Raw genomic sequence first — 144,179 nt, 5'->3', positions numbered from 1 at the left:
TTTATGTTTTGCCTTTGCCATTTCCTCTGTGGCTGAGTTCAGAGAAAACTGAGTGTGAGTAGAGAGTCGAATAATAAGAGCACTCACTCATCCTGAGGGTGGATGTGGATTTAAGAAATGAAACAAAAGAATAATCCACTGATGAAAATAAATTAACATCAACAGTTTTTTATATCGAATGAGAGAAAGTCTAAAAGAAAAATACAGTCAGGGAGGATGCGAGACATTTAATATGATTACCTCAATAAGTGAGCCCTGGATGTATGTTTTGTTCATTCATGTCAAAGTTTAAGAGGGGCACTGATTCCCTTTTAAATTGGGGAGATCAAAGTTTTAGGTTAATCTAGATTTAAATAATTCTTTTTAATGGAGCACTTGAAACACATGGTTACAAGCTGCAAAAAACATTTTAAACTCTAGTTTAGTTTATTCCAATGTGTTATATGTGGTATTAAATCTTTGCACAGTACCACTTCAGAGCAAAAAGGGGCACCCACAAACTATCAGATGGCAATCATAATGTTATGTTGGTGTCTATGGGTGCATTGAAAATGCTTACTGCATACATGTAATGTTTTACACCAGATGCTGCACAAGGGATTCTGCTTATTTTCTTAGAATAAAGAAGCAACACAACTGTTTACCCCCTCTGTATTCGCATCACAGAACAAAATGAGCAGCAAGCAAGAAATAAGGAAGCAATTAAACAGCATAACAAAAAGATTTTAACTTCATGTGTGCCATGTGGGCTTAGTACACTGCTGACCAAATGTAGTTCAAAGTTATTTCTCTTGCAATATTTTTTGAAAGTAATTTTTTTTATTATTTGGGTCCTCATCTGACCACCTTTAAACTATTTTACTGGAATGTTTGTTATTTTAAGAGTGAAAGATATTTTTCCAGTGAAGATCAAAAAGTTCATAAGAGCTTGTATTATGTATTTTTTGGGCACATATAATACCATTTTACCTTCAGTTGTTGTTCAGTTGTATTGGATTTGTGTTTACTTTCCATGTATTTTTAATGCATCGGATCATGATGATGTTTCTGCTCATTGTATCTGCTACCCAGCAGAACTCTACCTAATCCAGTATTAATTATTTCCAAATTTCACTTTTTACGCTTGTTGAAAACCTGCACATCATGATGGGACCTCAGAGTTCAGACATCATAAAGACAAATTAACTTCAGATTTCTAATAACATTTGAAGATAATTTTTACTTTTACAATAAGTAATGAAGAGAAAAGCTAAATGAAATGTATTTTAAATATCTTGATGCCCTTCTGCATGACTGCACATCCCCAAATTGACATTAATCTTGGTGTGAAGAACAGTAATTTGCAGTGGTTAGTAAAACCATCTCTGCTAGTATTTCTGTAATCTATGTCAAGGAGTTAATGAGGAGTAGTTCAACACAAACAAAATATTAACAAATAAATATGTGATGCTCTGCAATAAAGTGTACAGAAACTTCCTTGATGTTTATGATTGCATAACATGCTTCCTTTGAATTACCTGCTCTGGTGCTTCCCAGTAGGGTGGATATATATTTCTCAGCAGCAACATGTGTTGTTTTGAAGAAGGACACACCAAGTCAAGCGTGCCTCAAGAGAGATTGTAAAGGTTAACACAGCAATAGTTACACAGTTTGTCTTCACCACAAACTTTCTTTGTAATACCACCGTTTTCAAATGTTGGGTTAATTGTTTGATATCAGAAAAGTTGTCTTGTGTCTGCCCTCTTAAAAGGCAAATAATCAATAGAAAACCTCATAGAACTTGGGAAAATACAGTAAAATAAAGATTGGATATGTCATGTTATATGTAATGTGTCAGAAATTAAGCAATGGTCAGCATGGTTTGTTTTATTACAATCTTTCATCTGTACTACAGAAACCAAATTAAATTTAGAAAAATATGTCTCTCCTAAATTGACTTAAATCTAATCACTTTTCCGCATTAGATAGTGTAACTTGTTTGCATTTTGAAGCTATTGAAGTGATTTTGAAGATTTGAAGTGCACTTCAAATGAGTATTTGTGGTCTGTGCAATAGCTGGGCTCCATTTATTTTTAAGGTGACTTTAAAAGTTGCAGAGGATTTTATTTAGGGGCATCAGAGCAAACAAGGCTGGATAAAAATGCGCACTATTTGGTGTTTATTTGTTAAAAAAAATCTTTTAAAAGAATTGCTGTGTGTTGGTCTGTGTATTGTTTCCCTTAAAATACATTGTAGATTATGGTTGTAATGCATAAGAATACAAAATAAAAATTTAAAAAATACAAGTACATTTGGAAGGCACTGGAAAAGATTTTTAAAAATACATTAGGCTGCAGAAACACTGCATTTACATTAACTGCCACTGTCAAACAGAGCAGGATGAGCTTACAAAACACTTTGTGACTAGAACACTAGACTTTTCACATTTCTTCAACAATATGGGTATCACCAGTAATTAAGTCAGCCTAACAAAAGCACTGATGATACAGTAATGAAATAATCCATGTCACGATTTCTTCCTCGGAGTCATTCAGAAAACTACTGTAATTGAGGAGCAGTTGTGTTATTCCCAGTTTCATTAAAATTTCATCACTCTCGCACATTTTCATGAATGCCATTATTCAAATTATGCTAAATCACATCAGCTTCTCTGCTTGGCAGTGCAATGTCAACCATTCCAATGACCAAGGCAGCAATCTTTAAGTCTAGAGAAGCTCTGCATGTGATTTGACTGCATGCTTTGACAAATTACAGCGTAACGACCATTGATTTGAATTATTTGCCAACCAAAGGAGAAAAAAATACTAAAACCTGTGTTTTTATAACAGGCATGTGCTTTATTCCTATGACTGATTTATTCAGCACAAACATAAATAATAAATATGTTTTCTCATAACTGAAAATCCTCCTACTCAGCTTTAAGAGACATATTTTTCAGTTCAAGGGTGTTTGTATTCTGCTGCCCCTTTAAGCCACCTGCCAACATCTTAGGAGCTGCCTATCTTAACTTAAGCCACAGGAACATTATTATGACTATTGCAGAGATTTTGTGGTCTGGCTGTTAATATTACATGATAAATAGCTTGATGAATCGAACAAAGCGGAGTGTAATATTAGCTGACCCCATGTTATTAGCTCTGAGAGGAGCCATTAGTGGGTTGACTTAACCTGCCTTAATGAGGTCTCCCTGTTCTGGGAGTGGAGGGACAATTGGTGCATACGATATAGAGGGCTGAAGTCTTGGAACACACACAGCGCCGTTCACAGTTTCTGTGTTTTAGCTTTTTCCTGATAACACCAGGAATGAGAGAGGGAGGAAAAGGAACTGGTAAATTTTACTTTAATGACAGTAATCGTTCAGTTTGAAGCATCTTGTTCCTGTCCTTAATGCAGGACAACCAACATCATGAAAGCTGGAAATGTACATTTGTTAAATTATTCAATCAGGAATAGAGGTAATGTAAGTGCAGCTCAATAAATTCAAATATTGAAACGTTAAGTTATTAATTAAAGAAGAGAAACTCATATAGGTATTCAACAAAACTTGTCTTTTTGTTAATTTTGGTGATTATGTTTTACAGCTCAAAAAATGAGAATAGTCCATGTGACGTTTTACAAAATATTTATATGTTTTAATACTGAGCAGGGTGAGCTTGAATTACTTAGTTAGGTGTACTCCAGTAAAAGTTCAGCCACATATTTCATAGCTCCTGTATCACCACAATATTACATCTTTGAAAGTTACACTTTTATAATTTTTTTCATAAGAGTAACTCAAAGAATTGTAACAGAATTACATTATGTTATAGCTAAAAAACCAAATGAATTATTTTTTAGAACATTTTGGATTTGATTCAATGTGACATAATAAATTTGAATGAAGAAAGTACAGTATGTGAAGAATTGTTAAACAATTAGATAGGTCTTCTTAAAAGAGAGCCTTTTATCAATATGAAAGAGTGAAACTTAGTGCAACATGTTACTTTTACCATTTCCACAAACAGTGATTAATTGGTCTTTTGATGTCTCAAGTCAATAATCTGCCATCTACCAGGAATGTTTAGAGCACTTCATATTAACATTTACCGACAGCTTTTTGGAGATGCCTATTTCATTTTCCAGCAGGAATTGTAACCTACCAGCACTGTGAAAAATACCAACACCTGCTTTAATAACCATAGTATCATCTTGCTTTACTGAACAGCAAATCTACTTGACCCAAACCCACAGAATATCTCTAAAGTATTCTCAAGCAGATGAGATGAGACACACCATACCCAACAATGCAGACAAGATGAATTAAAGACATCAGGACTTCCTCTGCGTCTCATGAGATCCACAGGCTAATCACGTCCATGCCATGCTGCACTAATGCAGTAATTCATGCAAAATGAGCCCTGGCCAAATTTTGAGTTCATATACCATAGAGTTCATGTTTTTATTTATTTTTTTTAAAGTAACAAGTAATTTATTATAAATAAAAACATAGTTCAAAATACCTTGTAGTAAGGGGGTAAATCCAATTTCGTGAAATTACCCATTTAATCCACAGATTTTTTAAAACTATTTTTTGCTTTTTATACCTTTTGCAGATTTAGTAATAGGCTCACACAGTGACCAGAGTAACTATTCACTTCACATCAGGATTTTAGCATGAGTTAAAATGACAAATAAACTCTTTCAACTTTTTACCTATTAATCATGTGTAATAATACATTTTTATGAGAAATTTTTGGTTTTGCAATTCATCATAACTAAAACTGAATAAGAAATTAATTATATCATGGCGTGTGTAATGAGCTGCACCTTTTAAACTGACTTAATGTTTTCCCTCCTGCATGGTGATCAGGCTGACTGTGAATCAACCGTATTGTAAACAGGTTTATTTTCACATGGATGTTTTGTCCTTCAAGCAGCCAACGTTCCTTTTCCACTTTCCGTGCTACCCTGGCTACTGCTGTTTTTGCATGACAAGCAATAGCTCCATTCTTATCAGGCTCTGTGGAACAAAATATTCATTTTACTGCACTACTCAGCAAAGCAGTTTTGTCAGCACTTTGTCACTCTCTCAACTCCAGCAAAATAATTAATGTCCTTGTCAATCACACATTAGCGTTATATTTGGAGATCTTTTCACATGTGAAAGGGAAATCGCAAGCTGACGCACTGAGCAAACAAGAACAGATAAGGAGTCTTAAACTATGGCATTTTTTAAGCTGATATTGTGATGGAAGTGTGCATAGAAGTTTAGCAATTATGTTTAATTACATAATATACTAACTTAAAGGGGTTTTTTTTAGCTTTTATTACTTCAATGTAACTTCTAATTTGTTACAGAAAACAAATGGACAAAGTAAACCTCAATATTGAGATACTAAATTTCTGTATTTTGTAAAGTTTAACAAATTTGGGAGATTATAAACAGGAGCATTTTAAATGCAATGTAATCCATAGTCACTTTTAAGATCACAGAAAGGTTCATTAAAATCGGCTTTATTATGAAATCTGATGGCGGCTTTTTCCTTCATTAATCATGCTTGTGAAATGTCCTCAAGATAAAGAGTAAAATGTGGAATTGTGATGAAAAAAATATTGATGCGTTTTCATTGCAAATATTTTTTCAGATAACAATAAGAAATTGATGTTTTGCTAATTTACAACTCAGTGCTATTTATGAACTCTCTATCTGTGCTGGTTTAGAAAAGTAGAAGCATAAATTATTTGGTCTAAATACCAAAAATAAATAGATAAATGTATTTTATTTTTTATTTCAGCCATGTCGGATGCAGTTTTATTATAATCCAGTGTTTCCATTCTAGCTATCATTTTTCATGTCAATCACACTGGTTGAATGCCTAAATTACTAAAATGACACAATGTTCAGCAGTTAAACTTTAACTATGGGATAATTTTATGCCTCTCATCTGTCAGTCATCAGCTGCATGTGAAACTGGCTTGAATCTTCTCCTCATATGTCCTTGTGTGAATAACTAAAGAATGAAAAAAACATTTATGTATCAAGCTATGAAATCTTCATTCACTGCCTGTTATCAGGGCTGTGCTTTATAAAGAGACACATCCAACCAAACCCTTCAAGCAATGGATGTCTATTAACTCCCACTTTATGAATTTTTTACGTCAGACAGTCTTTTATTTAGCCCAAAAATACGTTAAAGTTTATCTTTCCAAACCTATTTTTGTCCTGTCTATACGTAACTGAAAAATCGACATTTAGAAAAAGCTTAACACATTCATTTGCACGTTTAATCAACAACCTTTAACAACTTCTCAACCACATTCAGACAGAATCACAGGGAGGGCATCCCAATTAATAACATATCCTAGAATATGACAGCTGAATGTTTGCTTTTGTTTTAGTTTGTTTATCTGCATTTTCAACATGAATGATGCTTTCTTTTTGTAAAAAACATCTTCCCCTCTGCTTAAACTGACCTCCGAGCTACTCAAAACAGAGAAGCATCAAGATCCAGATGACATGCATCCTTTCCATAGCTAGTTTTTGGGAAACCCTCGACAGATACATGGTGAAACATAAATCTCACCTCCGGTTCTGAGCTCAGATCAGTGTTTCTCTGTGAAATTCCCTCAAGTTAATTTCTAATTGTCATAATTTTAGTTTCTTCTAAGTAAAATGTGGTATGCATTTGTGTTCTTAGATTTTCTTGACACTTAAATTTATTCCCATTTTTCTTCTTCTAAGACCATCTTGTGAACAGCAGTTTTCAAGTCTTGCCACTTATTCTTGATTATAGTACATGTAAGTCTGGACTTTGACTGGACCATTCTTACAAATGAAATGCATTGAGCTTAACCATTCCATTGTGACATGGTCTGTCTAACTAAAAGGAAAATTCCAATCTGAATTTTTTGCTCTTTTTTTTTACATGTTTTTTTGAGAAACTACAAATAGTGGTCATATTGACAGACATGACCTATGGATGTCTGCAACTCCTCCTGAACTACCATATACCTTTTGACTGTCTCTTTGAGTAATATTTTCCTTGCTAGGCATGTAAGGTGGACTACCACGTCTTAGTAGGTTTTCAGGTGGAACATTCTGTTTTGATTTTCAGATGACAGACTGAACAATGCTTTGTCAGATGATTTGACAACCTAACCCTGGTTCAAACTGCTCCACAACTCTATCCCTGACCTGTCTGTTGTGCTGCTTCGTCTTCATCATACTGTTTGCTTGTTTGCTATTTGAACAAGTTCAAAGCAGTCTATGAGAAATTGTGTGATTATATACCACAATAAAACAGTATTTGCATTGTTTAATTCTACACATCCACAAAGAGGATTCCTGGCTTGACATCTGAAGTCTTTTATGCCACCGTCTTCATGCAGGGTTCTATTTCACAAATGCTCTGCACTTGTACTTCGTGTGACATTTGTTGTTGTCAGAAGACAAACATTACTGTGTAAAACTGGAAATTAACCGCTGTCTCCTCTAACAAAAACAGTCGAAGGGAACAAGACGTCAACGTGACAAGTTTGCAAGGTGACATGTTGACATATTATTATTGTGGTTATTGTTTGAGGTATTATTTTGTGGCAGCGACTTGAATTTCTCCCCGTGGGTGTCAGGTGATTGACAGTCAGCACAGCATAAAAGAACACGCCGTCTAAGATGAAAACGCAAAAATCCAGCCACAAAAAGAGGAAACAACATAACAGATATGACAAAAAAAAAGCATAGACTTCACCCAGATGAGGTAATCTAATTTGTCATAATGAAATAATCTGGCTGTCGCACATTCTCTTACTAAAAACTAGATATATAGTTTGGAACAAAATCTGTCTTGCCATCTTTTGGAAGATAGCAGAAGGAAGGTCGACATATATAACTGACCCACGTGTTTACAAGGTGAAGATGAGGATAGGTATCTGGGTAAGAAAGGAAGGTGAGGCAGAAATATTATCTGTCAGTCATGCGATACACCCTCATTACACTCAGACATCACCAAAGCAGAACCACTCTGCAAGTGTTTATTACACTGGGATTCAGGGAGAAATCGATCCAAAATGACAGCTGTTAGGTCTCGTCCTGCAGAGAATGAAGTTAACCTGCACAGACTGGATGCCTCTGCGACTGGTTTACCAGAAGTTACTGTGTTCGACTGTCCAGGGGACAGATTCTATCTAAAGATGCTATCTGGTTTCATTATGGCTTCTGGCAGTTGCATGAAAAAAGGGGGCTGAGGAGAAAGAGAGGTTTAAAAATAAATATTGTATAGATTGTGGTGAGATGTGGTGTTCTTATCTGTATAGAAAGTTGATAGAAAAAAAAGACACTTGTTTTACAGTACTGAAGTAGTATCAGATTGTAATGATAAAACATACAGTTGAATTTAAAATTCAAATGTTCAAATGATACCTTCTGATTTCAGTTGCTAGCTACAAAAACATACCTGTTTTAAACAGTCTATGATCCTTTTCCTTAGGCAGAACGTTGCATTTTGATTATATATTGTAGTTCCCAGACGGATAAAGACACGAACAACTGCAAAAAGGCAACACTTCCAGAATGTTGTACTGTTGTGGGTCTGTGGGGAGCCCAGAGCATAGCACAGCTGTTAAGTACTTTTAGCAGAGCTATTGTTCAGTGAAACAAAACAGCCCATTCAGCTTGGCTGGTTTCCAGAGCGCTCCTATAGCAGCCAAATGTTTATCATTGTTTTGACACTGCATAGGACAGGACAGCATGGGGTATGCCTATAGATAGCAATGGTGGGTTTATTTGCAAGTGGAGGGAAAGAGGGGTTAAGGCTACAGAGAGCATCAATGCCACGCGAGCAAATTAGAGTTGCATTGTTACAGACTATTGCCTGCGCTCTCTGACATATTCCGGTAATATGCATCATTATTATTTTTTTCCTTTGAGGACAACTCTGTTTAGATGAAGTAGGGCTGACAATGCAAACATCATGTTCATCTCTAACAACAACAAGACATGCCTTTAATAGATGCATTTCCTGCAGAATGATCATGGCTATTTGCAAAGATTGCCGTTTCCTCTGACCTCAGTTCTACCAGAATTGGTCCAGTCTTAGGTGTAACAGCACAGGACTCATATGAAAGGTGCTACATTATCTGTTACAGCGGCAGTCCGATGGCTGATTGTGCTTTCACTCTCTCCTTACTCGTTTAATGTCTTGGTGCATACAGCCAGGACAGTTCTGCTTTATTCTAATTGCATACTTTCGATTAAAAAAGCTTGTTTTCCTTGATTACTTTGATGTTGAAATGGGAGCAGGGGAGCAATTCACATTCATTCGACAGTATGCTCCCCCTCGTACCCCACCCGCCTTCTACCCCCACTCACTCTTTTGTGCTAACAGCAGTATTCCTATTTATATATTGGCAGTGGAACTAAATTACTGCAAACATCTCTGTGGGCCAGCCAGGCATAACAGATTGGCAGGATCTTGCATTATGTCAGTGCCCCCTACTGGCTGCTTTTGGTTGCACACTATTGTTCATTCCAGGCACGTATGGCATTCAGAGTTGGTAGAAACACAGTGGAATGAGTTTTTTTTTTCTTCTTCTTCTTCTTCTTTTTTACTGCCCTGCTGGAATATTTACTAAAAGAATCCTTTATGACTGCAGCTTCACTCTCCGTGTACCACTGTTTGCACACACCAGAAATAAGCCTTACCTATATTTTAAGCATTTAGATAGATGTAATCATTGTGTGCAGAATACTGGAAAGCATTCACTTCTCATTTATTTATATATAAAAAAGAAAGAATAGGTTGTTAGAATCCATGCAGCCATGTTTAGGTCAAAAGGAAGACCCAGTGATGCATTAGAAGTATCTCAACAAACTGCAGTGAAAAAGCTTAATTATAACAAAAATTAATGAAAAAGAAAACCTAACTCAGTTTACTCAAAAGTGTTCATTCAGTTCTTGGTTGGTGTTTCCCTTTGCATTATTTACTGCCTAAAAGGAAGGTGGCATGAAGGTTATCATGGTGAGGGGTTAAGGAAGTTGAGGGTTGCTTTAATAGCTGGCTTCAGGTTGTCTGCAATATTAGGCTAAAGTCTTTTATTTCCCACTTGACACTACCCCACAGTTTATGAGGTTTCAGCCAGGTGAATTAGCCAGTTTAGCAATGTGAAGCCATGCCTGTTTAAACCAGATATTTGGTACATTTGGCAGTGTTGGCAGGTGCCATGTCATGTTGGAAAGTAAAATCAGTATTCCCATAAAGCTTGCCAGCAAAAGGGGGCATAAGGCGCTCGAAAATGCTCGAAAATGCTCTAAAGTTTGTGCTTAACCTCAAGCATCTTGGATTTTTTGCCTTTTATTCCTTAGGGAAGAATTAAACACTGATATTGTCTCTGATTTGGGAGTGGCTCAACTTGAGTAATGGACTGTTAAAAGGACTTTGCTTTACAATTCTCTCAAGACTGCAGTCATCCTCTATCCCTACGACTTTCTGCTTTTTCCCTCCACTTAATTTTTCATTATTGTGCATACTTTTTAGTTTGTTTGAAATGTAGCAATCTGTATGCAATAAATATATGAGTTTTACTTTCTGAATAGAAGTACAAAAATCAGCTGTTATTGTAGTTTATGTATTTGCAATAAAATCATTTTAATCTCATATTTGAAGCAGTACCTCATCTCTTGAGATATGAATCCTAGAGAAGGAGCTGACAGGGCAATTTACTGTATAAGGAAACACTGAAATAGGATGACATTGGGGGTTTGAGGAATTCTTAAACTATACAGCTTCAAAATGCTACATTCTGAACCTATAACAGCCATACATGGAGCAAAGACATGATCATCTGTGTATCATCCATGGTATTCATTGATGCTAACCCACCAGAGTACAGAGGCAGGACTGTGGGTTGACTTTCCTGCTGAGATGTGAGCATCTCTCCCCAGAGTCCCATCACACAGCGCTACAACACAAGCAAACATCAAGGGACTTTTGCTCTTTTATATTTCAATTCCCTCCCCATTTCTTCTCGCCTAACAGTGGAAAGAAAAAGCAAGTTGCACCAAATGTAACAAACAACAAATAAAACTGGTCTATTAGTACTCACATACAAGTTCAATTAGGAGTGTGAACTGCAGAGTGCTCAGCTGGAGCAAAAGCCTGGAGATTAAAGCAAACAGATAAAAAAAAAAAGAGCTGCTTTTGTTGTATCTCTCTAAAGAGAAACAGGCAGCGATGGAAACAGAAGTCATGCAACAGAAAGCTCTGCTCAAGCTGAACTGCACCAGTAATTAATGGCAGACATAAACAGGGTCAAATGCGGCCAGCCTAACAGTGTTATCTGTGCGATATTTGGATGAAGTAATATGGATTGACAATGAATAAAATTTACATGCCATTTAAGGCCTTGACACTTGTTACTACATAGACATTTTTGGAGCAACTCTGACATGACTTAAGTACCATTTTAATGAGTTTTGCCTAAATGTCTTAGCTTATAATACCGAAAAAATCTTTCTTTTTTTTCTTGGCAAGTGACTTCTCGTAGTTTAATGGACTGAGTCTACTGACGAGCTCCTTCCTTGTCCCGTGTCAAAGCCTGCGCCAGCTGCATCTCAAGATGAGGCTGTTTGTCTTCATTAACATCTTGTGTTTCTTCTGTGTTTTCATTATCATGGTCCTCACATGTATTTGTCAACTTCAGTGAAAGGCTTTCGACACAACAGAAACTGGGTCACGCCTTAATCATTTTCATGCTATCTCCACCGCTCTCTGAGGTGTTTGTCTTCCATTAGGCCAAGAGAGACTTTCCCACACTGAAGGGAACGGGGAGGGTTGTTTTTTTTTTTGAGCAGCTGCTGCAACACAAACCTGACGGTCTTAAGAGCACACTGGAATGAAGCTTTGGGTTTTGTTTCCAAACGTACCTCATCTCTCACCTGCAAGATAGCAGCAATGAAACCCGGATGAGGTGAAGGTTAATTTGTTCGTTTTGGAGAAAATCAGCTGCACAAACCAACTTAGCAGCAACAGCAGAACTGAGATGTTTACTGAGGAAACCTTTTGGTGTCCATTGCACAATTTAGTGAGAATGGAATTGCAATTATGTCTAATGTAAACTTTGAAGCAAAATATAAACTCTTGAAGTAATATATCAAAAATAGAGACATTAATATATGCTCTCTACTGAATAATTAGGCAAATGAAACAAATATATAGTTAAACCCAAAATTATTTACATCCCTGGCAATAAAGGCTTAAATTGATCTTCATATTTTACCAATATGTTTTGCTTTAGAGCGACTGAGCCAGAATCTAATAGAAAATTTATGTAGGCAGCTACTGATTCTTCAGAGAGGCCTTTCAGCCCGTCAACAGAAATACATGGTCAAAATACCAGTGGAAGCAAACAAAATCCTGGTTAACTTATACTATAAGTGTATTGATGACTGTGAAGGGTGAAAAATGTATTTTTCTTCAAAATCGATCTTTTACCTAGTTTTACTTTTATGAGAAATGTCTGTTTCATTTTAGAGAAAAACCTCATAATTTAATGAAAACAATTTTAAATCTAATTCTGCCAGGGATATACAAAGATACTTCACTAGTTCTACTTTATAACTGCAGATAAAAGAGAGATTTTATGGACCACATCATTGAATGGTTACTTTGTTCCTTAATTTGGATTCAGAACTTGGTTGAAAGCAGAGGACAATGTGCTTCAAGAAAGGCATTTATTTATTCTTTTATTTCCTATGAAAAGCAATAGCTAGGCTTTTCTGCACTCCAAAAAATGTCAACAGTTAATAAAAGTAGGGTTGAATAGAAGAATTGTGGGTTATTTTAAAGCTTTCTGAATTTCTAAAATAGAAAACCAATTTCATTAATGTAAACCATGGGTTGATGTCATCCTCATATTTTGAGACCACTTGTGTGGAAGAAACTATTTACATAGACTTATGGCTCCACAAGAGCATTTTGAATCAACTAATCTTGTAGATTAAAGTTGAAATTCAAGGATGTCAGACTTAACAACATTTAGATTTATGTATTGTTTTGGGCATAGAAAAAGCCAGTTTTGTTTCGGTGTTTATTTGTCATAATTTTCAGATTATTTTTGACCTCATTAAAAGTGAGACACTACATAAAAATAGTCATAAGTGTTCCTGAACAACACTGAGTCCATTACCTGTGCATGAACTCCCACAATGACAAAACCCATTTCATGCACTCATATGAATCTGCCTAATTGTGTTCATGTAATGATGTCAACCTCAAACACGCTCACCCACCTCCAAACAACAGTACTAATGCATAATGATTATCTTGACCTCTAATTACGCTGCTTGAGGAGCAATAGTTATTATATTTCCATGTTTTGAGACTATGCTGTGGAGAACAAATTAAGGCACCGTCAGCAGTTTAATGAGCCTTTCAACTATTGTTTTAATCTTTTCTGTGGAAGCACATCCTCATTCCTTGCTCTCAACAAAAATGAACGTACATACTCCTCTTGGTGGGGACGTTTCTGTGATTAGCAGCTGTGACTTAATCTTTTTGTTAATTAACCTTGTTCTTTACTTCCATCCTTCACTAATTTCTATGAGAGACAATGAAGACGCTTCACCAACTGTGAGCAAGAATATTCTGAACACATGTTAACAGAGATATGCCATATCTCGTTGAGGGAACTTTAACAAGGGCGGCATAAAATTGACAGAAAAGATGATCTGAAATCATTAATTTTACTCTAAGTTCATCTTCTGGTCACACATATGCAGGTCCTGGCCTCACACACTCATTTGTTGTTATAATTGAAAATCAAAACTAAAACACCGGTTCCAAACTACCACAGTAGTTGAATGGATGGAGAGCTGAACAATATATTTCAATCATCACTGAAAAATCCATGTTGTGCAACTGAGCAACAGTCAACCAAAGTGTAAAAGAGGATACACTATTGATGCACTTAATTGTATTTTCCATGGAAATATTGATGTGGGCTTCAGGTCAGATGGGTCTATTTCTTTCAAGGTTTTGGATGTTTTACAAAATCAGCAAGATCCACTAAGTGTATTTATAGATCCTTCTTCCAGCAGTGTTTTGTTGTAGACTGTGTTTGTTTAATATACACATGGCAGTATCATATTCTAAAATCGTATCTCCTTGTTGTAATCTATCACTGAATAAAGTTAAAAGGAAAAGAAAACAGTTTGTGAGTAGTGAGCTTAATAACAAAATCAACTCTCATGAGGGGAGCTCTGTGTCCTCAAGCAGTCTGGGCTGAATAGCTGGAGGCAGAACATAAGAAACAGGTCAGTGTGTTTACTGATCAGGCCTGAGCTGCCACAGAGCTACTGGATAACAGAGCTGTGTAGCGCTCTGGTTTCCACTGTTTTCAGAGCCAGGGTTGGTACTACTGCCCTGGGCCAAACCCTGCAGGATTATTTATACATGTCATGAATATGTCTCAGAAATATTTCTCTTCTTGGACAAACCTGTAAAGATTAAGTCCATTATATGCCAACTGCAATCCTTTAATGTATACGTTTTCTCTGTTAATGTGACGTGAAAACCAAGAACTTAAGTCATAAAAAGAGTCAAAGATAATTAAATAAAATCCCGGTTCTTGGTGATCCTCTGAATTTGTGTTGATTTTTTAAAACAAATGTGATAAAATGTGCAAAATAGCAAAGCTAAATTATGCATATTTGATTGGGATATCTTTGCTATAATGTTTCTGTTTAAGTGGAGAACTTAATTTTCTACTTTGGGAATTTGAGGTCATTGTTTCAGAACGTCTATCCCTCTTAGTACCAATATTACATAAACTGCTGCCGTCTGCTGTAGACACAGCATGTGTTGTTTATGTTGATAGTTTTGATATTTTAAAAATGCTAAAAGGTAGGCCTGTTTTGTGATTTTGATGATGACAGCATTCCACTAAAATAACATACACAAAAGGGAGCATTTTCATTAACAAATTCCTTATAAAATGTTTTACCCACCACCATAAGAAAGTGAAAATCATAGCATTGTTGCTGGAGTAAATGTGCAGAATTTAAATATCTAAGATATTGAAAAAAGAGAAGAAACTGACCCTAGGTTAGAGGCTTAACAAGCCATTGGAGATAATTTGACTCTAATTTTGATTTGTAGATCAATGTTTTCAGCTCCTGTTGTTAAACAGTTTTAAAGAAGAGTTAACCCAGTGCTCACATGCTTTCTATGAGCTTTCCTGTTTACCACAATTGGTAGTATTCATAAGTGTTGGAAGAGGATCCATCAAGGATAAAGACACTAAATAATTAATTTAATTGTAAATGGAAAATTGTAACATTATAACCCTTCCTAGTAATCACTTTAAATTATAAGTGTGTGCAGGGGTGGGGGTGTGTGTGTGGGTGGGGGTGGGTGTGTGTGTGTGTGTGTCCACTGTGCAAGAAAGTGCTGATTATTCCTATTAGATTTGTATAGTGTTTCAGGCAGAGTAACAGCAGTGTCATCTGCCAGTGTTATTTCATGCTCGGTTGGGTGTGAATCAATTTCATTCCCGGGAACAATTACTGAAGATTGCAGTTTTTTTTTTCTTTTCCTTCCAATCATACCATTTGAATGAAATCATTGTGCTCTGCTCAACATAGTGCCACAATCAAAACACATTGGATGCTCAATGCTGTGATCATGCAATGCCTGCAACAGGTCATTTCTGAGGAAAAAAAAAAGTTTTTTCTTTAGTTTTTTTTTTTTTGCTAACTGCAGTGTTTGCTTTGGTTTCCCTAGATTTAAAACCATAGCATATTATACTTGTTTTTTCTCTCCAGTTTTCTTTGGGTCATTAAATACCATTCCTGACCTGGTGACCTCTGGCTCAGAGAGTTTACATTGTTGGGGCAGGCCAGTCAAACAATAGCCGGAATGGGTAGGTGATTAAGCCCAACACACTCTCCCATTACACACATAAAGAATATGGACTTGGTGATGGACAGAGATCCTGGATTTCATCAGCCTAGTTGGGCCAACATTCCCAGCTCATCTAACTCAGATGGTGAATGAGGTGGAAAATGGGAATCACAAGAATCCTCACTTCAGCAATTTAAAAAGAAGCTAATCTGACTCAGACTGAGCAGCTATCACTAACATAGCAACAGGCATTCAGACCCTCTTAGAACTACCTGGAGGAAAGAGTTAATCCATCATCTAGCCACTATGTTAAAATAGTTCTTATGTAAGATGTCAACCAGACCCCATCAATCAAACTATCTTTATCTATTAGAATATTTCATACAGAACAAGGGCAGCATAAGGTGCTTTACATAGGAACAGGAAAACATTAAAAAAAATGAACTAAAGAAGACAATAAACAAAATTAGCAGAAATGTGTCATTAACAGGGATAGTGTTGATTTGAAGACATCACAAATATGAAGTGTTACTTCAAAGTATTACTAAAATAAAATGTAAAAAACAATGTGTAGTAAAAATCCAAGTAATTATAACTGAGTAAATACACACCTCCGTGTAAGACCAGCGCTGGTTGTTGACTAAACGACAAATGAATGATCAGGCAGTTAATTTTTCAGATTCATTAATTTAAAGCTGATGTGAATCAAATTATTTTCTGTCTTGGTTTGAAGGAGACAGCAGCACTTTTTAGAGTTTGATGTAGATACATGGATTCTAAAAAGGTGTTAAATGTAAGATTATCAATAAAAATGAGTATGAATGGACATTGACTCATGTCTAAATGAGGTCTACACAATGGTTTACATCAGTGTTTATAACAATATTGTAAATAGCTTACACGCCACTTGATGACTGTCTTGAAATGAAGTCAAGCTAAGCATAAACATCACATTGGTACAAAAGTAACTAGGCTAAAGTCCAAACCCACCTGAATGCAGTTTTCACCCAGCAGCAAATGCCACAAGGTTTTATGAGCAGACATGAAATCAGACAGCAGCAATCTACTGTGACATGGGGAAACCGAGTTTGACTATTCTCAACCAATTTATATAATAAAACAAATACAAAGTGGTTGAAAAAAATCTGCATTTGACCGTTTTCAAGCTGTTTAATGTTTTGTAATTATTTGTTAATTTGACAAAATGAAACTAAATCTCTAATTAGTTGTATTCTCTCTATTTTATGAAATACAAAAAGATATTATCTACAGAAGTGTGTAAAATCTATTGTTGAAAGCGGAATAAAATGAGATAATGTGTTTGTAAACAATAACTTTAAAATTGAGGATTTTTTTTGCCTTTACAGTTTTAGTTTACATAACCAAGATCCTATATTTCATATATTACATGATGATCATATATTTGTGATCATCATATATTTGTTTCTTTTCTCAAATATTCAATTATGTCAAATTTTATTTTGAAAACAGGTGAAGGATCTGTGGTAAGATGTATTCTTCAATCCAGAAAAGATAGCATTTCCAGACTCATAGTAAGGAAGATGTTTTATTTTAACCTACTTCTTTTGTCACAGAGAAACTGTTGGAATACAGTGTGCACACTGCATGCATGAATTACCCATCTTTTTCCTGTCCATATCACACAGATCACCAACTGCTTTCAACTGTGCTCTAATCATCAAGACCTGATTTTTCACTCAAGTTTCCACTATATCAAGTTGACAGGAATAGAAGCTATTTCTGACAGAGCCACAAGAGCATAAAAAAGCAAGTAATGGAAGAGAAATCAACTGAGATCCTCTTCATTTCTTATTTTTTATTTTTTTGCAGCACTGGGTATTTGTAGCGTGGTGCATTGTTCAGTGCATCAACCTCCCACCCACACTTTGCAGATCTCAACTGACACTGCGTTTGTTGTTTGTTGTGTTGCTCCGGCCATATTTCTATTTATCCTGCAAGACAGCAATACAAATAGATGAAGTGCAACAACATGACATTTTCTGTACTTCAATTACTTTGCAGGGCTGGGCCACGTGGGTTAAAAGCCAACAAACCATAACTTTCCCTGACATTTCCTCCCCTCGCAGTGACCGTTGATGGATTCTCCCTGACAAAGCATTCATTATCGCGGAGAACAGAGAGTGCACTAAAATCTCTTCTCTTTTCTGCCCCCCTTCCTTCCCCCAACTTTCATTCTGTGCCTCCCTGTCCAAATCGAGATGAACTCAGCTGCAGAAGCAGAATGGGTTCCACACACACCGTCAGAGGAGGAGAGCGTTGAATCGCTGCAGGATATTTACTGGCCATCAAAAAGTATATCCTTATAGCAGGCCAGCGGTTGTGGTGCGCTGGGCAGAGGGGCATATCAAATGGAAACAACTGCTCTGTGCCAGCTCAGATTTGATTCTAGTACAACGGAAAAGCCTGCTATGGAAATGAACTGCGATGGCATGCCATTGAAGATTAACTTCCTTTCATCATTTATCTCAGAGTTCAGTGCACAGAAGCTCAGTGGTCCAAGATACATCAAGTCACCACATGTCTCTAGATGTGTGTAACTCAAAATATAATATTCAGACAGCTCAATTTGTGGAGAAGTTTGAACATGCATGCGTAGCACCAAATCTTTTGGTCGGAAATATTACCTGTGCTACTTTCCTTGTTTTTAAAGCAGACACAGTCAAAATTGTGCGAGGCAACCTGTCAGAGTCTCTATATTACATTTCTGCTTTATAGATACAACCACACATGTACACACACACAGGCCTTGTCCACCCAGAGGCAGAAGACTGATTGTCTGATAGCATTAGCATTCCTGTCAAACCCCGATAGAAGCAACATAGGAGCCAGACTCACTTCCAGAGCTTCGCAGACAGAAACATATCCATTCACGGTGGACAGGCTAATAAATAAAAGAGTGACCCTGTGACAGTAACAAGCCTGTAAAGAATAGCTATGTTTTACAAGTGAATCAGACAGACAGACAAGAAAGATGGTTACCTTGCCAGAGTCACATACTTTGTACCTTACAACGCTAGGAGGACGTTGGGACTCAACTCAACTGTAGGTTGCCTCTGCTTCCTCGGGATTTTGTTGTTGGATTTTTAGGCTAAGTTTATGTAACTTGAGTATAACCTGAATTCACTACAAACTAAATAACAACAATAAAGAGTTGGCCCTTCAAAAGTAAAGTGCAGAGATACCATTGATATTTATGTTTAATATTTTTACTTATCAGAAGTCCTTTTGATTTTCCAACATAACAAGAAAAGGGGGTTCTAGATTATAGCCTGAAGTTTAAAATGTATGTCCAGATAGGATTGTTCACCAAATTTCCTTTTCCATTCTGTTCAAGTTTGTAGCACACACTAGTTAAGCACACTTTCATATGTAAAATCTAGAAATACCTCAACAAACTTAAAGGATAAAAAAAACAAGCACATGGGGAGTTAAGAACATAGAGGAAAGAGTGCTTATCGTTACCTGGCATCAGTGCAGGACTTATGAACATTCAAGAGAAAAGTAGTCGTAGCAAATTCTGTTGCTCAAATTTCTGCTCATAAAGGTGGTAATTTATCATGTGTGGAGGAAGAAATGTCACAGAGCAGTTATGTAGAGACTTAACAAACCAGCACCCTACCCAGAGATTTAAAAGCACCTGTTTGGTCAGCTCAGTCTACCTGTTATGGTACACGGTGATGAATAATTATAAAAAGGCTGTCATTTGAAAGACTGCAATTCTGGTACTATTTAGAAAGATGTTATAATTTTAGCTATTGTTCTGAACAACGTTTAACAATACTAAAGGAGAAAAGTATCCATAATAATCAGAACTAATAAAAAAGGAAAGGGAGGTCACTTTGATTAAAACATTATTTAAAGAAGTGTCATGTTATCAAATACTGTTATATTTATTTTATAAAATTTACCAAACTGTCATCAAAACCCTTATATTACTATTTATTTATCAATTTCTGATCAAACTTAAATTATGTTTTAAAACAGAACTAAGGTATAGGATTATTCCAAAGTTACAAATTAATCTCTTTGTAAATACTTGAAACAGTTCAGATTTAAACATTTAAATAGCAACACTAAGACCCAGGCTTATACAGAGAACTAAGCCAGAAGTGGATGTTACACAATAGACCTGGTTTCTGGTTTGGCTGTCATGACACATACCCAGCTGGAAGGTGCAGCAGCACTAAAGAAAATGACTCCATGCTAGCATAACGTATAGATGTCAGATACAGGATCATAACCTCTGATGTTTTCTTTAAGAAAAATTGAAGTTCCATCCAATCAGACCAACCTAACTTTATAATATCATTAGCTATGTGGCATAGCATGCTAGCCCATGCCCTGTTCACTGACATTGTAATCAGCAGCACGCAACAAACATATAAACACATTTGTTTTAATTACACTGAAAGTGCCACTTTGACTCCATCAAATCTAATACATATTAGGAACGATGTAACGCAGCTGTTGCCATGGTATCACTGCTCCTTCAAGAGTGGGGGCTGGGAAACTGAGTCCCCCCAGAAAAAAAACAGATTAGTTTAACTGGAGATCTAGATGCATGCGTGTGGGTTTGTGGTCAGAGTAAAAACAAGTGTGCATACGGTTTTAGAATATTGGAGGTCATTCATGGTTATGATGGTGGTTGCTGTTTGGTGGATTAGAGAACCTGATTGTGTGTTTATGTTTCTGTGAGTAGGATGGGGGTTGTGGTTTTAAAAAAAAATCGAATGCCACACTCAGGTATGTCAGTGCAACCATGTGTCACATATACCATATGCTTCCAGCAGCTCTGCCGTTGGAGGTACACTGAGCCACAATGTACACCCAGATCTGTGAGCTGATCCAGGGGGACAGTGTGTGCTACCATTACAGGGAAGCAGCCTGGAGGGCCTTCAGAAGGTCAGGTTTCTACACGAAGCTGGAAGAAATTCAAATCCTTCTTATTATTTATTATGAACACATTTGGTCATGTGGTGTCAGAAAAATATAATGCTGTGTGTTATCAGCATGGCTATGGTAAGAAATATTGAAATTCATCATAATTTGAGCTTGGTAGAGCATGTAGGTATTGAATAAAAGTGGCCTCAGATTAGAGCCTTGAGGAACCCCCACTTGTGATCTTTATTCACTCAGATCAATAAGAGTTAATAAGAAATTTTGGTCTGACAATTTAGATCTGAAACATTTTACCATTGAATCAAACAACCACAGCCACTTTTTCAGGTTATTTATTAATGTATTATAAACACACAGCAGTGCAATTCAGTGTTAATAGGATCAAAGTTCATTACTGTTAGGATGTATGTCTTTCAAAACTTTTAATATTGAAGCATCAATTTTGTGATGTGGTTTTGGAGCACAAACAATATCAGTATTTACAGTTAAAATGGTTACAAAGGAGCAAAACATAATCTCAATTGTTAGAAGATAAATATATGAAAATGTTTATTTTATTGTTATTCTGCCATTTTACCAATGACATTGGCAAAATGACATTGGCAAAATGAAGTGTTTTACCAATTGTATTGGTTAAACTAACTAATAAAGCACAATAAATACATTATTTATTGAGTTTATGAACTATTCAAACTGCCTTAATATCAGGTCAAATTGTCAACTAAAAAAATTAACAAAAATGAGAAGCTTAAAAAATCTAATTGTTGTTTATTTTTATAAAAATGTCTTTTATTCCAGTCTAAACTAACAAATAATAAATATATTCACTGCTTGTTTATTAAGTTTTGTAAAATGTTGTTTTTAAGTGAGTGTAAATGCCTTTTCTAAAAGAAAAGCTTTTTAAAAAATTCTTAAGAGCATAGAAAGCAAAATAAGCTTTTTTGGTTTTTTGCTGGATTTGAATCAGTCAGTCTTATCTTGGAGGAAAGTGGTAATGTGTCTCCATTTCAGCTCATACTTAATCATGAAATATAATGATTTTTATGCTTGTGTTGAGAATGTTTTGGGGAAAAAAATCTTAACAGAGGTCCATAAACTTGTCACAGTTATCATCTTGGCAGATTTCCGGCCAACGGATACAACGTGTGACATCCAAAGCTGTTGCTGCTATAATGTGCAAACATTACTATTTGAGCTCTTCTGGTCTGATCCAGCACTCTCCCCTCTGCCTCTTGAAGAGCTGCAACCCAAAGCTGTGTGCAGTTACACATCTCTGATCCTGTAATTAAAGTCATTTCAGTGCCTAGTAAAACCATAATTGGAAACAGCTGTTTATTTGTTTTGTCTTTTGCTTTCCCAGTCCACATCATGACCAATCTGACATTTGCAAAAGCATCTCTGAAGCTCAAATAGAAACTATGTTTTCAATGAGCATAAACCTGTTTGGTCCAAATTGCACTTGTCTGTAACTGCGAGCCAACAAAAAGTGGAGCACTAACATGTATGGCATCCTCTTCCATGTTCCAAAGGGCACAGGATTTGGCTAAATCAGTCACACAAGAGGTCCAGCTGTGCAACGAGCCAAACAACAAAGACAAAAATGAAAATAGATGCAACTGATGGGGATAACAAACATATGGATATGCTTAAATGGAGATATAAAGGTAACTAAAAGCATATTGTTAGAAAAGAAAACAACTAGATGGTGAGAGATTGGAGTTGCATTTATGCAAACATTTCCCAGAGGTAGCTACATTGTGGGAAAATATAAGCACACTTCCTCTGTTTTAATGGATGGAAATTCAAACGCAGAGGGTTTATTTTATTGTATTTAGAACTTTTTATTTTCAGTTATGTTCAGGCTTATGGCAAACAGTAATTGAAGGAAAATCATGAGCATGGGCTCTCAAGAATGCTGCTGAAAGAATTATGTCACATTTACAACTCTGAACACCATAATCCATACCACAGTGATCACTTGATGTAAAAGTAGCAATGGCAAAGTCTGTAGTTCAATTGTAAGATTATTATTAGAGCTTCTATATGACTATTAATCTGCTGACAAGAAAAAAGTCAGACCGAATGATGTATAGGAACAGCAGCTTAGAGACCTATGGAAACGGCACCCAAACTTAGGATTTATAAGCCATCTGCACCATTTGTTTGTAATTTGTGATAGTCAAGATAAATTGCTAGTAACAAAAGTGTAGTAAAAGAAATTATATGAAACAACTTGATCACATTTGTTTCTACTCATGTTTTAACCAGCATTATTTCTTTAATGGGCATGGGGACCGGCTTTCTTTTCCTTCCAAACAACTGTGTTTCCAAAAAAGTCCACATAATTCTGACAAATGCTGCAAGGATCGTATTAGTTTAACTTTTCTCCAAAAGACCTGTCCTTGTTTAACCCATAAAAATTTAACTGCACTGCACTACAGCAATGGAGCAGCTAAAATTATCTGAAATTCGAAGCCTCAAATCTCTGCTCTAAATTGATGCTGCTTCTCTTTTTCTCCCATCTATCACTGTCCGTAATTACAAGAGGTGAGATCAAGTCATTATTTTGCAAGTCACAAGTAATTCAAGTTTTAATTCCCAAGTCTATAGTCAAATCCAAAATAAAGGCATGAAAGTTCAAAGTCGAGTCCAAACTCAAGGCATGCAAGGCTCAAGTCATGTTGAAGTCCTAATCTTTCAGTTTGGTTTTGATGGATGGATGGAAAATTTGTAATTCACCACATTTTAAGGAAAATGTATTTGTTGATCGACCTGCAGATTCAAACAGTGAGAAACTTGCCAAATCCTCTCTGCTGATGCAAACATTTTATTCTTGTTCGGTGTTGTTTATTAGATTTGATGATAAAATCTGAAGAAACAAAATACTTTGGCAGTTTAACAATTCATTCATGTAGCAGACAGTCTGCTCATGACGGTCAGCAGCTTGGTCACACACTGCTGTGGGATGCAACATCATTCTTCAACCAGTATTGTCATGAATGTGGCCATGTTGATATAAGCAAGTTGATGCCATATATAGTTAATAAGGCTTGAGGTAAGAAATGCAGACTTGCCCCTCCACTCACATAGTTTGGAGACAGTGTCTGTTAAACCCTGCCCTGTGGGGTCAAGCAGTGAGGAAAAAATTTGTTCTTGTAGTTGAAAGGTCAAACCCAAGGGGTCAGAGTGTATGTACTCCAGTATTACAAACACACTTTAAATGAAGATTGGCTATATCTTGCAATTTCACTCATCATCGAGAATACAAAAACACAATAAAACAGAATTATTATAACCTGTGTTTTGCCCCCTGAGGTCAGATCAGCATTCACTACTCTAAAAAATAGCCAGTCTTTACATAATAACCCTTCATTTTTATTCTGTTTTCCCTGTGATGGTCATTGTTTGTATTCCTCCTGTCTGTATACATTACATTTCACAGACTATTGCTCCGTTCCCACATAATGACCTGCAGGATCTGCTGTCTGATTTGCTATAAAATGTGAGGAGACATGACAGTGAAAATGACTTCCAATTCAACTGTGGAGAGAAAAGCTCTGAGGAAAAACACACATCAGATAAATAACAAATAGAGAAGCAGACTCTGCTATCAAGATATGCAATCATGATGCAACCAAGCAGCACAGCAACAGAAAATACACAATTAAAGTTATCTGAGCAATCAAAACAGAGGAGGCATTTTAGGTTTGAACTGTGTTTTATAAAATTACATTTTGTCAGGGACTGTAGTTGGATTATAATTGTGCTTGTTGTTTTCATTTAGGAAGATTTACTCTAGTCTTGAATGATACTGTCATTCAAACTCTATTTTACGGTAATATATTTTTACAAACTGCAAACTCTAATAGGTTAAGTAGGAAAAATTTGAAATACAGTTTAGATAATTTTACTGCTGACTACAATATATTACAGTTCTCAAAAACTAATAGACTTTACTATAAATGTGCAATTATTTTGAATGCTATTTATGTATTTCTTTGAAATTGGGAAAAATCTGCACTGACATGCTGTAGTGCTTTTTTAGTTAATGACCCAAGAACAACAACAATTAGATTTAAAGGCACAGCTTATCGTGGATGCATTAGTGACGATACGTTATGGCGTGATCAAGTACACTTCTCGATCTTTGATTCCTTTAACCAGGACTAGTCTAGGGCTCATATTCGAAATGCCACAATAGCTGCAACAACGCAAGATATTTAATATGTTTCTGTCTGCAAGTCCCCAGGAGCCAAGAAGAGACAGAGCAAACAGGCAGCTATTCTAATGTGTGCTTGGCTCTCTTCCTTAACTCGGCTGCAACTAGCATGGATAGGGAAAAGATGGTTTTTATATGTATCTATTTCTGAGTGGCGGCAGATGTTCCGATCCTCCAGCAGCTCTCTGTTCCGGGGGGAAATCAGAGAAAACTACGCACTATAAAATTAAACCACTGACACTTCACTGGGCCTGAAACCAAATAGGGCCGGCAGCTCTGGCAAGCTGGAGCCAATCCATCATTTCTCATTTTTAGAAGGTTCCATCTGTGCTGACTTTCATTAACACTGGCTGTTTCTACACAGAGATGTTTTATTACACATAAACATACAAAGTCCAACCGTGTTTGAAATCAGATTAAAATATGCCAGGGCAGTTGGACAATATGTAAAATGCTTAAAGTTACATTGTAATCTGATTTTATCTGAACTGATTTCAGTGTCTTTATGCATGCTGCATGCAGTCGTGTCCCTCACAGGCAGAGAAGTAACGTCTCAGTGTCCTCTGGAAATCCCAAACCATTCCATAAAATCAGCAAACGTATCTCAATAGGTGTTGCAATCCTCTATAATCTGATCCAGGTGTTGCATATCAATAATAAATAAAAGGAGCACTAGAAAGGAGCCTTGAGAAACACCTCTTGAGCGCAGATTTATAATTGACCAATGACAGAAAGGAGTCCACAAGTGATGCCTCAAGACATAGTGACAGATTATTTATAGCTGAGATGAAGTGTGTCAGTAACATGAGCCAAAATGTGTGGAACCCTTTGTTTTGGGACACAAAGTGACTGACACAATATATTTTAGTAAAATGGTGCAGTTCTGACTTCTCTTTCATGATATTACCTGTAATGCTGACAAAAACTAAGCTGTACAGGCACTTATTGTCAGGATCTGTGTTTTTCTGTGTTTATTTAGAGTTTTCTGTGTCCTTGAGTCTCTTCGTTGTCCTGTCCTCCCCTTGATTGTTCCCAGGTGTGTCTCGTTTCTGTGATTACCCGCCCGTGTATTTAACTCCACCTGTGTTCCTTGTTCCTCGTCGGGTCCTTGTCGTTGTCAATGTCTTGTCGATGCGTCTATGTGCGAGCTGCCTGTTGTTTGGACTGTGTTTTCGCCATTAAATTTCATTATTCATCTTACCTGGGTCCGCTGCGTCTGCCTCACCAACCCTCACCGCACCGTTCCATGACACTTATGTTGCTTTTGAAACTCATATTGTATATCTGCATGCCTAGCAGATTTTACTTTCATCTTACTTCAGCAGACATTCATTATGACACAACTGGATGTAATTTAGCATAATGAGATATATTTGCAAAATTCTGAGACTCTTAATATCTCAAGCTGTAGATGTTGGTGTATGATAGTAAATATGTAATTGATATCTCCCCTTAACATCATAAAGTGAATAACATTTTAGGATTGTTGGGTTCTGTTTGTCTTTATGTTTATGAGCATTTTGACATGTAGTAAATTTGTGGCTAATGATAATAAGAAATGGTTTACAGTGTTATAAACCATAGAGGAAAATTAAGTGTTCATAAAATAAGAATGAAAAGGACAAAGGGAAGATTGCTTTCTGCATTCTGACTGCAGTCTGAAACACCTAGCAGAATTTACCACCTATAAAAAGTTAAGAAAATGTTCATATAAAGATTGAAAGTAATTAGTTTTGTACATAATACTCATCACAGATGATTAACAGTTTTCAAGGAAAATGGCCATTTTTTATGATCTTATAATTTTAGTGACAGTAGTCGATATGTTTCCATGTTTCACACTGTGACCTTTTAGCCTCTAAAACTGCTTCACTGGTAGCCAACAAACACCCAGTTGAACCTGGATAAGGGGGTTAGGCCTCAGGCATTATAAAAAGAGTAAAGATCAAAAGAGACCCAGCAGCGGACAAAGCGTTCAAGCAGGTAGACTGGTGGAACAAAGCTTTTTTAATTACCCTTTTAATTGCCCCTTTAACAGTACGAATTAGCATTTTAATGACGGGGATGTAATTAGGGTGGAAAAGGCTGCGGAGCTGCAGGCTGCTAATAATGCCTCTCAGCTCAGAGATCACAGCAACAGGAGACAAGAGCAGCTGCACCTGAGCGCCAACACACACTGTTCCACTCAACCAAAAATGAACAGATGCTGCATATACACATGCATACACAGCATGCACAGACACTCACCCAGACATATATCTGTGGCTGTCTGTAGACAAAGCATTTCTGAGAGGCACTGCATTCAACCTTATTATTATACATGCGCATCTATACAATATATTGGGTATTTTTTAGCTATTCAAACAGATAAAAGGATTAATACATTAAAACAAACCTACCTACCTAACTAACTAACTAACTAACTAACTAACCACATAGATACTGTTCTAATTCAAATGATCAAGCAGCTACATAAAGACATTTTCTATGGATTATGTTTTGATTAGTTTTTGGTTTTTGCATTTGTAACATGTCTGATATTTATTTATATCACATACTGAACACAGTTTGTGATATAAATCCTATGTATTGGTCACTTAAAGACAATACACAGGAGCACAAAACAGCAATACACAAACTGGAACAAAGAAAGAAAGTTTCTTTCCATATGGATCTGCCCAACAATTCAATTATGCGCACAATATTCTAGAATCCAAGTTAGAGTTCTCAAAGTGTTTCTCCAATTTTTGCTGAAAATATCTGTCCTTTTTTCATCAGCAGGTTGTAAACTTTCATATTGAGATAGAGGGAGGTTCATTTCAAACCCACTTCAACAGATGTTCTTCCTAGGCACTATTAAAAGTGTTTGAATAACTTCTTCCTGCTGCAATAAAGAGTCAGGAACACTTCCAAGCTAGTTTAGATGTGGATGATCAGCTGATTTACTTATTGCTTTACTGATGGTTACAGATACTGTCCTTAAGAAAAATCTGAGTGACGTGGCATTCCCTCAGACAATGGAACCTTGTTCCAGTTTGGATCTCACATTTAGGACTGTTTAGGGGAACTCCACTGTTATACTTACTGTAAACATATCATCAGGTTGGTTCTTGTCCTGTTTGTTTGCAGAGCCCTGTCTATGAGGGGCCGTTTAGGACAAAATTTACGTTTTGTCTCTCACACACTACCAAAAAGTCTCGCATACTCCAAAAAAGTAGCCTCGCACACTCCAAAAAATTACGTTTTGTCCCTCACACACTACCAAAAACTCTCGCATACTCCAAAAAAATAGCCTCGCACACTCCAAAAAATTACGTTTTGTCCCTCACACACTACCAAAAACTCACGCATACTCCAAAAAAATAGCCTCGCATACTCAAAAAAATTACGTTTTGTCCCTCACACACTACCAAAAACTCACGCATACTCCAAAAAAATAGCCTCGCATACTCAAAAAAATTACGTTTTGTCTCTCACACACTACCAAAAACTCTCGCATACTCAAAAAAATTACATTTTGTCTCTCACACACTACCAAAAACTCACGCATACTCAAAAAAATAGCCACGCACACTCAAAAATTACTCACGCACATTCAAAAAATACTCAAATTGCGTATACACACACTACTAAAATGTCACACACACACACACAAACGTTAACTTTCTCGCTCACATACACTACTACCAGCTCGCGCACATACACACAAACTTTAACTTTCTCGCTCACATACACTGCTACCAGCTCGCGCACATACACACAAACTTTAACTTTCTCGCTCACATACACTGCTAACAGCTCGCGCACACACAGACGTTTATCTCTCACATACACAAGACTAAAGTTGAACACACACACAGTACTAAGACTCGTTTTATGTATGTGTGAGAGCGACACTCTTTATGAATGTGTGAGAGCGAGACTTTTTATGAATGTGTGAGAGCGACACTCTTTTTGAATGTGTGAGAGTTGTCACGGAAGAGGCGGGGCATAATTTTTGGATCAAACTGCGCATGCGTAGATCCTAAACTATAAGTTTCGATTGTTGACTCACTGTATGTTCTATTACTTAGTATATTTGTGCTTTTAAATATATATAGAACGTTTAACTTTCTTGTAGATTAAATGTGCTATAGAAATAAATAAATCTGATTGATTGATTAAAAATAGCAAAATTGCTGTAGTACAATCTGTCCACTGGGTGCCAGTATTACAGGAATTATTAACCGGCGCCAACTAGTGCCGAAGAAGAAAGACTTTGCTATACCGAACATGGCTAACTCTAATTCGAAACGAGAGAGAATTGGTCAGGCAGCTGCCATTTTAAACACCATTCTATCTTCTCCGGAGGCAACCAGCACTTTGACAGGCGCATTAAACGATTCAACGACTGCCCGCAGTGCTACAATCTGGCACCCAGTGGACAGATTGTACTACAGCAATTTTGCTATTTTTAATCAATCAATCAGATTTATTTATTTCTATAGCACATTTAATCTACAAGAAAGTTAAACGTTCTATATATATTTAAAAGCACAAATATACTAAGTAATAGAACATACAGTGAGTCAACAATCGAAACTTATAGTTTAGGATCTACGCATGCGCAGTTTGATCCAAAAATTATGCCCCGCCTCTTCCGTGACAACTCTCACACATTCAAAAAGAGTGTCGCTCTCACACATTCAAAAAGAGTCTCGCTCTCACACATTCATAAAGAGTGTCGCTCTCACACATTCATAAAAAGTCTCGCTCTCACACATACATAAAACGAGTCTTAGTACTGTGTGTGTGTTCAACTTTAGTCTTGTGTATGTGAGAGATAAACGTCTGTGTGTGTGCGAGCTGTTAGCAGTGTATGTGAGCGAGAAAGTTAAAGTTTGTGTGTATGTGCGCGAGCTGGTAGCAGTGTATGTGAGCGAGAAAGTTAACGTTTGTGAATGTGCGAGCTGTTAGTACAGTGTATGTGAGCGAGCTGATAGTAGTGTATGTGAGCGAGAAAGTTAACGTTTGTGTGTATGTGTGTGACATTTTAGTAGTGTGTGTATACGCAATTTGAGTATTTTTTGAATGTGCGTGAGTAATTTTTGAGTGTGCGTGGCTATTTTTTTGAGTATGCGTGAGTTTTTGGTAGTGTGTGAGAGACAAAATGTAATTTTTTTGAGTATGCGAGAGTTTTTGGTAGTGTGTGAGAGACAAAACGTAATTTTTTTGAGTATGCGAGGCTATTTTTTTGGAGTATGCGTGAGTTTTTGGTAGTGTGTGAGGGACAAAACGTAATTTTTTGGAGTGTGCGAGGCTATTTTTTTGGAGTATGCGTGAGTTTTTGGTAGTGTGTGAGGGACAAAACGTAATTTTTTGGAGTGTGCGAGGCTATTTTTTTGGAGTATGCGAGAGTTTTTGGTAGTGTGTGAGAGACAAAACGTAATTTTTTGGAGTGTGCGTGGCTACTTTTTTGGAGTATGCGAGAGTTTTTGGTAGTGTGTGAGAGACAAAACGTAAATTTTGTCCTAAACGGCCCCTCATACCTGTCTGTTCCTCAAGCACACAAGTGCCCTCTTACTCCTCCAACAACAACTCATGTTGTTGCTATCTCTTCTAGACAGGGGAAAGTCAGTTCTTTTAGAGAAATACATAAATTTGTGAGACAACACTAGCAGACAGTAACAAAAATCCCCAGATGCTCTGCATCAGCGCTCTCCTTGTTCCCAAAATCTGTCCTTGGCAATTACAGTCCAGGTTTTGGAAGCTAACTAATGTACATTCTGGTACTTCCACTTAAAAATAAAGGAAAACAGGCCCCTTGGTTTCTTGTTGCAGTCACTGGTGTTGCATAACTTCCCTGTTTGGTAAACTCCTGGATATAACAGAGTCTTCAGTTCATCAGATCTGCATACATGAACAAGGGTCAGTGTATTTGAATTATATTTACCATGCTAATCAGATTAAAAGTTGAAAATATTAGCACCTCATTTGAAGAAATTACCAAGCATGGTGGTTTTTTAAAGAAGCAATTGTACTCAAACTGTCCTTCACACAAAATAGGCCAACACAGCTAATTGGCGTATTTCTGACAAAAAAGCAAAAATGAAATGAATAGAACCTCTTGACCCAGACGTTTAGTTACCCCAGAAGAAATTCTGAAACCTTCACTCTTTTTCACTGCAGTTTATCATTGAGATACTAAATATGTTTGTAGTTATTCTTATATAATAATAATAATAATAATAATAATAATAATAATAATAATAATAATAATAATAATAATAATATTATATTTTCCTATTAATTAATTTATTTTTGTGGTTAAAAAAACTCTTAAAAGGCTGGTTAAAATAATAAAAGAAAATGCTGAAATCATTAATCAAGCAGCACCACGTAATTGGAAACTAAAACTTGTGATTTTCACTTGTTATGGTAAAAAAATATATATACAATATATTATATGTAATGTAAAGCATTTAAAATCTACTTAAATTCAAAAGTACACACACACACACACACCCACACTACAGGAAACCCCCATCAGTGTATCAGACACTGGGAAGCTTTGATGACCATCCTGTAGCAGTTCACATGCAGAGACTGAAGAATAGAAAATGAAAGTTGTTTGGCTAAAGGCTTTCCAGCTAATTAAAAGACTAACCTAGTGTAGCTTCCATGTGACCATTTAGATTCATTTGGCACTGATGCAAATGGAAAGAGCTGTAAATCTCATTATGAAATGATGGTGAGGATCAAATTAGTGATTATCAATCGAGCTGCTTTTAAATGCTTATCATCATGTCCCTGTTTGTGCATGCTAAGAAAGCTGTTCACCTGTCCAGGAATCATTTTGTAGAACATGTTCTAGTAATAGCTGGTTCCTCAGGGAAATTTGATTTAAATAATCTCCCCTAATGAGACACTGCTAAGGCAGTTGGTATGGCATGGTTAAATAGTAAGCAGTATACATATTTGTGTGCAAATAATCTTTAAAACTGAGTACTAAAAATTCAAATATGTAATTCTGCCATTCTAAAATGCAAAATGAGTTTTAATGTTCTTTCTTTCTTTTTTTTTACTAATTTGTGACTTTATTCAACAACCTGCTGTCTCCGTCTCTATGCTTGTATTTTCCTCTTTGCTGAAAGCAAGTATTAGGTGTCAAATGTCAGTTTTGTTCAAATGCCAAAATGTTAATTTTACTTTTATGAATAAATTTTTAATTGAGTCTTGCACCAAATAATTACCAAAATATCATCAAATGTTTTATAGAAAACTATCCTGAAAATGTCCATATCAGTTATGAAATATTTTATGAGTTAAAATATTTTAAAATGTAACTTTTACTTTAGCTGCCGACACAACAATGAAATGCATTTATAATTGAATTTAGTCTTTAGCATATTTAAATATATTTTTATTAGAATTTGAAATTTTTTGTGATAAACTTAATATCTAGCTCACCAGTCTTAAAGTGTGACAATATTTAGATAGATGTTTTGTCAAAAGAATCTAATAAGCAGTTAATCTTTCAGAGTAATACGCAAAGCAATAATTCCTCCTGAAGATTTTTGTATTTTCTCTCTTTCTTTAGCTGGAGTTTTATTATTTTTATCAGTTAGTATTGGCACCAAAAACAGCAACTTCACAATTTCTGCAGCCTTCTGTATCTATTACTAATTTATTGCTCCTGTATATCTCTAACCCTCTTTAGAGATTGCACATGTTGGGATTGCTTGACCAAAGCCTGGGCAATTAGATGAAGGTGGTGCAAACACAGAGAACAGCAACGTCTTTGTGCAGCGTTACTGCTGTGAGAAACAAGAGGGTTTCTCTGTGCGCTCAAGTCGCCGGTCCTAATTATTTTTCCCAGAGCTGAGGTCACATTCCTCATGGCCTAATCATGGAGTGAGAAGAGCCTGTTATTAACAATCTGAAGACAAACAAACATAATAGCGAATAGGGAGGGTTTTTTTTCCAGCTTTTCCCCCCCTTTTAGCTAATGGCACAATGATCAAACTTAAACAAGCGAATCTAGAAACCCATGGAGAAAATAAATAATAGATCATCTTGATATTTTAACCATGAGAGTTCTTACTTTAGAACAACAGAACTGCTTTTTTCTCTCTCTCTTCCCTTGAGGCATTCAGAACTGTGTCATGATGACACAGCAGGCAATAATGCTATTAGCAGACTATTAGTGTTATTTGATGTGCATACAGAAAGCCTTCAGCAGATGGTTTAGTGATGCTCAGGGTATTAGGCCTGTTGTCATGGTGAACACAAAAGGCTCCAGCAACTGTTGGGGGAAATTATTGTGATAATAAGCCTCTCTTGTCCTAATGGGTTTGTTTCCAGTAATGACACAAACTGAGCATTCAGAAGAAAAAAAAAGCAATCAGGAACACATACATTCAGTTACTTTCCTTTCTACAAATAAAAATGTAAAATGTCTGCTGCGTTTATGTCTTTTGTGTTACTCTAATATCCTAAAAAATAAAAAATGTGCAAGCAATTTCTGCATGAGCAAACCATCCTCGGTGTGCTGTATCGGTAGCTGCTTGTCGGGATCTCAGAGGAAACAGCACCAGGCAGAACAAAGAATACACAAACAGCTTCAGGATAATGCTTAAGAAGATGATCGTTAATTTCAGAAGAAATTCAAATATGTCAAACATTACAGGTAAAGAGTAGGAGGATGAGTACAATGGTTGTCACCTAGTCAATACACTGGGCTGGAGGCAAAGCAGTGAAGCTGTCTATAAGAAGGAACAGAGCAGACTGTTCTTCTAGAGAAACTTTAGGTCTGTTCAATGTAGCAGTATTCATACAAAAACTAAAAAAAACACAATAAAATGGGCTTTTTCTGTTCTGGGGTTTATTTTTTAGCTCTGGATCTGATTTTGGCTCTGGACCCATTTACTGCCCACAGTCATCACCATAACAATTCTGAAAAAAAACTTACAACAATATTTATTTTCCCTTTGTGAATAATACATTGCTTTGAAATTTGATTACATATCAGTGCATCTCCTCATGAAACAATCTTAATCTTCCAGCAAGGTAACTTTTTAAATGTGAGGCAGCCATGTTGGATTTTGAACTATCTCAACATTTTAATTCTGAGAGCCAACAAGATTAAATGCTTTTAAACAGGAAGCAATAAATTTAAAGTTGGCTGTTAAAATGGATGCTCAGTATAAAACCCCATATTTACATCTGGTTGTCAGTGTGTGTATCCCAGTTTTCATGTGTAAGTTGTAACTTAGATAAGTTGTCATGATGTTAATTTATTGTTTGTTTAATTAAATGTTAAGGGTGAAGGACCTGGTGGCCGCGTGTCTTTGCTTTATAACCAGCTCAACTGCAATAATGTGCTCATTTAATCAAACTCGTTGTAACTAATTAGTGAGGAAGTGTGTTTACTATCGCACAAGGCAAAAAACAGTATCAGTGTGAGTCTCTGAATTACCTTCTAGGCAATAAGACTGAGATTGATGGAGGTGAAGCAGGAGAAGGACAGTGGGATGATTCAACTCGTACGTCTCAGTTTTCTGAAAGCAATCCACTCATGAGTCGACATCTCCCACAGAGATATAAAAAAACATACAAGTTTTCCTCAAAATGAAAGGTGTTTTGTCAGGTTGATTTCTACCCATACATTTGCTGTCTTTCTAAAAGGATATCTTAAATGTAATATGAGAGCTTCTGTAAATGTGTTACTCTCACCACAACAAGCAGCGAAAGATGATTTCTGGCAACATTTGTCAAATTTTAAAAAAACGACCTACCCTCTATTTTACTCTATTATTACTTAGATTTGAAAGTACGTGTTTTCTCTTTCACATGTAGCTAAAATATCCAACCCACCTTAAAGAAACAAATTTAATGTGTCCCATGGTTTATCTCGCAACCGCAGAGGTTATCTGAGGACCAAAACAAAGCAACAACACAAACTGCATCACACACAATAGCGTCCAATCTGTCTAGATAACACAGTCGCATCTGACACACTGCTCATAAAGTGGCCTCCATCACACATTTGCTTTCACACAGGCATTTTTCTTTTTCTTATCAAATTTGATATTTTACGAGGCACCCTCTTCCCCGTTTACAATGGCGGAGCTGATTCTGCTGAAGGTCACCTCGACATCCAAGCTGAATGAATGACATTTAGAGTACAATTTCTTATTTTTCCCCAGTTCCTTTGAAAGCTGTTACAGTACATGAACAGAACATGCACAAATCCGGACTGCATATTTGTACATGTTGCCTTGAAAACGGATTCCAGGTTTTTCGTTTTTTTTTTTGCTTTACTGCAGTTGGCTGCAACTACAGTAGCAACCAGATCACCAGAACCTAAAGACTTTCCGTTAATGTGCATTTGTGATTTAGAAGCAAATTTAAATAAAAACGACAGAACCATGATATAACACACAATAACACTATTGAGAATAGCAATTTAATATTCAAGCAGGGAATGTATCATCAAAAGAGCAGGAATTGAAAGTAAAAAGAAACAAAAACTTTACAATGACAGAATTAGCAGAAAAACTGCACTTAGAAAAAAAACCCAGAAACCTGAGAAAATTCAAACTTAAAGGGATCCATGAAGACAGCATTATGTATCTTGAAAAAGTAAATCCATAATTGAAGACTGCGTTTTATTTGTGGTTCACCAGAAACATGCTGAGAGACATGAAAAAGATGTTTAGAAACTCTTTAGTAAAATTAACTCACAAAAAGGACTCTGTATGATTATTCACTGAAAATGTAATTTCAAAGATTAGAATCATAGAAAGATTAATCATAAGCCTCCTATTATTTGTAGCTGGATTATAGAATGAGCAATTATAACTTCAGAAAATAACCAAAATTTAAAACATTTAGACATTGATTCATATGGTTTATTGTAACAACATTTAACAATTTGAAGAACAATTCATTGAAAGGCTTTGTTAAGATGTGGTTTGTAGAATCTGATCTGGAATAAGGACATAAAAGTTTAGAAATTTCTGTAGATTTACCGATGACACTTTTGTTTCTGTTATGAAAGAATGGTATTTATTTTCTAACCCTTTTGAAAAAGGACATGTCTCTTTGTGCGCCTATCCAGGTTAATCAAGTCATCCCTGTCCTCATGCCTCTCCCCATCTCTCCTCCGGAGCCCTGACCTTTATCTTCAGTTAAATCTTATTTGCCTTCAGGACTTTGTAGGGTTTTCCACTCCTTCATAATCTGTTTGTAGTGTCCTACAGACTTTTCATTGCTATGACATTAGACCAAAAAAAAAAAAAAAAAAACATGGTAAGCTATTTTATACCCCACATTCATTTGTGGTTGACTTTTAGTGAAGCACTTTGAAAGCATCTGGATGAGATGGATCGTGAGATCCGTTCTACTCCAGGGAATTTCCTCTGTTGATGAAGATTACCTTACCTTATATGTGTTTCATTAAGCAGCTCCCAAAGGAGGAATCTAAGCTATGAAAAGGGGAAAAATTAATAAAAAAGTAACTTTACGTTCTCAGAAAAGGTTAACAATGAACCATTAATAACACACAATAACCTTTATCACTATTGGACATCTTTTTTTATATTTTTTGTCAGGAATTCACAAACAGGGGAAAACAGATTCAAGATGAACAACTGCATTTAAAATTCATTTGAAATGTGGTCTTCTGTTAGCATCAGATGTATGCTCAATGTTAGTCATTTAGTCCATTTGGATGAAAAAAGCATTTATTGAGCTGTTTGTTATCATTGACCACAACCCACTGAACACAGAGAGGGGGAGAGAAGGGAACGACACGACAGAAAATAAGATAAAGGCTGCTGGAGCATTTTAAGAAAGCTCGAGTTTCTCACATGACCAGTTTAATTTAAAATATTAAAGATGGCTGTTTGTACAAACATATTTTAGTAACTTTTTTGCAAACAACAGAAGTGCAAGACTGTTCAGCGGGCCTAAGCAGACACCATGTGTTACCAGGCATCATGAACATGTAATAAAATGCATTCATTGTCTTTGGGAGGAATGGGGGATTAGGTAGAGTGATATAGATGTTGGAATCCTGTAAGTTGTATAGGCAACAACTTACAGGATTCAACTTAACTGACTTTCATATTTTTGCTCCAGGCAAACAAGTTTTCAACATTTCTGGATACTTTTATTAACTGTTGTGTTCAAAATAAGTCTTATCTAAATGCCCTTAAATATCTTTACTATTTAACTAACTTTATTTAGATATTTCTTGCATTTCTGGATGGTGTTTGAAGCTTAAAAGATGGTGGGACAAAATAAATAAATAAAAATAGGGCATTCAATTTTATTATTGGCTGACTAGCAAAAAGACATTTTCCCTAAGTCTGCATGTTATTGGCTGATCGGCTTCTCATGATGACTCCTTCCCAAGAAGCTACTGACTTTTGAGGACTGAGGCAGCTAAAATCACACCGAGAACAAAATACAATTGAACCTTTGCACCAAACAAACAAACTAAAAAAAACCTAACAAAACAACAGCCAACAAGTAGATCTTACGACTGAATGTCTGATGAATTAAAATACTATTATTTAGTTAATAGTATGTTAATATGTTCAACATACCATGCAGCTAAACTAAGACATCATGGTGAAAACTTAACTGAACTTAATACTGAAATGCTTACCATAAAAACACAACATAAAGGAGGAGACTAAATTGTTTTTTTCCATTTTAGGTATTTTACAAAGGCAGGCTTCCAGACACAGCCAGCTTACACACATACAGATGGAGAGATTGAACTGGAAAACTCTGGACTGCAAAGCTCTCAATGTCATCTTCATTTAAGTTGAGATTCAAAAGAAATGGTTTAGCTGGGAAAGTTTGTATTTCTTGAACTTTAATACCAACATAACAGAACAGATTTACTTATATATTGAGACAACTCTTTTTTTCTGTCTGCTGCCAAATATACATGATAAATGATGTATTTATGGTGACCAGCCTAAAAAAAATCAGTCTTCAGACTCAAAACAAATTTGAAGCAGTTATGTGATTGATGGAGCTACAGCTGTTTCTTTTTATTTGTTTACAAAATGGAGCACTAAATGGTTCAACGTCAATTTGAGATAAGATGGAAGTTTATTTTAGTTGAATCATGACCTCCTGCCTAAACTGCAGCACAAAGTGACTGTTACCCATCATAACATCCAAAGAAATTGATGCACCACAGTGTAAAAAAGACTTTCTCTGCAGGCTCTGTTGTGTGGATGGAGAGGAGGGAGCCGGTCAGTTTTCTGGGATCTGTGACATTCTTCAAGGCCAGTGTTAGATTAAAGACCAGAACTGTCATCCCTCTGATCAAATATTCACAAGATTCTCTATGAAAAATGTGCTTTTAAAGACAGACTGTTAGAAAACAGGGCTGCTATTTGTGACAGTCCCATTATATGTACCAAATAATGTTCCAATTCCAACGCTGAGTGAGATGTTTAAGCCCCAAAGAAATTTTTGTCTTTTCTTTCCTTTCTTTTTTTTTGTGTTGCTATTTTCATGTTTTATTTTGCATCTTGTTTGGTACTGTCATGTCCTCTTTGACACTTCACATAAAGAAGAAATGGGGATCCTTGATTTTAATGTTACTCAGACTTACGTATTTTTAAATTACGCTTTTCTGCTTTTTCCCTACATATACGGAATGTTCTGTCCACATATAAACTTAAAATAGGTTTTTGAACAATGGCAGCATTTTCAGAACAATCCATAAAGTGCTTGTTATTCACCATGCTTCTGCTTGATGTGTGGAGTGTAATTTTAAACCAAGGTAACTGCACTATTAAGTTGAAGAGCAAAATTGAATCTTATAAATATTGTAATTGTATGATTAACCATACATTATTTTCATACAAAACCTTGAACCATCTGCCACAAAGCTCTCTAGAGGGGTTCCACAAGGAGCCGCCCTTGGGTCCTCATGTTAGCACTTCATAATAATGATTGGCCATCTTATTTTCTAACTGCAATATTCAAATGTATGAAGATGATACAGTATTCCTTTGACTTTGTATCAATATAACACAGGTTGCTGTCATGAAGTGCGGGGTGTGGTGGTGAGGCAGACGCCATAGACCCAGGTACGGAGTGAAATGGTGGTTTTAATGAACACAAATTAGACACAAAATAATCCAAATAGTCCAAAAACCAAGGCAGCACTGCTAAGCAGAATCCAGGGCTCTACGCAGGTAGCAACATGGCACACGAATGGACTGAGACGACTGACTGAGGAACGTCAGACAAGGACCCGACGAGGAACAAAGGACACAGGTGGGGTTAAATACGCAGAGGGTAATCAAGGAAACGAGAAACACCTGAGAAACAATCAAGGGGAGACAGGACAACACAGAGACTCAGAGACACAGAAACTCGAAATAAATGCACAGAAAAACACAGAACATGACAGTTTCAAATAAATAAAAAAATTATCATGATCTAGATTCTAGATTGTGGGGGCATTTCTGGTTTGTTTGTTTTCTGAAGAATATTTCCATAACTGATTGTAGCTTTTTATGTAGGCAATGGCAATTAATCTAAATAACATACATTTTTACTGTATTGTTTCATTATAGCGCTATTGTTTAAATGTTTTATTTTTTATATTTGGATCTTGTATTTATGCAGTGTGTTGCTCTGTTTGTTGATTCTTTCTGATATATTTTTATTGTGACTGTAATATTGGAGACATGAAATAGCCTTATGCTAACTAGGTAATGTGAGTAAGGTCATGGAATTCATGCAAATGTATTTACAAGACGCAAAATGTCATATTACTATGAGCTTGTTAGAAAACTAAATTTATATTTGAGGTGGTAAAAGACTAACAAACTACAATGACACTTCATCAACTAATCATTTGTCTACTAGGATACTTTTCAAATAACTATGAGATTCTGGAAAGCACATGAACAAACCAACCTGGATAGTGTTCAACGTCTGATATCCAAATCCAAAAGTTCTTGATGGGGTTAGAGAGAACTGAAAGTTTAATTTGAAGTGAATTTGATGGATTGAAAAAGTTTATAGGCTCATATTTATCAGTGTAACTTCACATGGAAACATAAATCTTGTTCAGCTGAGGAAAAAAAGCGCTAAATGTCACAACAGTCTTTGTGAAATTGTAGACTATTAAAACCCACTAACACAGCTTTGTTCCCACATGAGCTTGGTTAGACTGAGTTGCTTTAAACTGTTAACTTCAGCTAAAACAGATGATCTAACTCTAACTAGTTGTTAACCTCGCACACATTTAGGATTCATTTACTTCTTCAAAAAGCTTATGTTGATATGATTTTTTTATGACAAGACCCAAAACTGTTACTAACAATACCTTCACAGAAAATCTGAACTAAATGTTTTGCATTTATTATTTGGTACACATTTGTAGAGTTTAATAAGAGAAAAACAAAGTTTCGGAACATATGGTTTAAGGGGTAAACAGAGATAATGTTACAAGTCCTCAATTATCTGTTGAGTGAAACACCAACAGATAACTTTATAAATAAATTCGGCATTGTTTTCTCTTGTATGTGTTATAGTCTATAGAAAAAGAAGCTCCTACTTCAATCATACTTCAAAAAGCCTGACTGGTCAAAATCTAGTTCTTTGGAATCAAACCATGAGTAAATAAGGATGACTCAATACTTTTGCACAGCTGTGTATTTATATGTAGCATGTGTGTGTGCGTGTTGTGTGTGTGTGGGGTGAGTGGGGGTGTGTGGGTGTGTGTGTATTGTACCAAACAGCCTTGGGCTCAGCGTGCAACCAACCACATTTATGCAGAAATGAAAAATGTCAATAGAGCTTCCTTCCATAATATTGCCTATTTCACTGGCACATAACACTGTCCTTTGACTCATGGACATAAATTCAGTGGACACAGCACGGCGAACTGAATAATGATTAATGTAACTTTCATCTTGGGTTTGCTTCACTTGCTGTGGCCTTGGCTCCTTTAATAGTCATGGAACAGTGGAAAAATGTGATTCTGCTTGTCCTTCAAATAAAATGTTTCTGTAATGGCTTCTCATTAAGGGATATATATTCATATACAGGCACATTCACTCCCCCAATTGCTTTGCCCTTTTTATATCTTTCACAAGAGTGTTAATGAAGAACTCTGGTGGATCAGAGCTTTAAAGCACTTGCAAAACAGCATAAAGTACCTCAGCTGCTGAGAAGTATTAATATAATTATCAAGGTTATATCAGGTGGCTTTTAATTCAATTGTCTCTCAACATTTCTCAGCTATGTCAGTCAATGCGTCTGCCTTGTCTTCAAAGCAACAGAAGACTTATCCATTCCAGCACCATTAAAACATCAATGTCTTATTTCTGCTAAATGGCAGAGGAAAGATAATTGGCATGTGTGCATGCATATTAATTAACTGATAATGAGACGATAAGGCCCCTCTCTACCTGCAGGTGTGGAACCACTAATCAATTGGCAGTGAAATGGGGTAAAAACTCTGCTTCTTTTATCCCACCACTGAAATTAAAAACCTATTTAGCAGCACGTTTTCCAACAAAGTGCTTTTCATTTATCTTCTCCAGCACATTATTCAATCACAGTTTCCATTTGTATAATGGTAATATTTTCATGTAATTTCCCGCTGCCTCAGAGATGGGTTTTTTTGATATGGCTTTGTAAAATGGCTATTCCATTCCAGCTCCATTCACTCGCTGGTAATAAACTTACAACCTATATTTCAGATTAAATGTCTTCAGCAAATGGAGCCAGTCTCAGATTTCTCAGTGCTCTGTGGGAAGATCGCTTCTGCTCCCTGGTGGCGACTTTAGAAACCATCCAAGAGGGGCTTCCTGCCCTCTGGTGGCAAGAACAGCAAAGTGTCAGAGAATCGATTTAACCCACATCTTGGCAGACTTTCATTTGCTGTGTAAGGTTTCCACGGTTTCTGACTGTCCAAGCAACAGACACCAAAAGTCTGATATGCAAAGCGAGCTGTATAGTTGAGAGCTGCAAGGATTCCCAGAGCTGAAACATAAGCTGACTATCTTAAAGGGTTACTGCTTTAGCCTGCAGCACATTTGGAAATGTTTGAAAGAATGTTTTGTGTCTATCGGTCCTGACCAGAGGTGTGCATAAGGAGAATTGTGGGGGAGGAAAGAATGAACTCATGAATTGCTGTGAAAACAGAGACAGAAGATGCAGAGCATGAAAGGGGGCGTGAAAATATCTAAGGCTGAAAAACAGCCAGGCAGGATAAACTAGGCCTTGCAAAACACGCTTCTGCAATTCATTTATGTTACATTCACAAACTTCAATTGATCTTAATTGGTTTACATGTCATAGACCAACAAAACGCAGTACATCACTGGAAAATAAAAGGAATAGAAAGAAATATTTTTTCTTTACAAACAAAAAATCTTAAATGTTTGGTATGCAACAAATCATTTTCAAAAACAATACAATATTTGTTCTCCACCTGAGTACTTTGTAGGCTGCATAGGTTTGAACTCTGGTGAACAAACAGCCTCTGGAGAATCAAGGAACACAGCAGAAAGGATCAGGAAGAAATCTGAACATTGGCTTATTAATGACCTGAAGAGTCTGGCACAACTTACCAGGAACTGACATACACCTAACCTGGCAACCCAAACAAGAAGAACATGAATCTAACTAGAAAATTTCTGGAGAAATTTAAGGGGGGCTGCGAAAGTGTTCCTGTCGATTGGAACCTAGAGTTCTGATGCTAAAAATTAGCATCAATTCTAGAGTAAGCTACAATGTACTCAATAGCATGTGGAGAGACACAAGCATGTTGAGTAACATGGACTTACTCCATTCAGTATGTTAAAATTAGTGCATAAGCTAAAATTAGCCAAAATGCTAATGTTAGCCTAAGTGCTATCAGTAGCATGTGGGGTATCACTGGTATGTTGTTTTAGATTGACTTCCTCCATACAGTGTGCTAAACATGGCTAATAATTTTTTTAAAAATTGCTAAAGAGCTTATTTTAGGGAAAAGGCTACCACTAGACTGCTACTGAGGGACAGTGCACTGCTATTGCTAATGACTGTGCTACTGTTAATGCACTGCTTTCTGATTTTATTTTTGCAAAAGTAAAAATCAGATGTTTACATCGTGGCACTTCGTTACCAGAAAATGTGCTCATCTCTTAGCAACAGAATAACAAGAAATATTGTTATTGTTAAAAAAAACTTACAATTTCTTCTGCTCTTTTGAAATACTACTTATCTTACATTACTTAACATGAATTGTGCATATGGTGAATTTGGCAGAAAAATATTTTTTTCTTTTTGTCACTGGTGGTAAATATATTTTAAAAGTAAAGATCTGATTTATACTTCATGACAGTTCGTTATCAGAAAAAAACACTCATCTCTTGACACCAGATTAATAACAAGCAATATTAAAGCTCCTTTGAAATACTTATCTGGTTAGACACTAGAAATTTATAGTACAACATCTCTTAACACCAAATTAATAACAAGTAATACTAGAAAATTTGTGAAATTTAGACAGGCCCGCCAAAGTGTGCCAGCCGGTTGGACCCAAAACAGATGTTCTAATGCTAAAAATTAGCAACAATGCTAAGCTTAGCTAACCTGTACTCAATACTATGTTGACTAACATTACTTATTCCATTCAGTTTGCTAGAATTAGCGTATTAGCTAAAATTAGCCAAAATGCTTATGCAAGCCTAAATGTTGTCAGTGGCATGTGGGGTATTACTAGGATGTTGTCTTACATTGACTTCCTCCATTCAATAAAAAAATATGTAAAATAGTTATTATAGGGAAAAGGCTAATGCTAATTCACTAGTGGGGGGCAGTTAAATGCTAATATTTTTGTTAATGTTAATGCACCACCTTGCAGAGGTGATCCTGATGACACAGAGGTTGATGGGCAGTAGTGCAGCGTTGCATCCTCTTGCTGACAGGCCTTCTTTCACCCTCAGACAGGCCAATCTGTACACACACCATCCCCGACACCACAGACTCCATCTCAGTCCCCATGTAACCCATTTGTCAAGTCAAACAACCTCAGAGATGTGGCTTTCTAGTTTCAGAGGTGACCCTATCAAAATGACCCCTACGCAATGGCCATAAATCGTTTGCTTTATGTAGCACTATATCCGTCTAAAAGGAGAATAAAAAGACATATATCGTGCTAGTAAGTATATTGTCCCATAAAATCTGAGAATCTGAGAGAAATTCAAAATAAGTTTCACTTGGAAAGATGATTAAGACGGGGATATCTAGTTAAAGCTCTGTCTTTTCTTCTGCTTTTTCTCCAGATGTTTGTGTTCGGTTTCTCCTTTAGCATTTCAGAGATCCACCACCGCTGTGTCTTTGCTTGTATTTCAACCCCTTTGACTGATACAGAGCGAGCACACAGCTGATGAGATCACTGAAGCTTCAAAATAAAGGCCATCACCTTAAAATCTCGGTGTTGTAGGCTCAGGTGGTTTCACTCTCCAAAGCATCCTGGAGAGTTGTTGTGTTTGGCAATTAACCGTGTCTTAGCTTTATTTTACAAGCCTTTGTCTGCAGGATTATACAGCCGTTTTAAAATCACCTCCTTAGCAATATTGGTTAAGAATTAACAATAAAGCTTGCCAAACAATGACTACTGATAAAACCTTGCATTCACAGCCTTGGTTACTGACTTTCTGCCTGTAAAACTGAATAAGATGGGTCAAGTTTTTTGAGTATCCTTCCACAAATTCTTAGAATAGTTTGCTGGAACATAATTCTTAAAATTTTTCCATTATGTGTTTGAGGTGTTGCCTTAAAATTCCTCCCCAAATGTGCCTCCGATGTTGTGAATTAGCCTTTTAAAAAGCTTAAAGTGTCTTGAGATCATAAAATGGGTTTTATTTGTTAAATCATCGTAGATATAAACTTCTGAACATTAATGAAACAGAAAAAAATTTCTCACTATTGTGGCAATCTTTAGTATTTAAATACTGAAATGTTGAAAAGATTTACAACACAAATCAATTTTATTTAAAGTATCTTTAATTTAATATTTGGTTTGATACACATATTTTTACTAAAATAAAGCATATTTTGTTACACACATCTTCAACATATATGGAAAGTGCACGTCTGCTGCTGCACAGAGTTGTGACAAATGCTGTTTGCTCTAACTTCAGTTCCCAGATCAAATTAAACTGAAGATAATCAGCAGAAGTTCAGCAGATAAACTTATAAGGAGCTTTTTCTCCAAACAAAAAAAAACAACCAAACAGCTGAAATGGGAAATCAACAAGTTGACCACTACTTGTTGACTATTCTGAAAGGCCTTCTTGGCTTGTGTTCCTTGAGCTTAGTTATATTTGGACTGTAATGCATACAGTTCTTTGACTGGTTAGAATGACTTGAGAGGTGCCATATAAATTCAGTCCATAAACCATCTGATTTTAATGCTTTCATATGGCTCACTATATAATCATTTAAATAAATACTGGAATTTCTGGACATAGAAAAACAAAGCTCTCTTTTTTGCAGCTGCTCATCATGGTAAATGTAAATAATAAACATTGTGTTTTCACTTTTATTACGTGTGAATAAACAATGGAGTGAACACAAAGCAAATAGTAATAAAAATTTTACATTCAGCACAGTACAAAGACACAAGTATGAAAGTTAAAAATAGGATGTTGTATAGCTAACGCTTCAGATTGTTATTGCTACAATAGAGATAAATGGGCAACATTCCTCGTGCATGAATTAGATGGGAGATCTGGGGAGTTCTTTAATAATTTTTGTTTTGTTGTAGGATGTATCATCCTGCTAGAAGAAAACAGCAGGTCAGAGTTAAGTCTCCTGATCATGGACGGCAAGACGAAAAAAAAAAAAGATCAAAGCCATCCATGTGATGTAAACAAAAATGTGACTCTTCAGACTACGATATTGTCTTTGATTGCTCCATGATCCTGTTTTACTGCTCAAGTACTCCATGTTGCTTTTTTTTATAGTAGATAAGTATCAGGCCAGTAAGAACTGTTCCTTCTTGGAATACTGCAGACTGGAAACATCCCACTAAAGCTCTAACCCCGTTGTCAAACCACCAATCTTTACCCATATCCACCCCCCCAGTGTGAACACATCAGCTTTGAAGAAAAAGTGTTCACTTGATGCATAATATAAAATAAATTAAACACTTAAAAGTTACTAATACCAAAAATTTCATGGAAGTTGTAAAAGCTTTCAAAAGAAAATATCTGACACTGGCTAACTTCTACAAATTCTAAGTACAAAAGTCCAAATTCCTTTATCAATTGTTACAATTGCAACATACTGCTTAGTGAAATACTTTATCATGCGTTTGGGTTAGAAAGCATATTTTTTCTGAAAAAGGTTTACAAAAATATGTACGGCTTCAAAGGGAAATATTCTACCAGGACGCTGTTTGTTGGTCTCATCTTTTTTTTGGTTTCAAATGTAAGTTCACTATAATAGAGTTAAAGTAGGTGTAACCTGGTTGTATTTCTCTTTTGTTATAACTACACAAAATGCCTTTTTTTTGGTTATTTGTATTGTTTCTTACCTGACTGACACACCTCTAAAAAAACGTTGTCATTGTTTTAACCGTGTTACTTTAAGAGCGGAAGCCCCTCCTTTTAATTTCTTCTTCTGTGGTATTGTCTTTAAATTGTTTGTGCCCCTTAAATCCTCCCCATGTGTTACGTTGTTCTGCGGAAGAAGTGTGTGCTGTTTATTTTTCATCTTAATACATCCAGTTTATTTATAGATTTATCAAGTTAATTTCTGTAATGTACTTTTGTTTTATGTAGGAGTTGGAGCGGGCCGCCTATAACACGGTTGTTTTCTGTTCATCCTTTTTTAAAGACAAACCGTGTCACAGCCTGATCGTTTAATAAAACCAGCACAAAGCAGAAAGGATCCAGTTACACAGGAACTGCTTCAATTAGGTAGTTTTCTTTTAAATGAGGAGTTTCTACATTAAAAAAATGAAGATTTTAAATAATCACAACATCAATTTACAGTTAACTTAAGTTACGCTCAATAAAATTGCACAAGTTAATGTTAATCAAATAGTTAATTTTGGACATATTTTTAGTAAAAGAAATTGTGCAAAAATAACTAATAGGGTTACAGTGAGTTATGTGTACATCCATGTCAATATACAACTCACTCAAAATGATCAAATTAGTTTAGTTGTGTAAACTTAAGATGTACAACTTGCACATACTAACATTTTTAAGTTTTGGAAACTTAATATTTTTGAGGCAAGGAATTTGCATAAATATTTTAAGTAAACTTCACTTATTGCGTTTTACAGCATGTATCGTCAGGGTGGTTCTGGTTGTTCTGGTTCTGTGCCGCTGACCGATCTTTTTGCAGATTTATGAGTCGACTCTGCAGAGCTGATGGATTTTTCAAGCAACTTTGCTTGGATGAAGGCCCATCTTCTTCCTCTGTTTTAAACGACAGCGCACGTTTTCTGGTTCCATTGTTGATCTTACACAGGTCCTGTGTAAAGAAATAGGAATTTTATTACAATTTTGAAATTTTACCCAATATAAAGCAGATAAAAAGATGAAAATGTATGTCTAGTGTAATAAAGTTCAATAAAAGTGACCTCTCTAGAGCTTTTGCCAATTTCATAGGTGTATTTGGGAGTATGTTGAGGGACATCTTGTCTGTTTAACGGTGAGACGGTGAAGTTAACACCCTTTGTTGGGTGATAACTTTTTCTCGACGGAGGTGGCGGCAATGGAGATATGGGAGGAGTCTCTCCCTGCAGAAGAAAATAAATATTAGTGGTTAATATAATATTTGTTTGCATTATTGTTTTGATTTGGTTTGTTAAGGTTGATCAAGATGACTTTTGAAAACAACTAACATACCCCATAAGTTTGGGCAAACTTCTCCACAAACGGCTGCAGTTTTATGCTGTAGAGGTGGTAGAAATTGATGAGGCTGCCTCTCTTATCCTCCACTGAGTTTTCTTCTGGTGTCGGAAAAGCAGCTCTATGGGTTCCAAGATCTGTCAGCAACAGCGTAATAAAAGAAATCAAGTCTCAAACAAACATCTGAGGCTTCCACAAGACTTTAGTTACAGCAAGAGATTAAATTAGTAGCTCCTTAGGGTCGCTTGCTCTGGATTGTATTTACTGAGGATACATAAATGAAGAAATTCAAAGCTACACACCCATTTTTATGACATAAAATTCCAACAACATAAATTTTCCATTTTTGTTTGAAATGGAAAAAATGGGAATGAATACTTGAAGAATAGATAAACCCATAAATGTGGTAACAGTAAATTATTGTTGTGTTAGTGTCAGATATGTGTGCAAAGAGGAAAACTAAAATCTGAAGTTACACTACTATGATGGTTATGTTGTCATTTAAACTGCTACAATATTGTTTTTGTTATTATGCAACAACTTTATAGCAGCCTTGCTAACGGGTAAAACAGAAACAAAATATTATTGGGTGAATTCACAAGTTAATACTTCTATAAAAAATAATATTTAATCTCTGGTGAACACCCGAACAGACAGAAATCATACCCATCATCTCTTTGGGAAGATTTTCCAAAGGTGACTCTGAGTTCAGCATCTCTTTGGAAACCTGAGGGTGAAAACGTTCAGTTGACATTTAGCAACATCTGAGGCTTCAAAACATGGCAAAAATGACATTAGATATACATAAAGAACATTAATAATGAAGCTGCCATGCCCCCAAAAGTATTCACATCGCTTCATTTTTTCACATTTCTAGTTATAGCCTTATTCCAAATTGTATTAAATTAAATTATTAAATGAAACTCTTTCCCAAAAGTCTATATGCAAATAGTATTTGCATATAGTATTTGCAAATAGTACTCACATTTATACTCATATAAACACATTTATGTGAGTATTCACAACCTTTGCAATGAAGCTCAAAATTGAGTCATTTCCACTGACGGTCTTTGAACTTCCCCTCCTCCACACCTTTTTTTTGCTTACATAATTTCCCTGTTTCAATTACACCATGCTCTAAATATAGTCTCCTTATGAAAATATAATAAAATAATGGAAGTCATCTTATTCTTAATCAAGAACATGATCTCATACCAATCAATACATGTTCAAATCAAATAATGATTAAGGATACTGAGCCAATGACAGTAAAGATGGTGAAAAACTCCCAACACTTGGATAAGTCAGAAAAACAGCACTTACACTTTCATTGGTATATGGCTCTGTCATAGATCGATAGAGAAATGTCTGAGGAGATAGAGCGGCTACTATCTCCTCAAACGTTAGCTTGTACTTGGTAGCCTGCAAAAGCAAACAACAAGAAAAGCTAGAAACTGAATTGGTGATTTCATAAACAACATATTTTCACATCAGGATGATTTTTTGTATTCTCATACTTTCTGAATTCGGTATTACAATTGTAAACACATACTCTCTGGATTTTGCTTCACAGTGGTTCAGATCTTTTAAATTTATTACCATTAGCAAACTTTCTTTCATTTTTAACCCAATGATTTTAACCGAGTCCTTGTATCAGAGAGAATAAAAGTAACTTTTTTGTTTGTTTCAGCTAAACAACCTTCTGCATAACGGACAACGTAAGAAAGACCATTTAAAATCCTTCTCCAAAACTTTGTTGCCTTGTCTGGCAGGATTTTTAGAGTCATGTTCTTTTTCTGGTGTCTATTTTTGCATAAAACAGTGATTCTCAATTTTTAGTTTTTGACATCTAGACATATTGTTGCCTAACATACATTTTGTCTTCAAAAACAACCAGATGAAACTGAGCTGAGAGAACAAAACCAGAAGAAAAAGTCTGCAGTAAAAAACAACATATAAAAGTATAAAAACATGAAAACCGATATGGGAGGGCTTAACAAATCAAAGCCCACCTTTGATATGACGTAGATGGCGCTAATGAGCAGGTGGTCCAGGTGACCGTCTTTCATGAGGGAAGTGTGCTGGGCCAGGGAATTCTCCAAACAGGTCCACATCTTTGACATCAACTCATCAGAGACGTGTAGTTTCAAACACATTTCCCTCAGACGCTCTCCCATCTCACTGTAAACCTGATCACAGGACAAAGCACAGCTGCAGAAAACAAATATTTTAACAGTGGAAACTTTAAAATATTTTTTAAAGTTTCCAGTGGAAAGTTCTGGGAGTAAGAACTCACCATCCTAGCAAACTGGTGAAGGAAAGGTTGCCCCTTGGGTCTGCTTACAGCTGAGGAGCAATGCTGGTGGTCTGAGGTCGTGGAAGATGCTGCTTCTGCTAGTAAGCACACAACTTATTGTATTTTAAGTCTTTTTCAATAAACTTAAGCAAAAGGAAGCTTTATCACTCTTTGTACCTTCTTGTGGGTTAGATTCCGGCTGACCTTCGACATTTGTTGGGGAAGTCAGCTGTGTGTGGCATTAGAAACCAGTTGGGATAAAGCAATACTGAAGTCTTTTCGATAAAAACTAAACACATGTCAGTATTTTACAGGTGAATGTTTTGTTTTTGCAATGGTAGACCTGGTGTTTGAAAGGTGGAAATCCTTCATTGTCTTTGATTTTCTCCCACAGACGACAGTGGCTGGCCCAAACAGAGCTCTCTAAAACACTTGTTCCAATTGGCTTAAAGTGTCTGATCAATTCCATAAATTTTCCCTTCCAGAATCTTAATAGGAACTGGTTATGTACCTGTGAAACCACAAGACAAAAAAATCTAAAGCAGGTAACTCAGATTTTATAGCACGTCTTGAGAGTTTTGTGTATCAAACCTTTAAGAAAAGGTAGGAATCCAGTTTGAAAACTTTGAGGAGCAAAGTGACGTCACTGACTCGAAAGGTTAATTTCAGGACGATCTGCAAGCAACAGGCCACCAGGCAGCGGTGCCAAAGGTCATCCTCCAAGAAGCACTGGATGTGTGATATCACAACAAAAGAACTATTACGTCACATCAAACCAAAGATGTGAGAGGAGAACAAACAAAATCAAAATTTGGATTCAAAATTAGTAGTACACACTGAAGGTCCTGCGTGTTTTATGTGTTTCCCTGCTGCTGCTCACCTGGTTTAAATGAATGGGTAATTAACATCTAAAATATGCAGCACAGTGGGGCCAGAGGACCAGGGTTGGTGACCACTGTTACACACTATCTAGCAAAGGGATCTGCAATTCCAGCACTGCGACTGTCCATAAGGAAACTACATGCAAATGCAGTTCTTAGTGTGGCCACACGAGGGCAGCATACTCACAGCGATGACACCGACACCAGACTTTAATCTAACCTGAATGCCAGTGAGATTTTCTAAGATGATGTAGTAGTGTTCTGTGGCATTTGAGAAGCACTTTTCCTCCAGCTCTGAAAACACCAGACAGTTTAAATGGAAGCATTTTGTTATTAAAATGTTCTGTAAACAAGTAATGGAGTAAATGGGACTCTTTTAGGGTTACCTCTTTTAGCGTTGTCATGTTGATCATCCTTGCAGTGCTGCAGAAACTCTTGCAGCATGTCTTTCAGTCTAATTTTTATTCCCTGTGTGGGATCTCTGGAGCAGGTCCTGACGTCAATGTATTTTTCACAAGAGGAAAAAAATATGTGTCAGAAATTATTTCTAAATGTGAATAAAAACAGTCTGTAAGTAAACATTTTCATAGATTCAGTGGCTTTCACAAAAAAACTTTATCTTATTTGTTCAAAAACTATTGTTTTAATAAGCAAAGAATGCAAACATTGTAGCTTATAAATACTGATTTGCTAGGGAAACTATAAGTCATTGCCACAGGAGCGAGGAACTGTTCTGTTGCAGCGCTAACCTGAATAGAGTGATCAGACGGTCACTGGGGCCGGGCCCCGGCTTTTCTACGTTAGGTCCAGGAGCGGTTGCCATGGTGAACTCTTCACTGACAGCGGTCAAAGAAGGAGGCCGCGACTAACTGATGAAAAATAAGATCAAGAACTCTCAGAAACAGAGAACAAAATCACATCTATAAATATTTGTGATACATGGACTGGGTTTTACCTGGCCAATGCTGATTTCTGATTTTCTTTGAAGTATGGTCTGTCAATCCAGACTTTGTTTTCTAAGGACTATGACACATAAAAGGGAAAAATAGTGCAGTGGTGGGGAATTGAAAATCTCCAATAAACACACATTGGCAAGACTACAAACAAATTAACAGAATGATTAAATATTTTTACGATTGTCACAAAAAGTTTAGGAGACCACAGAGTCACACCCTGCTTGTATATAAAGTTTGAAGCTTAGAAAAATAGCTGGGTACCTCCTTGGTGAGCACTACGCACTCTTCAGGCACTCTTATATTTTCTACATCATTTATTTATTCAGTGATGCTTGTGGCATGAATTTGTTTTAGGAGCTTTTCCTTCAAAGTGATCCAACTGATGTATTTTTACATCTTTTAAACACATTTGAAGTTAAAAAGGTACAAACAAAATCTTCATCAATCATTACATGTTTTTACTTTTTTATTTAAATCACTTAAACAACTTTCAACCCTTCTAAAACAATAAAATTTAATTATTTTCACGTTTTTATCCTTTAAAATGTTGGTTTCATTGTTTACAGGGGTGTCAAACTCCAGTCCTCGAGGGCCGCTGTCCTGCAGTTTTTAGATGTGCCACAGGTACAAAACACTGGAATGAAATGGCTTAATTACCTCCTCCTTGTGTAGATCAGTTCTCCAGAGCCTTAATGACCTAATTATTCTATTCAGGTGTGGTGCAGCAGAGGCACATCTAAAAGTTGCAGGACAGCAGCCCTCGAGGACTGGAGTTTGACACCTGTGGTTTAAATGATTGCTTATTCCAAAAAAAGACAAATTAGCATTGTCTCTCATTCTGAAAAGCCCCACACTTCAAAGAAAACTAAAATTTTTAAATTTCTCTGCATTACGGTATAAAACCACAAATTCTAAAATGAAATTAAATAAATTAGCCATATTTGGATTTTCTACTACATTTGACATGATTTGTTTTTCCTATTGTTAGCCTTTTTTCAGTGAATTCTTGTTTTTTGCATCAGCTTGTGTGCATTTTTGCTAGTTAAAGTGTTAAAAGGGGTTGTAAACTTGAGGAGGGAACATGAATTAATTGTAAAGGTTTTCAATATTTAAATCTGATGGTGTGGGTGAATTTCTGAAGTATCTATGCATTCAAAGTTAGTGATCTCCACTAACACATGACAGTGATGCGTTTGTCAATAATCACACCGTTTTTGTTCCTACAGAGTCTGTAAGTCTATCTGGGCTGGTCACTGGAACAGCCTTGGTCAAATATGCTCAACAAAGTTTACTTTGGCTCTTCAGTCCTAATGGTATGATGTTATCTTTCTCTATCAACACACTGTATGTAGATTAGTCTTTCTATCTGATCTCATCCATTTATGTTTGTTGTTTGTAGATTTGGACTCCTCCAGGTCAGGCCAGTGTGACCAGAGAAAGAAAATGATGCATTTATCAACATTGTCATTGAAAATTGATTTTTAAAAAAGGTTCAGTGTATTTTCAATGAAAAGTGAAATGATTCATCTACCGCCAAATTTTTATTTACGTACATTTCACTATATGGAATTGGCAAGAACCAAAATGCGCAATACACTGTATTATTTTATAATTTTCTAAAATTTTGACAATGAAAAAAAAGAAAAATATTCATTTCCTCACTAGCTCAGCCACTTGTTCAAAAGATGTGAAATGAGATAATGATTTGCTATATTGCTTTTAGGTTAAATGTAAACATAATCAGAATATATTAAATCAAATTGAAAAAAAAAGAGAAAATACTCCATTTTCCTCGGGGAGCTACAGCGCCCCCTGGGGCCCTATTGGTGCAGCAACCGATTAAAGGCATTAGTTTTAACTGTAAAACATAAATGACGATATATTGCATTGTCTCTTCTCATTTTCACCTTCCTTCAATGTGTGTACGCAAAGACTTACGCTACGTAGCTACAGGCCTATCTTTAAATTACAACTGTTAACCTATATCTCCGATAAATGCATTAAGTTTCAGTTGAGCTGCTTCAAATTTCCTGCCATTCACAGGAGTTTCTCTGCTGAGGTAACAACAGAAAAGAGGGGCTGGTCGTCGTCGTCGTCTCCCACCCCGGAGATGACGGTGTTCTAACAGAAAGAGTCACCTCAGGCTTTTTTTCTTTTTCCAACTTTCTGAAAGAAGACACGCGGTTTTGTTTTGTTTTCCCATTTAAAGTCCTGGACCTTTAACTGGTTAATACCGGCTACACTTCAACTGTGCCTGGATAATAATAACTCTACATGTCATCTTAAGTATGATACACTGCTGTACAACTATAGCAACAAGTTTTTACACTTGTTAACAAACAAATATAATCATGCAGCAAACAATTCAAGGTTTTCTTAAAGACTTACCGCATTACTAAGAACGCAACGAGCCTTCCTGTCAGCTGACTGCGGAAATGAACTGTAAGCGCGGGAAATATCAGGGAGGTGCACGTGAAACAAGAACACATCCGGGTACTCAGAGGAAATGTCCTCGCCCCCTTTTAAAAGGACAACATAGAAAACTACGGATTGGATGGGAGTGAAAGCAACTCCTGGGACATTTGGTGCAATAAAATAATAAAATAAGCAAACAACCGTGTTGTGAGTTTTGTTTGCTTCATCTTGCGTCGTTTCGCTGATTTTCTACATTTTAATCAAACAGGTATGAGAAATGAGACAGAAATTCTGACGTAAAGACAGAGGTAAACAACCTCAACTAGAGGGCCAAGACAAGGAGTTTCTTATTACTTTCTTAATGCATCATTTACTTAGAATTACTTTCCTTTGTAACTTTTTTTTCACAATTTCTTGCCTTTTTCAAGAGGTACACAGTACAGACTAAAAGTTTGAACACACCTTCTAATTAAAATGGGTTTTCTTTATTTTCATGACTATTTATAAGGCAAGAAATCCCACTTATTAACCTGACAGGGCACACCTATGAAGTGAAAACCATTTCAGGTGACGACCTCTTGAAGCTCATCAAGAAAATGCAGAGTGTGTGCAAAGCAGTAATCACAGCAAAAGGTTGCTACTTTGAAGAAACTAGAATTTAAGGGGTATTTTCAGTTGTTTTACACTTTTTTGTTTAGTGCATATTTCCACATGTGTTATTCATAGTTTTGATGCCTTCAGTGTGAATCTACAATGTCAATAGTCATGAAAATAAAGGAAACTCATTGAATTAAAAGGTGTGTCCAAACTTTTGGTCTGTACTGTAAATAAAAGATACAAATGTTACTAAAATAGGTTGAGATGATTCTAAAGTTATTTTATATGTTCAGATAGATCAAAGTCAGTCAATTAATCTTCTATTACTCTACTATAGCACCTGGTAAACTGTTTGGCATGTAGAAACAATTTTGTACAAAAAATACAAAACTATAACAATGGCTGCCATGGGTCAACGTAAAACTGCATGGACCTCAATATAAATGCCACTTAATGGAATGGAGTAATTAAATGAACAGCTGTCATTAGACAAATCATTTCATTCAATCATTATTAACTGTGAAGAAAGCTGTTTAAATTGAGGGGATAAGCATCACAAAATTACCACTATGATTAATGATTATGAAAATGCATTAGAAAACTAAATAGCAAGATATACGACTAATTTTGAATGAATAAATATGGTTATTCATGTTTGCATTAATATAAAGAAAAAATAGAAATATAAAATAAGCCTTGGAATTACTACAAATGACTGATTTAGGCTTTTTTAAAAACTTACTTGAAGAGACTTTGGAAGAAGAAAATAATTTTAGAAATTTGAAAATCCATATGTTCCTATAAGAACTGAACACATTAATAAAAAAAAGCCATCAGGCAAAGTAAAACGCACAGGCACATGGGATGAATAGTCAGAAGAATATGTTTAATAAAAATAATTAAACCTCAATTTCCTCTATAGAACTTCATAGAAAGTAATCCAATAAATTACAAATTACTTTAAGACGCATTTTCCTGCACTACAATAATTATTTTGACTACACAGACCACATCTTGCAAGAATTACAACTTTCCAATGAGAAAAATAAAGACAAACTGACCAAGGTGACATTTTACGGTCTTATCAAGCTTGAACCAAAAATACAAAACCCACGTTTGCTCATCATGTCCTCCTTTTACAGCAGTAGTGTTTTGTCACTCCCCTTGCATATTGGTCTCTGTTTACTTGCGTCAAGCCACATTATGAACTCAAACATTTCCAATTTGAGTCCTTTTGCGTTCCCACTTCTGTTGTTGCAAGCCCTAGCATACAAATCAATTCACTGAGGCGTCGCTGAGGGGCAGCAAATAATCATTCGATCAGTGGCTTACAGCAGACGGAGCAGTGGCTGGGTGTTTGCATAAGGGCACTACCAGTTAAAACAGAGCAGAGGTGCAGATATACAAAATGACAGTGGTATGTTTTGCTCAGACATAGAAAAATACCATACTGTTAGTAATCATTAAAAAATGCAAGTTGCATTGAAAGCAAACCATGATGAGGTCTATATAGAGCAGGCATACATGAAAACCACTTTAAAGCAACATTAGAAAACTGACGTGTCTTCAGTCTTTGTGTTCAGACCTCGCAAATTTTTTTTTATTATTATCATTAAGCCCACTGGAGAGAGAGAGAGAAGGAGAGGTGCTACAGATACTTAGGAATTCAACAGTTTATCCAGGGGGCACTTCTCCTTGGAAATATCTAACAGTCAACGGTGTAACAGCAGTCCTAGAGCAAGCACTGTTGTGCCAGAGATTACAAAAAGGTACTTCGGCTCGAGTGTAGTCCAGTGTTTATGTGTAACCTGGTTACAGCTCTAAAATGAATGTGCGCGGGGAAAGCTGAAGGAAACACACAAGCATGGTGAGTGAGCGGCTCTATGGGAGGATGAGGTGCAGGATAAGGGCACTTCTACATCTAGCTGAAGCTCAGTTTGTCAGCAAAACATTTTTGTGAATGATAAAATGAGACAAAGCTGCAGACTCCCAGCAACGCAAATTGAAATGATCAAGCCCTTCCTGAAGCAAACCCACCCAACGCTAACTTTAATACTCAGCTATAATGAACAATCAATACAGTCTTAAACAGGATTGATCCATGTTGTGCTTGTGGCACTTGTACTTTTAACACCACAGGCTGTCATGCAACACATTAAACTTCCTTCCTGAAGTCCCGAAGAGGCATGTTTGAAGAAAAAAGAACACTTGTAATGTGGTGTTCACAAGTCAAAACTAGTGAAGCTCCATAAACACAAAAACATTCAGACTGGAAAAGGTCTGGAAGCAGGAGTTACCGGGGCGTGGAGGGAGAAACGGCATAACATAGTCACAGAGGAGATGGGGAAACTTGGCTTCTGACACACATTCACACACAGTCCAGGAGAAACAGACAGACATGCATATGTACATCTGCACAGTGAAGTCAACTCTTTTAGCAAAGCTGAGGTAAAGATGCAGTCAAATACAATGGGATCTAAGGAATAATATCCACAACACTTTCAGGACATCTGAGGGTAAAAGGGCAGTTTTTTGGCACACAGTAGAAACTGAATATCTGTCAATAGCTGATCATGTCAACTAACAATTACACAAGTGAATATTTGCGTCTTATTTGAGGAACTACAAACTAAAATGTGTCATTCCTAGGGAGTAGGCAAATAAATGTTCTACTGTCAAATTATTTCTGATTGTGAACATTCTACATTTCCCACTCAACATGTAATCCTGTCTCTAACCTGAATAAGAAAAAAGAAGGGAAGGGATAGGATGAATGAGTTGTGAACTGGGGGTGGAAACATGGCAGATGAGAGAATCTACAGCTTCAGTGACATTCATTAGCTGCCCAGGTTATTGCTGACATTATCCAACATCCATCTGCAAAGCCAAAGTGTCAACAAACCTGCAAATGTACTGGCTATTTTACAAGTGAAACCAAAGTGTTTGAAAAGTGTCAATCCCCCCTCCCCAAACAATCAAAATATATTAATAGTACTGCTCAACGAGCAAGTTGATGTAGTTTCATCTTTTTTTTTTAATAAAATTAATCCTGACATAATTACAATAATGCCTTTTCTTCTGTTGCAATTGTACATAATCAGGTGGTACAAGTTCACAGAGTTCAGAAAGTCTACCAAAGTCTGGCATGCAAAATGTCTCAATACAAGACTGTACCTTGTGAATAGACATGGACATTTTTTTTCTGGCTCCTTTAAGTCAGTTTTTTTTAAAAAGGTTTTTACAGTCTTTTTTTACACAACGTAGTTAGTTCTTGTATTTACACGTAAAGAAATCGCAACATAAGTGCTGGAAAATCCATATATATGTGAATAAATGTCTACATTTCTAGGCAATACATAAATAAATTTTTCATTTTCTGTTCGTAGGTTCAGTCCTCGTCACTGGAGTCCGAATCATCAGAGGATGAGGACGAGCTCCCGGACTCCGACGAAGATGACTCGGCTTTTGCTGAACCTTCAGGGCCGCTGTTTTCTCTCGGTTCTGCAGATTCCTCGTCATCCTCTTCCTCGTCGTCCAAAGCCTCCTCAGGCGCCTCGTCCTCCTCCTCTTCCTCCTTTCCTGACGGCTGCTCCATTTCAGTCAGGGAGGAATGGGAGGCTGCGGGGGCAGACGGAAGAGGAGCAGCAGCAGCAGATGGAAAGGTTGAAGGGTCACTGTTTGAGCTCTGCAGCTGTGTGGCAGACACAGGAAGGTTAAGGCCTGGAGTGAGAAGCATCCCTGGGTAAAGCATACTGGAGAGTAACAAGGGGTTAAGAGAGAGTGGGTGACTGGTGGCTGCAGAGGCAGCTGAAGCACTTGGTGTGACGGTGGCAGAGGAAGCAGAACTGGAAGTGGAGGAAGGAGTCGTGTTTACGTCCTCTGTCCTTTCTCCTTTGGTTTCCGAAGTGTTAGAGGGGGCATTAGACGGCTCGCATGTTCCGCTGCTGTCGGTTCCCTTCGTCTTCTCTTCGGAACCTCCCGCAGCTTCCTGAGTAGGCTTTCCAAGCATGCTGCTCATGCCGAGCAGGTTTGGCAATCCGGCCATACCAGAAAGCATCATGGGAAACATGGCGGCAAGATTGCTCGCGGCCAGGTTGCTGGCATCTGGCGGCAGTCCCATGAGGCCTGCAGTGAGCTGCAGGGACTGTAAACTTTGGAGGTTTTGCTGGAAGGCCTGCAGACTGCCGAGGTCCATGCCAGAGAGGAGACCGTTAGCCAGCAGGGAATTTAAACCCAGGGCGGAAGGTGCAGAGCTGGGTGCCGCTGCAGCCGCCGCAGCCACCGCTGCCTTGGCCAGGGGATTCTTCGGTCGGCGTCCTCGTCGGCTCACCTCCTCGGGAACGATGGGTCCAGTCAGGATCCGGTCAAACATGCTCTCAGGGAGATAACCCTAGTTAAACACAACAGATGCACAGGCTTAGAAGGAAAATTAAACGGGCTCAGTTTCTTACAACCGTGAATGTAGCTTATTGGGGCAATGGCAATGCTTTGCAAGGCATTTCAATGCTCTCCTATCCAATGCATGGAAGTCACCTATTATTCTACACCTCAAGATAACTGGCGCCTCCTTTCGCCGTTAATGCAGCTCATACTGCTGTGTGTCCCCTCACAATATATATTTCAACATGTGAGGCACGATCCCATAAGGGGTGCTATTACTTTTGTTGGCATTTCAAGTAACCATGGCGAAGTAAGCAAAAAACGAGCCAAATTCAAATCAAAACAAATTCTAACTGACACCGTTTTCTGTCAGTTATACTCAAAAAGGAGACAGAATTTTGTCTGCCCCTTTGTGTTTCACTCACACTTGACAGTTTTCAGAGAGGATAAATTACCATGGAAATAGAACACTGAGAAGAGCAGAGATGTAGAGAACTACAGAGATTTTTACCTTTGTAAAATTTGCCAACTCTAAATTTGTTGCGTCTAAGCAGATAAGCAGTATTTCAAAATAACTTTTGTTTTATAAACAATAATATTACTTGTTATTAATTTGGTATTAAGAAATGACCGTTTTTTTCTGGTAACAAACTGCCACGAAGTAGAAATCAGATTTTTACTTTTGCGTTGAATGTCTATTTTATAACATGTTTACCACCAATGACAAAACAAACCAAACAAAAAATATGCATTTTTGGTGAATTCTGCAAGATTCACCAACTGCAGAATTCCTAGGATAAGATAAGTAGTATTTCAAAAGAGCAGAAGAAATTGTATGTTTTTTGAACTTGTGACTCTCCACATGCTATGAGCACATTGTAGCTTACTCTAGCATTGATGCTAATTTTTAGCATCAGAACGTTGGGTTCCAACCGAGGGGCACACGTTGGCAGGCCCGGTTTAAATTTCTACATAAATTTTCTAGTTTTAATTAATGCTTTTTTAAAACAATTGAAAACACTAATGAATGCAGGACTTATTATTGCAAATTGTGAGAAAACTACGATGACTCACCGACTGTTTAACCACGTCAGCCCATTCAGGTGGGACCCCATACTCTGGATTTTCCTGAAGGAACCGGCACAGATCCTTCAGAGGAGGAGCAAAAGCTCCACCGATCTACACAAGAGAAAAGAAAACAACCCATGTGAACAACAGCCAACAGCCAAAACAGATATTTACACACAGAAAAACTACTCATGTTTAGAGTTTTTGCTATTAAAAATCTGCCAAGTGATTGATATGCATTTAGCTTCTCAATACTACACTACACAGTGAAGCATGGTGATGGTAGCATCCTGCTATTGGGGTGAGCTTGTTAGTTGGTTGTTCAATTAATGGGGCAATGAATGAAGCTAAATAGAAGACAATAATATAAGTATTAATCTTTTAAAGTTTTATTTGTAAAAAACTGAAAATTGGGCACACTTTAAATAAAAAATAAAATAAATAACAGACACAAACTCACCTTGCGAGCATTTCTCCTGTTTATGATCTGGACTCTTTCCTCGCCAGTTAAACTGTTGACGTCGATCTTGTTAGGGTTCCTGCAGCGGTGCCGCTTCTGCTTGGGTCGGCCATCTTGGAAGTGGAACTGCATCTGCATCTTACCTACTCCCTGGAAACAAAACAACAACACACTTGTTGAGAATATTTCAGTAAACTGTACGTTCCAACATGAATCAGTGCCCCAGAACGGGATGAAAATAATAAAAATAATCAGTACTAACCGGGATAAAAGCTCCTGTATCTGCGACAAAGCCTGGGTGTTCCCTAAGCCACTGGTCTAGGTCTTTCCTCATGGGAGCGTCGTCGCCTGCCAGTCGGGTGCCGTCCTTCAGGTTGATGACGGGGATCCTGGTGTCTGTGTCTGCAGGGATCTGACTGGAGTTCATTTGTGCAGCAGCTCCTGTGATGCCCACTTGGCCGATTCCACCCCATCCTGGAGCCACCTTGACAGACATATGAACATAATGCTGATTTTATTTAAAGTTTACCTCATACAGCGTGCTTTGCAGGATTTTTTTTGTTCAATTTGCAGAATATTAACAAAAGAGATTAAGAAATTTTACCGGGTCAGGAGTAGCAGATGATTTATTCTTGTTCATGAAGAGCAGTTCAATTCCTTCTACATTCTTCCTTCTCCCCCGTCGCTTCTTAACCACTGGCTGGCCGTCCATTACTCCGTTCAACCTCATCTGACCACTAACACCTGGAGTAACTGAAGGAAAGGCACCATGTTTGTCATCGTATATATTGAAAGAAAGCAAATTGGCATTTTCAGAAACTTCAAAAGTTTTGCCTCAGTTTTATTATAAATTACAAAACTGCAATTTAAGTTAGGTGTTTTATCCTTCCACCAAACTTTCTATTAACATAATTAAATACAGCAATTTGTTAACAAGAAGAAATGCACAGCAAAAACATGATTTTGGTGCTAAAAACCTTTCATATATGCTGCCATCTAGTGGCAGATGAAGAACACAAACACTGAACATATCCAGCTTATCCTCCAACTTAAACACCCCCCCCCCAAACAAACAAAAAAGATCATACCAGTCTGGAAAGAGCTTTGAGGCTTGGTTATGTCTGCCAGGCCTGTGTCCGAAGCGCTCTGCAACTCATGAAGCCGGGCCAGATACTGTTGCTGGGCCTGGGGGCCCTCCTCAGACTCTAGGGGTCTCTTTATAGGCAAGCCCTGCTTCTGGAAGGTCAGCTTCAGACCTCCTTCCTGCTACACACACAGACAGGATCATGAGAGATGACTCGAGGAAAGGCAAACTCATGAAATAAAAATGAAAATTAAATACCTAGAAGGTTCATCTATGACCTTTAATTCATCAGAGATCACATTAGGATGTTCTCGTTTATACTGTTATTTGATTTATTCAACAAAATACAAATTATATCCCATTTTATTCCTCTTGCCTTAACTTTTAAAAGTTTCAAATCTAATCTATCAAAATTTAAAGATACATTTATCAAACAATTACAGAAAACACTGTTCAGGTTGTTTGTTAGTAGTGCTGGGACACATGAACACACAGTGGGTAGTGCTGAGCAAGGCAGTGGGTGAAGTCTATTTGTAGTCTGGACTGTGTTGAGAAGCCATGCCAGAGAGATAGCTGTTGTCAGCATGTAATGTCCCAATTTAAAAGTAAAAAGCAGCTATGAAATGAAAAGCCACAGTTTTTTTTGGAGTCTCTATCAAAAAGCGGCATCAAAAAAAGAAGTAAAAGCAAATATGATTCCTCCTTGGGTTATAGCCATGTTGCCAACAAGCATATTAGACAAAACCACCAACGGCAGAAGTTCCCATTCCAGTTAGATTACAGGCAAGACCCCTTCAGAGCAGAGGCTTCAAACAGAAGCTTATCATACGCTCATGACTGAATGATTTGTGTTCGTGTAATCACAGCCTGAGAGCCCAATTCAAATAGAGTGTGTGGGAAAAGAGGGGAAGGCTGTTATTAAATTAATCTCTCCTCCTGCCAGGCAGTGCAAACCGCTAATCATCCTCAAAGGAAAGCAGGCCGACAGAGAGCGAAGAGACATGCTGAACGCGGCAGCTAACAGCGGTCATGGCAGAGAAGAGGAAGGGGTCCTACAGTTAGGGCTGAAGCGTAGGGAGGGGGACGGAGCGAGGAATTGAGAAATCAAACATACATCATTGAGCTTTACTGAGAACTCCTTGTTTTCTGCAACATGCTTGGTCACCTTTGACCCCTGTGGAGAGGCAGAGGGGTCCTCGCAGAGGCTGTTGGCGTTGTCCAGCAGTTTGGTGGTATAGAAGGAGGCAACCGTGCTGCCGGGCTCATAAACCCGACGATGGCCAGGCCACTTGCCCTTGAGGACGGCCTGGCAGATGCTGTCCAGACGGTTGATTATCACACGGTCCTAGTCGAATCAAAATGAAAAGTTAATAATAATAATTTTTTAAAAACTCACCCCTTGGCACCTCAACCCAAGCAGTTATGTTAGGCAATATGAGAGATTAGTATCAAAATAAAATAACTCTGCAATGGGTGATAGCATTTAGTAAAGTTAGAAACTCTAGAATCTGATAAGCTATTCACTCAACAATTACAATCACAATTAGTATTCATTCAACATGGGCAATGTGGCTTAAAAATAAAATCTCAAATTTGAATAAATTTTTCTTTTTACTTGCTTTCTTTTCGAAAAAGTAATTACAAATTAAAGAAAATATTTTCAAAAAGCATCTATTTCAATCATTGCTTCTATACAAGGTGAAGTTTTGTTTAATTACAAGGATGTAATAATAATATTTTGACAATTTGACTTGAAAAAACATCTTAAAATTACAAGAAAAAAGTTGTTTTAATGGGGAGAGATGCTTAGTTATCACAATCTGATGTGAGCAGCTCAGCTTATGTAGATCTTTCTTCAAAATAGACAATTGTTTGAATGATCATTTCAAAGTCCTGATAATAATTTCATGCTGAAGTTAAAAGATTAAGTATTTCTATTAATTATTATTTGTAAAACTTCATAAGATGCTCTACATTCCATATTTTAATTCTTTCAAAAACCAAAAATTTTGATTAATCTATCAAATTGATTTATCGCCCAGGAGTTATAAACAGGAGTTATTTACCTTAGGCCAGTACGATGCAGCCAACATGTAGCCTCCACCCTGGAAAGGATGGGTGGAGTTGTTTGTGACTCCATTCTCAGACACATGTGAGTCTTGCATTTCGTCCTGTGTAGTGCTCAGGGACGCCACGCTGTCCTCATCAAAACCCTTAACACTTGTTGTCACAGGCACTGTGAAAAAAACACCCAATAAAAATCCAACTCAAACTTTAACACTTTGTAAAGCTGAACAGGTTAGGATAGGTTTATGGGCTATTCAAAACATGTTCATTCAATTTCTTGCACAAAATTATTCTTAGAATTTAGGATTTGCATCTGGTCAGTTCTGCCTATTCTGAGCTCTTTTCAGAATGAACTGTTTTAGGGTCTCTTGTTACTTTAAAACCACTTGCAGGTGACAATGGCTGCAAACAGATGCAAAATTATAGAAACGTACATCTTTGAAAAGCAGAAGTACAGCCTCCAGCACAACCAACAGGAATGTTATGTGGTTTCTGGATGGTAAATCAACAAAACATTTGTGTTTCCAGCAGCCATTGTACAGCATAAACGAGCCGACAAAACACGTTTGAGTAGGTAACGGGGTTTACTAGAGTTATAGTGCCTGTCAAATTTGACTGAACAATCCGGAGGTTTTTGAAACGGTTTATTTTCCAGATACCAAAAAACCTTAAATTATTTCCAAAACAACAATGCTTGACTGTTTTTAGAAGGAATAGAAACCCTAATGGAAGTAAAAAAACAAACAAAAAAAAACTGAATTGAGAACTAGGAAGAATTATTTCCTTAAAATCGGTGTAACTCACCTTTCTTCTTTGCTTCCTCTCCCTCGCTTTCACTGTCGTCAGAAGAGGAGGAGGAGGACGACGATGATGACGAAGAGCCAGAGGAGCAAGACGAGGAGGAAGAGGAAGAGCTGGACCCGGAATGTGAGGAGGATGAAGAAGATGAAGATGAGGATGAAGAAGATCGTGATGAAGAGCTCGAGGAGGAACCGTCTGAGTCTGACTCAGAGCCTCGCCGGGCCTCCCTGCGGCCCCTTTTGCTTGCCTTCTTGGGTTTCCTTTCTGTGGAGTTGGGTGTGAGCGGCTTGGTGCGCGCCGCCACCATCTGCCTCTCGCTGTCCTTCGCCACAGAAACGGGCTTCTCCTCCAGGCCTGTCGGAGTCGCTGGAGGCTGCGGAGGGCTCCAGCTCTCCCCCTGTCTTTCTTTAATCTCCTCTTCTTCTGAGGCTGCTTCCACTTTAGGCACAATCCCACAGGGATCCGGGTCTCTCTGGGTGGGCGGGGGCAGCGGGGAGCCCGTCGGTAAGGGTCCGACAGCCTGGTACTGAGGGAGCAGGAGCGGGGTTGTTGTGCGTTGCTGCTGCTGCTGTGCGGCTTTCACCTGGCTGTAGTTGCGTTGGGCTGCCATGAAGCACAGATCGGGGTCTCTCAGAATGTGGTAATCCGTCCGACTGACGCCGTGCTTTGCGGCGCCGATCAGCAGGTCGCGGTCGTGAGTTCCGGCCTCCCACCACACGGGTAAGTCGGAGCTCATCTGGCACAGGGACAGACGTTCAAACAGCAGTGGATGTCTGAGGACTTGTTCCCTGACCTGGCGAAGCAGCTCTACTCTGTACAGGGTACGAGAGGCTCGCTCTTCTGTGATTGGCTGGATGGTCAGGGATGGATCCACCGCAGAATCTGGAACAAAAGGAGGAAATGACGGTTTTGCTCTAAAGGTACAACCCAAAGGTTTGTTTGTGGCTACAGCTTAAGCGTCACACTGTTTGCCTTCCGGCTAATGATTAACCACATCACCAGGCTACCTCTGAACTGGCGGCACAACTTGTTTACCACAGACTTCTCTATAAAACAATGTAATACAGAGGAGGAGCGTGGCACATAGCTCTGCTTGTCTTCTTCAAGTTTGTAAAAATAATAAACTAAGTACACTGCAAAAACTGAAATCTAAGTAAACTTAAATAGAATTAAGAGTATTAATGCTTTGTTTCTTTTCTGACTAGATACTTTTTCTCACTAAGAGGTTATTCAGTTAGAACATTTCCCTTATGTAAAGTGTTTTGTTCCTTAATAATCTTAATAAGAAATTGAAAATTGACATTATGAATGTATTACTTATTATGAGGCAGTTTATGCTAGAAACTAGAATAGTTTTCAAAGAAAAGAAACAATAGAAAAAATAAACTTATAAAAAATTTAAAGCAACATCAGAAACATAAATAGCTTGTCATTATAGATTCAGATAATTCCCAGTTTTCATTACTTAATTTGATCATTCACAGTCATCAGAAGGCTAAATCAAAACAAGTCATGCATGTTTTTATGCAAATAAGATTCTGACCTCCATCTTTGGGTGGCAGGCGACACACTCGTCTACACATAGCAGTGAAGGCGCAGAGGTATTTCTGCAGGCTCTCGTCCGTTTTCTTGTGCAGCCGGGCCATGGCCCTGAACTTGGTCCAGTCAAATCGCCCGAGGTTCGGGTCAAAAACGACACCAAAAGTGGACACAACCCGATAAAAATCGGCCTCTTCTCGCCTTGTCCACCTGCAAGAAGGGCATTTAAATAAATAATCAGATGAGAATCCTCATGCGTAACATGAGTCTTGGATTTCTGTTTTTGTAAATATTTCAGTTTTCATGCATTTCATTTGCTTCCTGACCTCTGTTGGCGTTCAATCTTTGCAGCCATCTTGGGGTTGAGTGTGTCTTTGAGTGCGGGGGGCAGCGGGCAGATGGGGGCAGAGAGCATCATGGCCTGCTGGGGTTGAGACTGGGACTGAGTCTGGTGGATGTGTAGGATCTGCCGGCTCTTGGTGTAGCGCTGAGACGCCGTGATCAGTCGTCTCAGTCTGGCCGTCAACACTGAGGGGGAGGGCCAGTAGGAAGTCTGGCCTTCCGTTACTGGAGGTGCGTCTGATTGTAGGAACAAAAATTATAGAGACAGAATCCTATTTTTAGCCATTAAAATATAAGTAGGTTGTTTTGCTCCTTCAAACTTTGAGATTTGTCCTGTGTAGGAAGGCTTTGCTTTTAATAAATTGTGATAATTCCACTCAGGATTGAAAAGATTTAATACCCACCTCCAGCATTATCAGAGACAACCAAATCTCCAGGGGAAGAGGCGTCATCCTGAGGGACGACAAACTCATTTTAGACACAACTGACTTTAAAAGAAGTAAACATATTATTACCACACATCTAAGGTGGTAATACAACAACAGTTGCACTTGTCAGAAACTGCTAACTTTGAATAAAAACAGTAAAAAAAAATAAATAAATAAATTTCAAACTGGGCTTTGATTATCCACATTTAGGCTTCAAAGCAAATGGCCCCAACATGGATCAAGATTTTTTTTTTCTCTCTAAAACATATGTTGATGCATTTATGAATGTTGTAAAGTTTCACTGGCTTACAACACAAACAAGTGCTTAAAATATTTAAAACAACAGCTGGCAATCAACAAACAGGATGTCTACTTGGGATTCAACCTGCTGGCTCTACCAGAGCAGATAGCTGAGCTAATTAACCAGCTGATACCAGCTTGTTAAACTCCCAGTGTTACTCAACAGCAGAACATATATTCAGTTGAAAATTACTGCGAAATTTAGTACTGCTTCAGTCTACGTCTAAAAAGATCATAAATACATGCTATAAAAAATGACGATTTCACACTTTATTAAAATGATTTTGAAAAATTGCATTACCCAATGTCATCTTACTGAGAGTATTTCATACTGGTCCAAGCCCATCATGTTGTTTACAAGTTGCATTTTAATAATCCCACTTTACCTGAAAACCTAATTAGTTGCCATGCTTTAACAGAGCAAACATATCAATATTTGAAAAGTGTTAAAAAGATTAAAGATGTTAGCTGCTTAGAGCAAATAAACTAGGCTGTGAGGTGAAGCCAGAAGGTGGTGGTGCAGGACACACTTGCTTGTGGGTTTAATCTTAGAAGTGGTGGTAATTTCTAAACAGAATCCAACCTCAACCTCTTCTTAAATCCTCCTGTCCTTGTCATGAGATACATGACTATGATATTGAATATTTTCTCAATGTCAGAAAATATTCCTGAATGCTGTTTTCATCAAAAATATTATGTGTGCATCTTAGAAAACAGCGAAAGCTAATTTTTAAATTGTTATGGAAGTTTCTTGACACAATTCCCACTTTCAAATTAGAAATTATACACCACAGCGTGAATAGCTGTAGTAATAATGACAACTATTACTTTCAAGTCAAACATAATGGGGTTCTGATACCATAACTTAAATAAAATGCTAAAAGTTCACATTTTAGTGAGAATGCATGGATGACAAATAATCACAAAATTGTCAAAAAGTAGGATATAAAGTTTTCTTAATCTTTCTAATTAGTAAAAATGTTACAGCTGACATGACCTTTTAATTTGTATATTTTGTAGACTTACCTCCATGTCGTCTTTCAGAAGAGCTGGAGCAGGCTTGTACTCTGGATCATCCACATCCCTGCATTCAGATTATTGTTGCAGATTATGCAGGTTTTAATAAACAGGGTACAAGCAGAGTACATGTTGGTGCGGTGTGTCTACTCACCCATCCATGAAGTCATTGCCTCTCTGCTCTGCAGCGATGGCCTTCTCATCCGGTCGCCCGACGCGGTCTAAGAAGCACAGAGTTGGGTCTGCACGAATAGTGTTGTACTTCTCATACCCTGGAAGCATGCAGAAAGACAAACACACACCAAATTTAGCAAAAGATAATGCATGGAAACATGTGGATAGTGATCAGGAAATACACACAAGCTGTCTAATTTCCCACTGGTATCAAAGAACTCAAGTTTTGGTTATAAAGCAAATTTATTTGACTTATGTAGATGAGTTAGTGTCCTACAATGCTAATTCTTGCAAAATTTTGATAAATAAGTTAGAGGATTTTCATTTCCACAAATAGTATTCCTTGTTCAGTTTCTCACCATGCTTAAAGACACCCAGCAGCAGACATTTATCAGCGACTGCATCCCACCAAAGGGCTGGCAGCTCTGAGTGGTCCGGATCTGGCACCCAGATCTTTACCTCACTGTGTGATATAAGGAGAGGAAGATGTTGGAAAACTATCCACATGGAGAAACAAACACAAACTAGTGCATTTTAATCAATTTTAATATCTTTTACACACAGTAACAAGTGGGGGGAAACAATAGACCGACACTAGCAGATCATCAGTGACTATAAAACGTCACACTGGACCTTAAGCAGATTGGATTCTGTGTCTCGCCGCTCTTCCTCCAGACGCTGCTACTTTGATTACCAAACCAAATGCAAAATTTACATTCACCTAAAGAAAATCTTTCCTACGGAAATCACTGCTTATCCAAGTTTTTCAACTCAATTTTTATCTTCCACGCAACTTTCCATTAATATACTTGAACACAACATTCTCTGAACAATCAGCTATCACCCTTTATATGAAAGTTGTCCCTTTTTGTCTGAGAACAACTGTCAAGTCATATTTAATTGACTAATTTTCTGATATAAATTGGAATTAACAAAAATAATTGGTTAAAATTTTTATGTAATGAATCTGTGGTGGTTTAACTTTTTATATACAATTTTGTTGAGATGCAGATTTTTTTTAAGTGCTGTTTTTTTATTCAGAACATAAAAGTAATTCTTATCATGTTGCCTCAATTTGCTGCTAATAAAAAGACTAACCCATTGCAGAGAGATTTATTATTAATCCCACAACACAAAATAAGCCTCGACTCCTACTTTTACAGTCAACTATGGTTTCAAAAAGACATAGCAAGGTTGAACACATCCAAACTAATTTCACCAGCAGGGGGTGCTGTGCATCCATTACAAAGAATATTATGAATGCATTCTACCTTCAACCAGTTGATATTAGATGCAAATGCACACATGTTCAACCCAGAGAGAAAAAACTATTTCAACATTAAGGCTGCTTCAAACTAAAACTGTTGGCTTTAAGCAGCTTTACTGTCATCTTTGTAAATGTATGAAATCTAAACAGTCCATCTGACCTCTTAAACTTCAGCTTTGTGTCTAAAGTTAACTAGCAACGCTGTGATTTAGGACAGTTTCTGCTTCTTTTGTATATAAATTATTTTTAAAAGTCCCATACAAAGTTCAGTGAGAGATAATTTATTTGAGTGGAGGCATCTGAGCTGGACATCTGAATATGCTGAAGATGAGCTCACCTGGAGTCCCCGCCGTCTAGCACCTTCTGGGCCTGACTTCCTATCACCTCTTGTTTCAGGTAGTAGAGCATTCTGACCCGGAGCAGCACCCTACGGAGAGAAAACCCGGCTGGTCACAACAAAGCCCCGTCCACCCACAAAACGCTGAGAAAGCAGATCCAACACACCCACTCACACACACAGACACCTGCTAAATACAATGCAAATGAGCAAAATGTGTGACAATCGAGCTGTAATCCAAAGCTTGTACTGTACAGTCACAGTCCAACAATTTTACTGCTGTACTCACACATTCAAATCAAAAATACATCTGAATTTTCCCCTGTTTTTTTATGAAACGTCCATACATTACTCCCCTATCTGGTCAGGCAAAATTTAAACGTCTAAGCAACATTGAATAAGAAAACAGTGTGATCAATTGACTTGGTGAAACAGTTGAGACAACATCGTAAAACAGCAGCATCTCTCTGCAGCTGTCTTGTGGAGAGGAAGGCTGGGAAGTTAAGGCTGACAAGCCAGAGACAGCGTGACTCACAGGGGAGACATTAGCTCTATAATGCATGATCGCACATCACAGACGTCAGCTTGGAGTGGAGACGCGCTGAAGTGGTGGGAACTGTGGAGTGCCAATCTACATTATAAAACTAGCATGATATGAGAGGGTTTTTTCCAGATGCAGAAAAAAATATGACCACTTAAAATGATTTTAAAGTCTGTCTTGATGCCTTTAAAATCGCTTTTGGAAAAATGTGATGTTGGGATTTCATAAATTGTAAAAGCTGGTTTTTTTAGCATGCCAATGAAGTTTGATCCTTCTTATGTGCAACCATTTAAATTTTGTTGGAGCGTATATATGTAAAGAAGATTTTAAAAAATAAGTGACACCTTGTATGTAAAGAAAAATTTAGAATATTTTCTGGACAACAGAAAGCAGAAATACAAATCAGTATTCAAAAGAACCTTTTAAACTTTTATTTCTGATCCCGATGCATTTATTAGGGTAAATATTAAGTCTCTACCCACACTTCTTTCAAAAACACTGTAAACTTTGCTTTGCCACACAGTAAAGCCATGAAGAAAAACTAGACTCCTCCTTGTTTGGCCGAGGTGGCATGGAAGGGTTGAAGTCAACCCTTTGGTAAACCTCTAAGTCAACAAGAGAGGTAATCACAGAGCTGAGTTAGTGAGAACAAGTGAAGAGAGGGAAGGCGTAGGCAGTGGTCTGCTTTAGAGAAGAGTATTCCTCCCACTAGCTATTTCTGCCGGACTTCATATATAGTGCAAACATCTGTAAAAATTCAAGACTAAAATTTTGGAAAATATCTCAGTCAGATTAAAGTAATTTCGCAAATAAAAACAGCTCAAGCTGAACCATTTTTCAAATCTTGTCACATTTCTTAATTGAATTTGCTTCTCATGTGTGTCCTTGGTCTCAACTTTTTTGCTGCGTCTTTAGGTTTCGTCCCAGTATTACCTTTTAATCAGCTCCATCCACCCTACGTCAACTCAGAACAGCTTTCCTGTCCATGATATAGAAAAGAATCCCCACAGCATGATGATGCCACCACCATGCTTCACCATGTGAATGGTGTGTACAGGGTTAAGTGAAGTGTTAATTCGCCTTCACACGCAGAATTTTACATGTAGCTCAGAAAATATTTTTATTTTAGTGTTATTGGGCAAGAGCCCATTCTTGCACATTTTACTCCGTCTCAAACATGGCAGTGATGAAACTGTTTTTATTGACAGTAACCATACCCATAAAGGCCAGATTTATAGGGGAGTACAACAAATAGTTTTCCTGTTGACTGATTCTCCCATCTAAGCTGTGGATATCTGCAACTCCTCCAGAGTAACTATGGGCCTCTTAGCTGATTTTCTCTTTTAGACTACGATTACCCACTCTGTCTCATTTTCAGGTGACGGAGTTAACACCACGACTATGAAATGTACAAAGCTTGGATACCGTTTTCATAACCCAAGTCTGCTTTTGACGGTCTTGAAATTTTTTTCACATTTTGGGACTTTACCCAGGTAAAGTCCCGTTGGTGATGGAAAACATGAAACGGCACAGCAAACCTCACCAAAACATTCTGTATTGCTTAGTGGAAACTAGGCATTACAAACTTCCGAGTCCTTCATAGAGCAGCTGTATTTATACTGAAATAAAATTACTCCTTTTCCTACCTATGTGACTTCTAACAGCAATTGAATGTGTAATAATTTATAACGGGGTATCACTGTAAAGAAGGATGAGTACAACTTTTTAAGGCTTTTATTTGTAAATATATATATATATATATATATATATGTATATATCATTCCCATAAATAATTTTCTTTCTACTTCAATCAAGTGCTTGTCTGTCACATAAAATCCCAATAAAATACACTCAAGTTTGCCAATGTCCAAGGTCCAACAGTGTTTCTCGGCAAACGTTACTGGCATCCACTATGGAGAGCTATCTCTGTTAGTTCAGAGCTGAACTGAAAGGCACCCTCCCCCTTTCGGTGTTGACTGGAGCCGCCCAGGACCAGCTGCCTCTTCCTCTGCCTGTCAATGTAGCCCTTAATCAAGTCTCTCTCAAGCCTTTGTTAGTGGGTGGCGTCTGGGAGACACAGTTCATCGTGAGAGGCTACAGAGGAACTCTACACAGCTGTAAGCAGCCTTTCCAAAACAAATAAGACAAGCACATCTGACAAAAGAGGCATGTATGAAATCCTTCATGCTCAGATGTTGTTTTAACGTCCAACATAAAAATTTTTAAAGAGTTTTCTGCCTTTTTTAGTAAAATTAGGAATCTGATTTTTAAAAAGTGCAGTAAAATATCTGCTTTGTGATTCCAGGTATGATCTTGATGTTAATTTATTTTTAAATTATCAGAAAGAAATACATTAGATATATTTTTTGCTACACAGGAGTCATGTGCTTCTGTAAACCTGCTGAGGATACCAGCGAACCCTTCACCCCCAGACCACCAGTCACATTCCAGGTCCTCCGACTGAGAATGCACAAGTCAGCAAACTCTTCAGAGCGTGTGTCCCCAACTGCCCGGCATGTCACACATCACACAATCACGAGATTCAGCACTACTGGACAAAGACACAATGGAGAACTTTCTATGGAAGCTGCAGAACTCTGCACCCAAAGCTCACTGAGCGAATGAATCCATCCCAAAGAGAAGAGACACTATTTAGCTTTTATATGTCAAACGTTTCAATAATAGCCAACTTCTCACCTCCGGCTTAAAATAAGAAAGATCTATGATAGCCATTAGCTGGTCTGAAGATTAATAAGATTTAATAGGGCCGCTATTTTTGATGCTATCCACGTTTGTTAATCAATCAGTAAGCTGTCAGCTCCAACAGAAGTTGGAGTGCTTCCTAATTACTGTGGCTTGGCAGTGCCACCGTCAAAATCTGAGCCACATGCAAATTGTATTTTTATTCACTTAGCCTCCATTCTATTAGAAATAAATGAAGACAATCGCAGTTGGGTGAGAATAATCACCACCTGCTAGTTACTATAATGGCTTAAAGGCTTAAACATGAAGAACAAACACTTTCTCACCCACAAGAGAGAAAAATTACCCAGCAATAGACGGTCAAAATGAGTTGTCTGCTATAAAACATTAAAACTCTTATCGATGAAGATAAAGGCTTATCCACTCTACCCTTATTACAAAGAATCAAATGTGTCAGAGTACACTTCGTTGGATAAAGTATTAAAATTTCTACAAAGTTGTGTGTAAAATATTTATAAAAGCTTGCCTGGCAGCAGAACACCTACTTGTTGCAATGATGTTTCAGATGCTTCTTGTAGCCGTCATCCTGCAGCATGTGCTCAGGGTTGTGTTTCCGGAGCCACTCAGCTTTGTGGATGTCAAAAGAACTAGTTTGGGTCTTCATCTTTTTGCCTTTTCTGCCCCTAGGTACCGGGGCAGACAGGCCTAGAGGGAGAAAAGGGAGAAATCATTTTGTGCTCCAATGAGGGGTAAAAGGGTTAGTTTTAAGATAAGATCAGTTAATAAAATTAAACGGAAAACACTCACCGAGGTGATTCTGCAGCTCCTTGGTGCGCCCGTCTTCAGTCGGCGCTATGAGGTCCCACATGAAGCTCTTTATTTTGTCATCGCCCCGATAATGGACCAGGCAGTAAGCTAGAAGGGCTCTGCAGATGGACTCCACGTCCCACTCAGTCAGCTGCTTCTTAAAGCGACCGTGGTTGAGGATGTCTTTCCATCGACCCCATCTGGAAAAATAAAAAGCCAGAAAAACATTTAGAAAATGAAAATGTTTCTTAAGTCAAACTGCCCGGTTGGGAATTTCAATTCATGTAAAAAATGTAATAGAAAATATCATGTATTGCAATAACTAAATAATAGAAGTGGAACTTGTTATATTTATTACAGACAGAGTAATACAGTTTTACAGTGTTTATTTCTGTTAATTTTGCTGAATGTGGCTTACAGTCAAAGAAAACCTGTCAGAACTGCTGACTTAAAATAAAAAAAATACTTTGTTCCATTTACAGAGTGATTAATCTGAGCATTTTAATGGAAAATTAAGTGAAAGGTAAAACCGTGGTAGAATAGTAGGCACATACAAAAGGGTAACGTCAGCTTTGAGGATATTCTGAAACAAAGTCCATTCAAGAGTTTGATCAAGTTTGATTCAGGTGAAAACCTAGATTAGAGCCGCCAAACATCTTTGTCATCGCGCTTATTTTCAGGTGAAAGAAACTCTTGTATTTTATTTAGAAATCAAGGTTCCAGAGTTTAGAGAGAGAGTGAGCAAGGTCCTTAATATCCAGTGTGAAATTTCCAATGATGATTTTGTTAGTCATGTTATCTCCTGGCCAAAGACATTAGCTCACCGTGTTTATGTAGCTGTCAGATCAACAGAAATCAACAGAAATGCCACTGAATATTAAAGAACCTAATCAAACACTTGTGTTGAACTCACCCATATACAAGCAAATTCTTCTCCACTCTGAAGCACTCTGTGCGGCCGTAACTGTTGAGGCGATCGTTTCTTCTGAGCTTAGGCTTGGTCTCATCACTGTCACTTTCACCCTCTGACAGCTCTGCCAACTCATCTTTGGTGGCACTGAAAGGTCTCGTCTGCTTTCTTACACGAGGAGTGTCGATCACTAAGCTGTTCTGTGGTGGAGAGGACGATATGTTTTCAGGAAATCAACCTTCTAGGTTTATTCAACAAGTAAAGGCTCATCTTTTTAAAATCTGCATCCACTGTAGTGCGGCACTTACTCTGCCATTGACCATATCCATATCAATGTCAGCTTTCTTGGCCCACTTGTCCCAGAAATTGGGGTCATCCAGAGAGATGTCTGTGCGGTTTCCAGATGCTACAAAGCTGGCCTGAAAGCACAAGCAAAGTTAATTTGAACACACTTTTCAGATTTCTTGCTGATTCAGGGTGAAAATCTGGCAAATTACACAAGAATTGGGAGTGAGTATGATATTTGTTATTAGTACTGAAACATTAACTCCTTAGTATTGTTTACCTTGGCAAAAGTGGATCCTCGTCCCTCAGACTCAATTGTGATGGTCTTCGTCCTACGCTGGAGGATCTGGTCAATGTCCTCCTCACAGAATTTGGCCCCTTCGTCTTCCTCATCCATGATGGCTCCATAGGCGCCACGTCGCAACAGATCCTCAATCTCTTTCTTGGACAACTGCTGCTGTGCAGCCTAAAGAAAGAATGCTTAGTTATTGTAAATAAATTCACAAATGCATTTCCTTATTTACTACAAGACACTGAAACTAAGTGTCACCAAGAGAATCAAAACATACATACAAATGCACACATGTTGGATTGTTTAGAAATCTGCAGCCCCTGATGTAACCCCAGCTGCTGTTTGGTATGCAAATATGCTGAGCCGACCAGATGTAGAAAAACAACTCAACCTCCATATAGTTCATTTAATTCTCAAAGGGACTCAAACTGCAGCTCAACATCCACCTACACTCTACACACACTGCTGACACACTTCCTTGTAAACAGATTAAACTAATAGGATCAGTTACACAGTGAGAAAATTTCAGTAGTGACCCTCATGCTTTTTGTTTTTTTTTAATAACTTGACATATTAATTGTTTTCCATATTTTCTGGTCTATTTAAGTATTAAGAAACATTACATTTATTTTTATTTTAAAATATTGAACATTTATTTATGTATGAATTACTTAACCTATTTCACTTTAACCCATTAATTATCTGCAGAAAACAACAATAGGAAAGCTGATATTTTTTGGCAAAAACTTTTCTTTCCTTGTGTGATAATCAGATCTGAGCCAAGTAGAATCAAGATATGCCCAATGTAACTAATATTTCCAACAAGAAAATAAATGTATATTTTTTGATAATGAATAAAATGCAGTGTCTTGCATAAGTATGCACCACTTTAGCTTCTCCACATTTGTCATGTTACAAAAACAAACCTCAATGTACTTTAATATGATTATAAGTGGTATAACACCATAGTAGCACACAATTGGGAAGTGGGAGGAAAGTTGTAGAAGGTTTTTACATTTTTTACAAATAAAAAAAAAAATCTGAAAATTGTTGAGTGCAAAGGTATTTGTCCACTTTACTTTGATGCCCCAAAATAAATTCCAGTGAAACATATTGCCTTCACAAATAACCTACAGTTTTAAGTAGGTTTAAGTTATACAATAGTATCCCAAACCTTGGACATCTCACAAAGTTCTGTTCAATTCATTCTCCAGAAATAGATTGAGAATGGCACATCTGCAAACCAACCAACACATTGCAACTAAAATGACACTGATGGCATCAATCAGTGTGGCAGCCAAGAGGTCTGTGGTAACCCTGTAGACACAGCAGGGATCCACAGCTCAAGTGGGAAAATCTGTTGACAGGACAACTAGTAATCATGGATTCAACAAATGTGGTCTTTATGAAAGAGTTCCTTGAAGAGAACCCAGTGTTGGCAGAAAACCTAGCAGAGTTTGCTTGAAAGATTATCACATTCAGGTAGGAGACGTGGCAAACAACTGGAACAGTTTAATTTAGTCAGATGAGAACAAAATTCAAGCTTGGCCTACATGCAAAATCACATGTGGAGAAGGAAAACTAACACTACACAACACCCTGAACACACCACAATCACAGTGATCACAATCACGGTGCAGATACTTTTCTTTCTCCAGAGCCAGTGTTGGTCAGTGTGGAGCTAAATACAGGAAAATGATGTAAGGAAACACTTAGAGGTAGAAAAAAATGTAAGACTTGGGTAATGGTTCACCTTCCAGCAGGACAATAACCATAAACATACACCTTGAACTTCAGTAGAACTGTTTAAATACAAGCATATCCATGTGGTAAAATGGCCCAGTCAAAGCAAAGCTCCTATTCCAGTTGCAAATCTGTGTCAAGAACTGAAAATTGAAAAATAATTCTCCTTCACAATTGTGCACAGAAAATCCCGTAAAACAAATCAAAGTTGGTTTTTATAACAGTAAAAGGTCATGAAAGATTTTGGAAGGAACTGTATAGTAAGCAGCTGCATGGTTTAAGTGTTTTATAATCGAGATAACTCATCGTCTCACCCCTCCTCCCGTGCCTCCTCCAAGACTGTTGTCACGGCCACTCATGCTCTGCAGCACTGCTTTGTCCAGTCCCAGCTTCAGGCTGGCGCGGTCGAACATTTCTCGCTCGTACGAGTTTCTGGTGATAAGACGGTACACCTTCACCGCCTTGTTCTGACCGATTCGATGACAGCGAGCCTGAGCCTAGAGGGCAAAACAAACGGGTAAACATGTACTCAAGGCAAAAAAATGCTAAACTGTACTTTTAACTTGTTTGGCATCTGTTCTTAGTATAATATTCATAGGTAGATGACATGATTTTTTTACCTGCAGGTCGTTTTGAGGGTTCCAGTCAGAGTCAAAGATGATGCAGGTGTCTGCTGCGGTGAGGTTGATGCCTAGGCCTCCAGCTCTCGTACACAGAAGGAAAACAAAGCGGTCCGAGTCGGGCTTACTGAAGCGGTCAATGGCAGCCTGTCGCAGGTTTCCACGAACGCGTCCATCGATGCGCTCATACAAGTACCTACAGCCAAGGCGAACACAATTAAACCATAATATAAACTTTATAAATGCTTTCCCTACGACCTTCGTCAACAGACTTTGAATGTACCCAAAACTCTGGTTTTATTTTAAACCGTTTTTAACTGGAGAAACAATCTCAAACAGTGCTTCTTCAAAGAGCGGTTGCGCTCTTTCACAGCGCGGCCATTCTCACCCCCTCCCACATTCGAACCCTCTGCCCTCCCTGGAGAAATCCACTTCCACTCTGGTGAAACCTCACAGACTCTCCAGCTTGTCTGATGTGGTGGAACCCCGAGGGCATCTGTAACCTGCTACTGAACCCTGTCCGAGGTCAGAGCTGCTCAGCTACTCACATGCTTACAACCGTTTCAGGTTTGCTCCACATTCTGGCGTGAAGCCAGAGCAAAGAGAGAGAGAAAGGAAGGCGAGGAGCCATAAGAGCAATCAGAAGATGCTGAGAAAATGTTTTTTAAAAATCTGTAAGCAAGAAAGTGGAAAACCAGAAGAGAAGAGGCATACACCCAGACTCTCAGCTATAAATTGTAAATTCTTAAACGATTTTATATTTTATAGCCATCAACCCATTTCAGGTTTTAAGGAGACTTCAGAGCTATACCAAAGACATCACATAACAGAAACATCACCCACCCACACAGTGTAAGGCAAACAAGATGAGAGCTTATGATGCTTTGATTTAAAAGCTTATACTGAAACTCTGCAAATCAGCTTTCAGATAATTGTCAGTCATTATCAACAGCTCCTGGAGTAAAACACTTTTAATACTAAGGCCTATTTGCAGAATGTAAACTTTTTTTTTTTTTTAAAGGTGATTTTATACAAATCAGTGCTATATTGGAAACCTTTTCATGCACAAACGTTTGGTGATGAAAGCAAGAATAATGAATTGTAAAATGTTTATACTATAATTCTAGTTCAGGTGTTCAGTGTTTATCTATCTCTCTGTATTTACATTCTTGTCTCCTGTGACTCGTAGACAACAATCCAACAATCTAACGTCATCTCTTCATTTCTACATGCAGCCATTTAAGCTGTGGAAATTTACAGCTATGATAAAGTTGCTCCATAAATAATTTTTTTTTCCTCCCAATAAGAATAAGAATGTGGTAAACAGTGTGAAGAATAGCCCTGTTACATTCAACAGACGTTACCTTTTCTGAATGAGGTAGTCTTCCAAGATATCCAGACAGCGCACCATTTGGGAGAAGATGAGCACCTTATGTCCTCCTGCTTTCATCTTGGGCAGCAGTTTGTCAATGAGGACCAACTTTCCAGCAGACTGCACCATCGCCTGCAGGTGAAAGTCAGCGGCAGTGGGATTGTGTACTTCCCTGAAATCCTCTAGGATCTTCTCTTCCGCCCCTAAAGTAGCAAAGACACAAATCTGTCAGCAATGCTGTATTTAACATGCTTAAGTTTAATTTCTTCTAATAATTCAACTCAGTTTATCCCTGAAATCCAGGTAAGGCACAGGATGTGTAAATCCTTTTTGGGCAAATAAAAATTACTAAAAAAATGTGTGGGCTTGAGCAAAAACACAAGAGGTATTCATGATACTTGAACCTTGGCATATTGTGTCACTTTACAACCCCAACCTTACAGAATTTAAATGGGATGTCATGAAATAAACCAACACAAAGTGGTCTATAATTGTAAAGTGGAAAAAGATAATTGTTAAGGGCTTCAAGACAAGGTTTGTTGTGAATTAGCACTACATAAATAGCCTGAATTGAATAAAAACACATTCAAACAGTTATTATTTTTACAAATAAAAATGAGAAAAGTTAAGCAGAATGGAGAAAATTTCAGTGTTGAGCCCCCTTGACTGAATCCAACTCAGTGTCAGCAACTGCCTTCAGAAGCCACCTAGTTAGTAAACTGAGTCCATCTGTTTGCAATTTAATCTCAGTATACATATAGCTGCTCTGTGAAGGCCTCAGAGGTTTGTTAGAGAACATTAGTGAACAAACATCATGATGAGCAAAAACACAGCATATAGGTCAGAGCAAACATGGAGAAGTTCAAAGCAGAGTTAGACTATAAAACCATAACTAAAGCTTTAAACATCTCATAGAGCATTGTTTAATTTATCACCCAAAAATGGAAAGAGTGCGACACATGGCAGAGCATGATTATCTGCATAAACTAGCCAGTGAATAAAAGGAGAGCATTAATCTGAGAAGCACCAATGAGGCCAATTGTGACTCTGCAGAGATCTACAGTTCAGGACGGGGAATCTGTCAGGCAGCGATTAGTTGGAAGAGTGATAAGGAATTACCTATTGTTAATAGAGAGTCACTTGCAATCAACCACAAGCCATGTAGTGAAAACAGTAAAAATGCAAAAGAAGATGCTCTGGTCAAATGAGACAAAAACTGAACTTTTTGGGCTGGAATGGGAGGCTGTTCTTTAGCCTCCATCCATCCATCAGATGGATGGAGGAAAATAATCCTGGAAGAAAAGTAGACAACGGCTGGAAAAGGAATTGAGACTGAGAAGCCAGAGCTACGAAGGAAAGGTGTAGATCAAGGCATATTGATGTGCTGGAATGGCTCAGTCAAAGTCCAGCCTTAATCCTATTAAGTCTTGCAGGCAAAAAACATGAAAAAGATTCAGACACTCTCCAACTAATCTGATTAAGTTTGGGTAATTTTGAAAACAATGGGGACAAAATGTAGTAGTCAGATATTAAAGGTTCAGGTGGTTCTACAATGTGTTGACTTATAAATGCATGAAAGGTTTTATGAAAAAAAAAATCTATGCATCTTCTTCATTCAACTTCACAGTTCAGTCATACTTTGCGTCGGTCTTCAAGGAAATATATTAATATTTGTTACTATAATGTGAGAAAACGTTGAAAAGTTCTGGGAGTTTTGACACTTTTGAAACAAACTGTAGCTATTATACACTCTGAAATGTTGACAATTTTAGCAACTCTGTACCGACTTACCTTTTATGAGGTAGGGGTGGTTACAACACTTTCTTAATTCCATCATGGTGTTGACCAGGTTGGGCATATTTGACTGGCCGGCTCCTTTAGCCAGGAAGGAGAAATTCTTCTCCAGGATGGCGCGATAGTATTTTTTCTGGATATTGGTGAGCTCCACCTCAATGATGGTTTCCTCTTTGGGAGCCAGCTTCTTCTCCACGTCTTCTTTCAAACGACGCAGCATCATGGGCTTCAGGATGCCCTGAAGCTTTTGCACCTGTGGGCCAAATGGGTCACACAGTGAAGCAGCTGCCTGTGCACTAACAGGTGCAAATTTAAAAATGCAGCATCATACGCACCGTTTTATTTTTTTTCGTTTATTCATATCTTTTACAAAAGATTATGTAGTGAAACTGTGTCACTTCTAAGTATTAGGGTAAACATTTTCTGTGGCTTTTAGATCTAGTATCACATGCTGAGTTCTTGCTGTTACAAATAATTCTATGGGACTCCATGCTGAGAAACTGTGGGAGGAAAAACTACCTGCACTAAGATGACAACTGATATGTTTTTGGGAACAGGAAGAAAAATATGATTCATGCTGTTCTATATCTGTGAGCTCACCTGCTCCTCTGTCTTGAGGTCACCAAACTCCTGCATGAAGTTGTTCTCAGAGGGGAAGCGTGCCGGCTCCAGGAAGTGGAGGAGACTAAAAAGCTCCTCCACTGTGTTTTGCAGAGGCGTACCCGTCAGTAGGACCTTGTGCTCCTTAAAGAGGAGGAAAGAAACACCACAAATTAAAACTGTGTTCAGCTTAAGCTGCAGAGCACTATTTTATTCTTGATTCATTTCCACACCAGGTTCATGAGTTTGAAGCCCTCAAGCAGCTTGCAGTTCTTGTTCTTAAGACGATGGGCCTCGTCGATGATCACACAGCGCCACTCGATGGCATTGAGCTCGGGACAGCCGCCCAGGATCATCTCAAACGTGGTGATCACAGCTTGGAACTTGTAGGCACCTCGAATCACCCGACCCTGAAACACATGGATGGAACTTGTGATGCTTCAATCAGACCAACATCAGAAATGGCCAATTTCTTAATTTGTTGTGAAGTGGCACTGCGTAAATAAACTGACATGAACTGAAGCCATTTATTTTCTCCTTTTCTTTTGTGAGGAAATCATCTCTAGCAGAAGAAGTACATTGGCACCTGCATGTTGAGTCTTACTGCTGTTTATTTGTTGTCTGTCTGGGGAGGCTTTGCATTGCCACGCCTCTCCATTTGTATCCATTGCCTTGACAACAGCCCTCCAGAGATCCTCTGTTATCCTTTAGCTTTCCCCTCCCCTCCTCCAACAGCGAGCCAGCCGGCAGACGACTGGAGGAGCCACTCGTTCAGATATGCTTGAACAGCAATGACAGTGAGCTCCCCTTGGAGAGTGCTATGACATCACAGGCTGCCTTGGAGACAGCCGGGTGGCGGCTCCGTTCTCTTCTCCTCTCCCTTACCTTAATTCCTGTTACGGTTCGTCTGAACACTAAGAGCTCCTAACTGCCTGATGCAAAATATCACATGCCCTGTCAACCACAGACAGCCTCTGTCCAAGGCTCACTAACTACCTCATAGTCTACTTATTGCAGCACAAGTACCCCTCTCTGGTTCTTGTTAAATGCCATCTTGCTAATGCAAAGCTCATTAAAATGATCTCACCACCAACAGAGGAAAAGATTTGCTTTCATGGAAAAAAAAAATCTATTGTGCAATTTGAAAGACTGAAGTGAAATCTACCCAGTATAGCACCCCTGTAATTCAGGTGTCCAAAGTGTGGCCTGAGGGCCATTTGCAGCCCTCTGAAGGACATTGGCTGGTCCAAATGGAGCAAATCTGAACTCCAAGAATAGGTGGTTGATACAGATAGACATTTTTTCCACATTTTTACATTTACATAACATTTCTTAAAAATATATTAGGTACAAATAATAGATTACCATTTATTAATGAGGTTTTTGCATTCATCTTTATTTTGGAGCAAATTTTTCCCAAAAGAAAATTTGATTTGCTTTTAGGAAAAGCAAATTTGATTTAAATGTTTTAAATCAAAACATTTAAAAACGATGGGTCTTTTTACATTAATTTTCTACAAAAATCTGACCATTTTGTTCATTCCAGTCAGAAAATGTCCCCCATAATAGTAGCTTCTAGATTATGATTATTCTTTGTTTATCATTCATAATAGTTCATTGCATTTCTTTGTTTCATTATTAATTAAATAGAAATTATCACAAACACAAATTTAATACCTGATTTTGTTAGCAGTTACTTGTGCTATAGGCCTTTCACAAGTTTTAGATGAAGAGTAATTATTTGACAGCTTATAATGTTTAAGCTTGAGAAGTATACAAACATCTTATTAGATCTGTAACAAATATCCTTGAGATTGTTTTGATGCATTTATCAACAAAAAGTATAATATAACTTATGACTACAGTAAAGCCACAGAAATACTAGCCTTTCCTCTCAATTTACCATGCAAAACCATTTCACTCATATATGAAATCAAGTTTTTTAAAATAAAAAAGACACTAATATAACCAAGGTCTTGCATTAGTGACAGAGAATATGAAGTGTTTCTAGCTTTGTGCTAAATATGGTAATCACGTCCTGCCAAGCGTTTCAATGTGACTCGTTGTAGGCAGACCTGATATTCTGATTCATATAATTACATGGCTCACAGAATTTTGCGTTGCTGACAGCGCTGCTGTTTTCTAAAGAACACTTTGATTAATTTAATCGAAGTGAATCACTGCTTTCCACTTTAAAGTTCAGCAGAACAGTGCTGCTTTTTGTTCATCTGTCTTTAAAAAGGTACATTCGATGTGCCTCAATCTTGGAAAAAGGCTCCTGAATCTTTTAAGATATCTGGTGTTAGATAAGTGAGATAAGCTGGATGACCTGTAGTCTTCCCTAAGTGTTTCTCATGGAGGTTTTTTTGGGGAAGCTGCGACTTCACACAGAGAAAACACTGAATGGGGCACAAACTAATTTAGACTAAAATCTACATTATAGACATGATAGTGACCAGCCTTTACCTGTGTATCTCTGAAATACATCTCATACTGCTGCAGCATCTGCCTGCTGATCATGCTGCCATGGTAAACGATGACATTAAGGTGAGTCCAGGTATGAAACTCTCGCTCCCAGTTTGCAATAGTAGAGAGGGGGGCGATGATGAGAAAGGGCCCTTTGATGCCGATACGATGGATCTCTTCCAGGAATGTGATTGACTGGATGGTCTTTCCCAGGCCCATCTCGTCAGCCAAGATGCAGTTGCGCCTGATGGATGTTAGGGGGAAAAAAATGGTTAGTGGGGTAAACCGTGCAATGTGGCTGCTTTAATGATGTGCGTAGGTTGGGCTGCAGGAGAGATTCCCACATCGCTATATCACAGAGAAAGTGTTGTGCATTCATCATGAGACTGTGTACAAAAGGGGAAAAAAACTATTCCCAAGACACAAAAACAATAAACTACAAACAATGAGGGAGAAAACAACATCATCAGCAGTAATAACAGTATTAAAAAAAAAACAAAAAAAAACATTCGAAATCCAGCATAATCTTTCTGCTGTGTGGTGTGCTCCTGCAATCCATTTATTCAGCTGTCCAGTGGGTGGGGGTATAATGTCTTGATGCTAATTGCAACGTGCAGATATTCCCACTGGCCTCTTAAGCAGCCCTCGAGTTTTGATGAATCTCTCTGCGTAGGCATATGCTAACTCCTGCACGCTCACACATAACTAAGCCAATTCCCAGGGTTAATGCAAGCGCCGACACTTCACTCCAGAGGCATAGCATTGCTTTTGTGATCGTGGGTGAAGAAAAGCAACCGGTTGTGCATTTAGGTGCACCTCAACCAACGGCAAATCTGACTCTCTTCCTGACCCCAAGCAGTCTAAATAGGAATCCTGCATATGAGGACTGTGAGGCATAAGCAGGAAAGCTCATTCATTATTCATAACCTGTAATCTGAAAACCCCCAGATCTTTCTAGAAATGTACAATCGCAAGCAGAATATATCCGTTTAGTTAGGCATCTTTAATAACTGTGAAATGTTATTTTATTTAAACACTTGTGCAGTGTCATAGTTACACAAAGCAATAGTTAACCATATAAAGGTTTCTGCATTTTTCACCTAATCAAATTTAAGACCTTTTAATGAATGAATTTAAATCCTACATCTCTACAGAAATGTATGAACTTCGTCCAGACAGCTGGCAATAAATTTACACTTCCCCATCCATGGTAGATGCCAAACAGCTAGCAAGGATATGTTAGCAGTAAATTGCCGGTAGCCTCAACCACCTCAAGTTACAGAACACAAAGAAGATGTCGGCATGAGACTCAAACTTTTGCCTGACAGAAAATCCCCGTGAGAAAAAAAATACATAAAATATACAAGATTTAATAGTTCTGATGAAATAAAAATCAAGATCTGTGATTAACGTATTTAAGCCCAACTTACTTCCTTTTTTAATGAATTTCAGACATGATAAGACCTTAATGTTGGATACATAAAAAAATACTTTGTAAGTGAATCCGTGTGGATAACACCCAGGTCATCCACATGGATTAAAACTGACCTGTTGTACCAGTTGAAAAGAAGCCAGTTGACCCCCTCCAGCTGGTAATCCCTGAGAGTGTTGCCATTCCTGTACTCCCTCGACTGCTCCCTCTTCTTCCAAAGGTTGGCTGGAGGCCGCTCCTAAGAGACAAAACGGGTAACATTACATTTAGATTTTGGATCAAAACACAGGGTTTTCTAAAACCATTTCAAACTGACAAAACATTTTCAAAAGCACTCAGAACTTGTTTATCTCCTGGATTTTGTCAGGGGTTTTGGTTTTTTCAAGCAGGAAGAATAAGAGAAAACAAACTTTTTACATGTTTAAAACATGATAATATCAGAACAGCTGTTGCTGATCAGAGAAGAAATCAGCAGGATGTTGGGAAGCACTGCTTCGTCGTACCACTCTGCGCGAGTCTGGCTTGACTGCCTGCAGCCGTTCAAACTCTTCAATCTTGCTCTGATCGACGTCGTCCTTCAGCTCCCACGTGCTGTCCTCATAAGGCAGAGAACACCACTTCACCAGGTAGTACACCACTTCCTGCAGCAGACAGAGGACAATGAGCACTGGAAATGACTAGAGCGAGGCTAAGCTTTGCTTTTGTAGCATTTTCAAAGGCTGTGAGGCAGCCCATTAGGGTGGCCTTGGGCACTTCTATGATTCATAGATATCATTACAGGCCAGAAGATATCAAAAGGAAGAAAACCAACAAAAGTAAGAAGGGATAAAACATTTTCAGCAACAAAAGCTAGGAGCAAACACGCTACTCTGATATGTGCTTAACAGAGAAGATTTACTCTACCTCTCCTGTGTCTTTGTCCTCGCAGTACGACACTTCGAGCACTCTGTCGACTTCCACATAGTCTGGGTTGAAAGGTTCCTCATCCATCTGAGAGGAACAGAAGATACAAACACAGAAAGAGCAGATGCTAAGTAAAAGAACAAATCAAATTCCCACGCGCCATCTGGAAACAGAGAAACAACTCTCCTGTATTTGCTCAGTAAGTAAATAAATTCAAATCAATGCACACAGATGTGCCATCCCACAGATATCAAACAGAAAGCTTTTTAATATCCAGACACGCCCTTCCAACACATGCATGCTGAAATCAATTGTCATAAATGATGTAATAATATAAAAAGAACAATCCTCTTATTAGAAATATTAGAATGAGGACACATACAGCGGTGTGCAAATAGATGGAAGAGGCTGTTTGCACACATATACACACGCAGCCTTACATCTGTGAAGAAGAGCGCCCTCTGTGCTTGTTTCATCTTGAAGCGTTTGATCTTCTGCTGAATCCTCTTGTCCTTTTCTAGGTGCTGCTCAGTGGCCCATTCACAGTGGAGGTAGGAGCTGACAAACACACAGGGAGACAACCATGAAAATCTGCTTTTACACACTGCTCACATCACCGGAGGGTGATTGGATTTTCTCCCTGGCCTTATGTTTCACCTCATCTCAGTCATTTTTAAATGAGAAAAATAAACAGTGCCATTAACATTTTCATCATTTTTATTATTTGGCAGAAGGGAACAGAATCTCGCTCATGACAGCTCAGTGATTTCAGAGGCTGCTACAGGCTTTTGGAAAAAAAATACATTTGAATTATGAAAGCTGTCCTAACGATGTTTATACATGTAGTGGAGTTTCCTTAGATTTTACCTTTTTCTTTACTTCACTTTTCTCCAGGTCTCCATTATGTCGAAACAACTCCATTTCCATAGGTGGTGTCCGAAAAGTGTCAAAATATGAAGAATAAATGACGGCTGGTTGTTTTTCTGTTAATATTAAAACTACCAGATGTCAAAAAAGGTATAGAAAATGATACCTACAAAATGAACCTCAACCATATTTTATTATGTCTAAAGCAGGATGTTGACATTTTTGGTCTCACCGAGTGTAAAAAATGTTTTAGAAAAAGGTAATTTATTTTACCATTAGCTCTATGGCCCAAGCCCTCTTCTGATTCTGATCAGCCCCTTCTTACGCCTCCTTCCCAAGAAGCTTAGGCTCTCTGGTAAGCTGCTGAGTTCCACTCAGAAGAAATTTTAAACTTCATCAAGAAGTTTTTACCTGTTAGATAATTATTCATGCTTTTGAGATCTGATTACCATACATGTTTTTGTTTGCAGCATACTGTCTCTTTTTAAAGCTTTGTAGGATTCAACTTTTCGTCCATTAACCTGGGATGTGTGTTCAGTATAACTTTATAACTTCCATTTAAAGTGTTTCCTATTGTATCCAACGAGATTTCAGAACCAAAGTGAGAAACCAGCAACAAATCAACAACTGAAACCAACAGTCATGCCTGTTTCAGAGTTACCTTTTGGCCGAGAGAGGGAACTAGCAGAATAATGAGAAGTCCTGTTGGTTTCATGAGTGAAATGACCCAATTTCAAACCAGAGAGACGTACTCAACTTTTCCTTTAAACAGTGGTTCTGATTATGAAAGCTGACAGGCCCAAGTGGTTCTGCCTTCTTCCTTTTTATGCCATACTTTAACTTAAAATAGAGAGTGAAATCAAAACTAGACCTAAGCTTTTCATCATTTTTACATCTTTAACCAGTTTCTGTATTTTGAATGTTTCATTTCTTGTCATTAAACATAAAAGGCTGTTTTAGACGAGGAGGTGTCTGTGTGACCAATAATATCTGGAAATAAAAATGTTATTTATACTATGCTGTTTTTTCCCCATACTTGGAAAGTATTTAATTCAATTAAATAAAATATTTTAACTCAAGAGCTATGTTTCAAAGCCTTGGAAGAATTTCTCATTTAACTTGAATGTTAAAACTTTAGGCAGGACAGCAGATAAATTGAAGAAACAGATAATATTAGTTGCTTCATGTTTTTATGTTCAATTAGAATTTTACAAATAAAGATCAACAATAGAAAATTGAACTTACTAGTTTTTGTATTTTACAAAAAACTCTTCCACTTCTACCATTACCCCTGGAGATACCTAGAAGAGGTTTAAAATAACAAAAATGCCAATAAGTACAACAGCAAAATAAAAACAATTAAATTTTAATAATGACTGATGAGAATAAAGTTTTGTATATTTACCTCCTTCTTCATGATACGAGAAGACATGATTTTGTCAACAATAGCAGCATCCTCCTCTGTCGGATTCTCCTGAGAGACAGTAAAGACTTAGGTCTCATGTTAAATTAGTCTCCAGACCAGACAACTTAAAATGAGGCCATGTTTAGGCAACAGAAAGGTCAAATATTTCCCACAACGTACAACAGAGAAATCCCATAAACAAGAGTTAGCAAAAACAGTCTCATTATGTCTCTCAATATGACTTAAATAAAATTAAATAAAACATTATAAGGAAAATAGTTTTTGCATTACAATGTGAAGTAAACCTAAGTTTTCCAGTTATGTTTTTTGTGGAAAGCAGTCATGATTTCCAAAATACTGCAAATATATTTTCATTCATGTGAGAAACTGCAACAAATTGGATTCCTTTTGAAGTCTACAAAAAAAAAATCAAGCAGGATTTATGAGAAGGAAAATCAGTCAGCTCTGCTTAATCTATCAGAATATTGATTGCTTTTCTTTGAAAAGGAAATGGTTTCAATAAGACTTGTACAATCTGGGAAAAATGTTTTGCATCTGGCTCTACTGGCTCACAATATTAACTGTAATAATGTCGCTCTCGCAAAAGATTTGTAGGTAGTTATATTTCTGATATATTCATCTAGTAATAACTGCATTCTCATTACACATGATTGCATAAGCACCACACTGTTCATTTCTGTCCAACACCCACATCTTTTTTAGTTGCAAGACTACCGAATCACTGAAGAGGCTCAAAGTAATTGTAATTAAGCTTTTTTTTCTTTCAGGTATAATTAGTGGGAAGCATTTGTGGAGCATTTATAGTCATCATGATATCATGCAGCAGCAGCAGGAGTTCTTCCCTTTCCCTGCCTGCAGTGGAGCAGGTGCTATATTTCAAAGCTGCAACGGTTTTCACAAGTTGATTTCATGAAACAAACTTCCTCACAGATCTGAAAACTTGTAAAATAATGCATCCAGGTGGTGAGGAGAGAAGAGTGTCTCCCCTCGGTTTTCTGTATGTTATTATGGACAGATCAAATGTATAGCAGAGGTATCTGTGTCACCTCCTCCTGACAGAGGTTTTTGTCTTTTACCCATACCGAAACAGTTTCACCCAGGTCTGTTAGGACCCGGCTTAGAAAGAAAAATAAGCAATAAAACTGTCCTGTGCAAAATTTGTTTAACTTTTTTTCATCCAATTTAAGACAAAAACAATAAAAACAGGGAACCTCACACTTAATAATAGGTTTAATTAGAGCTAAAATAGGAAAAACTTATAGTCTCAGCCTCCCACCACTGGTTTAGTCACCTACATATCGAATGTGGGTCGGTGCATTGCAATCGCTATTTTAAGCTCCATCTCTAAGCTTTGTTTGCTACCTTCTGAGTCACAATATTGTCAGGTGTTCATAATAAATGTTGCATGAAAAGATGTGTGCAACTCTGATTTGTAGAGTCAGTCGACACTGTAAAGAAAATTCACGAACATTTGTTCCACTTTTAATATTTGGGGATACTGAGCCAAAAGCAATTTATATTAATAAATGAGTCCAATTTGCTGCGCTGGAAGCTTAGTAAAACTCTCTTGTGTATATTCTTTGGATATTCAAAACTATTGATAGTTCAACCAATCTTTAGTAATGATAACAGAAAATTTACTTTGATGTTTAAACTCATCTAACTTGCCAGACTCATAAAAGCAGATGAACTTACAACAAACAGCTGAACAGCAGGGTCCTTGGATGCAGCAGTGTTGCTTTTCTTGGCTTTCACAATGACTTTGACATCCTCATCTGACAATCTGGCCTCCAGCTCTTCAGCATACTTCTTTCTCTTCACCTGACGGTTCGACCGCCTCTTCTAGAGAATCACAACAAAGAAGAGGCAAATTAACATGCAGAAGAATAAATTGATACAAATATAGCAGGTTCATTTGTTGAAAAAATAATGCTTTCATACAGGAGCCCTGTGGTTCCATACATAAGGCTGCTTAGTAAGGGCTGAAATGACTTTATTTATCCTCCAAGTCTTTTTCTTTATAATTTCATAGTAGTAATTAATCCAATCGATAGTGTCACCTTGTCATTCAGACAAAGGACCATGAGCTGATTTTTCATTTACCCCTCAAACAAAATGATCTTCCAAAACTTGTTCTCCCTTTGTCTAGCAGACAACTCCAATTAGATCAGGGTTAAATTTTGATTTTGTAGCTACTGTTTACAACGTTTTACTTTATACATTTCTTTTTTCTAAAGACCCCATGTTTGTGTGTGGATAAGGTCCAGATGAACTGCCCTTTTGGTACTTTAAAACTGGAATTAGAATTTGAAATAACTTAGTCTTAATTTGCTGAGAATATAACAGAAGAGAAATGTATAAAATCAGTTATATTTGATAAACAATGTATGCTCAATGACTCAGCATTAGAACATTACTAACAAATGTTGAGTCCTATATTTATCTATGAAGAAACTATAACTATCAGAACATTATAGCACAGCAGCTTTTTTAACCGAGCTATACCCAGTGTCAGACTGGGACTCAGTGACAACAATGTCTTAAATAACTTGGATTAGTTTTGGAGACAAACAAATCTTGATTATGACACATCCAACAAAAATATGTCCCACTGATTTATTCATAATATTTTGAAAATCTGTGGTAAAATACAACAAACTAAGTTGAAAAATCAGAAGAAAGATTAATGTAGGGAAAAAAACCAGGAGAGATTTGAAGTCCAGCTTTTGTTTCTGCCTTCCTGTCAAGTTTTTATAATTATCTTATGCGTGGGCTGCTGCATCCTGCATCAATACAGCCCCTCCTAAAGATAATATGTAGTTAATTAGGAATAAATGCCACTGAGCCAAAGTTAATTAGGTGTGCATTATAAAATCCCTGAGGAGACGGACCCTTAAATCTGCAAACTCCAGATGACCAGAGGCAGAGAGTCAAACCTGCCATTTTCCAACGCAAAGAGGACGAAGCTCTGAAGAAACCAGGCTTCTGTCGTAGCTGTCGGACATGCTACCTCGACCTCTGTCACTAGATCATCTTAAATGAGTCATCAACAGATGCTTTTAATTAAGACCAGGGGCGCCATCCAATGGGGGTAATTATATCATAGGATAAAGTCTGGAAAGGTCTCAGAAAATGGGGAGAGGGGTGATGAAGCAAAGAGTGTGCAACAGATCATCCTCGTGTCAATTACACGTCAGAAAATCAATATGAGCTGTTTAAATAACCAAAACATCAGAGCAAATATTTCATTTTGAATAATATCCCCATATCAAATTGAGAATGTGTGTTTAATAACTCAAAAAAAGAGATACCTATGAGGAGGGGGTTTCTGATGCTGTATGGTAGACAGTGCAGCCAGACTGTCGGTTTTCTCCATCATCAACAAACAGAGGAATGTGTACTTGAAATAGCCATCCACTATCTGACCTCTGCACGAACCACATTCAATCCTTTCAAGCTCAAACTAAAGCTGTGAGCCTTCCTCGTTGCCCCACAGCAGCATGAGCAGCCGTCAGGGCGACAACACCACTTCCCTCACTCAGTGTTGTCAGAACAGTAACAGAAGAGCCAAGCGTCGTCTTTGTGCTCTGTGAGCCAAGGTGCAACACCACAAGCAGCAACGCCTAAACCACATCAGAACCAGATTAAAACTCACTCAGACGCAACTAAGTTCTCACCTGACATCAAAGTGTTAGGAGGAATATGGCAAAGGTTTTACTATGCCAATGTCACACTGAAAGTTTTGATTAGAAATGATCACTGTTTTGTGTTTTCTGAAAAAAATAAATAAATGGAACTCACAGAATCATCATCCTTAGAAGAGTGACGAGGCGGGGGATCATCATCCGACTCCTCCTCTGACGACTCTGGCTTTCGCTTTTTCCTTTTTCCAATCTTGATGACAATTTTCCTAAAAGAGAAGGAGAAAAAAGAAACACACCATGAAAACTGCTCTGAAGATTATAATTCTTAAAAATTTCCATGTAAAGAAAGCTCTCTCACTGATGTCTAACATTTGGTACCGCTTAGCTCCCAAACTGATGATTAAGCAGCGGTTTTGGAACATAAAACCATGTTGAGGTGTTTAACAAATACCAGCAGCATCCAGGACAAATTAATATCATCAACCCAATGAACTGGAGAATTCAATAAGGGAAGATCAACACCTGTAAATACTAGAGATGACCCAATCAATTTGCCAGAAATCAGAACCAGCAACTTCCATCGTTTCTGGTCTATTGCCACATAAATCAACAATATGTTTTTTTATTTTTTTATTATAAGTTATAGATATACTTCTTAATGCATGAGTTACAATAATCTTGCAATTTCTTTTATTTTCTGCTGGATTAAAAACTACAACCACTATCAAATAAACATTTAGTCAGAAAAAGGCTGATTCTCACCAGACAGAGTGAGAATCAGTATTTTTACCCAATAAATGCCAAAATTTTATTCCAACTGTTTCAGTATTTTATTAGACTGGGCTCCCAAGCCAAGGTTTATGCAATGGCTCATCACAGTGAAACCTTTCTGCCAAGGAGGAAGTGGAATTTTTAGAGAAAGGCTAATTTTGGAATAAACTTTACTTTCATATGCCTATACTACTTGCTTAGTGAGTTATCTGGGTTACAAGGCTATTTGTGACAAAATTAAGTAAAGGATAAGAAGATACTCAAAAAGAGTTATTTTCCTGAAGATAGGCATGTCGCTCTGAGCAGACTGGCAACATCATTTAATGAAGTGAGGCAAAACTGTGTTACAACAGATTTATCACAACAACAGTTAATATGTTATGTGAATTTCACAGATGATATTAAAGCAAAACCATAAGAGCCTGTGTAGAACGCTCACAGGTATTAGCATGCTTATAATGCGAGCTGTTGGTGTTTCTGGAGCTTTGCATAAACCTCCTTGCATTTTCCACACTATTTGTTATCTTATACAATTTTATACAAGAACAGATTGCTGCCTAATAAGCAATTGGACTTCATAGATGGGAAGAGCAGCATAGTGAATAAGGAACAAGCTAGACTTTCTGCAAGTCATCCAAGTGCCTATTCTTTTTTCCATTCCCAACCATATTATTGGGTGACCTTTTTGAATATATTTTCTCACACATGCAAACACATCCTATCGAGTGCTTCTCTATTTGCGTTCTCACCAGCAAGACAGAGGCACCAAATCTCAGGCTTGGTATATTAACACAAAAAAACATAAAAACATTGTCGTAATATTAAACAGTGCTTTTTCTCCCCTCACACTTTGCATTTGTATGCCAAACCCAACTAGGATAAGGCAATACAGCGTTGAACACAACTAGGCATTTTAAGGCTGGCAGGTAAAAATGGGAAATACAACATTTATGCTGGTTTATTGTGCATGCAAATACAAAAATCCTGCTTTAAAGCGAGCTCTGCATCAGTAAACAGATACAAATGCAACTTGCCCTACGTAATGTCAGTTCATAAGAAAAAAGACGGATCAGCACCATATTTTAACAAGACACAGGTCTGAGCATTTCCTTACAGAGAAGTCAGTGTCAAAAAAACTCATTATCAGGATGTACAACTTAAATGTTTATCATTTTAGACTACATAAGCAGTGAAAAATAAGACCTTTTTATATGAAATATATGATTGTTTCAATGTCTGGTGTTGCCAGAAAAAGGTAAAAATATCTTTACGGTTCATTATTGCGGGTCGCTGACATTGGGACCTACTGGGTTATCAGAAGAATAACAATACCACTTGTATTAGCCACATAACAAAAAAACTTAAATGTTTTGTGTGTATTATGAGCATACTTTCAATAAACTATTTTTCTATGGTTATTAATACAATGTAGTTGTGTTACTTTCTCTCCAGCACCACATTGTGTTTAATTTAAAACTTCTCATGAGTGAAATCACAAGTGTAAACAATCACTCAGCTCATTTCCTCCAATGCATCACTACTGAAAAGAGGGACGCTAGAAAGCTTTAGGACGCCTTCCCAACTGTAAAGTACAGAGGTGGCTGCATCATGTTCTGGGATCGCTTTGCTGTGGGAGGGACTGGTGGATTTCAAAAATTCATGTCCCAAAGAGGGGGGAAAAATGGCAATACTGAAGCAACCATAAGCTCAAGAGAATCAGGAAGTTGATGGTTGGAGAAAAATGGCCCTCCAACTGGACAATGAACCCAGATCTGTATCGGCTATAATTGCGCCAGTTATTGTGCAAAGTTATTGGAAGTCTAACAATTCTTATTATTTTGGTAATCTTATCTCAACAAAAACAGGCAATATTTACATTTTCATGTCAGTGAGAAAAAAGCATGTGTCCATAAGTGGTTTCAACTGTTTAATCACGGGAGTGCTCATGCAGACTGCACGAGGAGGTAAGTGAACATCTACAAGAGATTGTTTATATAAGACATCTTGACACAGTGTATATGAACAAAGAGCCCTATATTGGTCAATACTCCCTCCTTTTGATAAGCTGCCAGACTCGGTTCTTCAGACAGTGAGGGTATTCAGTAGACAGAGTCAACCGGCCAAAGAATGTGTAAGAGAGAAAAAGTAAACAACTCGGCAAATAAAGCAAATCCATCTCCTCATTTCCACTTTGTTCATTAATCCCCGGATATAGCACTTAAATGAAAACTGAGATTCCCACGCAGTGTCAAATTAAGATTTGATTTACCCTTTTTCCTCCCTTCCCCGTCTCATAATTCTTCAAACAAATGAAACACTGAAAAATAAAAAAACAGCTTTAATCTGTTCAAATGCAATGTTCTAAGCAAGTCAAAAAAATGAATATTCCCCTTTTCAGCACTCCAAATGTGGTGTTAATTGTTTTCCTATTAGGATCTGAGATGGAAACAGCTTCCTAGCATGTGTGAATGGTGTTAAACATTTTTTAATTACATTGTGGGAAGAGCAGGAGCATAAGTAAATATGCTTGAAAAACCATGTAAATATTACTCTAGACTGATCGTTAAACACACTGCTTTTTCCAAAATGGTTGTTAATCAGATTATCAAATCGCTGTACAAGCAACAGAATTGTGTTGTTGCCAATTAGAAATAAATTTCAATTGGAGGATAATTGGTTAACTGGATAGGCCATTTTCATTACAAACGGATAATGAAAATATTATCGTATTAAAGCTGCTTTACCTTTGACTTCCCCCTATTTATTGGTCACTTATTGTTTGAAGCATAAAAATGTGGCATGTATATTTATCCAATCCTTTCTAATTTGATACTCCTAAATAAAATCAAGCATAGTCAATTGCAAATCCCTACATTATAAATGGAGTCTAATTTAATCTCTGCATAATTATAGCTGTTCAGGCTTTGGAGGTTTGCTAAGACAACATCAGCCAACAAACAGCAACATGTAGACAAAGTAACACCAGACAGGTTAGTGATAAAGTTTACAGATACTTAAAGTAGGGATAGGTTTTACAACAGTCACAACTGCGAGACAAAATGGTGGCAGTATCATACTGTGGGGATGCTTTTCTTCAGCAGGTACAAGGAAGCTAGCTAGAGACTGTAAACCAAAGCATATTTGTTTGTTAGAATGGCCTAGTCAAATTTTACACCTAAATCCAACAGAGAATCTGGGGGGGAAAAAAACAGAAAAGTTCAGTTTACAGATGCAATTCATCCAACCTGATTAAGCATGATCTAATAATGTGCAATTAAATTTTAATCTCGGGACAGCCAGCTGAATGTCTGTCACAGTTTTCTTAAATAACAAAAACTATGTATCCATTTCTTTCCACTTTACTGTTATTCACCACTCTGTCTTGGTCGATCAAAAAATAAAATCCATTAAAAACATTACGGTTTGTGGAGATTTCCTCTCAAGCACATCTGTGAAGTTAGAAAACAACAGAAATCCCCAGCAGATTCATGCAGCTGCCCTTTAACAAAGAACCGCCACCTCTAAAGGCATCCCTGCTCCTGTTGTGTGATATTCCATTTCACGGATCCCGGTGATAGTCTCAGATTACCGTTTCTTAGCAACATTCCCTTAGGATTGTATCTGGTGTTGTGCACAGTAACATTCATTTCGACATCACTTCCTGGCAAAGAAGCTCTGCATGTTCCCTAACAACTTCAGGTATATGTTTGACATATCCACTGCAAACCAAAAATAAGCTAACGTGGCTTTTCATGGGATCTGCCAGCATGCAGCACAACCAAGACATAATTCGGGTTTGATACAGGATGATAAATTTTCTTAAGCAAAATAAAAATCTGAGTCAGACACCCAACATACAGATGGAAATCTTGATCATAATTAGTAGCTACCTTGGTTAAAAAAAGGCCCTACGCCTATTAAAAAGTATAGATTTAGCATACATCCTGTGTGTGTACATCCCACTCATAAATGCAAACAGAATTACACAAAACCTAAACCACATCTTAGCAGTGGGTATAGTCTGTTACAGCCTGCTGTGGAAGATAAATCGGACCACCCAGAGATTTAATAACATTGGTTCAAATGTACAAGCTCTTTTTGACTCAACAGGCTTCCAGCTAGCCTCGAAGTTTTCATAAAAAGAAAGAAAACAGATTTTCAAACAGAAACAGGACCGTGGAAGCAGCTACATTTACTCCTCAGAATCCTGGTTAAGAGACTCTGATGTTAAAACATTCCCCACAAAAATGACACTTTTATTATGTTCATGAAGTGTTTATAGGGTAATTCAATGGTGAAAAGTTGAATTATTTCAGTCATTTCTTCAAAAACTAACTCAAATTGCATAAATTAATGACAGTCATATTTCAAGCTTTTATTTTAGTTACTTCTGAATCTCAGCAAATGAAACCACAACGTTATGGTTCTCAGAAAGTTAGAATATCACAATGGGAAAATGATTTTTGTTCTTTTTACACAACTGTTTTCCACATAATCATGGAAAACCTGCTTTCTTGATAGTCTTGATCGCTGAGGGAAAGTTACAAAACATCATTAATGAAGAATGACTTTTCACTTAGTCCTGTTTTTTATGTTTATTAGCATAAAGTTGAGTGAAAGGAAAACAATGTGATAAACAATGTAGCTGGGTAGGAACTATATTTATCACTACCACTCCAAGCCAAGAGACTACGACAAAAGTGTCCCCTGCCAAGGCCAAGTGAAGAAACAGGCCCATTATATTCCTCAGATAAAAGTACAACTACCAATTAATTTTGAAATCAAGGGTCCAGTCAGTGATGATTTGGGGATCTGTGTTATCTACTGGTGTTTGTTCACTGTGTTTTGAACTCCAAAGTTATCACAATCTGCCAGATTGTTCTTTCTAAACTTAACGTTTTCCTCTGCTGAGGTTTATGGAGATGTTGATTTAATTTTCCAGCAGGAGTTGACTCCTGAACACTCTGTCAAAAGTACCAATACCTGCTCTATTGGTCTCATGCTATATTCTTTTTTTTCAAATCTCAATGTTTTAATTAGCAACAAACCATAATTAATCAACATAACAAAAACCCCATAAAATATATCACTATGTGTAACTTGTCTATAGAGTTTTACTTTTTGAACAAACTTACTGAAATAAATTAACTTAACTTTCAATGATACTCTACTGTAATTTAGGACAAGTTTCCTCTAGTTTTACCTCTGCACACTGCTCTTACTTTTTCTAAATTAAATTTAATTTCTCTATTTGGTTCTCCCTCAGGAATTTCCGCCATCTTGCATTTCTAATTAGACTACAGCTGCCCCTGATCCGACATTGCTGAGTGATCCCTGATGATCTGCAACCACAAGCTTTTCCCTCAGAGTAATGGGCTGGTTGCTGTTCAAGGCTTTTTTGGCTCTGGTTCTTCTATTGTGCCAAATAACCTCCCATCCCTTGTCCCCACAGTGTTGTCCTGGCCTACTTGGCGTGCAGCCACAGGAAGTGTGCGTTTCAGTTTTGATTTTTAATGGAATCAACACCGGTTATGGCTTTAAAAGCTCAGACTATGATGGCGCTTCAGCACGCCACGGAGACTGCCTGCATCGCATTTTTGTTGATCTACTGCTGAAATTCTTGCTAGATAGGACCGACTCATCCTCAAAACTGCCATTAGGTGTGCTCTGAAAGTGTTTGCTTATCCTAGGCATCCTGAGGGGCTTACTGACACAGCCGTGCTCGTTCTTGTTGGGGAAATCCCCCCTCCCCTTCTTATGAATGGAAGGCTATAATCTCAGTGCCACACAGCTAAGAGGAAGCAGTAGTAACGACATCAATATGGCCCCTCCAAAAGACAAATACTGTATCAGCACAGTGCACATGGCCACACAAGAGCTCCGCTTTTTTTCAGCAAATGCATTAAAAAAATAGGCAGTTCTCCTGGTCTCACTTCCTCACACACACACACACAAAACCAAGAGCCACAAACATGTTCAAATAAACCACACACACCAGTACACGTGAACACATGTGCACCCTGCAGGGGATTAACTAGGGAAAAAACAATTAAAAAACAGCTTTAGCCTTTCGTAATAAAAAAAAATTGAGGGGAGAAGAGATTAGACACCTAGGACGAGAGCTCTGAAATATGAACAGCCATACTCTGCCGCATACACTAGACTTAAACCTCCATTTTCTATCATGTAATTGATCTCACAAGCTCCATTTTGTTTGATATTTTCCTGCCACCCTGCTGCTTTGTAATGTAAGCATATCATGAACATGCTTGCTCACAGGAAACACACTGGGTGCACTGCTTTGAGCGAGCTGGAAGAACTAAATTTATATTATGGGGGGAAAAAGAAAACCTGAAGAGGATAGGGGGGAGGGAGAAACAAAAAGGAGATGAGTGGCATGGTGCTTTCAACGGATGATTATGAGGGTACTTTTCAGCAGGTAGGCTGCCTGGAAAAGCTCATTTCAGCCCACAGAGACCGGTGATCGGTCAAGCCTGACCCATAAAAGAAAAAAAAATTAATCCCTCAAGGATAGATTATGATGCTTCATATTTTTAGCTCATAAACTTTACCTCAATAAAATACACAAATCATGTATAATTTTATAGTATTTTTGTAATACTTGTCAGTTTGTTCTTTTAGAAAAAACAAACTGAAAATAATATTCAACATTATTTATGCTCTGGTTTCAGTCATTAAAAACAGGAATTGTTTTTAAAACAAAAGTTGCAATATCACATGTCCAAATAACTAAAGAAAATTTATATCTATACAATCTAAACAATCTCACGTTCCAGTGAAAACAATCCTTGTGAAAAACACTTATGTGACATGAAAGACCAATTAAACTTAGCCAGAACTGGAGAAGTCAAGTAACAACATCAGATACAGTTTAGCTCCAATTTCAAACTGCTGAAAAAGCTCAACACAAGTCAGATCTGGAAAGTACTTCACACCTGATATATTTTGCTATATGACAGCGACTGCATAAATAACTGGCTTTTAATGCACGACACAGAAATTACACCTACACAGATGCATTACATCTTGAAGGGTTTGTTAAAACATTTTGAACTGTGGGTCTCTGAAGGTGTTCTTAACATTTTTGATAGGTGTTTCTGTGTCTTTAGTCTTCTGGAGCTGAAGAGTGAAAGCTAGGCGCTACTCAATGTGGGGCTCAAACCCAAGCAGACTACCAGATCAAAAGAACTTAATAGTTGCAATAAAACTTTCACAATGGGGTTACTTTTACATCAGTTCGTTCTTGTCTGTTTATTTAGACTAAAGACAGTGTTGATCTGTTAGCAATAATAGTCAATCTGAATAGTTTATTGCACAACTAGACATGCAGAGTTACCAGCAGTGAAGCTATCAAACAAAATAATGCTGTTTGGTGCCAAAGAAAACATAGCAATTCAAATGAAGAGTGTTTTTTTACAATAAAACAAAGAAATTAGAGGTTAACCAGAATCTGGCAATTTCAGCCTCATTGGTGACTATTTAGAAGCTCAAAATCCAATTGTTTTTCGTTCGTTTTTTTTCAATCAGTGAAAGAACTACACATAAACATCAAATTGTGGTGACTCTTCGGTTTGGAAGCTTTTACTGAATGAAGACAATGCTACATTTGCTCTTTTTGGTTTTAGAAAGGTGCTTAAAAATGAAAGCAGAAGCAAAGACATGCAATTTAAAAGTTAAGAGCATTTTGTTTGAAACATCCTTAGACATGTCTACGGCTCATCAAGGCAATGAGAGGGCAAGAGAGACCAAGACTTTCAGTATAAAACAGTAAAACTGAATGGAAATTGTTGTGTTTTATCTGAGATTTTAGCATCCGCCATTAAAATGCTAAATGTAAAAATGTATACAACATTCTGAGAACTCAGAATTAAGATAAGCTCAACATTTCTTCTATAATCACTCAGAATGATCTTAGTAATACTGGTAAGGATAACTGTGTTAATCACATAGATGATAATAATGATGTCATATCTGTTTAAAAATGAGTAAATTCTGATCTACTGATTTTTGCAGGATCACCCACACTGTTCAGAGAAAGATGTTGCAAGATACATTGCAAGATTTGCATTAATTCCAAAAAAGCCCACAAATCTGCATCAGAGTTTGAACATTTAGATTTCTCCTAAAGTATTCTGATGCAGTTTCTTCCTTGTGACATCTTGGTGAAATCTTTGCACTGATGAGGACTCACAATAAATCAGCATTTCTTATTAAAGCTGATGGCAATATCATTTCATGCTACAGTAAAATAACATGCCGCTTGATATGTCAAGAACCTCCATGTTAGTGGGCTTTAATAATGTCCAAATAAATTGACTTTGTCAGAGTATAAATATAAAAATGACATATTCATAATTTTAACGTAGTTGTAACAGTTTGTTAGTGCATTCTTCTAATCTGCTCCTCTTATTTACTTTAGTTATCAGTCAGGCAGATTTTCCATGATGATACTAATTCTTTTTCCCCTTTCCGAAGCCTTGGTAGAGCAAACAAGCTAAACAATCAGAAGGCACTTGCGGGAAATTAAAAAGAATTAATTCTAGAGGAAACAAAGCAAACTGTATGGTGGTCTCAGAGAAAAAGACAGTTGAGCACACAGACAATTAGGTTAATAGTCTTATCTCAGGCTCCATTCCCTGCTTAAACAACTGTCAGATGATGCAATGGAAGTCTGAGCACACAGTGAACAAAACACACACATACACCTCAGGTTTTCCGTGTCCTGTCTAGCACATTCCCTCAGACAAAGGCTAAAGTGATGACTCTAGAAATAGGTTAATACCTCTGCTCCCAGGAAAAATATTTTATGGGGAGATCCTACTGGTAAATGGTTATGAACCAGATTTTTCACTGCAATAAATTGTTTACCATGTCTTGCTTTGCCTAAAAAAAAAAATGCATTAAAACCCTCTTCCGGATTAGGTATTGACATGCGGAATGGTAGTGACTCACACATACAAATGCATTTTGCACCAGTCATCTAAATATGACAAATATAAATAGTAGGGAACAAAAGTACAACCTTGCTTCATCAACTCTCAATGTCCAAGTGAGAAAATGACCCATATAGATGAAGCAGGCCCAGTTAGGGTAGGCAAAGTCCAAAAGAGGTTTTGAAACATTGTACCATCCCCATGGCCATGAAGTAATTATATCCAATGCATTGTGCATCAGAAAACAGACGTTACAGTTTATAATGCAAAGGCTAACTTTAAAATTTTATTGCAGCAGATGCCATGCTAACACTGTTGCAACAAAAGATACACCCGAGCGGTGTTGTATTACAGCTGGAATGTTCTGCTGGGTAAGAAATTTTCCTCCTGTCATTCTAAAGTCTCCAGGTAGTCACACACCCCTTTTAACAAATATACATCGAGCTGAAACTTCACTGCTTTCTTATGAGTTAATCCTAAAAGCCAGTGTTGAAATTTTAATCATGAAAAGAATAATTATGTGGCAGTAAGACAAATGTGGTGGTGTTTGAATTGATATTTCAATATTTGCTTTGCAGCGTTACAAAACTGTGACTGTTCTTGTTTTTACCTTTCATGGTTGGAACATATAGCCCACCTGAATGAAAATTAACCGTTCTTACTGCAAATTAAGAAATGTTTGCTTCTCACTTCAGACATTTTTTTCACGTTTCATATTAAATAATATTTTTTTAAAAGTTAAACTTGTGTTCCTCATAAAGAGCTTAAGACTAACATCTTCCCTCCAATATAAGCCATGAAGTATCCTTTTTCTGATTACTAGAAAAGTAAAAGATCTACAAGCATGAAATCTTCCAGGCTATGAATCTTCACACCTCACATGAAGGAGTCACGCACTCCCACAAGCCTCTAGTAATACACAGACAGTTAAAGATCACTGTCATGTTAAAAAATTAAAAAATAAAAACACAAAAGAAGGCAGTAAGAAAATGAACAAATCATGTGCCAAAGAAATGTCAGAAATGTCTCTCCTAGTTGGATGCTCAGCTAATACAGGTACAATCCATGAATATTCCAGCAAGAACTGGTTTGAAACACTCCTGTAGAGTCTGAAATTTTACTAAATTCGCGACCAATCTTTTAAAACCATTTCTAAGGAATGTACAAGAGTGTGAAGAGCTTAAATCACATATTGCATCTTGTGTTTATATTAAATACTCCAAAGTGAAAGTCTATTTCCTGTGATGTGATTCTAAGCTTTCTTCTACAAAATAAATATGTAAAATAAGTGTTTCAGTTACCAAGTGCAGGATTTTAATAAAGATAGTTGATCTGGCTATAATCTTACTAACATGCATGTATTAATTGGACACATATTGGAACGCCTAAAGAGGCTGCACAAAATTAATAAAATGCGAGACATGATCATGTTGGTGGTTATTACCATAACAATGTGACTAGTGAAAGTAAACAAATACTTAAACTGTGTTTATTTTTTCTGCTTTAGATTCTCAGATAATTGGTAAATATGCAACTACTAGGAAAAAATGCATAATTTCCGTTTTGACGAAATTTTGTTATTGAAAGTCTTGCATCCATTTCCGTTTGCTGTTGAAACAACTAAACATTTGAAACAACTTTCTTAATGACTGCTGAATTAAAGAACAAGCATTACCAAATATATAACTAGCAGACTAATGATTTATTTAGCCAATATCTACTGCTGTCCAAGCAGTTCACTGCAAAGCATTATGCAATAAAAACTTTACGATGTATTGTGCAGCCCAAATCTAAAGTGAAATATCATTAGGCTTCATAATGGTTTATCAAGTTATTTAGGAGATATAAAAACACATCTGCATTCAGTAGCAAGAACAAAGCATTCTGCTCTCTGAATCAAATATAAAAAGGTCCTTAAAATAATTAGAAAAACTTCACTTGCTAAGGGATGATGAACTGTCTTTCTGTTCAACAGCTGCAACACTGGAGCTGATTTGAACTCTAAACAACTGTAAGATTGCATCAACATGGCTGATGACACAATCTACTCAAAGTTTCAGCTCTCACAGCTCTATTTTATATTTGCTCTGGAGGTGCACCAAGAAGAATGCCAGTGACTGATTTTATTTGAGTGTATTCTGGACAAGAATGGGGATAACCTCAGAAAAATATTGATCTTTCTTTTGATTAGCATATACTCCAGAAGATTGAAATAGACAAACTTGGCCATTTTAGGTAGAAATAATAAAGTGAAAAGTAAATTTAAAGGAAGCAGACAAGGAGTAGGTAACTTCTACAAAAACCTATTTACGGCGGTGTTTCACATGTTAACTTTGGGCTGCTACTTTTGAAAAGGAATTAGACTTCAACAAACAACCAGAAGCTAAATGTATCCAAGCAAATTGGTTTCATTGATTCTCTTTACAATTTAATTTTCTTTAGAAATATTACAGTGAATGGATGAATTGTTAACTTAGTAACCAAACTCTAAATCTTAAAAAAAAAAATAATAATAATAGTAAATTAGACAGTTATCTAAGAAAATGGATCTTCAGAAACAAAAGGTAAAATCTTGTGATGCAGCTCACTTGAACTATATTTTTAATAATCCACAGAGACACACCGTTATAATCATAATTCCAACTAATTGTGGCAATTTATGTAGATAACCATTTTTCATTTTGTTATTTTTTATTGCTTATAGAAAAATCTGAATTACCTTTACAAAACTCAGTGATCTGAAATCGGTCTCTCTTTATCATCACATGCACACAAAACCACAACAAATGAAATCTATCATGTTCAACACCTCTCCTCCTCTGCCAAGCTCATCTAATTATTAACCAACCCAGCTGCTGGGTGAAGTGTTGACCGCTGTCAGTCTGCCACAACAGGTAAAAAAAAATAAAAAATATTGCTCGTTTCAGTGCTCTAAAAAATTACTGCTCCCTTTTCCCCAGATTCAGCTCAGTCTGAAATTACTGCATTTAAACATTAGTCTGCTCCTTTGTCTTCATGCCTCTGCATTCACATCTGCACCAACTGATATTTTAATAGCTTGTGTTGGGTGTGGCTTATAGCTGCACACTTGCATATAGCAGTTAAGCATTGGGGGATGGTAGATGGATTACGATATCTATACATCAGGACTTCTTCCCTAAACATCTGAAGCAGCAGTATCTCACATGTAAATGCAGCCTTTGTTTGGTCTTCCCATGTCTGTGCTGATTAAGCCTGGTTTATTGTTATGGTATGTAGTAAAAGTTGAACTTTGAGCTCCCATCTTGGTAGCCATAGGAAGAAACTGTACAAAGACGAAATACATTGCTGCTACCTGGCAGAATATTTGTGTTCAATGGATTTAAAAGTAACATTTCTCCTTACCATCATATAACTATCCTTGTCAACTCTGTGCTGTACTGTGTAATAAATAATTCATCAATGGAGCAAATGATGGCTATAAATGATTTATTATTATTACAAACATAGAATGATTGCAGCTCTATGCTGACGTGTTGGAGCACAGCAGCAGAAGGCAACCAACCAGAGGCATGTGTCACATGCTAATTTGAGCTCATGTATTGCTGCGGCGATTCAGGCAGGAATTGAATTAACAGAATAATGATCAAAGGTCTACTTAGTGTGTTATTCTTTAATAAGTTGTGCGTTTTGGCGGTTTAATAAAAGAACGAAGGCCATTTACATACCCGATCTTGGTCTTTTGCTTGGGCTTTGAGGAGGGTACAATGCAGGCCTTCCTGGAGGATTTCTCTTTGGTCCGGGCCTTCCCGTTTCCCTTGTGCTCGCGCTCACGGTGGCTCTTGTACTGAGAAGAAGAGGTGGGGAAGCTCTCCGGGCTCATAACTCGTGGGATGTTCTTCTCTCCTCGCTGTCGGGCCTTGGCGATGGCTTCTGATATTATCCTATTGGCCTTCTCTTGCTTCTCATGCAGATTTGACTCCATCTGATGGTGTGTCCTCCGTGGCACCCTCTTCTCCGATGAGGAGCTGGATGAGGATGAAGACGAAGAAGAAGAGGAAGAGGAGGAGGAAGAGCTGCTCTTCACAGGGGGACTGAGGACCCGCACCTGGCTACTGGGACCATTGGGGTTTTTTCGAGGCTAAGGGGAGAGAAGAACAGTGGTAGAAGTTTATTATTCAAAATTGTCATACCTTCCTCAAACACATTTCACAAATAAGACAGACATGATATAAATAGCACTTTCTTGATTATCCAAACCAATATTAGAGATACCACTGCACCAGGTCCCCTGAATAAAATCAAATTACCTCTAGGTGACTTTCTGCTGACCAAAATCGTTTATTGTAGTTGTAAAACCGTATTTCCTTACAGCAAATTAGTAGCAAATTGTACAAAATTACTTTTAATTGTGTATTTTCAAAGCAGGTACAAATCAACCTTATTGTGGTTTCCAACCTGGCCATGGTTTCATACAAAGTGTAATTCTAGAGATGGTACCAAAGGCCCTAAAACAGACAAAGTTAAAAATGGTAATAGCAGGAGCATAACTGTTTTTAATAATCGAGGAGAAAGGTTTCTTGTAGACCAGTCAGGCCCAACAAAGGTTTTTTCCAGTGAACAGTGTCCAGTTCAGTGTGTTTTTTTTTTAATGTTGTCCTGGTTCAACTTAATTACATAACTGGATCGATACAAGGTCTCTTGGGAATTAGAAGACCTGCTGTGAAGGTCATTCTCCAACTTGAATCAGCTGAGTTGGAGCAGAGGTGCATCTAAAAACAGGCAGGACACCAGGCCCTCATTGACTGAATTTGGACACCATCAACTTAGTTTGATGTATTTTTATCTTTTATGCGTACCATTTTCTTTAATAAGTTTAAGAAATTTCATTTAACAACATCATATTGTTACAGACTGTTTTGTAATTCCAGTTTTGAACCAGAGAACAACGTTCAATTTCTAGAACTAAATGGTTGGCAGTGGTGATGTGCCTGAGCCTTGCTAAAAACCTCAGCAAACGTCATTAGATAAGAAACTCAACAGTATTGCAGCGATACAGTCGAGTTGCCACAATCTGCCAAATTTTTCAAGGAGTCAAAAGATGAAAATAAAAGTGAACAGTAATTTCAAAGACACCTGGACAAGAGCAATCAGGAAGTGTTTTGTTTTATGCTCATTTGACCTCTTTGCCATTTCGTACGTTTGTATTTTTGGTTCTATTAAACCTGATTCTTTGGACAGTTTTTACCTTTCAAAAATCTAAAGTGTTTTTCTATAATTTAATCATGTTTAATTTAAGGAAGAGTGATCATTTAATATCAAGAAATGCCTTTTAGCAGGAAAGTTTTCATTGCTATTTGATCAGTAGTAATCTCTCAGTTAGCTGGCCCAAACTGGGATATGAACTTCAAAGAGTAAAAGCACATGAAATATTTATCAAATAGTTACTACAGTTTTTTTTTATATAATTTAATTTTTAAAGTAATTCATCTCTCTAATTTATCTACAAATACTTAGCTACCATGAGAACTGAACCAGTATATAGATATGAAAAGGTTTGAATGAAAGGGAAGATAATTGCCCTTGAGGGTATAAAAAGTTGATTTCAAAGGGAAACTTAACCCAGAGCAGTCAGCAGCGCTAATCTTCCACCCTTCATATGAGTACATTCACAGTAAACAGTTACATTCCTTTATATATTGCAGTAAGATGTTTTAACAATCACACATCATGACTTAGGCCAAGAGGAGACTCAAAATCCCAGGGGTTTATGAGGAAGACCAGGAAATTGGACTCAGTCCTATACACTTAAAGCAAATGAAAGGGTTTGTTTGTGTTTTTGTTTATTTTTTTTACAAAAAGTAGGTACATATTGTACAGTTAGTTTGTCACCAAATATGGTATGATAGCATAACTTGGTATGGGAATATGATCTATGAAAGTAAGAGTCTTATTAAGAAAGCAGAGACCAATTGTAGGCTGTGTCAGACAGCGGAGCCTCTTTCTCTGATGCTGTAGGTGGGGGGTGGACCAGTCTCACTCTGCCTGTTACTCACTTCAACTCTCACAAACCCCATCTAACTGAAACTAGTGGAAATGTAGCAGGAGGGAAAGATCAGTGTTCCTGTGGAGAATCTTTTCAGATCAGGTGGACACCAGTTGACATGACAAGTCTGAAGTAAATTTTATTCTTTGACTTGGTCGTTGACTTAATCACATGCTCGTGCACATGCACTGTGCCTTGCAGACATAAATAATCCAGCCTCAGTGATACATGATAATATGTGAATAATGGATGCAGTTACTGCAGTTATGCCCCGTTGTGGGCTGTCAGCCCAGCAAAAAAGAGAACCCATAAATGGATGACCTAATCTAAAAATGTGTTGTGTATGGCTACATGGCCCAGGCGCGCCTAGTTGCTTTTTTTTCTCCCCCTTTCCACACTGCTAGCAAAATAAAAGAGAATTAGCTTAAACCTCAATACCAAAGTGGGGGGAGGGAATGAATGATTAGCAATTCCTCTGGAAGAAAGTAGAGGAGGGGAGAGAAAAAAAAACACATACAAGAGCTGCATTATGATTTTCACGTGTGCTTCTCTGCTGAGGTTATTAGGAAGAAATTTCCTGGATCAAGCTGGAATGTTCCCATTCAGGTTAATGGTTAAAAAAAACAGAGGGAGGAGTTGAAAGTAATGCATAAGAAAAGAACATGAACACACATGAAGGAGGAAGGGCAAAAAAAATATACAAAAACAGGCTTCTATCAGCGAAGCTAAAGAGAGGGAGAGAGAAAAGATAAAATGCACCAAAACTGAGAGCGCTGCAGCTGTGTAATACATCTATAAATAACTGAAATTACAGCCTGCCAGCACTGCAGTGATTTCAATCTCTCTCACAGCACGCAGTCCCGTGGAAAACGGCGGGGTCCGACAGAGCCCACGAAAAGGTAGAGTAAGCTCCATTTAGGTTGGACACCTTTCCCTCCATGCCCACCCCTCATATCCACATGGAGTGGGCTCTCTGGTGACTGACGGGCTCAACTCGTGGAGGGCAAACACACACCACACGGTGCACTGAAACTACAGAGCAGGACAGCTGTAGGCGCAGATCAACAGGAGAATGACAAAGTGATGTGTGACATGAAAGGCCGAGAGGGGCTGGGGGAAATTAGATGAATCCGCCGCGTCTTCATTATGCCACACGCAGTAGAAAGAATGAGAGTAAAGCGGAACATGGGGGAAAAAAAATAAAAAATTAAAAAATTCAGCAATGAGTTCAAGATGGCGGCAGTGCAGCATGAGCCAGTAGCAGAGGAGGTTGTTCAGTTGCTGCCGGGCCCCTCCTCCTCCTCCTCTCACCCCCCCCCCCCCCCCCCCCCCACCCTCGTTCCTCCTCCCTCCCAGCTCTGAGAGCAGTTCACTTACCCTTCCTCTTGGCCTCTTCACTGTAGACATGGTGAGTTTTTTTTCTTCCTCTTTGCTCCCCCTCTCCAACCGGCTAACAAAAGCCTTGCCCTTTCACCGTGTTCCTGCTCTCTCTGTTGCTCACTCACTCCTTCTCTTCCAAACACTCCTCTCTTTTTTTTTTTCCACAGTCCGGTTTCTGTCACTCTTCCTTGAGCTGGTGTCCCCCCCCTCCCCTCCCTCACTTGCTCGTTCCTGGTTTTCCTCCCCTCCTCCCTCCTCCTCCTCCTTTCCCGGTCAGCTTGTCTCCTCGGGCGAGAGTGAGAGCGGTGCTGGAACCGTTCCGTCGCCTCCTCCCCCAGCGGGCAGGGCTCAAGAGGAGCGCATGGGGAGCTCTCTCTCTCTCTCTCTTCCTCCCTCTTTCGTCTCTTCACAGGGTGATGAGGGAGCAGCGCTGTTGGCGGTAGAGGAGGTGCGTGGCAGTCCAGGAAGCTCTCATTCTGCTGCTGCGTGCTGCTTCGCCGTCGTCCGGCTTCAGCCTTACTCTCTCTCTCTGCGCGTGTGTGTCAGAGTTGCCTTACCCTGCCTCCTCTCTCCTCCCCCCCACATTGAGTCCCCTTTTCCTCCTGCCTCTCGTGAGTGTGCTCTCGGTGCCTCTCTGGTCCTCTTAATTCTCCTTCTTTTCGCCGTTTCTGCTCTGTCGTCTCCCTTTTTACGTATCTCCTCGTCTTCTTCAGCAGACAGATAAAGGTAGGTTTCTCCTCTTGTTGCTTAAAGAAAAGGCTTTGTTTGACCTTTCTCGGTTGTTTGGTTTTGTTGGTTTTCCCTTCTATTTCCCCTCCCTATACTTATCGCTTTCCCGGTCCTTGCTTGTTGCCCTTCTATCCGCCTAGCTGGGGTGTGTGGCGAGCTTGCGACTGAGGCAGCCGGAGCAGTGGAAAATGAAAGCACAAAGAAGCAAAATGCATCAGCATGAATATTAGAGATGTCGTTAAAACCCAGACTCGTTTTTCTCTCTCTCACTCACCCCCTCTCTCTCTCTCTTTGTGAGGAAGTAGGCCAGCAGATGGTGCTAGCAGTTATTACATTAACTTTCTCAACTTAACCCCCAAAGTACTGGATATCTCCCACGTTGTAGATTTTCAGAATGAGTGCTTCCTTTTTTTGAGTCCTTGCATCGGCTTCTATGTAAGATGTGCCAATTTATTTACAGATTGCCAAAACACGCAGATAAACCAGTTCCCAAATGCTAAAATTGATTTCAAATCAACACCAGCACTTAAACAAGGTCAAAGTTGGGCCATTATGCAACAGTGACGAGGAAGAGCGTTAAGACAGGAAGGTAAGAAAAGTACTAAACAGGCATTTCCTGACCAAAGATGAACGCCAGAATAAAATCTGAGAGAATGAGAACACCTTTAAGGGAAGTCCTGACACCACAATCCAGCGGCCATGTGCACCAGCTCGCACATGGTACTGGGAATTTTTCAGACACGCGACTGGCCTGAAGCCAGGTACAGCACTCAGCACTACTGGGTCAGTCCTCAATCACTAATGCATATAACTAGAGGTGCATCCAGCTCATGACATAATGGGCTACAAGAGTGAAACAATGAATGATTTGTGTCATATTTGGGAAACTATTCAATCCCCCACATCCCATTTTCTTGCTTTGTAAATTACAAACTATGTTTTTCAACAATGCTAAAATTCTACAAAAAATTTCAGAGATGGGAATAAGGTCAGTGTTTGGCAAGTCATAAATATGAGTAAATCCGTTCAACTCAAGACAAGTCCCAAGTCATGTACTGTCAAGAAACTGAAAGTACTAAACTTGAAATTTAAATCTTTTGTGTTTACAAACAACTTTTTTTTAAGTGTAATCATTTTCAAATAAACTTTCCATTTAACAGTAAATTATCAACAAGTACAACATAATTATTTTAGGGTTTTTTTTTCTTTTTTGCTGCACCTCATTTTGTATTGAGTTAAGGTCGAGCAAATACAAATTAATTTGGAATAATGCTATTTAGGCTTGCCCTGCAAATATAAACTACAAACATTGCTCTGTACAATACAGTCTGATTGATAGATACTGTCATCACAAGATCAATGTGTGCTAAATTATTATTATTATTTAATAACACTATTAATAATGCAATACTTGTTGGTCACATATTTGATGTTTTTTGCCTGGCAATATGGTTATCTGCCTATTTAACAGTCTACCTGCAGTAAGTGCAAATGTTATTTGTAACAGAGAAAGTCTAAGACACACAAGAGAAGTGTGAAAAACATGGAGCAACATTTGTAGCAACTGGTTTATCCATCTCTGCATTGATCAATAATATGGGCCAATGAATAATTTTCTAAGATGATTAAGTTATAACTCTATTGCTACTTTGAAGTCACTGTCAGGAACTGTGTGTAAAAATAATAAAATATATTTTAAAAATACTTTAGGACACAATGGCGCAGCCAGTTTTTTATAAACCGTGGGATGTTTAATTAGTTTCAAGAAAATAGGCAATATTTTGGTTTAAAATACTTAATAGGTGACATTTCTGAAATGTCAATATTTTCATTTCAATTTGCATTGTAACTAACGTTTTTACTAACCAATGTTCTTGGCTGTTAAATTGACAAAATGAGAAAATATGTCATAAAGGGTAACTGATGACACTAAGAAAAGGGGAATGTGGGTAGTTGATATAAACTGACTGAAAATGAATAAAATTAACAGTTGCAATGCATAACTGGTAAAACTTTCAAACTAAAATACCCTCAAAATGACATTGGGGATGCACAACATGATAGCAGGCGTAGGGAAATTTACTCAGAACTGATACATTTTCAGAGAAATAACTTTAAACACTATGTCCCATGTTTGCCACTCTAGGACATGGTTCACTCAGACAACATGTTTGAAAAACCTCTCAGCTGTTGGATGTAATCTAAAAATTAGTGCAAGATAGTTGCAATCATGCATTTATGCATGCAAAATTCAGATTTGATGTGGAATGACTGCTTAAAACATATGACTCAAACCATTAGCCCTCTCTTACACACAGCACCTGGTTACTCATCTCTGTGCCAGTCAGACTGACGATAGGGCAACTGATTCAAAAAGATTCATTGAAGAGCAAAATAACAGAAGGAAATCAGAGAATTTCGATAAATATGAGCACCCTGACTGCCAGTCACAAACTTTACAGGCTATGCATGCTATGTACTATGCCGTCTTATGTAATCTCCACCAATATGGTTCCATTCCAACCCCCAGTATCACTCTAATACTTGTGAGTTTGCTCAGATGCAGTGTGAAATATGTGGGTGACCATATGTGGTTAATAACACAATGTGGCTTTAGCTTCTAAACAACCAGGATGGTGTGGACTAGCTCTGAAATTACACAAGTATTCATGTGGGGACGAGGTCATGTATGTAGAAGAATGGTTGTAGAGGCTCTCACAGTACCTCTCTGTGGTTTGTGTTGTTTTACATCTCTCTGCTCTGTGTCTCCAGCAGAGACGGAGACAGCTTCCTGGAGCGCAAAGTAATGGCGGCTCTTTCCAAGTTTCAGCGGCACCGGCAGCAGCAGGCTTGGGATCAACCTGCCAAAGCACAGCCTTGAAGTTTGGACTTTAAAGCGGACCGCCTGCTTGCTGGGATGCTGAGCAGGACAGCCCCTCCCTCCCAGCTAAACAAACTGTTAGATAATGCCCACCAGGGTACAGTACCTGGGGATGAGTTGAAAAAGCACACATGGCCAGTAAAATGCAAACAATAAAAGGTCCCCTCAAAAATCCCTGTGTCCAAATAAATTAGCATGCTCGAAAAACCCACGGTGGTTTCTCCCTCCTGTCACATCTGATGAGCAAAGAAACTGACTCTGAGCAGAAGGTGAAAAACCTTCTGAACTGAAAAGTTGATTTTATGAATGTGTCATTCATTCAGAAAATATCAGTGTATACTTCCTGATTTTACCAAAAGAAGAATAAATCTGGAAAATGGAGTAACAGTTAACATTCACAGGCTTCAACGGTCAAATGGCATGAAGCCACAGCTCCCTGGCAAGTAGACAGTTAATATGCAAACGAGGCAGGCAGCACTTTCTGGAAGGGAGGGGCTTCCTTTTAGGACAGATGACAGAGTGGAGAGGAAGAGGAGGGGAGGAGGAAGAAGGGGAGTGGAGAGGCAATGCTGGTGAAAGGAAGTGGGTTATAAATGAAAAAAAAAAAATGTCCTTCCCGCCCAGAGAGGTAGAGCTGCTGCAAATATACAGGTGTCCGTCTCTAAACACGATTACCATCAAATAGCCTGTATTAGTGAGGCGGTCCTCTGTCCCAGGGAAGAGGGGTCTATAACTAACTAACCATTATGGAAATGAGAGCAGAAAGCGAGCAGTGTGCTGACTGGAGCCGACAAGATGGCAAGTTCATACCCGCGCTTCGGGGCATACACAGAAATGATCCAGCAGAGGAATATGATGTTACCCAATGTTATCCAGGGCACCATCAACGGTTAGCTGAATGGGAACAAGCTGTTTGATCCATCATGGACGGCAGCCAATGTTGGATGTTTGATCTGGTAAACGGCTCCTTCAGATTACTGCTTTCACAGTAGTAAGGAAAAAAAAACCCACGTTATTTAGGGCAGATATTGCTGCTCGTGGAGCTGGATCACCCTCCTGAGGGTGACTTAAGCCATTAAATTAACTCAAGACCAAGTCTGACTGCTTTGTGTATGACCTTTACTATTTAAACCCGTTTATGTATATAGAATATGCCGCATTTTTATTAGTTTATTATTTAGTTTAAAGCCAGAACAGACTTATTAAAAGAAGCTTTTCAAAAATGCAACCTGGGAATATTTTTTTCTCCCAGAACTTGAGATTGTTATGGTTACAGAATCAAGTCTTTTACATAAATTACATCTCAACATTAAATGGGTAATTTAATAACAAAGAGCCTCGAATCATAAAAACCAATGCTGAGATTTTCCACAGTTTCCATAATAATTATGCTGTACAATTTATGTAGAATGCATAAAACAAGTAGAAATGTGCAAGTATAACAAACTAATTTAGCCAGCACAGACTTCCAAGATCCCTGTGTTTGTGAGCCGAGTGCAGGACAGAAAAGAAAGAAAGAAATCTGGTCTAGATAACATCATTATGTAATTTAATATTTCACATTAGTTACACTCTAATGGTGTAAAAACCATCTTAAAATCAGGAAAAGTATGGAACAGCTACATAGATTTAAAATTTAGTTTCTTTCAAACCTCAAATCAGACAGTGATGCTTCATCCTGTGGAGTGAAGGGCTGAAAGTGAAAGACTGAACTGGATTTAACTCGCTCATTATTTCTAATAACGTTAGTTGATTTTATTTACATATTAGAATGTAATCACTGGAAACATTTAATCCCAGCCACTTGTGTCGATGGTATTTAAACAAAAATAAAGACTAACTTTTGTATGAATTAAAGTTAATATAAAATATGAATAATAAAAGAGTTTAAAACTTAATCAAAATGCTTGGAATATGTAAGGTGGAAAACACCTTACATTTCAAAAATATCAAAACCCAAAGTAAATAAGTATCACCAATTTCTTAATTGATATGTAGAAGTTATTTTGGTTTCACTCCGACTCACCTAATTAATAATTGAATATCTTTTTCCGGTTGGCATCAACCACAGCCTGAACCCTGAGGTTCAGAAGCCATACCAAGTGCTTAGTCATTTCATTTTCCTCTTTACAGAAGGTTGTAACACCTTCAGACACTGCCAACAAATGAGCTCAGTGCCAGCCTTCTTACTACACAAGAGTGGGTATGAATATTGTCTCAAAGACATATTGATCAGAAGTCATTTATTTATATTTGATGAATTCTAAGTCAGCAGCAGAAGGCTCTTCTACAGCCTTATTATCACTTGCATCAACAGTTCCCTGATGAAGCTGTTCACTTTGACCGCACACTTACATTTAGCATAAGCTTCCTTTTTCACATCTCCATTTCAGTGCTGTTCACTTGGAGCAAACCTGATCTGTAGAGTTTATCACACAAATAAAATAATTACTCTTCATAAAAAGAATTAGCCAAGAACAAAAGTCAGACCTATTTATTAGACAATTAAGGTGTCTAGGTGTAGAAGGAAAAAAACAAACAAACAAATAACCTTGTTAATTAGTCCAACTGCTAAAGGCCAGCTTGTAAGCCAGAGCAGAGGCTCTGGCAGCAGCTGCAGCGCTGATAAATGAAAGGAGACATGATGCACAGTGGTGCTTCCTCAACCAATTAAAAGCAGTGCCATGCATTAATGATCGTTGGTTCAGGGTCAAGAGTAAAACTAGCTAGGCTGAGCATGCTGCCCTGAGGGGAGGATGTTGAAAGTATAGCGGAGCATGGTTACTGTAGTCCGGCTGTGTGCTGCGACAGGACGATAGCAAGCTCACGACGCAAATTCAATTCACAACAGCCGACTGCTGCTACTGCTGGGTCAGGAGGTTCAAAGAGGGAGAGAAGGTCTCTCATTTACTTTCCACCAGCTGTGCTGTGATTTTCTTTTGCCATGTTGTGACGTTTGCTGGCAGCAACAACAACCAAACTTAATAATTAACTCAAAACAAAGATATGAACGGAAGGAAATAATCTGAGTAATGTAATGTGATAAATAGAGTAGCTTCACACCACTTTTCTGTCACATTTACCTGCACAATGCCCATCAATATTAAACAATTTACAATTGGCTTTAAATATACAGTCTAAAGCCAAAACAATCAGGACCCTGTGTTGTGCAGTTGCATGGTCAAACAGTCAGAGGTGGACAGGAACAGCGTACAAAGTTCAAACCAGACAACTTTTTTGCTTGTTTCAGAAGGTATAATACGGCTTAGTTAGAGCTGCTGAAGTGTATCGCCAGGCTGTGGAATTTGCAATAAACAAGAATAAAACTAACACATGAGAACCTGTTGCAACATTAAACCTGCCTTAACTCCGAACTAAACAATTGTTTTCTTTTTTTGCTTAAAAAAATTATTAACTTAACCAACTGGTCCAGCAACAGGAAATGTAACACCACTTCATTTAAGTCAACAGGCTTTTACAAATGCAACATTTAACCCTGTTACCATACAAAAAGAACAAGGTGATTTTCTGATCTATTCGATTCAAGCTTAGTACATAGACATAAAGAAATAAATGGCCCAATAAGGTTTCCTGGCTGAATTTTAGATTTTGATATTTTTTTCACCCCCAAGGAATATTCCACATAAACCAGAAATAGGCTCTGTGATCGAGGCATTAATTTCTGATCAGACAAAAAAAAAAGACAATCACAAGAATATCCCCATTTACGCATCAAAGCACACCCCTTTCCTTTATCAGATTTTTACTGATCCCAGAATAGTGCTTTAAAGTGAATACATGTGGTTTATAGAGCAAAGATTGTTAGGAATATTTTAGTTTTGATTATGTTAAGTAATGGGAGAAAAGGATTAAAAAACTGATTTTCATGATTATTCATATCAATCAGAGCTAATTTAGGGATAACTGATTTCCAGCTCAGCCTGATTTAATTGGCACATAGTGATATCTTTTACCAAAACAAAGGTTTTTGAGTTTAAACAGATCTGTGTAGAGAAGCATTTTAAACATTTTGATGGGGCAGAGAGGACCAGACTTGCTGGTTAAGGAGACATTCTCTGAACATTTATGAAATATATTGATCTATTTTTATTATCTTTTATGTGGTATGAGAAAGACAAAAAAGAGAGAGTTGTACAACTCTAAAGTGCACAGCATACCAATAACAGCCAGTCTTTGAGCTCTTTTATGTTCATTGTTACAACTTGTTCCCATCACAGCATCACTGGTGCTCACCATTTGCAATGGCAGTCTTTAAAAATGCTCCCTGCAAAATAGGTGAATGAATGGACTGAAATCCAGTTTTCTTAAGGAAGTAATGCATAAAGACCCCACACAGTGAAACAAAACCATTTAGAGAACAGCCAAGGCCTGACTTGGCATCAATCAAGCTCTATGACTAAGAGGAGAAGGCAGTTATTCTAACTAGGGCATTTGCTCTTCTTCATTCCCTCTTCAAGTGTCAGCTTAGAGGGCAGCTGCTCAGCATGATTTAAGATATTTTAAGGGTGTGTGCACTAATGAGCATAAGTTAGATTTAAGAGAGAATCTAAGATGTAAATTCTCTCTTAAATCCCACTGATGTTCAGCCATCAAGCAATAAATTTTGATGTTTTCTGTCAGTTTTACCCAAGAAGAAGCACAAAGTTAAATCTGAAAGAAGGGCTTTTGGTAAATGAAAAACCTGACTTTATCATAAAATGGACTTCATCCTCTCTCAAACTGTTTTTACATCTTCTTCCTGTTTAGTAAAGCCAGCGGGAAAGGCAAGTTTCACTATAAATAAACTCCCTTCCCATCATCATCATCATTTAGCATTTTTTGGTTAAGTTAAAACGTGAATTCACTGCCAATATCAAGATGTTTTAAAATACAATATAATCTAAAGTAAATTTATCTCTGTAATTTATTTAAAAATAATGGCAATCAAATAGATTCATTACACACAAAGGGATAAATTGCAACTGTATTTTCAATGGCTTGAATATCAAACGTGATCAATAAAATGGATTTCTAAACACAAATGTTTTATTATAGGAATGTTGTGGCCCACACAATTATGGGACAAACACAAGTAGGATAAGTCATAAAAAGCTGACTGTACAGAGTGCTGTGTACAAAATAATTATTGGAAAGCTGGGTGGAAGGAAAAAATGTGGTAGAAAAAGATGCAAAAGCAACAGGGACAACCACATCTTTAACAATGAAGCAGAGTCCATTCAAAAGAAACACAGAGACTCAGTCAGTTCTTTAAAAGCCACCAAAGAGTATGGAGGCACTGAATCCAATTTTCTTGAGATCCAGTGTAGATTTCTACAGCTAGTGAGGATTTGGAAAGCCATGTCATCTGTCAGTATGTGTCTGTTTTCTGAAGTCCAAAGTCATCGTAGTCCTCTTTTAGAGCACATTATGCTTCCCAAGTTGTCCTTGGATGCTAATTTCACTTTGCGGCAGGACTTGGCACCTGCTCTGATTGGCAGTACCTGGTTTAATAACCTGAATTGGCCAGCTTCTAATAGCCTAAAGCTCCCTGCACGCTGCGCAATTATCAGCTGTTGGCAAAAACATTTTGTCATGAAAGAAAATCTCTGATAATGTTTGGTACTCTGTGGTGGTTCAGGAACCAATTCAACTCTCTCTCAACCAAAGACAACCAGAGACAAATTTGTAGCAGTGTCAGATATTTTCAGCTGTGTTACATCTGCATTGACTAGTATTTACATACAAGTCTCCATCCCTAACTTTTTCCTATAAATGCAGCGATTTTAAAAGTATTTGCACCCTTTGAAGAACTAAACATTTTGCTGGTGTTTTGTGATTCATCTACTGCAAATGTAAGAAACAAACTTGTTCTGCCTTTCAAACCAGCAAATGTTTTTTGTGGACTTTACATGATGGGCTGGCTACAAGCACAATTTAACCGCAACCCCCCCGCCCGCCCAAGTCTCCTCCTAAAACTGTGGTTGTTGAGCGTAATGATGTGCTGCTCTCTGAATCAAAGATGGCACAGCAGGTCACACACCAGGCACTGAAGCAAAACTGAACTGTGCAAAACAGGCAGGCTGGATGATGCTATTCATTAACGGGAAGGTCGGAGCAAACTGAAGAGTGGAGCTGAGAGGAGGTCCCTCAGGATGCACTAGAGAGCGCCAGACGGAGGAGAGAGAGGGAAGTAGAGACATGAGTGAGGGATGAAGTGCGAGGGAAGTAAGGGGCTTACTGCCAGACCTTTACAACTCCTTCATTATTGAATCGGTGCAAGGAGAGAAAAGGGCCAATGCCTGCTTGTAAGGGAACAAACACGGTGGCGAAATCATAACAGTGCACAGGCAGGACACGGTGGTTCCCTGCTTAGTCAACCTTCAGCCTTCAGGATGTGATGAAGTGAGGATTTCTTTTGTCTTGTGTTGGTTTCTGCGTCTTGGCAAGGAGTAAAAATTGCTGCTCTTCATAAAGACTCCCCTACATGTATTCATTACTCAGCATTCTGAAGTAAGTCCTGTTTAAACCTGATATTTAGCTTGGTGAGCACCTGATTTTTAAAGTCAGGGTGAACATCATACTAAAATAAAAAGAGTTGTCTGAGGTCTTCAAAAATAAGGTTAAAACAAAATCTAAAAACAATTTCAGAAAAATTATCAAATTAATAAAATAATTAAATTAAAAAAAATAAGACTTTTAAACTCTACAGCTAAGTAAGTTACTGATACTCTGTGTGTTTTACTAATGTAAAAAGTGGCCAAACTGTTTTTATTAAAAATGTATGAAAAATTCAGATAAATGTCCTCACTTCAAGAAGGACAAGATAATAGAGAAACAACCATTTATTTTTCTTTCCAGATGAGCATGATAAAATATTAATTTTGCATAATCCTTAAAACAGCGACGTTGTTTTGAATACAGCCAACTTGCTGTTCAGACAGTACAGTGCCTTGCCTCTGTATTTGTAACCACTGAACATTTTCATATTTTGTCTCATTGCAACCACCACCCTCAAAGTATTTATTTGAGTTTATGTGACAGACCTAACATAAAGCAATGCCTAACTGTGAAGAGGAAGGAGAACATCCATAGTTTCTAAATGTATTATAAATTACATTTGAAAAAAGGTATTGTGCGTTTGCTTTCTAACCCCTGTACTCTGATACTCTAAAAAGACTGAGGGTCTGCTGTGTTAGAAAACATCAGTGAACAAACAGCGTCATGACAGGAAGTGGCACAACTCCAAAACCACCAAGACATGAATGTCTACCTAAACCCGGCCTATCGTGTTCTGGAGGAGCTGCAGAAATCGACAGCTCATTCTGAAGTATCAAAACTTTGTAGAAAGAAGCTACGAGTAGTCATATTGTAAACTTCATCTCCACAAAAAACTTATGGAGTTGACAGCATTATGCATTTAAAACAGGACACAGTTTTTAGAAAGATGAAATATGAAAAGACTTCAGACAAAGACTCGGGTTCACCTTTCGGTCCAACAATAATCCCAATTATAATGCCAGCTTGTCAGAACATGTCAGTTCAACTTATTATGTATGGAGCAGAAGGTTTTCCCAGGCATTTCCTTCTTATAAAAAAGCCTTATTAATTTGGTCTTAAGATAAAAGCTTTTGTTTACGGTCACAAGGTTCTGACATCTCCAGGCGTTTCATAGGCAGCACGGATGTAAAAATCCAAAAATATGTCCTTGGAAAAATAATAATTTGACTCAAAGACAAGTTTAAGTCATGAGAGTCTTTCTGCATATTCTGAGCTGTATGTTTGTAACTCCAACACATGGTTCTTCCTCCTCTTCTTCACTGGGACATACAGGAGACATCACTAATATTTTGGTTCTCTAAGCAAAAGCTACAAGCAGTCTCAATGATCAGAAATAAAACTCTGAGTTATTGCTCTTTTCTGACTGATGCACCTCAACTGTGGAAAATATCTTTACTTTTGTGTTTACGTCATCTTGACTCATTTAAAAAGCAATGGGTGTCTAAAAAAATGACAGATATGATTCAGTTTATGTTTCAACGTTATTAAATTGCAAGTATAAAGTTTGGCATAAAACCTATTTTCAAATAACTAGTTAAATGTAAATTGTGGATTTCTTTAATTTGCAAAATGGAGCTTCTTAACCATTTCTGCATCTACTCTCCTGTCTGTGGTTTAATGGTACTCGGGTAGATCAAGTTGACAGATTTCTTGTAACCATGTGATTTGAATCGCTTCAGCCCACTAAAACTGAATTATGAAATTTATGTAAAACAACCAGGTTGGCAATTCTGACAGAGTGTGCAACTTTCTTCAATCAAGTAGACAGAAATTGAGCAATTTATTTGCCATGTCAGCTAAAATTGAATGTTTTACTACAACCACAACTCTCAACAAACAAAGCCTTCACATACAGATGCATCCATGGCAACAAGCTTATGACTTCCTACTGACACAAAACCTGTTTGCTGAACTAACAAATCAGTAACTAGCGAGTTGCCGTACTACTTCTGTGTTTAATGTACTTAACATTTACTTAAACAACAGAAAGACATGAACTGGAACAGAAGTTCACATGGAGCACCACAGTTCATCAAGTTTAACGTCTGCTGAAATTAATCCAAGAGTGTATTTGAAAGGTTTTCACAGGCACTCCCATTAACACTCTTCACCCACTGTGTCGGGTAAAAACACAAGGACAAAGAGGTCATTAAACCTTCGTGTTTCTAGTTTAGTCTACTGCTCGTAACTCAGAGCTAATCTACAAGTTTTTCTCCTCCTGTCTTGTTCAAATCAAGCCGTGGTATAATCAGAGGCGCTGCTGTGGTTCAGCTTTAGCGTCTGCCAGTGAGAGGTTAACTCGAGTTCATGGAGCTTGCTTCATGTCACAAGTATCACATTCCAGTCGCACACAAACTCAGGCAACGCTTCCACGCTTATTTACAGTACAAACAAACCCCGACCAATTAACTCTGAAAAACAAATGATTCAAAGACACTTGATCTCTACATAAGGTGGCAAAAAGAGAGCAGAAAGGGAAGTAAAGCAGCAGAAAGACTCGGTTTAAATTCAGACCTACTGTAAAGTTGGGGCTGGCAGCGTTCCCACATGCTCCCGATACACTCTCTCCAAGTACAACTTCCTCCTCCCCTCACGCTCTGAGCCCTCCCCTTCCGCCCAAAGCAAAACCCTCATGACTTCCTGTTTACCTCTGACCCTTCGTTATCCCCCGCCTCCGCCCTCATATGGCAGGTCTCCAGACAGACAGGACGATCAGGCCAGATAAAACCGACAGACTGCTTCAGAGAGCGAGAGAGAGAGAAAGAGAGAGAGACAGACTAAGAGGGAGGGATCTGGGGATGTAGGGGGAGGTGAGCAGAGAGAAAGTGTGTGAATACGTCAGTTCACCACCATGTGGCCACAGAAACAGCAGATTTCCCAGGAGTGTGAGTGTGCAGAATGTTCCTGTGCTGGTGTGCAGCCCATGAGGGTGTTGGGGTGAGAGCCAGGGTTGATGCTTAGTGTCAAGTTTCAGGGCTGATTATGGCATTACCCTCCCAGTCTGGTTTGCTGGTGTGTCAGGACTTGCAGAAGCTTCCAGCATATTAAAAAAGAAAAAAAGCAACCCTGCCACATATCAAAATTAGTTCAAAGAAATAAACTCCCAACCTTCCCAAGCATGGTGTTATTTTTATTTTTAATTTTACTGGTCAACACAAAAAAAGGAGAGGGGAAAGCAACTAATACCCAGTCAAATAAATCTAAGGAAGCGATGCAGACAGGCAGTGATGAGGCACCTGCTCACTGTCACTGCCAGGGGGCCTCTAGTGGCTACAGCAGCCCAGGCCATCAGTATCCATCAGTGTCCACCAGTCGCCACTTCCATCTCTTTTCTATTTTGCTCAGCACAGCAGCCGCTGGCATTCTTACATTTGAAGCCTTTGCTGTGATGAAAAGTACTAACCGTACAACCCAGCAGCAGTGCAAGAAAAAAAAAAAACAATAGAGCTCTTTGTTAAAGCAACAGTGACTGTAACACACATCAATGTGTGAAACAATGGAGATCGGCAGCAGAACAAAAGGTCTTAAGGCTAAAATGACATCAAATGGACGACACCTTACTCAACAAGGAGACAACAGCGACGTTTCAGTAACTAGGTTTCAGTTCAGGAGCTGCTTTTATCCACAATGATCACAGCTGCTCTTAATGCAATACACAGTTAACTGAAATATCACTGAAAAGCTAAAGTCAGTAACGGAATTAAAAAATATGACTGATATTTTTACAGGTTAATAAGACTAAAGAGTGACATGTTTAAAGCATTTATTTTAATTTCCAAATGAAATTCAAAATCTACTTTTACCTGAAAAGACGACTTTGGAACAACGGTCCAGTTTCTAATGTCAGATCTGGTTCAGTACTGGCTTAGCACAAAGAATGTAGCAGTTCTGCATATGTTCTGGGTTGCAGTGCTGCTGTTGCTTGTACTCCTTTTTTCCTTCCACTTGACTTTCCATTAACATGCTGAAATACAGCATTCAATGAACAGCCAACTTATTTAGCAATGAGTTTCTGTGTTCACACAGCAATATACTTGATGGGGAAAATGTGTGTTATTATACATTTGTATTTCAAATATATGTATGTTACTTAATTATCTTTGGTAATCTAATTTTCTAATCAACTGAATATTGAGCCTTGTTATCTGAAAGTCATTTGAAAATGAACAGTAGTAAATGGATAAAATACATCAATCTGTGTGGCAAATTTGGTTAGTTTAATTACTCTTATTAAAAATAAGGTTTTGATGATATTGTAGTGAATTAAGATGAGCCTCAGGTAGTTTGCATGTTTCCACCAAAGATCTTTACCATCAAGCGTAATCTGTTTGTATAATCAAGTGCAGTTTTTCTGCAAAAAAAGCAGATCCAGTTCATTTATGTAGTTATCTTATTCTGCTGAGATATTTAGGGTAAAGCCAAGTATTCCAACACCTCCACAAACTAAAAATACAAGCATGTAGCATTTTAGCAAGCGTACATGGACAGATGCAGTGATGTACTCAAAGCAACTCCTCCAGCATCAGTTCAAAGGTAGGCGTCTACCAATCTGTCCACACAAAAAAGATGAAGAAAAACTAAATAGTGCGAATGAAGAGCTGCCAGAGTCGCATGGGAATGCGGTTCAAGTGACTGGCGGTGCTGACAGAGCAGGTGTACCGTTTGCTGCTAGTTATGCCTCTGGTCTGTTACAGTTGATGGACAACAATGTTTCAAATATTTAAAGTAAAAATTCTTAACTTTTGATTTTGGGTTTGATTAATTGGTCATAACATGTTAATTTAACTTATTTTTAAAGATAGACTTTTGCTGTGAAGAACCGGTTTAAGATTTAAACTAGATTTACTGACTTGCAGTAATAAAAGATTTTGTTCTTTTAAGGCAGTGTGTCACATTAAGATCTTCTAAAGTAGAGCAGCAATTGGGGGCCAAGCAAGACACAGACAGCAGTGCTCTCAATGTTCAGGATTCTCTCAGAGTTGATTGGACAAGTAACAAGGAAAACTCCCATTTTAATGTTTTAAATGCACAGCTGATGTCCTACAAATCACTAAAACCAGTTTCTATCTAGCCTTTGGGGCCAAGTTTAATTTGCACTCATATTTAGCTGAGACAATTCAGACACATGTTATACAACACATACATTAATAAAGACAAAACATACTTTTAAAAATCACATAGCAAATTTGTTACGAACATTGAAAATGAAGATTGGGTTTTATTATCGAAATGGATCTTGTTTCTCCCTCAAAGCTAGAAGTAAATTGGTAGCAGCAACATTCCTGCCACTTCTGGATTATGGAGATGTTTTATGTATGAATGCTTTGACCAAATGCCTTCAATCACTGAATACTGTGTATCATTGTGCTTTAAGGTTTGTGACCAGTAGCAGACGTCTTACACATCATTGTGAGTTGTAAGCAAAAGCTGAATGGCCTCCTTTAAGCGTACGGAGAAACAATCACTTTATGATCCTGATTTATAAATCTCTACTCGGCTTGGCTCCAGTATACTTCTTTTGCATTTTCCACGTGTTCGCACTGAAAAGGGGAAGCAAGCATTTAGTGTGATGGATCCTACAGCCTGGAATCAGCTCCAGTCTGAACTCAAGATGTCAGAACTGATTTCATTGGATTTATTTCTAGGGGTTCTTAAAAACAGGCAACGAGATTCTATTAAACAGTGTCACTGCTTTTAAATTGTTTTCTATTGTTTTCCAGGTGACTCAGAGCCCATCCAATCACTGAACAGATGCTTAGAACAGATAAATGTGTGGATGTGCCAAAACTTTCTCCAGCTGAACAGAAACAAAACTGAAGTTATTATTTTTGGACCTAAAGAGGAACGATCTAGAGTCAATGCACAGCTTCAGTTATTACAACTGAAAACCAGCGATCAGGCCCGAAACCTGGGAGTAGTGATGGACTCTGACCTGAACCTCCAGAGCCACATAAAGACAGTTACAAAGTCGGCCTTCTATCACCTGAAGAACATTTCCAGGATTAAAGGACTAATGTCTCAGCCAGATCTAGAGAAACTCATCCATGCGTTCATCTTCAGTCGTATTGATTATTGCAACAGCGTCAATCAAACAGCTGCAGCTGATCCAGAATGCTGCTGCTCGCGTTCTCACTAAAACCAGGAAGATAGAGCACATAACACCAGTTTTAAAGTCCCTCCACTGGCTCCCTGTAGCTCAAAGAATAGACTTTAAAATACTGTTGTTAGTTTATAAATCACTGAACGGCTTAGCACCACAATACATTAAAGATCTGCTGTTGTATCAACCTTCCAGACCTCTCAGGTCTTCTGGTTCTGGTCTGCTCTGCATCCCCAGAACCAGAACCAAACGAGGAGAAGCAGCTTTCAGCATCTATACACCACAAATTTGGAACAAACTTCCAGAAAACTGTAAAACAGCTGAAACACTGACTTCTTTTAAATCTCAACTGAAAACCCACCTGTTTAGAATTGTATCTGAAATGTAATCAATTACAAATTTATTGATGGAACTTGACTTAATGCTCAACTAAAAACCCACCTGTTTAGGACTGTATTTGAAACGTAATCAATTACAAATTTAACCTGACTTAATGCTGTGTTTTGATTATTGATTCTATGTTGCATTGTGTTTCTGTGTTTGTAATGATGTAAAGCACTTTGAAATGCCTTGCTGCTGAAATGTGCTATACAAATAAAATTTTATTGATTGATTGATTTACACTTGTGCATATGTATCAATTAGTTTTATTTTGTAACCAGGTTGCTGTGTATTGCAGACTTTTGCCCAGGTTCCTCTTGAAAATGAGATCTAGATCTCAATGGCGTTTACCTGATTAAATAAAGGAAATAATAATAAAACAATACTGAACCAAAAAAAGGATCAGTTGTCCGACCATAAACTAAAAGCCTAATGGAGATGTCAGTCATTGTTCTGCAAGGCAACAGAAAAAAATTTAAGGTCTATGTCTTTCTTTCACCATTTTTTCTCGTTTTGCAACAAATTGTCACAGTATGACAAACCTGTGTAAAAATAGCATACATTTGTAATATCATGGTTTTGCAAAAAAAAAAAATTCAAAGATGCATAACATTTTTTTTTTGTAATTTGAACCAATTATTTCTGAAATATTCTACTATATTGATCATAACAGGGATGATTTTCTGAAGCATTTATTCATTGTTAGATTGAATTTGATACATAATTTTTTTTAATCAAGTAATTTACTATTTATACAAAAGTTTTAACAGGTTGTGGTTTTTAGTCAGCTGCAGTTTTTCATCATAAGATTCCTGCACTTCAAAATCATTTTAATGAGATACCAGAAAAAGCATAAGAATAAACAGAGTTTCTCTGTCTAGACAAAGCGTAGAGTAATGCAGTATTACCTACTCCCTGTGCTCTTGTTGTGCATTTCCAGTTAGTTGGCTGAAAGTAGGATACTCAAATTTTCCTTCACAAGAAGGACAAATTTGTCTCTGTGGAAATATTAGAGAAAAGATGTGGAAAACTAAAGGACCATTTCTATAGTTTTGCTTTTAGCCTATTTTGCACAAATATAAAACAGCAGAACTTCTCAATGCCTACTCTGCTAGGACACTGGAATTAAAGGGACTATTTTAACAATTTTGGCAATTTCCCCAATACTGCAAGCCCCTTGCTGCAGAAATCCCACAGGGCAGCACATTCCTTCTGTGCGAGAGGAGGTGCTGCAGCCTCCTGTGTCCTGCAGTGGTTGCAGGCACACTCCAAGGCCTCCAGTCAGGAGATATGCAATGTGCTGTCACAGCAGGAGGCATCAGCACCCACACAAGTCTGAACAGCAGCTATTTAATAATACACGCTTGTAACTGGACAGCGTATCCTCTACAGGTGGTCCTGCCTTACAGCTTGGGAAAAATTTTTAAGAATCGTGACATAAGTGCGGGAAAACTTCACTTTAGGTGACAAAAAATGCACTGTAATGTTTCACTAACACAGCAGCACAAGTGTCGCATTAGGACCAGAGTCGACAACCCCCAGGGGTTAATGATGAGCTGACAGTAAAAACAAACCCTGTCACATTTAATTGTGTGTGAGTCAAACTCTCAAACTAATTAACAACACATATGGTTAATAAATACAATTGGTAAGGAATATTTTGTTGCTATATTAAAGTGTCAAATATTAAATTTAAAAAAGGTGTAAAAACAGAATTGCAATCATGACTGAAATTAGTATTTTTAAGTCATTAAAAATTCAACTTATGCCAAATATTCTGAACACAATAAATGCATAATGTCATCTGTTTTTGTAATACAGAAAGTGGCACATTATTAGGTCTGTCAGGATACATTTTATTAGTGGATAAATTGTCCTAAAGATTCCTGTGATAAATGGTAACAGTTTTGGGACAATTATCAAGTAATATAGTGATAGTGGTATAATAATGCAAGTTCCCCTAAAAGACTAATGAACTTTAAGTACATAACACTCTATGTTGTAACTGAAATATATTTTAAACATCCAAAACAAAATCCAGCAAACAAAAACAATATAAATGAAATAAAAACCACACACAACCAAAAGCATTAAAAATAAATTATGAGATATGTAGACCAGATTTCCCTTTAAAAAATAATAATAGAAATTATCAAGCTCAGTTTTAATTTATTATCATGCAATTAACTGATTAATTGCTTATTGCAACAGGCTAACACGTTATCCCTATATTTTGTACTTAAAAGTGCACATCTTAGCATTTTGTTCATGGTATTTAAAGAAAGCCAATGTTTATAGGAAAACAGGCTATGATTTTCAGATGAACATTCAGCTATGTATTTTATTCAAAGAATGTTGATACCAGATTGTTTAAAACAAGTAATTAAAACCCTAAAAATAAAAGAAAGTAATTGATTTTTTTTTACACTACATGACAAATCACAAGCAACCCTACAGTATATGAAATTTCAATATCAGTTTGTCTACCTATTTCACATGTGCAGAATTTGCAAAGACACCAGTCTTCCTGTCTGAGTTCCTGAAAAGACACACAACAGTGTCAGATTTGTGACTGACAGGACGTGAACATAAGCACCACAAACCAGGACCCGGCCCAGCAGAGTATCGCTTCACTGCTTCAGACAAGCTTCAAGGCCCTAGCTGTTATCATGGGAGTCAAACTAATAACCAGCTACTACAGACTAACCTGTTATACTCAAATTAACTGTACAACACAGAAACCTGGGCCACTCAATCAGTGTTGAGCCTTGGTTGCTCATCACATCTGCAGCTGACCATTACAGTCACTGGAAACCCTAATTAGTCACATTCACTGCGGGGGAGAGGAGAGTGGGCCGCTTTCCCCTGATGCCCTGCCTGTTCAGCAAACACGCCATCAGAAGGCTCTTCACACATCAGTGCACTTGAATAGCACAGTCAGCCTGTAAGCATCAACACAGGCCTGGATGTTGACACAGACAGGGAGGAGGCTCTTGCATATGGCTGTGCTTCAAGGCCCTGTTTTAATCAAGGACCTCTGCAGATGAGTCAATGGGCAGTGAGGATGAGCACCGGTAAAGGAAGACCATAAGTTTTGTTGTCACCTGCTGAGGAAGAGTCAGGGTACTCAAAACACCACTTGTGTTTTGGCTCAGGGCCACAGATCTGGTTTCAGAAGCAGCGGCACATGGCAGGTCTGCTGCCAGGAAACGGACCTTGTTTTGAGATCAAAAATTAGTCACTCAAGCAGGTCCTGCAACCTTGTAGTCACATACGTAATTACTACACAAAGAATGTAAGAGTAGAGAAAGTAAAAACAAACACATCTGTGTTCAAAAGTCTATATTTAAATACATCTAAGAGGGTGTGTTCAATTACAATAACATTGAATTTGTAATTAATTTTCAAAGTCAGTTCAAAAATGAAACTTCTACTGCACAGACTCACTACACATGCATACACACTCAAACATACACTCATAAGTATATTGCAAGTATGGCTGCAACTAACAACTTTTTTGTAATCGTTTGTTCTATTACAATTGGCACATTCTATAGGTTTTTTTATTACCGATTTAATCCTTTTTTATACAATATTAGAAATTCATTAAAATATTTGAGTTTTGGGTGAAATCATACCCTCATTACAGACAAACATGTTTTTATTGTTAATGTAAAATTTATTTTTTGCAGTTTTAGCATAAATACTCTTTTGAATATGTTGATTTTCAGCAAATTGCCTGTTAATCAGTTTGTATACTTCAGTTAAAAATTAATCAATTGCTAAATTAGTTGGTTATTTCAATAACTTAATGGTTTCCACCCGTATTGCAAGTACTCATTTCTAGTAATTGTAATGATTATGGCTCACAGACGATGAAAGCCCAAAGTAGCATTTTTCAGAAAGTTTTTATATTATATAAGATTAATAAAATAAGAATTTTTAATATATAAATGTTATAGCAATGTTATGTCCTACAAAATCATGGGAAAGGCTGCTGACATGATTGTCCAGAAGTACCAAGCATGCTTAATGGAAAGCTAAGTGGTAGAAAAAAATGCACAAGGAACAGAAATAACAGGGAAAGAGCCTCCAAACACAAATATCCTAATGAAATGGGCAACAACTGTCACATTGTTCTAGCTAAGCCAGTCATGAACCAGTAATATAATCAGAAGTACCTTGCCAGAGAAAAAGGACTCGACTGTCACTCAATGGCATGATCTATTGTCCTGCAAGTTTTAGATGCATCCCCACTCTAACACAGCTGAATAAAATGATTGAATTAACTCTTCAGCCATCAAGTTTAGCAAAGGCCTGATAAAGAGCCATTCATTTGATTCTGGTGTGTTGAGTCTACATTGCATCTAAAATCTGCAGGACGGTAGATCTCAAGTGCTAGGGTTGCAGACCCTGGTCTAAGATCGTCTTTAGATGAAGGAAAATGTTTCATAAGTAAATTAAGGTCCTGGAGTCTAAAGAACCAGTGGAGGGGCACAGAATCTAAGTTTCTTGAGGTTTATTGTGAACCTGCTGGTGTTGATTCACAATATTATCAAGTCCAAAGTCAGAGAAGCCAGAGTCTACAATGACATTTTAGAGAGCTTTATTCTTCCCTCTGCTGGCAAGCGTTATGGGGATGCTCACGCTGCTAAACATACTAATACCTGGTTTAAGCCCCATTATGGGAGCGCACAAGATGCGTCATAAATGCATCATACCCTCAAATCCATGAATCCGGCCTGCCCTTATACAGGTCACGTGACACGAGGCCACTTGCCAAATCACGGGTGAAACACCTTGAGGTGTTTTGTGAAAGAGGCTATTGATACAGCAAGTCATGCAAAAAAAGCACCGACCAAGTACAGAGTGTATACATTATAATGGATACTTTTCAGTATGCCCACATTTCTGTATCAAAGATCCACATTTTCACTGGTCTTAGGAATTATTCTCATTTGCTGAAATACTAAATTTGGGGTTTTCATCAGAAGTAAACTATAATGTACAGAAATAAATCTTTAAAATTAGGGATATAATCGACCAATATTTATTGTATTATTGATGTCATTTTTTTTTTCTTAAGGGGGGAGCAGTATTTGTTTGATCATGTGACAATGACAGTGCTGCAGCACAGGATTGTGGGGAGTTTAACTGAAGCAGAGAAGGCATGCTTAAGTCAGCAATGTGGTCATTCGTTTTAGTATGTTGAAAGAGTCAGGAAATATATATATATATATATATATATATATATATATATATATATATATATATATATATATACTATTTGCATAATATCGGATTTTTTCCACTTTCTGACTTGAATTAGTGACTCAGCTTAACCTTCCGATGGTTAATTTTTCTTTTTATTGTTTCAATACAAGAACTAAAACAAGTTATTAAAACAGGACCACATGTTGCAGTTTAGGTGTCCTACTGGCATTTGTACAGGAACATGAAATGCCTGCCGCATGTGCTGCTGGTCATGTGTCACTCTGGGGCTGGGAAGCTGCATGGATGCTGCTAAGTTACCAGCCAACTGAGGTCCAAGAACCGCCTGAAGCCTGTTACAGCCGGCTAATGCATTCTCTCCACCTCCCCCTCCACTTGTGTTCTCTCTCTCTCTGTCTCTCGCTCTCTCTCATGCTCTTCCTCCCCATCTCTTTCCCATCCGTTCTTTCCTAAGCTCTCTCCTTTTTCCATGAGCTGCTGCCCTCTCCATCTCCAAACCTTCCCCCTCCCCCGCGTCTCTCAAGTGCTAACCACTCTCCTACAGCAAGCTCTTTCCCTACTGCTTGCACTCACATGCACACGCACTCGCAGAAACTGTGGCAGCAACCACAACAGCGTGCAACCACCCCCACACTCCAGCAAGGCTGTGTGCAAGTGCCTCTGGCTTGCCCTGACCCACATCTTGATATAGCCCTAAGTATGCTTACAGCTAAGTCCTGAAGACACTCCTGCCACTCTTAGCCTAATCAGGCCTGACCTGCTGTCGGCGCACAGGGCAGATAGACAGGCCAGGCTAGACTGACCATTATCATGTTGAAAGCCTTTCAAACTGCTGTAGGAACCGCCTAATATCCACCTTCCCCCACTGCACCACTGATTGCAGGTTTCCAAGCAGAGAGGCACGCATTCTACCTCAGATAGTTAAACATTACACAAATGACTGGTATCTGTGCCATGAAACACAAGATTTAAAAAAAAAAAATTATCTTAAGCCAATACATCTGCTATGTTAGTTAACTGTACATACATGTAAGTTGAGGAAATAGGTTAAAGGGCAGTGAAAATATGATTGGGCCAGTTGGTGATAATCCAGGTGTCAACCTCTGCAGTGTTCGGTCAGCCTAAGGGTTTAATGTCCTCTTACAGTCATTGAAAGTACCAGAAAGACAAGAGAACTGCCATGCTCCCCAACCTGTTGCTACAAATTGCTGGTCAGCTGGCTGAAAGAAAGCTTCAATACTTTTCCCTAAGTAAAACCAAAAATATGGCTCCTTGAAAATGTAGAATTTCTGCATTTACTTTTTTGTTAGCCTGCTTACTACTATCCAAGCAATTCTCTGTTTAACCACTTTTCTTCTCCAGGCAAGTCCACTAATCTTGTTACTGCTTTCTTCCTACAGAAAGTACTAGGGCCGAAATGATTCCTCCAGTGATTTGAGTTCCTCGATTATTAAAATTCTTTGAGGAAAATTTATCTGCCTCGAAGCTTCGTTAAGTTATGTTTTATTATTTAGCGCACCGTGTTCCGGCCGGGTTATTACTTACTTTACCCAGCGCTCTCACTTCCGCCTGAGTTGTTGACGAAAGCTAAGTGTTAGCAGCATAACGTCCAGTTTTCAAGTTCGGCTTGGGAAGATTTTATTGATTGATGATAATGTCCAGGTTTTTGTCATTTTTCAGGGGACCAATAAGCATCCTTAAAATGACTGGCCGATGCCTAGAGTATGGCAGCTTTTCTCCTCCCGGAGCTGCTGCCTGGTGTCTGTTGTTCAGAGCGAACGGCGGGGAAGAGCGCTGCAGGTGTGTTTATACAGGTGAGCGGATATAAACACTGCGGGCTGCACATTAGATAATTAACGTAAGTGTAGCTTTACGGACGAACTGGAAAATGTATTTCATATCATCCCGGTCTCAACAAATGGGTGGTGGGGCTCATCGTGGCGGCACGTAGCTGGTAGATGTTTCTGTGTGTGACGAACAAAGGTGTCAAATCCCGTCGCTAATGTGGAAACAAAAGCTATAAATGTTTGGGCAAGATGAGAGTTAATCTGTTAAACTCACTGAAGATGAATACATAAACCAAAAGCTGGAGTATAGACATTTTTTATAAGCATATTTGTGAGCCTGCCTGTTTATTATTAAATCGAATATAATTTCAGATTTTTGTATAACTTTTCTTCAGGTTAACCTGGAAAGTGAGTCAGGTTAATTTTCTAACCTACAGAAAAGTTATTATTAGCTCAAATGTGAAAAATTGGACTGACATTGATATGCGATAGTAATACTGCTGTTATGTTAGATTTACCAATGTTTTATTTTATATTTTTTTATCTGATTACTCAATTAATCACAAGGATAATCAATAGATTACTCGATTACTAAAATATTCGCTTACAACAGCCCTAAAAAGTACTCTTGGACCATTGTTATGTTTTTTTTCATCCTTTATGTCTTCTTTTAGCTGCTAACTCTGAGTGGGCTTCTGCTGAAGATTACTTCCTGTCAAAACAGAATTGTTACTTTTGATTTTTGCCACTTGGTTGATTAGGAGGACTGCTGCCTAAACAGTGGCTAAGCGTAAATGAATGGGTTTTGTTACACTGATAACTTTTAATAAATTTGACATGCGTATCGAGCAGCTGCCTGTAGGCCAATTTGCTGAGCAGATCACCTGACAAACTAGTTAATATCTTCTTGCTATGCTATATTTCTCAAAAAGAAAAAAAACTACAACGGACAATACTGTCAACAAAAACCATGAACACAACAACTAAAAATTGCAGAAAATTTTGACTTGTGCTGAAATATGCGTATCAAAATCAAAATAAATGTGTCATGTTCTGTTACATACATTATGTTGGCAGCAATAAGACTAAGTGTTGCTTTGATGTTTAAAATAAAAGATAAGATTGTTACACATTTTGTTTTAAATTTGTGGAAATACTTTGAACCCGTGGTATTTCATTAGAGGTTATCAAAACTTTATCTCATACCTGGCCATATCTAGCCAGAGAGAACCACATAACAGCTACGGACAGATCCATAAAAACAAATTTAAAATATTACCTTCTCCTCTTTGCATTCGATAGCTGTTGATTTCCTGTTTTCGTGCCCTTTCTTCTGACTGGAATCAAACCAAGAACAGCTGGATTCGTCCTGCTGCCTGAAAGCGTCCTCCAGCTGGGGGAGCAGATCAGGCAGGAGGTCAGGAGGATCCAGGGCTTCCAAGTCTCCATCCTGCGCCTCTGATGGCATAATATTGTCTCCAAAAGCTTGGTACCCATTAGTGTTAATAACCCCGCAGCTGATCTGCTGCTCAGAGGGTAGGTGGTTTGTCATGCTTGGATAGCAACTCACTGACTCGCCGAACAGCTCTGATGATTTGCAGACTGCCTGGGTTTCTCCAGAACAGTGTAAGGCTCTGAAGGGACACTCGTCTGCCTGGCTAACCGTTGTTCCAGAGTGCAGCTGACTCACGTGTGCTGTGGACTGGAACTGGCATACTGTCCCAGGCAGCCTAGGCACTGTAGTAGTAATTGGTGTAGTAGTGATGGGCCTACATGAAGACTGCTGACTGAGACTGGGTATTTCTGGCTCTCCAGGGTAGGCAGGGAACTCCGCCGCTTGGTAAGCATGAGCTGAATTGACAGAGCATGCAGGCAAGGAGTGTACTGCAGATGATGGATGTATGGGGAATGAAAGGTGAGAGTCCTCGAGTCCTGATCCGGAGAAGGTCGGACCTCCCCTGACCAACTGGTAGCTCCCCTGCTGCTGACGTGTTTGCAAGCAGGCCCCACGCAAAGAGGCATTCTGACGTTCCAAAAAAGGTTTACCTGGAAGACTCCTGGAATGAAACTGGGATTCTCTTACAGGTAGTTGATGCTGAGAATGGTGTATCTGCTGCTGGCTGCTGGACTGACCTCCCTGGAGAAAGGAGAATGTGGGATGCTGCTGTTGCTGCAGGCAAACACTCGCTGTGGTAATCTGTTGATGCTGGTTTAGCAGCTGTTGCTGATGACTGTGCTGTCGTTGGAGCTGTTGTCGCATTCTCTGTTGCTGCTCAGCTTGATGACCAGAACGGTGCTGCTGCTGAGTATGTTGTCTGCCATGAAGTTGCTGGTTGTGCAGTTGCTGATGACAAAGTTGTTGTTGCTGCTGCTGCTGTTGAGATACATGGTGAAACATGTTCCCATTTTGGTCTTGGTTGCCCCACATTGGGCTTCCAGTACTGCAGTACAGCCCGTTGGGTTGAGGTACTTGGCTAATGGTGGCACTATGGTACTGGCCATGTTGCTCAGGACCCACGTCACAACCTGTGGTTAGAGAACCAGAAAATACCTGCCCCAGGGGATTCTCTGCCTTAACGCCAGTATAATGAACCATCGGCTGGTTGTAACTGGGCACAGCTTGTTGGGAAGAGACTGGTGGCATCATTTCTTGATGCTTCCCTGGGCCAAGTACCTCCACTTGAAGGGGTTCAAAACCAGCACTGAGATTGAGCTCATCCACAAGCGAAGGTGCTGAATGGAAACCATCTTCATCTAGCCCATCCAAACCCCCGACAAAGAGGTTGGGATCGTCAAAAAAGTCCATGACTGAAATCAGAGGGCACCTCTGGATCCAAGATGGTCCCAGTGAGTCAGTCTTCACAGTTAGAGCATCTCCATTATGTGGTGTTCCTGTCAAAAAGACAAAAAAAATATTTAAAAGAAGCAATTTCTTTTTGATAAATATTTATTGAAAATGATGGTTCGCGTCAATAATCCATCAGCACTTCTTTTCATATGTGGAGCAAAGCAGCTGGTGTAAACCATTCACCAGCAGGTGCCTCTTCCTGTACCCCCACCCCTTTCACAAAAACACACACCAATATGCACACACAAACACACGCACTCACGTCAACCCCCCACCTATGAAAGGCTTGAAGCTGCCTGCTCTGCTACTGCAGAATGTGTGGGAGGTGCAGACAGCTGATAGAATTTCAGCAGCAAAGGGCAGAGGCTGAAGAGGCCCTCTACGCACATGCATGCAAGTGCTCTGCAACCACAGACCAGCGGAAGATGACAGAAGCTTTCCCAGGTCAGTCATTACGTGCTGACTTGCACTCTGAAGCCCAAACACAGACATATTCCCTTTAAATGTTTAACATGAAGCTTCAAGAATGGCTTTGTTTAAATATATTAAAAGTTTAAATCACATTAAACATAAAAAACTTTTAGTCATATTACAACAGCAACACAGAATTTTTTTCTTTTTAACCAATAAAAACCTAGAAAGTGTGAAATGCATTTGCATTCAGCGCTTTTCACGCAGTTGATCAGTAAAGGCCTCAGAGGTCTGTTAGAGAACAACAACAAACAGCATCATGGAGACCAAGGAACACACAGGAGAGATAGGTGGATGGAGCAAAAACAGGTCAACCAGAGAGGATACAAATACACCCAGAGCTACAGTGAAAACTTATACGTCAAAATATTGATTTGTTAGAATGGACCAGTCAAAGACCAGACCTAAGTCTAATAGAGAACATGTAGAAAACTTGAACATAGGTGTTCATAGGTGTAGATGATCTACTGACAATCAGATTTTGAGCCACTTTGCAAATAAAATAGGGAATCAAAATTTCACTCTCTAGATGTGTGAAGCGGGTGGAAATATAAACAATACGCTACAAAATTAGTGGTAGCCTTCTTGTAAAAATGACAGGCCTTTTTTGTACTTCATTGAAAAAAGACATCCATGATGCACAGAAGGCATAAATCGCTAATGAAAGTAAATTTTTTGTTTGTTTTTGTGGAAGAGTAGGTCTGTTTGCTAATGGTTTTATTTGTACTATCAGTTACCAAACAGGTGGTGTGTCACCAGCTCAAAAGATACAGATGCAAAAATGTTCAGTTCCAGTTAGAGGTTTACACTAATCCTGAACATGAATGTCAATAATTTTAGCTTTTATTGATTTACTTTAACCGTTCTTTTTACAGGGTTAAACAATGCATTGTTATTTAAAAAAACAAAAACAACCTTACATACATATCCACAAATTTTGAGACACGTTCCTTAACAGATTTTAAAGAAACCATATGCTTTTCAGGATGAAAATTTGACCTCTAATAACAGTAATGGTAGACATTATTTAAACTGGGTTGTGGATTAAGCATAGACAACAATTTGTCAACAGAATTGGGGTGTGGAACATTTCAGAAGCTCTTTATCCATTTTAGAAGGAGTGTCAGTGTGTTCGGGATCATCATCCTGTTGGAACTCCTAACTCCAAGAAGAATTTGGAGGTATTCCTTCTAATTTTTTCATTCATGTTTTGCAATGCACGTGTAGTGCCACTGGTTGCAGAACAAAGCCTCACCAAGCTGGTGCCACCGACAAGCTTTACAGTTAGTTCAGTGTGGTTAGGTTTGAAAATCTCACCTCAGGTCCTCCAAGCACACTTCTTGTTATTGTGGCTAAACATCTAAATCTTTGCCTTGCCTTAACTGTAAAACTTACTACAGAACGTATTTAGTACAAACTTGTGAAGTGTTTGTTTTGGAGCAGGCAAGTCGTTCAAGGTCAACACCCTTTCTGTCCACGTTGATGTACAACTCACTTTCATGTAGACACCAACACCAGCGCTTAACCAGTTTATAATGGGCTTCAGTCCTTGCTGGTTACTGGCTTAGTCTTCAATATTCTGATCATTATTATTGCTTTATCCAAGAGTGGCAGTTTGGGTTAGATGGGGCATTTTGGGTTAGATGGATAAATTTGGAAATAATGGGTTGTTCAACAAAAAAATTATTTCAACCAAACTTGCATTGTTCACCAATCTAGTTTGCAGACTATGCTTCAAAGCTAGGTGTGTGCCAGGAAACCTATCAATTTAGTTGAAAATTTATCATAAATATTCGGCCAAGATTATGCCAGAAACATAATAATAATGACAAGATGAATGTAAATGGGGTGCAAGGAAGCTTAAAGAAATATTATTGAGTGTCATGTATAAATTCAATTCCATTTGAACCAAAGAGGGGAAAAAAATCCACAAAAAATTGTATGAGCACATTTAAGTAACTTTCTTCTGGAAATCACTAAAGTTATGTGTTTTAGAAAAAGAGCAGTATAAATTCAAAATTAAAGTCCAATATCAATGATAATTAATTTCTATAATGACTATATGTAAAACCTTTGAATGAAACTATACATAAACATTTTAAAATGTATAGTTATCTAGCTGTAAAATCAGATTAAAAAAACATCACAGATATCTCAGGCTGAGTCTTTTTCTTACTATGCTAGACACTGTCAACAGTATTATCCTTTTTGTATTATGTATTTCTATATTTCAAAGCCTGGATGGAAAGAGATTAGGGATCAAAAGATTAAGGAGATGCAGTCTGCTTTCTAAAGAAGATAAAGAACAAACTTAGTCGGATATTGGTTGGATAAATGTCACAGTCCTGTGACGCTGAAGCACTTAAAGATTTCCTCTGAAATATAAGAGCAAAGTACCACATTGCTTTTGTAAATTAACAATTACTAAAAAGCAAATATTTCACTGAAGAAAATATGTTTCTCCTTCAGTATAAATTTGAACTACAGTGTTAAATAGAGAATAGATATAAATCTGGATTGACATGTCAAAAGGTTGAAATAAAATCAGAATTTTAAAAGAAAACTGCAATCAGTCTTTGAAATATCACAGGATAATTAATCAGAACTCAATTTGACCTACTGCTAGAGAGCATGCCCCTGACTAGATTAATGGAAAGTAGTTCTTGCCTTCTAGGAAGTTTGTTTCCTGTTCAAATAAATAAACAAAACTGCAAATCTCTAATTTGTTCAGTCAGTAGCTCATCATATACAAAGCATTTTTCATTTATTAAAAAAAATAAACATCCCCAAAGTTTAAAAATTTTAATAATTTGCATGGTCAACATTAACCTTAACTTTATCTTTGTTAGAGAAATGTACTTTAGGTCTAGTGGTCCACTCAGATTTTTAAAAAAACATTTTAGATCTGAGTAGAAACCAAATATACATTTAGGGACATGAGTAAGTCTTAAAATAAATATGTTTCCTTTCAAAGCGGAGTGTCACACAAACAGGCTCAACGTCACATTCACCTTCGACTACAGACTGGCAGCAAACATGAAGTCATGTTTGGTTTTGGCAGTACTTCAGATTTTATTTTCACACAATTTTCTTCTTGCAAAGCAACAAAGCAACAATCCAAGTATGTTTGTGATCAGAGTAACAATAAGAATGAAATGCTAAGTCCCCCGTAACATTTTGATAAGGTTTTATGATTTATCTGGAGCTGTTCACTTTCAAAAACAGCAGACACAAGCTAGCCACTGCCTCAGTGTTTTGCCATCTGTGAGTAGCTTAAAGGTTCATTTTCTTTTGCTAATGTACTTAAATAATGATGGGAAAAAAGATTCATGTGCATTGATCATTTGTGATGACACTTCTGGGTTTGTCCCAAAACAACAATCAATAGAGATTCAATATGTGTGCCCTTTTGACCGCAACCCTATTAATTAGCACTAGCAAAATAGATTATCCCACATTGGAAAGTATTTCCAGATAATTTTTTTAAAATATATTTTGGTCAGTCTTTCAAGCATCATCAATGACATTCTAATAAAAAAGTCCATGAGGGAGAGAAAACAGCTTAAGATAGATTTATCAAACAATATCTAGTATGAAGATTTGCCCAATCTCATACACTTGTGAAGATTCAATTTGATCAAAAAGACACAGATAAAGAGAGAAATAAGAAAAAAATACAAATATGAAAAAGGCACAGCACCGTGCAAAAGTATTCATACTTCTTGACCTTTTTATCATTTTGGCATGTACTGTGAACCATTACGATTATAGAGTTCTATAATAAAGCAGTCAATAGTGGACAATTGCCATAATAAAGGAACGCTATGCTCTACTCTGAAGACCATCAACTAAATTTAGTGAAACCAGCTGTCTTGAGTAGTTATGTAATTAGTAGAACAGACTCCACCTGTGTGTAATTTACTTTCTGTACAAATGCAGCTGTTCAGTGAAGGCTTCATAAGCTTGTTAGATAACATTAGTGAACAAACAGCATCATGAAGGTCAAGAAACAAAGCAGACATCTCAGGGATAAAGTTTGGGAGGATTTCTAAAACAATATGCCAAGCTCTGAATTTTTAAGAGCATTTTTTGATGTGGCAGGACTGCCAGGCTGTCAAAAATCCAGCCTGCAGTTTGAAAACATGTGGAAGAAGGTCAGACAGAAACTGACCTTTTTGTTTATATGCCCAATGTCATGACTGGTGGAAAACTAATGCTGCACGTCGCCTTAAAACCGTGTCTGCCACAGGAGCTTCAATGATTTCTCAAACATGAATGAAGAATCAAAGCAACAATCCAAGTATGTTTTTCATGAGGTAACAACATTTTAACATGAGACAGAGCTAAAAAAATATGGATTTTATATAATTATCCCATTTTTAACCAGGGATGCACATCAAACCAAATGTTTTGTGAACCAAATAACTGTTCACAGTACATTTACATAAGAACTGCCAGATATTGCCAGGTCTGCAATAAATGTTAGCTAAATCTTTAAAGAGAATGCATTCAAGCTCTTTATTGCTGATGTATGAGGCGACGCTTCTCGTTTAAAGCAGCATATGTTTTAAAAGGTAAAGTGGTGGTGAGGTTATAAAGTCATTAAAGTACAAGTAGTAAGTTTCAATGTCAAAACAGCAGATTTCAACCAGAATCAACTTTTCAGTAAAACCTTGTTGAAATGGCAATTATAAGTTGAAATTAGAATTTATTTTACAAGAACTGGAAAAACTGATTATCTGGAGTTCAGCATTCGCTATGAAACCAAATCGGAAAGAAACTTTAGTTAGCACAACATTCACCAATATTATCAAATATGCCATTAGTATGATTGTGCCCTAGTTCGAATCAAACCATATTTATGTGGTAAGGCTCAGTCAGACTGTGGGGCAAGATTCAAATTGTTTCTGTCAATTTATTTTAACTGAGTTTGAGCCATTTTGAGAGAAGATAATGGGCAAAAAATCTATTTTTATATGTTCAAAGCCAGGAGACAAACCTCAAAAGACCTGCAGTAGTTAAAGTTAGTCCTACAAAGAAGTGGTGTGTGGTTCTAGTCTGACAAAAAAAGGGGGGAAACCTTCAAATGGCATGAAAACTTTTGTAAGGTATAACTTTGATTAGTTGTCTTTGCTCCAGGAAGATTCTGGGAGGGTATTTTCCTAATTAATAATTACAAACAAAACGGCAAAATGAATAGGACAAACTATCATGGCATGTCACAAACTGTACCTAAAAGTGTTCATGTTTTCATTAAACCCAGCCAAACGAATAAAGGTAAATCTCTAGAATAACAATGTAACACACTAATGTCATGTTGCCCATGTACTCAACAGACTAAAACTAATATGTCCACTCATTACTGAATTAAACGCCTCCCAGCTGGCTTCAGACACAGACTCTGTTCCTCCTTGTGGGTTTCCAGCTGTTTCCTTCATAATCATGACGTCCACGCAAGTGCAGTTCGTGCAGCACATCAACAGAAATTTGACCCCTTAAAAACTGGGCCCTGAAACAGCAAATAAACCTAAAGGACTACAATGGCAACTTCCGCGCAAGTCAATCCGTTTAAACTGCGACTTTGGGAATATAATCCTGGGATTAACGTGTGCAGAGCTGGCCATTTAAAAAATAAAATAAAATAAACAGAAGAATTGCTGCTCCAGAAAGTAAGGTTTAATTTAGAAACTTTTGTACCCCTATGCAAAAGTAGCAACAAGTCCTATTTGGTAACCTCCTTTAAAATTATTTATTTTCAGCTACATCGAAACAAACCAGACCTGCACTCTGGGGTGAGCAGCATCCATTTGAAATTCCTGCAGAAATGGCTCCAGCCCCTGCGAGCTCGCTGTCTGATGAGCCAATGAAGCGGCAATGTGTTGCGCTACTTTTAAAGCACAACCGAGCAAAAAGGACACGCGATGCACGTGGGATATTGGCTTTAAACAATGTAAACTCTCAGCCTCGAGCTGTCCGGAGGGGGGCGTCGCACGTGGTCAAACCTTCACTTTGGATTCAAAAGGTGTCGTGACGTTTTTCCACGGAGGACATGGTGGAGGAGGGGGAGAGAGGAGGTGCTGGTGGAGGCCGAAGATGGATGGAGAGGTCGTCCGTGATGGTGCCCGAGATAATAACTAGTTCGACTTTCGTTTCCATTGAATTGTTAAGAAACTATCGACGTTTTAATCCTGCTTGCATTTACATAACGTTCACATTCTGACTCAACCCGGTTGGTCGCTGTCAGTTCAGGACCACCACCAGAACCACCAAGACAGAAGAACTACTTTAAAGGCGTATTTTTGGTTACCGGACAAACTCTTTAAGTGAGGCTTGTTTATTCGAGTTAGTCTGAAGGGAAACTTTTAAGTTTCGGCTGCTCGACGGTGTCGTGTCTAGCAGAAGGGTACACGCTCAGATAGGCGGTGTGTCATCAGACAGCTGAGCCGACCCTCACCAACTGACTGTCCGATATTTGACAGCTCCGAGCCTGAATGAAACAGAACCGTTCGAGTCCAAATTCAGCCTGCCACAAGAATGAAAAACAGGTGTTATTTCTTACCTGGAAGTAACCCCTAAAGCGCAACTCCAGGCGTCAATGTTGGCAGAGTGTTATCGGGCGAAGTTGGAGCTGTGTTGTTAGTTGTACTCCTGCTGGCGACCACGGCGCAGCGGCTCTGGTGCTGCTGACGTGACGGCGATAACAGCGCATTTGCATATTAGTGACTCTCTCTGTGATTGGACAGGCTGCAATCTGCTAAAGTAACCCAGTTTAAAGTAAAATATAGCTCCGATTTCCTGCGTATGTGTACCTAGGCGGACTGTGCGCCCTCGGCTGTCCCTCTGAGATCGGCTGATTAAATCATGTTATCAGCTGGATAGTCACTGTGTTGACAGAGTGCATAAGATGGCCGCGTCTACGCCACAGCCAATCCGGAGAGGTTTTACTTTCGCACATGGACCAGAGTGGCTTCTAAATGCGAACGTGACAGAAGTGAAACCCACGATCCTCACTGTGGGTACATGCTGACCTCTAGTGGTGTTCACATGAATATTGACAATAAACACACGGCAGTGTATATAAAAATGGATGTCAAAAATGCTACATCTTAAAAAGCACACTGAAAGTTTATCACATATTTCAGCTGGATTTTTTTTGTGATCTTTGATCAATCACTTATATTAATTTTGAAACAGAAGCAAAATCACACGATAAAAATCCAAAAGGTCTTCTGACCTCCCTCAATAGGGTTTGCAAAGGTTCTTTACATGAAATAATAAAAGAAAAGCCTGCCCAGTGCATAATTCTGCTATCATGTTGAGAGAA

At 37.9% G+C, this 144,179-nt stretch overlaps 2 protein-coding genes and 1 long non-coding RNA gene across 14 annotated transcripts; 1 reads left to right on the top strand and 2 right to left on the bottom strand.

Annotated features, from left to right (window-relative positions):
* Positions 1–45,387: 45,387 nt before the first annotated feature.
* On the bottom strand, positions 45,388–54,509 carry LOC116719188 (retinoblastoma-like protein 2). Of its 4 annotated transcripts, none has more exons than XM_032561624.1 (15): positions 54,446–54,509; positions 52,057–52,124; positions 51,851–51,970; positions 51,488–51,594; positions 51,289–51,395; positions 50,812–50,949; positions 50,564–50,731; positions 50,398–50,449; positions 50,221–50,333; positions 49,937–50,113; positions 49,248–49,346; positions 48,591–48,651; positions 47,922–48,061; positions 47,654–47,812; positions 45,388–47,544 (listed from the first exon to the last, which is right to left on the bottom strand). In XM_032561624.1, the coding sequence occupies exons 3-15, from the start codon at positions 51,922–51,924 to the stop codon at positions 47,338–47,340; spliced, it is 1,602 nt and encodes a 533-aa protein (XP_032417515.1). In that variant the 5' UTR covers positions 51,925–51,970; positions 52,057–52,124; positions 54,446–54,509; the 3' UTR covers positions 45,388–47,337. The 4 variants fall into 4 exon arrangements, with proteins under 4 accessions (XP_032417515.1, XP_032417516.1, XP_032417517.1 ...); XM_032561625.1 differs by having other exon boundaries at positions 50,221–50,318; XM_032561626.1 differs by having other exon boundaries at positions 50,221–50,315.
* Positions 54,510–55,934: 1,425 nt separating this feature from the next.
* chd9 (chromodomain helicase DNA binding protein 9) lies at positions 55,935–143,698 on the bottom strand. 9 transcript variants are annotated; one of them, XM_032561336.1, is made up of 39 exons: positions 143,415–143,698; positions 134,816–136,428; positions 106,171–106,583; positions 92,896–93,004; positions 90,790–90,936; positions 89,074–89,142; positions 88,914–88,969; positions 87,242–87,359; positions 86,802–86,888; positions 86,402–86,539; positions 86,015–86,136; positions 84,467–84,710; positions 82,234–82,410; positions 82,001–82,144; positions 81,398–81,653; positions 79,599–79,809; positions 78,235–78,430; positions 77,929–78,111; positions 75,860–76,045; positions 75,603–75,713; positions 75,298–75,494; positions 74,385–74,584; positions 74,123–74,282; positions 70,334–70,423; positions 69,089–69,192; positions 68,710–68,827; positions 68,565–68,622; positions 67,215–67,263; positions 66,795–67,047; positions 66,473–66,678; positions 64,933–65,811; positions 64,128–64,297; positions 63,176–63,406; positions 62,066–62,243; positions 61,582–61,730; positions 61,240–61,461; positions 60,978–61,127; positions 60,524–60,628; positions 55,935–59,459 (listed from the first exon to the last, which is right to left on the bottom strand). In XM_032561336.1, the coding sequence occupies exons 2-39, from the start codon at positions 136,340–136,342 to the stop codon at positions 58,458–58,460; spliced, it is 9,015 nt and encodes a 3,004-aa protein (XP_032417227.1). In that variant the 5' UTR covers positions 136,343–136,428; positions 143,415–143,698; the 3' UTR covers positions 55,935–58,457. The 9 variants fall into 9 exon arrangements, with proteins under 9 accessions (XP_032417227.1, XP_032417228.1, XP_032417230.1 ...); XM_032561337.1 differs by having other exon boundaries at positions 62,066–62,240; XM_032561339.1 differs by having other exon boundaries at positions 63,227–63,406.
* Positions 109,882–113,870, top strand: LOC116719007 (uncharacterized). Its single transcript, XR_004339048.1, has 3 exons — positions 109,882–109,896; positions 110,036–110,594; positions 113,370–113,870. It is a non-coding gene; the product is annotated as an uncharacterized LOC116719007 (long non-coding RNA).
* Positions 143,699–144,179: the final 481 nt, after the last annotated feature.

This window comes from Xiphophorus hellerii, chromosome 4 (genome assembly GCF_003331165.1).
Source record: "Xiphophorus hellerii strain 12219 chromosome 4, Xiphophorus_hellerii-4.1, whole genome shotgun sequence".
In the NCBI taxonomy this organism is placed as follows: domain Eukaryota; kingdom Metazoa; phylum Chordata; class Actinopteri; order Cyprinodontiformes; family Poeciliidae; genus Xiphophorus; species Xiphophorus hellerii.
Note: the sequence above shows the minus strand (reverse complement) of the source record. Positions and strands in the feature narration are given on the sequence as shown.

Coding starts and splice junctions, on each gene's coding strand:
- chd9 (XM_032561336.1), bottom strand. CDS start 136,342: ATGGACTTTTTTGACGATCCCAACCTCTTTGTCGGGGGTTTGGATGGG. Junction 78,431..79,598: donor GACTACCTCATTCAGAAAAG/GTAACGTCTGTT, acceptor CCTTGGCTGTAG/GTACTTGTATGAGCGCATCG. Junction 68,623..68,709: donor GGCAATGACTTCATGGATGG/GTGAGTAGACAC, acceptor ATCTGAATGCAG/GGATGTGGATGATCCAGAGT.
- LOC116719188 (XM_032561624.1), bottom strand. CDS start 51,924: ATGGCAACCGCTCCTGGACCTAACGTAGAAAAGCCGGGGCCCGGCCCC. Junction 50,334..50,397: donor GGAATCTAACCCACAAGAAG/GTACAAAGAGTG, acceptor AAATACAATAAG/TTGTGTGCTTACTAGCAGAA. Junction 48,652..49,247: donor AGCCATATACCAATGAAAGT/GTAAGTGCTGTT, acceptor TTTCACCCTCAG/GTTTCCAAAGAGATGCTGAA.